Here is a 143,130-nt window from a genome sequence, read left to right on the forward strand (position 1 = left end):
TTGGGAAACCGGACATTGCTGCAAATTTCCGTTTAATGTTGGCCTGTTCACCCACAGTGTAAGGAAACCTGATGTACTGACTGGTCATGTTTATAATGTCATCCTAAACAGCTGGTATTATTGCACTGAGGGATGGTTGTGATATCCAGACCTAAAGGACATCATTTAACTGTAGATCAGACCCAGATAGGATTTAGACAACAAATGTAACCTCATATATTCTTCATATTAAACACATACCTGTCGGCCACTTAACGCTGGAAGGAGCCGGTGTCTCCAGAAACCCCCGAGTCGTCAGCTCCTGTGTCTGTACCGGGATGGTTTGGGCGGGGGGGTCGGTCTAAGACGGCCCAGTTCAGCACATAGATCCAAGAGTACTGCTCTAGGGAATCTGAATCTGCTTATTAGCCAGTCATCGTCCAGGAAATCCCCGTGACCCTAAAATCTCTCTCCATTCTTAACGTGATCTTCCAGCAATGCCAGCTCATCCACTGTGCCACATTACGCACGGCTGTCACCCGCTATTTATCTGCTTGATCAGCGATTGGACTGATTGTCACATGCCTTTTCCAAATTGGTAATCAATCAGTGCCACTCACCGCTCTATATCATTTGAAGATGAAAGTTTGATATATGAACATAGTTCTGCAAATACAGTCGTAGGCCGAATGACGCACTATATGAGCATCTACAACAATGAGGGTTTATGATTATCCGGCTCTACAAGTCTAATATGTGATAACAATAAAGGTTTGAGATCAATCTGGTTTCAATTCACCACTTCACCCTCCATCACTGCCGTTCCCTCTGTCTCCAAAATGTGCTTAAGCAAGCATCAAAGTTGGTGCACCGGTGTGCACATTCTCACGCCAAGCTTGTTTTTAGAAATCACAACGTACACAGCGTACGCCACTTTCTACGCAAAGGTTGTGATTTACGCCACTTTCTCGCCCTGTTTTGTGCATACACAAGCTTTATAAATGAGGTCCCAGGTCTTTAACCAGCATCCCTAAAATCCATGGAGTCACTCCAGAGAAATGAAGGGAGGTCAACTTTTATCAGCCTCCATCCAGATGTTCAACTTAAAATCTTTACTTTTTAAAAAAAATTATTTCCAAAATAATTATTTTATTGGATTCCTTGACCCCAAAAATGTACACTTTGACACGAAATTTATCATAGCAAATTTATCATTATAGCTGTAACAGAAGCAAAGATATGGGCATCTCAAGGATGGTTGGTGGCCAAAGCATGATCTCACTTGTGTCTTAGGATAAATTTATTTGTATGACCCTAAGGTACTTCCATACCAAAGAAGACCTTTGCATCATGACTTGAAGTCAAAAGTCACTTGACCTCCCTACTAATAGGACCATAGATATAAATCAGTAGATAGGCCACGCCCCTCTGAGCTGCGTGCTACGAGGCTAAGCTAGTGGGGTAAAGTTTCAGAACATTCCGTTGATGTAGACGGAGTGAAAACAGAAACAAGTCTGCCGACTCACTTCATACAGTTGCACACTACGTTGTACGATTGAGACAAGGAAACTTGGAATGACTTTTCATAAGAAGAGTTTTTGGCTCTTTTTTCAGTTGTACAAGCAGCAGTAGTAGTATAAATAGCTGTTAGAGTAGTAGAAGTAGTATCAGCATGTGTACTAGTATTACAAGTTGTAGTAGCAGTGACAGTATCAGCAGCAGTAGTTGGTGTATTACCACTAGTAGTAGCATTACTATTAATACTACCAATACTAGTTATAAATCCTACCTCATATAAATCCAGATTAGCATCCATGTTTTCCTTCCAACCAGTTTTATGATTGGGATTACAGGCAGTTCTTTGGGACTGCTCTCAAAGACTGGTTTTAAACTGGTTCCGCATAGTTTTAGACTGGTTCTAACTAGTTTTAGACTGGTTTTAAACTGGTTCTGACTAGTTTTAGACTGGTTTTAAACTGGCTCTGACTAGTTTTAGACTGGTTTTGGTTTGTCTTCTGGACAGAAGATATTCATTGAAGATTCAATCCCGGTTTTTATTTTAGGTTCCACACACTGATTAAATGAAGGCAGTTGATGAAGCAGATTCTCTCGTGGCAGACAGACGACACCAAGATGTTTCAGTTTCAGCTCAGTTTTTTATTAAAATCTCAACACAATAATTTAATGCAATTTGTACAAAGCTGATTCCTCGTATGGACTGAAACCTGGAGGCGTTGGTTGAAACCTTGCTTCCCACACAGACAAACTTTTAAAAAAAAAAATCCTGCGAGGAGACGATGGTTTGGCACCACGAAAGAAACGTGAAGAGGTAAATTTTAAAAAAACTAAACAACAAAGATTACAATGTGAAATATAAAAAGGCCTTTAGCGTTTCCCCGGTAACAGTTTAAAAGATCTCAAAGTGGAGTTTCACCCCCTGAAAACTCAGTCTTCAGACTTTAAAGTTCTGCTCTTTACAACACATTCACTCTATGGACTTCAACTCTAACAGACCCTCTGATTGGCTGAGAGTCACACAGAACAGCATCTTGTAGAGGGCGCTGTGTGCTGGGAGTGCCAGAGAGCAGCGCTCCCTGCAGGAGCTGCATTTCCAGGACCACAGCTGCAGCATCGCATTTCAAGGACATTGTTTATCACGACAGCACCACCTACTGAGTTAAATAACTGAGGGAACAGCACTTGTTGCAGGAAGGATCACATTTTTGATATGTTAGCATCTGGCATGTTAGCGTCTGGCATGTTAGCATCTGACATGTTACCGACGACGCGTTAGCATCCGACACGTTAACATCTGACACATTAGTGTCCAGTATGATAACGACGACACGTTAGCCTAAGACATGTTAGTTTCCAGCACGCTGGCATCTGACATGTTAGCAATGACACATTAGCGTCCAGCACTTTAGCATCTGACATGTTAGCAATGGCACGTTAGCATCCGACACGTTAACATCTGACAAATTAGTGTCTGATAAAACAATGACACGTTAGTGTAAGATATGTTAGTCTCTGGCACGTTAGCAATGACATGTTAGCATCCAGCACATTTGCGTATGGCACAGTAACATCTAGCATGTTAGCATCGAACACGTTAGCATCTCACATTATAGCGTACCACATGTTAGCGTCTGGCACGTGAGCATCCAACATGTTAGCATCCAACACAGTGTCTGGCACATTAACATCCAGCATATTATGATACATGTCCACAGGACCCATTTTTCTCGGATGTAAACACATCTGAAAATTATCAGCTTGGTGAGCGGATCACTAGCTGGTCACAAGACAGCATTTTGAGCTTCAGTTCGTTAGAAGCATCGGACTGACATGGTGTCTCGATCACAAACTTTCTCTTTTATTCCGAAAACAGTTCAGCAAAAAGTATTTCTGAAAGCATTAATAATCTGCTGAATCTGTCTTTGTTTTAGTTAAACGGCAATAGTGTCACGAAAGTTTCACATTGATTTGGACCTCCAAACGCACCGCAACAGAACCAGCATTCAACGCGGTGCGTTTCATGTAGACAATGAATGGGATGCGAGAAATTGACGGATCCTGTTGACACGTACCATAAAGAAGAAGCACCTGCTGCAGGAAGGGCCACATTTCTGGCCAGAAAAGAGAGCAGCAAGACGTGACCCCTCCCCAAGCTAACGATGACTTTTCAACTATCCAACGACCTTGTTATTCTAAATTACACAATCTGCTGAACAAGTTCAACTGCAGGACATAACGTAGTACAGCAGGTCCTCAGTTTACGACGTCCTCGACCTACGGCGTTTCATGGCTACGTTACCATCTCCCATAAATTTGTGAAGAAAGTCTTGTTCCATCATTCCGACATACGGCGTTTGCAACGTTAAAACAAATTCTGCGCAGGAACTAGCTGGCAAGTGGAGCAAACAAATACTTTGTCACGCAGCGCTATACGAGGAAGACGGCTTTGTTTACATTCACCGGTTGTAGGCCACATTCGTTACAGCGTGCGAGTTCCGACTTACGGCGAAACTGAGTTACGTAGCGGCGTAGGAAATAGAATTTTGACGTAAGCCGAGGACCCCTGTATTCTGGTTGTAATTTTGGAGGATTTTAGCGAAGTTTAGTCAAATTCAGTAGGCTGAGCTGATGCAAAAAGACAAAGGTCCTGAAACTGCAGACACATGCTGTTACCTGCAGGAGCAGCGCCCCCTGCTGTTTGTATAGTTGAATGGACAGCACCAGCACACACAGACGGACACAAACAAACAATCACGGAGTGTGTTCTTGCATAGAATCAGGCATCAAATTAAGGCAGCATGGTGACGACTGATTGCAACCTCTATGAGAGGCTCTTATTTTGAAATGCTTGGCAGGACCACATCATCTGCTGTGTGGTGGCGCTACTGCTTGTTCTGAATAAAAATAGGTTGATTCTTACTGTGAAATATCAACAACAACAACAGGTCCGGTGGCTGCGGAGACAGAAATGGGTCAGACATGTTGAAATGATTTAAAACAAGGCGATGCGTTCAGGGTCATCACATCTGTTTCTGTCTGTGATGATGAGGTTGGTTGATGTTCTCTCACACACACTCTCTCACACTCACACACAGATTAGGGGGTTGTTAGGGGTCCACGAAAGATACCATGATGTATCTGGTCCCCCTGGTGGTGGGTAGCCCTTCGTGATAGTGTGTCAGCCGGCCGGGGTGCATGAAGGACCAGCCCTTTCTGGGAGACTCCACCTTGCAGTCGTACCTCAGGAACCTACAGCCTCCGCCCTGACACAGCGACAGAAATCAGTTTAGTTTAAATTCTTCTTGAACCATCAGCTGTTGAATGCTTTCATCAGATCAGGAGACCGAGTACCTCGTAGTCGACGCCTTTATCGTTCAAGGCGATGTTGATGGTGAAGGTGGAGGAGTCATGATGCGGCCGCAGAGACGGCTGCTCATCAGGACGGTAACGCACCACAAAGTTCATGATGGCCTGAGCCTGACGGACACAAGGACAAAGAAAAAAAACTTTAAATTCAACTTAACACAATCAGTCAATGTTCTTAATTTCCTACAAACGCTGAGAACTCCACTGTATCATGAGGCTTGGATCTGGACCGTACCATGGGATCTGGACCGTACCATGGGGTATGGGTCTAGACAGTACCTTGGAGTTCGGGTCTGGACCATACCTTTGGGGTTCGAGTCTGGACCGTACCATGGGGTATGGGTCTAGACAGTACCTTGGAGTTGGGGTCTGGACCATACCTTTGGGGTTCGAGTCTGGACCGTACCATGGGGTATGGGTGTAGACAGTACCTTGGAGTTGGGGTCTGGACCATACCTTTGGGGTTCGAGTCTGGACCGTACCATGGGGTATGGGTCTAGACAGTACCTTGGAGTTCGGGTCTGGACCATATATTTGGGGTTCGAGTCTGGACCGTACCATGAGGTATGGGTCTAGACCAGGAGTCGGCAACCTTTAACACTCAAAGAGCCATTTCGACCCGTTTCCCACAGAAAAGAAAACACCGGGAGCCGCAAAATCCTTTTGGCATTTAAAATGAAGACACGACTGCATATATCGCTTTTTTACCTCTATGCCCTTGTTAATCAGTCGTGATTAATTAATTACAAAGCCTCTAATTAGATAGATTCATTTTTTTAATTGTGTCCTTTCACTAATATTTATCTTACTTGGTTAATGTCATTTTTGCTCCTGGACCTCATATGTTACGTAATGTTAGCTGGAAATCAATATTTTGCGAATTTCAATTTAACTTGTATAATGTATTTATCTTAAGCTAATAACTTTTCTCCGGTAAGTCGCTGCCCTATTTTCCAAGACGACACTCCTCTGACTCTCTGACCTGCTACCTGGACATCGAGCCGTGTTCTTGCGAGTAGCGTGTATTACCCAATCAAAGAGTAGATACTGAGCAAGACAATTATCCGTAGTTTACCTTCGTACTCACGAGTATTTTTGACTCAAAGACAAGATACAGGCTTGTCATTCTTGAGTACAAAACAACGTGAAACTACAGGCGTTGCTTCTCCAGGAGTAAAACAAAAAAAGGCATGAAACGTGTGGGAATCGGAAGCTCCGTGTTGTCTCTCTGCATCAACTTTGTGCTCTCATGTCCCAGGGGGAAACCCCAGGAGCAAATCCGGTGGAGTGACACGTCAAAATAAGAGCGGTAATTTCACAATAAAACTCTCTATATTAAAATGCATTGAAACACGCCTGAAAGGCAGAACAATTTATTTTCCGAAGTTACAGGGAGCCACAACAGAGGGCTGAAAGAGCCACATGTGACTCCGGAGCCGCAGGTTGCCGACCCCTGGTCTAGACAGTACTTTGGGGGTTCGGGTCTGGACCGTACCTTGGGGTAATATCCTGGATAGAGTTTTTCGGTGACTGGAGCGATGTACTCTTTGAGGAATTTGAGCCACTCCTTCTCAAAGCCGATCTGGTTCATATGGATGTCCACAGTCGGGACGTTTTCATAACCGCCGGCCAGTCGCTCGTCCTGAACAACACAAAAAGGACACACAACTTTCAGAGCCTAGAACTCACTCTCCACTAATACAGACCGTCACAATGAGCGGTTACCTTGTGCGATCCTCCGGACCACTCGCCATAGTCCTCCATGGTCTCCACCAGATGGTCGCACATCTTCTCTGAGAAAGCTGGAAACCAGTAAACATCTGGACAGGGCTGAAAGACAGAATATTATGAAACCACAAAGATGTGTATGTCCTGATCTGAACAGTGAGGTCACAGAAACTTATCCTAATAATGTGAAACTTTTTGTCTCGTTTCATTACCTGCTCCACGAAGCTCTCCTCGTCCTCGAAGATCTTGGAGTAGTTCTCGTGGATGTACTTCTCCTTCCAGTCCTGCAAACACAGACAGGTTCACCTCCAACCTCCCCTTCTGTTTACCGTGTGCTTGTGTTGGTGTGTTCATCGTGTTGGTCTGACCATGGGGTTGTCAAAGATCTGCCACATGTCCGGGTGCAGCCTGGACGTGTTGAAGTTGGCCGACGCCACCAAACGGCCAAACTCGTCCCGATTGGACACAAACATGAAGACGCCCTGTGGACATAGAGGTCCGTCGTTAAAGGAAACCACAACCTCCCTGAATACAAGATAAGAGACAGTTTATGATAAACTGCCAGAAACCTGTCGGCAGGTTTGAAAGTTATGCTACCTTTCCGACAAACTGAGAGCTCTGATAAGTTTGTCTTAGTGGAATACGTATGAAGGTGCCGGCGGTTCAGGTGTTGGTTTACCTGGTCTCGGATGCTCCGGCAGAACACCATGTCTGGGTCCATTCCATCATCCACGTACAGGCTCACCTGGGACAGTTTGGATCGCAGCATGCTGCCTTTGATCAGGTAAGCTTGAGTGATGTAGGGCACGTTCCACAGACCGCTGCACAAAGAGATTATGGTAGAGACATGCACAGAATCCCCGGGTACCGTTTAAGTGTCTCCAAACTTGAACATCAATGCTTTAATATGTTAAAAACAGCAGGGTATTGGTGCATCAAATTGTCAAAACCTGGAAAACTAGGGTATCTTTGTAGCTCAACTGTTTGAGCGGACAACCCAAAAACAAGGACTATAGTCCCAACGCAGCGGTCATGGGATAGAGCCCGACCTACGGCCATTTGTGCAGGTCATTCCCCTACTCTTCTAGCTACGTTTCTCATCTCTCTCCACTTTCAAACTATAAAAAGGCTAAAAAGCCACCCAAAAAAGTAAAAAACAAACAAACAAAAGACTCAGAAATTAATGCACAGAAGCATCAAAAACCTGGATAATACCAAACAGAAGTACCAATTACCTAGCCTAGCTTAGCGAGACTGTATTCCCGTTATAAGGGATATACGGGAATACGGTCTAGCCCTCCTCCATTGACACATTTTGACAGGTTTTCAAGCTCCGAGCAGCTCAGACCGAACCAATCAGAGCACCAGAGGAGGGAGTTAACGATGCCTCATCTTCAGGGCCGAGTTGGCGACCGCAACAGAGCGAGGTTTCTCTCGTGCGCTTTCCTCTGTTTTGCACGGGCTGAATTTGTCCTTAAAACCTCAACAAGAAGCAGCTCTTAAAGCTTTTCTTTTTAAAAAGGATGTATTTTTAATTCCGGCAGGCTGTACGATAGAATGCATAATGCTGCCCTCCACTGTTGAAAGGGAGAGCTTAGATTTTCCTCAGGACCCCTGTACGGCGAAGGAAGCTGTTAAAACTACAAAACATCATGGCGGAAAGGCCATTGTTAGGTCGCTTAGTGATTGCGTCACACATGTGTTACGCTGATTGGCTCTCTCCAATTCAAGCTGTGATCGGTAGTCCCGCCTCTGGGCTAGATTTGGTTCAATGGAGCAGTTCCAGACTGACTTTATGTGTATTTGTAATACACAATATAAAGGCTGTCTGGTCCCCAGGCAACCAATTACCGGGATAACAATGCATAAAAAAGCTGGTTATTAGTGTAATAAATCATCAGTTTATTACATAAATGCACAGAAGCCTCAAAAACATGCAGAATTCCAATGGAGGGAACCAATGATGTACAGTCAGTTTGGACAAATTTAAAGTCATTGTAGACACGTTTTAGTCACTTTTGGCAAGTTTTAGTCACTTTGGATAAAGTTCGGTTTAAAATTTAATCAGTTCCTTCAACAGCAGCAAATAATCCATTAACAACTGAAGGGTCTGGAAGCAGAGTGGTCTGACCCACACTGTGTAGCTTCTGAGAAAAAATGGCTTCAAAGTTTTTGTTTTCCAGAATGGTCTGACATTGGAAGCGCTGCTGTAACACTCCGTTTAGGTTTGGTGGGATTGTTTGTGGGTTGGACCACTCAACTAGCCATGGTTGTGTGTTTTTGCGTTTGCACTCACATCCTCTTGCCCTGCACGATCTCAATGTAGTCCTCAGATCTGGAGTAAAACCCTTCAGGACTCAGAGCTCCCCAGAAGTTGCTCCACAGCTTCCCATGTTTGGACAGCATTGGTGCAATCACTGACCTGAGAGAGAAGGTTTACAATCAGTACCAGACACAGCCGACCAACAGAAAACACACCGACAGCGAGGGGACCTACCTGTTCTCCTCGATCAGGATCCTCAGAGTGTCGGGGTTCGTTAAAGCCACATCAGAGTCGATGCTGAAGTAGTAGTCGCATTCTGGATCCTTCTTACAGGCCTCGCTGGAAACACACCAACATGTCAGGGTGGTTTGGAACGCTCATTTTCCTTTCTGACTCAGTCAGCAGGAGTCCAGACAACAAACAGGTCAGAGAATCACCGTAACTGTCTGCAAACAGTCATCAACTAAGTTTTAGTCACTTTGGACAAAGGTTGAGTCAATTTAGAAAAGTTTAAACTCACTCAGGGCAAGTTTTAGTGACTTTGGACAGGTTTAAAGTCACTTTGGACACTTTGGGGGTGGGGGTGGGGGTGTGTGTGTGTGAACGGACAGGCGGTGGAGGTTTGGAGAAATAAACGTGTCATCCGGAGGTCGACTGCCCCCTGCTACGTGTGCGTGTGAGGAGAGGGGAGGAGGAGCAATTCTCTCCCTGGCTGCTCAGCCTGTTTACAAAGAAGCTGATGCAGAGGAAGAACAAGGTGCATGATGCTTAATGCAGCGTTCAACCGACTAGTAAAATACTAAACGTTTAATAAATGAGTAGGCGGTTAAACGATTAAACGACTAGTGCGCACATCCCTAGTTTGGACAGGTTTAAAGTCAGTTTGGACAAGTTTAAAGTCAGTTTGGACAGGTTTAAAGTCAGTTTGGACAGGTTTAAAGTCAGTTTGGACAAGTTTAAAGTCAGTTTGGACAAGTTTAAAGTCAGTTTGGACAGGTTTAAAGTCAGTTTGGACAAGTTTAAAGTCAGTTTGGACAAGTTTAAAGTCAGTTTGGACAAGTTTAAAGTCAGTTTGGACAGGTTTAAAGTCAGTTTGGACAGGTTTAAAGTCAGTTTGGACAGGTTTAAAGTCAGTTTGGACAGGTTTAAAGTCAGTTTGGACAGGTTTAAAGTCAGTTTGGACAAGTTTTACTCACTTTGGACACATTTAAAATTACTTTGGACATGTCCAAAGTCACTTTGGACATGCTTTGAGTAATTCTGTTTCTAAATCCATGAAACACTCAGGACTTAGTTTTGTAATGTTCTAAAGCCTGTCCACTCACACAGCCATGGTTCTGGCCTTGTCCTCCTTCAGGTCCTCCTCCGGTCCGACCAGCAGGGCGTTGGGAAACAGGGCCCGGTATCGCTCCCAGAACTTCTGGATGTGTCGCTCGTGGTACACCACCTGCAGCAGAAGTTAGATCGGGTCAGGACAGAACCGGAGAGCAGAGGACGTCAGCGTGTCCGGTACCGTACGTTGTTGTGGACGAAGAGGCGGATCCTGTCGGTGGGGTAGTTCAGCGTGGTCAGCCGGTCCAGGAACTCCTCCATGAAGGGCGTGGCGTGTTCGATGAAGACGGCCACGTACACCAGCGGCAGCTCCTCGTCCTGGACACACAAACACAGGTCAGACACCCAGCTAAACTACAGTGGCCGGTTCTGGGTCCAGGTGAGAGGCCGTACAGGTACGTCGGTGAAGAACAGCAGGTCGTCATCGCAGATCCCACAGCCGTTCTCGTAGGTCCAGGCCGTGGGGACGTAGTTTCCCAGGTAGTTCAGCTGCAGCTGCAGAGACATGAGTCGGTGCGAGTCAGTTACTACTCAGGTTTACACTCAGACCTCATCACGTCTTTAAACCAACTACAACAGAACCCGCTCTGGAATAACCACAGGCCGCTATGACTTTCACTAGGAGGGTTAAAGGCATTTCACACAAAGTTCTAGTCACTTTGGACAAGTTCTAGTCAATTTGGACAAAGTTTCAGTCACTTTGGACAAAGTTCAAGGCAATTTGGAAAATCTTAAATCATTTTGGACAAGTCTGAAGTCACGCTGGACAAATTTAGGTCATTTTGGACGAAGTTTAAGTCAATTTGGACAAAGTTTGAGTGACTTTGGACACATTTAAAGCCATTTTGGACACATTTAAAGTCACTTCGGACACATTTAAAGTCACTTTGGACAAGTTTAAGTCTTTGAACTTTGAACTGATAATGTGCCGTTTCCATGGAGGTATTGAAGTTAAAATGACCCACAGTGAGGAAAAACATGACCGGAGTAAAAAAGCAGAAAGAAACTTCTGCTGGAGTCCAGAGGGATGAAACCTGCAGATCATCAGGAGGTTCTGGGTGTCACATGGTGCTGGCAGGACGCTGTGATTGGCCGGTTACCTTGGTGGGTCCGTTGCCGTGGATGATGACGGGCAGCGTGTCGTAGGCCACGTTCCTGGCTCGGACCTTCGCCCGCTCAAACTTCAGGACCACCTCATCTGTGGGATGCATTCAGGTTATTCAGGTGTGAAATAACCTTTAATAACGAACTCATTAGAACAAATTCCTCTGATTTCTGGAAATAGACCGACTAATGCTCTACTGAGGAATACAACAACCCACTTAGCTGCTACTTTTACAAGTTCAGACTCAACATAATGTAGAAACATCGACAACCAATTCTGTCTGAGCTCGGTTTGTGTCACTGTGCGGTCGTTTTGTGTCACTGTGCGGTCGTTTTGTGTGTCTCTGGGGTCGTTTTGTGTCTCTTTGCGTTTGTTTTGTGTCTCTTTGTTGGTTTTGTTTCCCTCTGTGGTTGTCTGGTGTCCATGAAATGTCATTAACTATATAAGACTTCAGATGAAAACTTCCCACAGCCACCTCTTTAGTTGTCTCTGACAATCCATCTAAAAAAAAGTTTGATTATTGATCATATCTGATGAAGACGAGCAGCAGATGGAACCTGAAACATTCAACTTTATGGACTAATTAACAGAGCTACAGACTCACCAACAGCTCCATTCAGGTTCTGGAAGATTCTGGAGCGATGATCCAGAGTCATGTTGAACTTGGTCTGAGGAGACAGATCAGATCATCTTCTAACATCAGTCTGAAGGTTCAGACCCACTGTGGAGGTCTGCATGGACTGTGTGCTGTGGTTTACCCTCTGCGTCTTGTCCAGGTAGATCCTGGTGTAGAACAGCTGGTCGTCGTCATTGTCTTTGTACTTCCATTGCTGGACGATGGCGCTGAGGTCTGCAGCGAACCCGATGAACCCTGAAGACACAGATTCACCTCAGCTGTTGGGTTCACCTCCAATAAAAACACGTCCAATAAACCCACGTGTCTGAGGTCTCTTACCTCCGGAGTTCAGGTAGCGTTTCCCAGAATGCACCTCGGGGTATTTGGAGGCCAGGCGCTGGTCGGGCCAGCAGAAACCTTCAGCTGAGAAAACCACCCGGTGACCAAGTCGGGAGAACTTGGAGAGCAGCTCCTCGGGTCCGGACGCAAAGATCACATCGTAACTGTTGGAAACCAGAAGTGTGAAAGTTTCAGATGTGAGCAAGACCCAACAGAACCACAAGTGGAAGAACCAACAAGTCAGAGGGAGGAACTCCTTTAGTGGACAGGTTTCAGTCTCTTCAGACCAAGACACTCAGCGTGGACAAGCGTAGAGCCATTACAGACAAGCGTAGAGCACTTACAGACAAGCGTAGAGCCATTACAGACAAGCGTAGAGCCATTACAGACAAGCGTAGAGCCATTACAGACAAGCGTAGAGCACTTACAGACAAGCGTAGAGCCATTACAGACAAGCGTAGAGCACTTACAGACAAGCGTAGAGCCATTACAGACAAGCGTAGAGCCCTTACAGACAAGCGTAGAGCCATTACAGACAAGCGTAGAGCCATTACAGACAAGTGTAGAGCACTTACAGACAAGCGTAGAGCCATTACAGACAAGCGTAGAGCCCTTACAGACAAGCGTAGAGCCATTACAGACAAGTGTAGAGCCCTTACAGACAAGCGTAGAGCCATTACAGACAAGCGTAGAGCCATTACAGACAAGCGTAGAGCCATTACAGACAAGTGTAGAGCACTTACAGACAAGCGTAGAGCCATTACAGACAAGCGTAGAGCCCTTACAGACAAGCGTAGAGCCATTACAGACAAGTGTAGAGCACTTACAGACAAGCGTAGAGCCATTACAGACAAGCGTAGAGCCCTTACAGACAAGCGTAGAGCCCTTACAGACAAGCGTAGAGCCATTACAGACAAGCGTAGAGCACTTACAGACAAGCGTAGAGCCATTACAGACAAGCGTAGAGCCCTTACAGACAAGCGTAGAGCCCTTACAGACAAGCGTAGAGCCATTACAGACAAGTGTAGAGTCGTTACAGACAAGCGTAGAGCCCTTACAGACAAGCGTAGAGCCATTACAGACAAGTGTAGAGTCCTTACAGACAAGTGTAGAGCCCTTACAGACAAGCGTAGAGCCCTTACAGACAAGCGTAGAGCCCTTACAGACAAGTGTAGAGTCCTTACAGACAAGTGTAGAGTCGTTACAGACAAGCTTCAGCTGTTATGGACAAATTAGTCTTGCAGAACAAGCCTTCAGTCATTTTGAACCAGTTTCGAATAATTTTGTACATGCTGGAGTCACTTTTGACAAATTAGTCTTGTGGACAAGTTTTGAGTCATTTTGGACACATTTTGCGCCCTTACAGAGAAATACGAATTCCTGTAGAGACGTTTGAATAATTTTTGTACGAATTTAGTTTTTCTGGACACGTTTAAGTCGTTTTGGACAAATGAGTCATTTTCGACGTGTTTCAAGTAATTTTAGACACGTTTTAAGTCACTTTAGACATGCTTCAAGTCATTTTGAATAGATTCTGAATAACTTTGGACAAGTTTTGAGTCATTCTGAACCGGGTTTGAATCGCTTTGGACATGTTTCAAGTCATTTTGGACACATTTTGAGTTACTTTGGACAAGTTTGAGTCCTTTTAGACAAGTTTAAGTCATATTTCACAAATTAGTCTTTGGAAACATTTAATTTGTTGAAGAGATTCTGACTCCCTTTGGACATGTTTCAAGTCATTTTAGACATTTTTTTGAGTCATTCTGGACAAGTTTCAAAACATTCTGGACAAATTTCAAGTCATTTTGTACAAGTTTGAGGCCTTTTAGACATGTTTAAGTTATATTTGACGAATTCATCTTTGTAAACAAGTTTCTATCATTTTGAAGAGATTCTGAGTCACTTTGGACAAGTTTTGAGTCACTTTGGACAAGTTTCAGGTCATTTTGAAGAGACTTGAGTAATTTTGAGCCGATATTGATTCATTTGGGACGTGTTTCAATTTCTTTTGGACACTTTTTGAGTCACTTTGGACAAGTTTGAATCCTTTTAGACAAATTTCAGTCATTTTTGATAAATTAGTCTTTGTAATCAAGTTTTAAGTAATTTTGGACACTTTTTGAGTCACTTTGGTCACGTTTCACTTCATTTTGTGAGTATGGAAACCATTTTTAAAAATGCACATGAACAAAATAGTAATAATTACTTGAACTGGCCAGTATTTATGTTCCAGACTAGCGATAGCAGGACGAGTCTTCAGCTGACTACACATCGTCTACCACATCTAAGACCATTAATGCTGGTCTCAGAGCTGCTGGGCTCACAGTCGGACCAGAACAACCTGATCTGGTTGTGATAAGGAGCTGCAGGTCGGTGGATAGAAGAAACCTCAGCAGGGTAATGACAGAGTGCAGCAGCGACCATGGTGGAAGTAAAGGTGTCATTAGGAGCTAAAAGAAGAAACTCCTTGCTGTTCATCCAAACCACACCTCAGCAGACTGGGCATCAGAAACAGGAAGTTCAGTTTAACGACAACAAACCAAGAAAAACAGGCAAACAGAACAGCTCTGATGACAAATTTAGAGTCACTTTGAATAACTCAACTATTTCTGACCAGTTTTAGTAATATTTAACACATCTAGATGCCTGTGGACAAGTCTGAGTTAACTTTGATCAAATATAATCTTAGTGGACAAGGTCTTTTAAAGAAAGACTTAAACAGTTGATAAAAGGGTTAATGCAGCTTTAGTGGCAGCTGAGTCTCAGAAACAGTCGAGTTCAGATTAGTTATCTGGTGCGTATTATTTAACGGACAGATTCCAGTTCGTTCACGTTCATGATGATTCTTCCACCAGAGCTAGTTATGGAGTTCCTCAGGGTTCTGTGTTAGAGCCAGGGCAGATCCCGAATATCCGAATATTCGGTCGTGACGGTGGTATCCGAATATTTATTTTGAGATCTGAATATTTGAATCCCTCCCCTCCTCTGTCGGACGATGTCACACAACCGGTATTCGTCTCGTCAATCTGCACGACATGTCCCCTCATCAGACCTTACGATGTGAACCAATCCTAACAGTCACCTCGCCTGGCTGCGCACCCCCACAAGTCATTTTGGACACATCATGAGTCACTTTAGCCAAGTTGCAAGTCATTGGACTAAACTAGTTTTGAGTAATTCTTGACAAATTAGTCTTTGAGAACAAGTTTCAAGTCACCCTGAACAGATTTTGAGTCACTTTGGACAACTTTTGAGTAGTTTTGGATAAGTCTTGAGTAATTTTGGGCAAATTAGTTTTGAGTCCTTATAGACAAATTTGAGTTATTTCTGACAAATTAATCTTGTGAACAAGTTTTAAGTAGTTTCAAACAAGTTTCAAGTCATTTTGAACAGATTTTGAGTAACTCTGGACACATTTGTGTCCTTACAGACAAATATGAATTCCTGTGGACAGGTTTGAATAATTTTTGTACGAATTTAGTTTTTGTGGACAGGTTCACGTCATTTTGGACAAATGAGTCATTTTAGACAAATGAGTCATTTTAGACATGTTTCAAGTAATTCTAGACACGTTTTGAGTCACTTCAGACATGTTGCAAGTCATTTTGAAGAGATTCTGAGTAACTTTGGACAAGTTTGAAGTCCCCTTTTACAAGTTTTGAGGATTTTGAACTAGTTTCAAATCATTTTGGACATGTTTTGAGTCTTTTTTCCCCCAGTGGTCAAACTGTATTTATGCTGCTAGATAGATGGCAAAAAGAGAGATGGAACTTTTACTTGCTGTGACGTTTTAGTCCCAGGCGAAGTTCCAAATTGAACTCTATATGCTTGGACTTAAAGAAAACAAAAGTAACATTCTTTGAGTCCATTTAGAGACGTCCGTGTCCTTTTAGACAAGTTTGAGTCCTTTTAGAGAAGTCCGAGTCCTTTTAGACAAGTCCGAGTCCTTTTAGACAAGTTTTGAGTCACTTTGGACAGGACTATTTGGATAGTTTCAAACCATTTAGTTATTCCAACATGTTTCCATGATTTTGACAAATGCTGACATTTTGAACACTAGTCATTTTAGACAAATATGAATTCCTGTGGACATGTTTCAGCCACTTTTGTATGAATTTAGTTTTGGTGGACACGTTTGAGTCGTTCAGTGGGTATTTTTGTCCCTGGGTTTAGTCTCTCAGGCTCCAGCAACTGTCTTGTTTTAGATTTTAAGTTGCGGCAGGTGAGCAGATCTCAGGTGTTGTTAGCAGAGATGCTAACAGCAGCACAATAAGTGGATTCATGTCTTCCACAGGTGAAACCAAACCTCCGTCCTCCGGTGTGAAGTAGAACAGGAGAGTCAGGTTTCTCACCCAACAAAGGATTTTAAAGGACAGCAGATAAAGAGAAGCAGAAACCAGAGACAGGTGGGACAGAAGGGAAAGCGTTACCTGTCGGCTAACAATGACTCAACAAACCTGTCCTCCAGCACGACAACAGGACAGGAAACTGTCCAAACCACTGGAAATGTGCTGACAATCACTCAATCTCTGACCAAAACAGGAAACTCTGTCAATGGGGAAAATCTTGACCAGATGAACTGTCAGAACCTTTATCCAGTGTAATAAATACCTGTCTGCCAGGACAACATCTGGTTCAAAACATCAGAAAATGTGTCTAAAATTACTGGAAGCTGTCCAACATGACAGAAAACCGGTCAGAGTCAACTCTACTACTGTCAGAATGACAGAAGACTCATTTAAACACACAAAAACTTCTAAAAATAGCAGAAAATCCTGTCCAATATTACAGAAACTTGTTCCAAGACTTCGAACAATGTGACAGACACAGGTGAGGACAGGTAAGGTGAGTTGAGGTCAGGACAGGTGTGGTCAGTGAGGACAGGTGTGGTCAGTGAGGACAGGTGAGATGAGGTCATCTAAGTTGAGGTGAGGTGATCTCAGGTGAGGTTACCTGTCCACGAACATGACGACCAGGTCCTTGTTGTCTGAGTGTTTGAGCAGCTCCTTCTTCAGCCATCGGACCTTCTGACCTCCACCCACCGTCCGAGCAACGTCTCCTCCCTTCCAGTCCTCCCCCAGACCCAACACCTGGAGGAAACACCCTCATCTTCATCACCATCATCATCACCACCATCTTCATCATCATCTCCCTCCTCTTCCTCACCTTCACCGTATAGTTAAATTCTCTCGCCGTCCTCATGAAGCGCTGGAATCCGTCCGTCTCCTCGGTTGCCGCGGTGATCACTAGCAGGTTTTCTACAAACACATGATTGGTCAGTGATGAAGTACAGCTCAGTAAAAGTACTGTGACTCTACAATAAACAGGTTTACAGTGTTCATTTAATTCATGGTTTTATATTTATGTGGCTGAAATCAGAAACACTTTAAAACACTTCCAACTCTTTCCAGATCATTCTGGACACACTACAACATTTCTGACACGTTTTTGTTGTGTTTGACAAAATGTTGAAAAGATACTGATCAGGTTGAAGTGATACTGATCAGATTTCAGGTCATTCTGGACCGGTTATCTGCTCAGGTTTCTCTTAAGTTTTATGCATTTTGGTAAAAAAATGGAGCTGTTTAAGGCAAAGTTTGAGAATTTTCTAACAGATTTATAAAATAATTTTGGACAACTTTTTAGTGGAGTTGGAAAAAAACGATGTCAATTTAGACAAACGGAGCAACACTGAACAAGTTTTAGGGCATTTCAGAATCATTATGGACACATGCAGTAGTAGGAAGGATAATTTGCCATGCTGGACACACTTTTTAGCATTCAGGACAATTTTTATATCACGTTGCTCAAAATCTGAGCAACTTTAAACAAATTGGAAACACTTTAAGTTCATTTTAGACAAACTGAAAACACTAAGTTCATTTCAGACACATTTAAACACTTGTGAGTCATTTTGTTCTCCAGTGAAGACTTCCCTTTGCCAGCGCTGAGGTTTGTGCTTCTGCAGCAGGAAACGAGTCTGAACGTGACGAGGAGCTCCAGGCTGAACTTTCTGAGCTTGTTTAAACTCTCAGCTCGTTAAACTTTGTGCTTCCCTGCAGGCTTTCGAGGAATCTGCCGTGGAATTCCTGAGAAGGTTCAGGGACTGAAGGCCGGTTGTTTAAAGTTCCCCAAATATCTGCAGAGGTCCTCATCCCCCAGCAAACACCGAGATGTGTTCAGGGGACGCAGGAATTCCAGCTTTCACACTCATTTATGTCACTTTGGACTCAATTGGAGCAAAATTTTTCAGTCACTTTACACAATTTTGAGCCCTTTTAGAAGAATTTCATCACATTTAGTCCTGAAACAATTCTTCGACTAATCCAGTTACTAAAATACCTCCAGGCTGGGTTTATCCATTGGATTGTCTCGTTTTTCTTGGTTTTTTTCGTCTCATTTTTGTCCTTTTGTGTCAATCTTTGTCTTTTTCTTGTCATTTTGTGCCTCATTTTTGTTGTTTTGTTTCACTTTTGTGTCATTTTGTTTCATTTTTGATGTTTTTGTCTTCTTTTGTCATTTCATGTCTCATTTTTGTCATTGTGCGTCTTTCTTGCCATTTTGTTTTGTCATTTTGTGTGTCATTATATTTCATTTTTGATGTTTTTTGTCTTCTTTTTTCATTTTATGTCTCATTTTTGTTGTTTCTGACTCGTTTTGTGTTTTGTTTCTATTTCTTGTTGTTTTGTGTCTCGTTTTTGTGGTTTTGTGTCTTTCTTGTTGTTTTGTGTCTCGTTTTTGTGGTTTTGTGTCTTTCTTGTTGTTTTGTGTCTCGTTTTTGTCATTTTGTGTCTTTTTCTTGTTTTTTCGTTTCTTTTCCTTGTCGTTTTGTGTCTTTTTCTTGTCGTTTTGTGTCTTGTTTTTGTGGTTTTGCGTCTGAATTTGTCAGGTTGAACTAATTTTAGTCATTCTGGATCGATACTATTCTACTTTACATAAAAACCTGTGAAATAATAATACTTCTATTCATGTAAGAATCTGTGCAGCAGCTCTGGCAGAATGTTGTTTGTATTTCTGCGTATCGGTTTATTTTGGATATTTTTAGTAAGTTTGAGTTATTCTGGATGAATTTATGGGCAAGTTTTAAGTCCTTTTTTAGACCATTTTTGAGCCTTTATAGTCTCATTTTTGGTTACGGTACATTTGAAGCTAATTTCTTTCTTTCTTTTTTTAATCATTTTGGACAAAATCTAAAGTAATCTTAAACCCGTTTTTACCACACTGGAGAAACTTCTGGAGAAGTCATTTCAGACTGTAACTCCAGCAGAGGAGGTCTAAAGCAGACTTTGGATTTAAAACCTTTTATTTGTGGCTGACAGCTGTGAAACTGAGGAACGAACAGGATTTGTTAGTTTACCGACAGCTGCAGAGTTCAGCTTTAGTTCATGGAGACGGAAACAAACTGAGCCGACAGAAAACCAACAACTCATCACCTGAGAACCTTCATTTACTCTCCCTGGTGGAAGAAAAGAAAAGCAGCTGGTTTAAAGTTAACAGAAGCTTCAGACTCTTTTCTAGATGAACTCATTAGTTGTTTGAGTCACAGGGGAACATTTCTGACTGTTCTGGGACAATTCTGAGTCATTTTCTACACACTGGGAGTCATAAAGCTCATATTTTAGTGTTTTAAATTCGGCTTTGTCTCGTTTTAGTAACTTGGAAGACAATTTTAAGACACATTTTGGAGTTTGAAAGTAAAAAAACTGTTCAAATTGATTTTTAATTTGACCCAAAATAATTCAAGCAGGTCCAAAAACTGTTCAATGTGACAAAATTGGCCTAAACATGAAATAAAATTGGTTTAGATGAACTTGAAACTCCACAAAACTGCCAATGACTGAACTAAATATTGATCTGTCTACTATTAGATGATCCTTTGTCTTCAGATTTCCAGATGTTAAACACACAGATGAGAACTTCTAATTATTAGATTAATATAATGCCATCTCAGACCAGTTTAACACCATTAGAGACTAATTAAACATCATTTTAGACCAGTTTAACACCATTATAAACTAATTAAACATCATTTTAGACCAGTTTAACACCATTATAAACTAATTAAACATCATTTCAGACCAGTTTAACACCATTATAAACTAATTAAACATCATTTTAGACCAGTTTAACACCATTAGAGACTAATTAAACGTCATTTTAGACCAGTTTAACACCATTATAAACTAATTAAACATCATTTTAGACCAGTTTAACACCATTATAGACTAATTAAACGTCATTTTAGACCAGTTTAACACCATTAGAGACTAATTAAACGTCATTTTAGACCAGTTTAACACCATTAGAGACTACCTTTAAAAGTAGAATGGGAGGCAGAGCCTTCAGTTATCAGCTCCTCTCCTGTGGAACCTGCTCCCAGTTTGGGTTCTGGAGGCAGACACCCTCTCTATTTTTAAGACCAGGCTTAAAGCGTTCCTTTTTGACAAATCTTATAGTTGGGGCTGACTGGGTGACCCACAGGGGTTCGGCTTGTGTCTTCATTGCACAGCTGACTCCCTCTTGGACGTCCCTTTGTTCTGCCTCTAGTCATGCTGCTATAGGCCTATAGGCTGCTGGGGGACTTTTCTTGACGCACTGAGCCCTTCTCTATCTACCTTTACATTTAATATGTATACCGTTATTGCAGTACATTCACTCTGTTTCCCCCTGTGCTATTTCTCCGAGTGTCCCTGGTCCCAGAGCTGGATGCTTCAGATCTGTGGTTGATGTTCCACCAGCTGGTCCAGTCTCCATCATGTCCACTGTGGGATGCTGCTGCTGACCTTCCTCCAGCCCTCTGCTTCCAACTCCCTTTTTCCACCAGTCAACTCTGCATCGCCTTCACTATACTGTTATGCTAACTTACATACTGTTTGAATTTTACTGCTAGCTATATATGGAGTATGTTTAATGTCAGAGCCGTACATCATCAGAGTAAACTATGAGTCAGTTTTCAATGTTAGCTTATACTTTGTCTGTGTCACATATCCTGTCATGCATGTATCCAAATGTGTGTTGTGTTTTCCTTGCTTTCCCACCCCTCCCTCTTCTCCCATCCCTCCCCCTTGCCCTCCTCTGTCCCTCTCAACCCCCCCGGCCAGCAGGCAGATGGGTCCCCCCCTATATAGAGCCGGGTTCTGCTCAAGGTTTCTTCCCTGTTAAAAGGGTGTTTTCCTGCCACTGTCGCCTTTGGGCTTGCTCTGGGGGTCAGGCATTTGGGTTCTGTAAAGCGTCTTGAGACGATTTGACTGTAATTGACGCTATATAAATAAAATTGAACTGAATTAATTAAACGTCATTTTAGACCAGTTTAACACCATTATAAACTAATTAAACATCATTTTATACCAGTTTAACACCATTATAGACTAATTAAACATCATTTTAGACCAGTTTAACACCATTAGAGACTAATTAAACGTCATTTTAGACCAGTTTAACACCATTATAGACTAATTAAACATCATTTTAGACAAGTTTAACACCATTATAAACTAATTAAACATCATTTTAGACCAGTTTAACACCATTATAGACTAATTAAACATCATTTTAGACCAGTTTAACACCATTAGAGACTAATTAAACGTCATTTTAGACCAGTTTAACACCATTATAGACTAATTAAACATCATTTTAGACCAGTTTAACACCATTAGAGACTAATTAAACGTCATTTTAGACCAGTTTAACACCATTATAGACTAATTAAACATCATTTTAGACAAGTTTAACACCATTATAAACTAATTAAACATCATTTTAGACCAGTTTAACACCATTATAGACTAATTAAACGTAATTTTAGTCCAATTTCACACCATTATAGACTAATTAAACGTAATTTTAGTCCAATTTCACACCATTATAGACTAATTAAACGTAATTTTAGTCCAGTTTCACACCATTATAGACTAATTAAACGTCATTTTAGACCAGTTTAACACCATTATAGACTAATTAAACGCCGTTGTAGATTAATTTAAAGCATTTTAGACTAATTACAACATTTTAAAGCAATTTTAGATTATATTAATGCCATTTCAGACTAACTTAACTCATTTTAGACTAATTTCACACCATTTTAGACTAATATTGTCACACTGGACAAGTTTGAGTTGTGCTGAACAGGTTTATGGACAAGTTTAAAATCTTTTACACCATTACTGAGCCTTTTTAGTCTCATTTTTTTTAATCGCATCGGAAACTCATTTCTTTTTAAAGATGTTTTAGTCATTTTCGGACAAAGTTAGCTTCACTCTCAGTCTTCAGCTGCTAATAATTAGCTCCAGGACTAATTTATAAAGTTGTAACTGAGGCTGATTACTTTTAGAATCACAGGAAAAGCTCCGTAAACTCTCATTCGGTTCATGTTTCTGGGTTTCTGTCGCCGGTGGAAGAAGCTGGAGTTAAATAAACTGGTTAGCAACAGTTAGCTCCGGGATGCTACAGCGGGTCACGGTGGTCCGCCTGGCCGGAAACAGGACCCTGCGGAGCGGCCTTACCTGGAGACAGCCTCCGCTTCTCGGCCGACGTGGAGCTCTGAAAGAAGGCGAGAGCCGCAAGGCAGAGGACCCGCCAGGAGGACATTCTGCTGTCGCTGAAATCCGTTAAATGCTCCGTTCAAACCAACACTGTACCGTGGCTCCCCTTCGCCTCCAGTATCGCGATACGTCCCGAGTTTTCCCGATGGGATAAATTCATGTCAACACAGACCACAGAAACGCCCCCCGCCCTCTGGGGGCGTGTTCAGCCAATCACAGGCGTGACTGCTTCGAGTGACGGGATTGCAGAGCAATCAGCGCCCCGAAGCTTCTCCGATACAGCCAATCAGAGGAAGACAAATGGAAACGAGGACGAAAGGATTTTTTTTCTGCAGAAAGTTCGTGAAAATGGAGAAAGTGAGCGCTTGCCACGTCTGAAGCATTCCAGGAGAGACAGGGAGAGAAACACATACTGTTAGTGAGCAGAAACCCAAAATAAACACGGACACCCGATGAATTTAACGCTGCATCTGCACAGAAAACACTTTATGTTGTTAAATGTACAGTTTGAAGTCTGCAACTAGTAAATAAATCACACAGTCACTGAATATTCTGCTGCTCATTACCTGGAATATATCCTGGAATTTAAAAATACGTAAATGTGTGGTAATCAACACCAACATATAGAATATGCTGGATATTAACACAATATAAAACATCAAAAATATGGTTATTAAGGCACAAAAACATCTAAAACCTGGATATTAAAACATTAAAAAAATCAAAAATCTGAGCATTGATGTACAAAAATATGTAAAACTTGAATACTAAAACACCACAACGTCAAAATCTGTTAATGGAGACACCAAAACATCAAAAAATGTGGTTATTGACCCACTAAAACATCTAAAACCTGAATATAAAGAACAAAAAATCATTTAACACCTGATTATTAAAACATTAAAATATAGTTATTAAAACACTGAAACGTGAAAAACCTGGATATGAAAAGAACAAAATCTCTCAAACCTGGATATTAAAACACTAAAACATCTAAAACCTGGATATTATAACATTAAAACATCTAAAAATTGATTATTAAAAAACTAAAACATCTAAGACCTGGATATTAAGACCTCAGAACATCCAAAAATACAGTTATTAATGCACCAAAACAACAAAAATTGGAATATAAAAACACCAAACATCCAAAAACATACTGAAACATGTGATTATTGGTTTATCTATGGTGTAAAAACAAAAAAATATTTTAAAAAAATGCAAATATTTTATTTAAAAAATACATCTAGACAAACAAAAAGGCAGCAGAAAAACACATTATAAAACATTTTAAATTTTATAACATTAAAAATGTGTAAAAACGGTTTAAATAACAGCAAATATGAGTAAAATAATATTATTTTAATTTGATTTAAATACAGTTAATGGTGAAATAAATTCAACAGCTACTGTTTATAAAACTCAGATTATTGATGTGAACACTGTTAGCAGTTTTACTTATCATGTAAATGAATGTATTTTTCTGTGATTTTTAGATCTGAACAGAATAAATCTGTGAGATAAAAAATAAATTCTTATCAAAAAGTAAATAAAAATCAGTGAACAGTGCTCCTACTGTTATAATAAAAACATGATGAACTTCTGCATCTTTAACATTTAAACCCTGAGCCAGAATATTACATCTTTTAAGTAAAATGTTTAGAAACAGATAATAATTTATATCAGCTCGAAAATCCGTTTATTTTAGAATCGTTTACCTCCGGAAGACCCGCCCCCACTTCCGCCCCTTGTTGCCATAGTAACGTGTCAACATCTCACCGGACCGTCTTTCCACCATAGACCCGGACCTAACCGAGCCGGATATGGGCAGACCCAAGTTCTTCACTCCCTCCGAGGTGGCGGCTCACAACAGCGCAGCCGACCTCTGGGTGTCTTTTCTGGGCAAAGTGTTCGACCTGAGCCCGCTGATGGACCGGCACGGAGGTTAGAGAACCGGACTGAACCGGACCGAACCGGTTTAATTGCCATCATTAATGTTAGAACGTGACGGGAAGCTGCAGCTTTACATGTTTTCAGAGAATAGTTCTGTTTTACACCGATTTATTCTGAAAACACAGATAGAAATACTATGTTTTTTTTCCCTCAAGGATGTTTTTATTGAATTTTTTCACAAAAACATGGTTTGGATATAAAGCAGTGACAGGAAATCTGCAAAGCACAGAGTCAACTCTAGACAAGAAGACAATCCTGTCCATGCACAGCAGGGAGAGAGTAAAAACACAACACAGAACAAAACACCTGATCTGACCCACCCAGCCCAGCCATCATTTCCAAACCAGAATTTTACATAAAATAATCAACAGGACAGGTCCACCAACTGTACTTAATGTACTTAATTCCTGGAGAGAAACAGGCAACAGCTGGAAATCAGGTTCCAGTCTAAGAAGGTAATAATACTGACAGTAAATAAATGAAATAAAGAAATAAATATATGTATAAATTATGAACCCACACCGGTCAAAGGAGGCATCAGAGAGAGGACTGATTTGTTGATACTGCTGATGTAAAAACAGGAACAAAATGTAAGGGATCCACTCTCTCGCTAGTTTGAAGGTTATGGAAGTATTCCAGAAGAGGTCCCCACACTTTTTGAAACTTTCTTTGTAGTTACAAATTGAGTAATGTGTTTTTCAAGGTTTAAACCAGACATAACATCTCTACCACTGAGCGTGGGGGGGCAGCATCCCTCCACCTCAGCAGTAGTGCACATCTGGCCAAGAGAGAGGCAAAGGACAGAGTTCAGCGTTTAGCAGGGGTCAGGCGCACATCGATGTCGTCTACAGAGCCAAACAGAGCAATCAGAGGGTTGGGTTCCAAGTCCAAGCCAACAATTATGGATAAAGTTTGGAAGACTTCCCCCCAGTATTCCTCCAAGCTAGGACAACTCCAAAACATGAAGAAGTGAAGCCTCCTCTTGTTTACATTTGTCGCAACAGGGATCTACATCTGGGTAATATCCATCCATCCATCCATCCATCCATCCATCCATTGCTTTATCCTCACTAGGGTCGTCTGAGTAATAGTGAGATCATTCTAATTTGGATACATGGGTCCTGTGAAAAACTTTGAATCGTAACAAGCAGTGTGGGGCGCAGAGAGAACTTCAGTTAACCAACTTAAAAATGGTGTCCCACATGTCCTCAGACAAGGTTAGATTCAGATCTTGCTCCTATGTGGTTTTAATGGCGTTAGGTGAGGCCTGCCTTATACCAGCAGTTTATTGTACATAATGGAGATCAAACCTTTGTGTGATGGTTGTAAAGTAAGAAGTGCATCAGCAATGTTCACATCAGGTTTCTGAGGGAAGCTTGGTGTCTGACAGCGGAGGAAGTGTCTTATTTGTAGATACCTATAAAAATGAGACTTGGGGAGACTAAACTCTCAGCAGTTTCTCAAACGATATGAAACCAATCCATGAAGAGATCTCTGAAGCTCTCAATGCCCAGTCTCTGCCATTCCTGAAATGTTGGGTCCAGTAATGAGGGTTGAAAGAGACGGGTGGTGGAAATGGGACTCGAGAGACAAAAATGAAGGAAACCAAAGTGTCTGGTGAACTGAGGCCACTCTGTCAGCGTGTGCTGGACACCTGGATTGAGTTTATTTGGTGGGAGAGGGAGTGGAGATCCAAGAAGTGCTACAATGGAAAGGTTTTTAGAAATACTATCATTTTCATATAAATGTTCTCACTTATATATAATAATGCTGTTTTATACATGAATGTTTTCATTTGTAATTTGAATATTATAGTTTGTGTATAAATATGTCTATTTATTTAGAAATATAAGAAATATTTAAATACTATAGTTTATTATCAAAATATTATAATTTATATAAAAATTGGCATATTTCTAATTATTACATTATTATACATACAATACAATTACATATATATGTATAAATAGACATATGTGTGTGTGTATAAGTAAGAAGTCTAGTTAATGGAACCATTTAATTTGAATGTGGCCTCATCGCTCCACACAGTCTTTGTAGGAAAGCGTTCATTTTGGGTACATTGTTCCAGGTACAACTCACAGTACCAACTCTTCAGTCTGGATCATCGTCATTAAGAGCATGGACTAACCTCGGAATGTAAATTTTCCATTGACAGCGTTTCATGATGCGATGGACAGATGATCTTGAAATGCCTACCTCACCACTAGCTTGCTGCACAGACTTTCTTGGACTTGGCTGAAACGATTCCAGTACTCTTTCTTCCTTTCTTAGACTTCTTTTTATGGGGATACCTAAAAGACAAAGTCTACCAATGAGACCTGCAACAGTCACTGAACTGAGAGCAACCATTGAACGTGAATGCACGCAGATACCAAGGAACTGTTTCATGGTGTGTGCTGTTCCATCGCTTCACGTGGTCGGCAGTGTCTGGACCAGAACGGACATCAGTTTGAGAACAGGCAGTGACAAAACAATAGAATGATGTTTGTAAATTCTTCTACATGTTGAAAATTAAATGAATTATAATGAACACCTAGTTTACAATTATTTACAGTGTGTATACATTTTTTGGGACACCCTGTATAGATAGATAGATAGATAGATAGATAGATGGATGGATGGATAGATAATTGACTTTATTATTATTACTGCATCAATCTGACAGACTAATTCTGATGAAATTCTGTTCAAACATGAAGTTAGAGGAACCAGATCATCTTTTTTTATTAATGACTGGAACATAAGCACACGTTATCAAACTGATTACATTTAAAAATCAGTTTCTTCACCATATTTAAACTGATTTTTTTAAGTGCTATGGGTTTAATTCACACTAATTATGGAAGACGGATCATTTAATAAAGTATGTCATTATTATTTAAATGAATTTTGTTCTAAATCTTCATATTTATGAACACAACTCCACAAATATTCTAAAAATAAGTTGCTCCAGTTGTATTTTCTTCAGTAGTTTTTGTCTTTTCTGCAAGAAATTCATTATTTCAACAACAAACTTGAAATCATTCTTTAATTTACGCTGCAGTTGCGTGTTTGTTTCCTGTTCCAGCTGGGAGAATGTGAAAATATTCTCTGTGTCTTTATTAATAATGACAGTAAACTCAAATCTAAACTGTTTGTTGGACAAAACTAGAAGGTCAGAAAATATGAATAAAATGTGTTGTTTAGTCCTGAAGGAGGACAGAAATATGAGACAGTGATGGTGTTCATGTTGTGTCTGCAGGAGATGTTCTGATGCTGCCCATCATGGAGGCTGCTGGGAAGGACATCGGCCACTGGTTTGACCCCGAAACCAAAGACGTGAGCACTAACAACCACTGTCCTCACAAAACTACAAACGTCATGGAAAACTGCAGTAAAAGTAATCAAAGAAGTTAAAAAACCTGCATAGTAAGACTTTAAAACTCAGTTAAGAAGACACCAAGAAATCAGAAACCTCTAAAATCTGGATATTAGAACACCAAAACATTAAAAACTTGGACATTAAAACACTAAATCTTGATATTAAAACACTATAACATCTAAAATCTGGATATTACTGGATAACACTAAAACATGTAAAAGCGTGTTCTAAAGACCCCGTCCTGTTGACCTGTGATAATGAATCTAGACCTGAACCCTCAGATCCAGACCTATGTGGACCCCCAGACCTGCTGTCTGAGGTACTACACCCCCAGAGGGCGCTTCCTCCACGTTCCCCCCACCGGCCCTCGCTCCGACTGGGCCAACGACTTCGGGGAGCCCTGGTGGAAGGACCAGAGCTACCAGGTGGGACGGCTGTCCTCCAAGACCAGGTGGATCCGGATCATCAACATGCTGACGTCCCAGGAGCAGCGACTGGAGGTGTATCATGTCATGTTGTATCATGTCATGTATCATGTCATGTTGTATCATGTCATGTTGTATCATGTCATGTTGTATCATGTCATGTATCATGTCATGTTGTATCGTGTCATGTTGTATCATTTCATGTTGTATCATGTCATGTTGTATCATGTCATGTTGTATCATGTCATGTTGTATCATGTCATGTTGTATCATTTCATGTTGTATCATTTCATGTTGTATCATGTCATGTTGTATCATGTCATGTTGTATCATTTCATGTTGTATCATTTCATGTTGTATCGTGTCATGTTGTATCATGTCATGTTGTATCGTGTCATGTTGTATCATGTCATGTATCATTTCATGTTGTATCATTTCATGTTGTATCGTGTCATGTTGTATCATGTCATGTTGTATCGTGTCATGTTGTATCATTTCATGTTGTATCGTGTCATGTTGTATCATGTCATGTTGTATCGTGTCATGTTGTATCATGTCATGTTGTATCATTTCATGTTGTATCATTTCATGTTGTATCGTGTCATGTTGTATCATGTCATGTTGTATCGTGTCATGTTGTATCATGTCATGTTGTATCATGTCATGTTGTATCATGTCATGTTGTATCATTTCATGTTGTATCATTTCATGTTGTATCGTGTCATGTTGTATCGTGTCATGTTGTATCGTGTCATGTTGTATCATGTCATGTTGTATCATTTCATGTTGTATCATTTCATGTTGTATCGTGTCATGTTGTATCATGTCATGTATCATGTCATGTTGTATCGTGTCATGTTGTATCATGTCATGTATCATGTCATGTTGTATCGTGTCATGTTGTATCGTGTCATGTTGTATCATGTCATGTTGTATCATGTCATGTTGTATCGTGTCATGTTGTATCGTGTCATGTTGTATCATTTCATGTTGTATCATTTCATGTTGTATCATTTCATGTTGTATCATGTCATGTTATCATGTCATGTTGTATCATGTCATGTTGTATCATGTCATGTTGTATCATTTCATGTTGTATCATTTCATGTTGTATCGTGTCATGTTGTATCATGTCATGTTGTATCGTGTCATGTTGTATCATGTCATGTTGTATCATTTCATGTTGTATCATTTCATGTTGTATCGTGTCATGTTGTATCATGTCATGTTGTATCGTGTCATGTTGTATCATGTCATGTTGTATCATTTCATGTTGTATCATTTCATGTTGTATCGTGTCATGTTGTATCATGTCATGTTGTATCGTGTCATGTTGTATCATGTCATGTTGTATCATGTCATGTTGTATCATGTCATGTTGTATCATTTCATGTTGTATCATTTCATGTTGTATCGTGTCATGTTGTATCGTGTCATGTTGTATCGTGTCATGTTGTATCATGTCATGTTGTATCATTTCATGTTGTATCATGTCATGTTTTATCATGTCATGTCATATCATGTCATGTATCATATCATATCCTGTCGTAACATGTCATGTTGTATTATGTTGTATCATGTCATGTCATATCATATAACATATGTCATCTCATATCATATCCTGTCATATGTCATGTCGTATCATGTTATATCATGTCATGTTGGATAATATATCATGTCAGCATGCTGTATTATGTTGTATCATGTCATGTCATATCCTGTCATGTCGTATCATGTCATGTTGTATCATGTCATGTCATATTATATCATATATCATATGTCATATCATGTCATGTCATATCACATCATATCCTGTCATATATCATGTTGTATCATGTCATATCATATCATGTCGTATCATGTCATATCATCATGCCGTTGTGTCATGTCATCACATCATCAGGTGTGCAGTGAGGAGACCGTGGAGGAGATCCTACAGCGCTACCTGCGCTACAACGCTCACGCTCGCAGCTACACCTGGAAACACAACGGAGAGGTTCTGGACCTGAGCAAGACGCTGGAGGAGAACAACATTCTGGACGACGACGTGGAGCTGGAGGAGCTGAGGCTGGACCGAGACATGTTCACACCCGCCCTGCTGCTTTACTTCAACGATGACCTCACAGAGGGATGATGTCCTCACTATTTACAGATTATGAGGTCCATCAGTCAGATGTTTAGGCTCCGTTTTTGGTCTCAACCAGAGATCAGCTGCTCTACAACATGAGATGGAGAGATTCCATCTGAAGCACAAACTACCAAAATAAGACACAACAGGACAGATATGACCCACAAAAGAAACGAAATGAAGCACACATGACCAGAATGAGACCAAAAATGACCAATAAAGCAGGAAATGACACACAAAAATAAAACATGTAGAGTGATTTATAAAGATGTATGAAGTAGTATCAGGAATGTTTCTACATTTATGACTTGTTCACTTTTTGTTCTTCCGTCAGGCTGTCTGTTGTTGCACAGAGCTAAAAACAAAACACTACTGGCCACAAATAGAGATATCTGACCTTAAATGAACACAACCACAGAGACACAAAAAACTACAAAAAGATCCAAAACAACCACAAACCAAAGACCAAAGAGATAGACACTAACTGACACACACCAAACACTAATGTGGCAAACAGCTGGACGGTAAACGCTGTGTTGATGTTAAACTCTCCACACTCACTGAACTTCAGACACACAAACACACAGTGGGACACTCGGTGTTTTCCAGTTCAAAGTGCGCTTGGAGGCCGACGACCTGCGGCTCTGTTTGGACATTCGACAGTCTGTTAGAAGACGGAACGGAGACATCGCCATGACGACTGAATACCATGACGACGTGGAGGACGACAGCAGCTCCTTCTGGAACAAAGGTACCTGAACACACCTGGACACCAGAACCAGGAAGCAGCCCACCGTGACCTCACACCACCTTTCTGTCTGTTGTCCGTCTGTCCGTCAGAGCCTCGGCCCGTCGTCCTGTCCGTCCACGGATACAGACGCTGGATGTTTCCGGCTGCCACGGCGACGCTCGTCCTCGTCCTGATCATCGCCCTGGCAGCCAGCAGTGAGTGAACTCAGGTTTCACTGAGGTTTCATGACTTTATGGACCGCTGAGGGGCAACATGTTGGACCTGAAACTGGACCGACAGGAAATCTGATGACTCAGAATGTCTCAATGTCAAGAAACATTCCATTATGACCCAAACTGACTAAAATGACCTAAACCTTCTCCAGAACCATCTAAAGTAAGTCCAAAGTTAATAGAAATTTGCCTAAAACTACTCTAGATCCATCTAGGTTGACTCGAGATTGACTCCAGATTGACTCCAGATTAACTCCAGATTGAATCCAGATTCACTCCAGATTGAATCCAGATTGACTCCAGATTAATGATTAATGATGAAAAATGATTCAAAAGTTTTCGAATGTGACCAAAAACTTTTACAAAACCATGTAAAGTGACGAGTCCAAATGACCTGACATTTATTTTACAACGTCATGAAAAGCTGTCCTGTGGTTTTGGCAGCCGGTAGTGACGCCAGCCAGAGGATTCTGATATTTTAACAACAGTTAATTATTTATCATCTGCAGTTCTGAGTTTTAAACCGAAAATGTGAGACATTCATGGGTTGTGCTGACTGACAGTATGACTATACCTGAAACATCATGTTAACGGTCAGATATCTGATGCGTGTCAAACCGACTGTGGTCCATAGAGAAAAGTGTCTCCAACCAGGAAGTAGTCTGATCCACAGTGTACAGTCACCTACATACACTAGTTTTCTGTCCACATATACATGAAATACTGTTATCCACAACATACCATCACCTACATCCACCAGCAAATAGTCTGATCCACAGTAGATCGTCACCTACATATAGCAAGAAATAGTCTGTTGCCCATATAACACATGAAATAGTCAAATCCATCGTGGAAAATCACCGGCATGCATCAGCAAGTAGTCTGATCCATGATGGACTGTCACCTACACACACCAGTATATAGCCTTATGCAAAATGTACCATCACCACACACACCAGGAAATAGTCTGATCCATGACCGACTGTCACAAACACCAGTAAATAGTCTTCCCCATGCTCCAGTAGTTTGTACTCTTGTTAACTCTCAGGACGTAGTCACCTCCACCTCCCTCACCTGTTCCTCATCACCTGAACACACCTGCAGCACCGTCCAGTCCACGTGTCCCATGTTAAACATGATGTTAATGGTCAGATATCTGATGTTTTTCAGGCGCCAGGACGTCGAGCCGACTGTGGTCCGTGGAGAAAACCGTCTCCAACCTGAGTGAATCTCTGAGCAATGCCCAGCAGCTCACCAAAGGTACCACAATCTTCCTGTCAGCTCTGAACTCTGCCGCCTCTAACCTGTCCTCGTTCTGCTCCAGATGCTGCTAAAGACGTCCAGCGGCTCAAGTTTGCTGTGGAGAGCAACAAGGATCAGCTGACATCGGGTAAGAAGCTCTGCAGAAACACTGAGCTGCTCCACTGTTCAAGACTCACCATCCATCTGGGTCATTCCGTGTGGTTTCACCAGATGGTGGTTGCTGCACCATTTTCAAATGAGTCCTAAATTTGTATGCCATTAGACACTCACAAAAGTACTTTCTATGCAAAATTGTAGGCCTGTAGCTCAAATAGTTTCTGAGTTGTGGGGGTCTGAAATTTTCAGAATTTGGGCTATAAAAAACCTCGCCAGCATTTTTTGCATCTTTAAGTGGTTATTTCTCAGCCTCTAGACATACCAGAGAGCTGTGAGTTGGTAAACAAGGCCTCTGCATGTAGCTAGTGCCCCACAAACATCCCCAGGTGTTTCCCTACACTCTGCAGGCCGTGGGGGCTTGCTAAAAATGCTAAAAATTAAGAGACCCCTACTCACGAGTGGGGTTTGGGACCTTAAAAGTACTAGAAATACTGCACAGAAGTGTTCTAACACCCCTGGGTTCCATTCTACACAAACCTGTGTGATAACTTAGCAAACTGGAGCTTTCTAGGTACCTCAGTTTGGAAAATATGAGCTCCCAAAGTTGGACGAGATTTTTAATTGGCTATTTTTGGTGGCAAAAATCTCAGTGTGGGACAGGTACCAGAGACCCCAAATTTTTCTACAAGACAGTTCCATCTGTCTTCTATCGCTGTACAAAAAAGCAGCAGGGTTATATTTGTAGTTACTGAGATATTCTTACTCAAAATGCCATGGGTGATGTCAAAATGGTTTTTTGCTTTTCACTACTTTAAATTGGGATACAAGTATTAGTAGTCATTCCAATGGTAGTATTATGTATGTTTTGTTCTTTTTGAAATATTAGTTGTTAAAGGTGACTACCTTCAACTAGTGTAATGACATGTTGACACCCATTTGTAATGCATACATGTAATTATAACATACACATACAAACTACATGTACTAACTTGAATGTTAGTACAGTATTACAGTAGTACTGTAATACTGTACTAACATTGAAGTTAGTACATGTAGTTTGTATGTGTACTACTAATTTGAAAATGGTGCAGCAACACCCTCAAGGAACCAGGAATGACCCCTCTGTTTGTTCCTTCAGTATCAGAGGCTCTGAAGCAGCTCTCAGCACTCGACTCCATCAAGAGGACGGTGGCAGCGCTCAAATGTTCCCTCGAACGCTTCGTCAACAACGGTAAACTCTTCTCAGACTCTTAGAACAGCAGAGGCAGAGACTGAAGATGTTTGGACCTTCAGCAGCACCATCTGCTGGTTCACTATTTGAAGCTTCGCTGTCTACAGTTCTTGACTCCTCCAAACTCCCACATAACCAATGGAGCTGAGGACATGGACTATGATAGCACCAATCAAAGCAGCATTAAACTGGTCCTAAATCAGTCTAACCAGTCTAAAACCTGCCAAAACAAAGTCCTAGGTCAAGTCCAAGACCAAGTACCAAAACTAAAAACTAAATCAAAGCCTGTAAACTCGAGGGACTTTCAAACCTTCTGATCCAAGACTCTTCCCCAAAGGTCCGCTGTCTAAAAACATTTTATCTGATTAAGAAATGTCCTCATTGGGTCAAAACTTTCTGACCTTCTGAAAACATACACATTGTCTAAAAGGTTCTGGGATGTCCACATGTCCTCCAAGTGTCATCAGCTTCCAAATAAGTTCAGACTCTAAGTTCTCGCTCTGACTTCAGTCTTTGCAAAGGCAGATAAAACAGAAGACTGTCTGATTGTCTCCTGTCCGTCCATCTCAGGGTCGACGGCAGACGGCTGCTGTCCTCTGGGTTGGGACACCTTCAGCTCCAACTGTTACCTCTTCAGCAAGGACACTTTGTCCTGGGACGACGCCAGAGACTGGTGCAACGGACACGAGTCCCATCTGGCCATCCTCCTGACCGATGAAGAGTGGGTGAGTCTGTCTGCCCGTCCATCTTAGCTGTTTTGACAACATCCGTCTGCTACTACCACAGAGCAGTTTACCATCTGTCTATCTGTCCACCAGAACTTTGTGACCCGTCACACCTCAGGCAGCTTCTACTGGATCGGTCTGACCGATGAGAGGACGGGGAAGTGGGAGTGGGTCAACCAGACGCCCTACGTGATGAACCGGAGGTGAGATGTTCGTTAGAAAACCCAACAACCTAAAGTTTCCATTAGCAGCAGTCAGCAACGGTGGGAAGGAAGAAGAAAACCTCCATTAGAACCAGAACCAGGCTCAGGGAAGGCAGATATCTGTCTCGACCGGTCGGGGTGAGGGTGGAGGTATCAGATGGAGAACAAACAGAACAATCAACATTTAGGAGGTCAGTGAGAACAGAAGCTGTAGATCAGAGATGTGAAGATCCAGGTCCAGAGAACAAACACAAACATCGTGACTCACTGAGATCTGAAACCTCTTCCTGATGGCCACAACTGGTGAAAGGAAACCCTCAGCCTGAAGCTGCTATCCAGAATGTTCCACCATCTGGGGTAGGTGGTGAATCTCCAGGATTCAGCCGTTGGTCAGATCCAGCCTCAGTAGACTGAAGCCCCTCCAGCCTCTCATGGGTCACCAGGTCTTTGTGTAGAGGGGGACCAGGGACTCCAGTAAGCTTCTCAGCCATCTCAGGTATCTCCAGGACTGGACTATCCTCCCACCCTCCTGATCACCTGATCCAGTAGCTTTGTTTGGTTCCTTTTAGACCTTGTAGGAACATCCATCCTGATGGCGATCTGACAATGTTCTCCTCACCCCCTCCTCCTTCAGGTTCAATCAAATAGTTAAATTAAGACCAAAACGAATTTAAATCTCAAGGTTAAGAACCGACAGTGTTTTATACTTTAAAAAATCCCCCAAATAACTTCAGAATTACAGTAAAAACCCGACAAAATGTATTATTCACAGAAAACCCAAAGAATCCTGAAGAAGGAAGCTTGAACTGAAAGCGTTGCTCACCTTGTGTTTGTTTTGTTTGTGTTGTTTGTTTGTGTTTCCAGGCGCTGGAAACCAGGTCAGCCGGACAGCTGGACGGCTCACGGTCTCGGTCCCGGAGACGAAGACTGTGCTCATCTTCACTTTGACGGACGCCTCAACGACCTGCACTGCTCCACCAAGCTACGCTACGTCTGTCAGAAACACAGCCAGCGCAGCAGCTGAACACCAGCAAATAGTCTGATCCACAGCGGACGTCACCTACATACACAAGAAAATAGTCTGATCCACAGTGGACCATCACTTACATACATCAGGAAATAGTCTGATCCACAGCGGACGTCACTTACATATACCAGCAAATAGTCTGATCCACAGCGGACCTTCACTTACAAACACCAGCAAATAGTCTGATCTACAACAGACCGTCACCTACATACACCAGGCAATAGTCTGATCTACAACAGACCGTCACCTACATACACCAGGCAATAGTCTGATCTACAACAGACCGTCACCTACATACACCAGGCAATAGTCTGATCTACAACAGACCGTCACCTACATACACCAGGCAATAGTCTGATCTACAACAGACCGTCACCTACATACACCAGGCAATAGTCCGATCTGCAACAGACCGTCACCTACATACACCAGGCAATAGTCCGATCTGCAACAGACCGTCACCTACATACACCAGGCAATAGTCTGATCTACAACAGACCGTCACCTACATACACCAGGCAATAGTCTGATCTACAACAGACCGTCACCTACATACACCAGGCAATAGTCTGATCTACAACAGACCGTCACCTACATACACCAGGCAATAGTCTGATCTACAACAGACCGTCACCTACATACACCAGGCAATAGTCTGATCCTAAATGAACAGTCACTTACGTACACCAGTAAATAGTCCCCCCCATGCTCCAGTGATCTGTAATCTTGTTAACTCTCAGGACTCAGTGATCTGTTTGTTGTATTTTCTGATCCTGGGATCCATGAAGTAATAAACATCAGTGTGACTCACCTCCACCTGCCTCACCTGTTCCTCATCACCTGAACACACCTGGAGGACCGTCCAGTCCACAGAAAACCTGACAGGCTGATTATTGATCACAGGAGAGTGGTTGTTACAAGATTTTGTCAGAAATTAAAACTTGATTTGATAAACATCTGGGCCGTTTGTTCTTGAAAAAGTTCCACTCATGACCTGAAAGACAAAATGGAACTTCAGAGCAGAAAAACATCAAAGAAAGGAGAATTTATTGGAACATTTTATTCCTTCATCGTTCTAAAGTTTACAGGTTAGAAAAACAGCTGCAAGGTTTCTCTGAAACACGAGGAAACAATCAAAAAGGAATTGAGAAGGTTTTAGTTGTTTAGAATGAGTCTGACATCACTTTATAGAAGGTTTTAGTCGTTTAGGACGAGTCTGGAGTCATTTTCTAGAAGGTTTTAGTCGTTTAGGATGAGTCTGGAGTCACTTTGAGAAGTTTTTGTCATTTTGGATGAGTCTGGAGTCATTTTATAGAAGGTGTTAGTCGTTTTGAACATGTTTTCAGTTGAAACATCCAGGAATTGCTCAGAGTTCAAGTGTTTTTTTTCTTTACAACTTCAGGAAAAACTTAAGAATAATTTAAAGTATAAACTTATAAAAGGGAACAACAACATAATAAATGTTCATTTGTGAGATCATTTAACGTAGAAACATTTTAAAAAAACGTCCTGAAGTCTGAAGAGAAACCTTCAACATGAACTCCCTCCAGAAGGCTTTTATTTACATTTTATAGCCTAAACTCTTCATACGACCAGTAAAGCCTCACAAAGGCTTTCTTATATGTTGTTCTGGAAATATTACAACAAAAATTCTGAACTGAAAACATGACTCCGTTAAACACAAACTTACTAAAGTGCATCAACAAATCAGAATAGCATTTAAAATAAATAATAATAATAAATAAGCCACAGGAAAACTCCCAGGATGCATCACTCAGCCAGGTGGAACGCTCGGCTCAGGACCAGCTCCATGGAGGCTCCGCCCAGGTGACACGCCTCCAGGACGCAAACCAGCCTCTGATTGGTCAACTGGGCCGCCATGGCGATGAGGTCAGCTGAGACGAAAGACAAAGACAAAATGTGTGAAAACTGACTGGAAATATCAATGAAATGCCAAAAAATATGATCAAAATATCCATTAGCATTGGTTAAATGTCCAAAAATCTAAATAGAATGTCTGAAAATATTAATTACATTTTTGAAAATATTGGTAAAATGCCAAACATATCCATAAGTATTAGTTAAATGTCCAGAAAGCTTCATACAATGTGTGAAATATCACTAAAATGTGAGAAAACACTGTTAAAATGTCAGAAAATGTTAGTGTGTTTGAGAATTTCAATTAAAAAAAACTATTAGCAAAATGTACATAAGTATTAGTTCAATGTCCAAAAATTCTAATAAATGTTCAAAAACATTTTTAGAATGCCAGAAAATATTGATAAAAAGCCAAAAGTTATTAACAAAATATTCCAAAGTATTAGGTAATGTCAAAGACTCTTTACAAATGTCTGAAAATATCATTAAAATGTCAGAAAATACTATACAAATGTCAAAACATATCAATGAAGCGTTTGAGAAAACAGAAAAATACGAACAAAATGTACATAAATATTACTTAACGTTCAAAAATTTTTATTAAATGAATGAAAATGAGAGAAAATGTCGTCTGTTAAAATGTGACTATTGTGAGAAGGGTTTAGTCGTTTTGGACGAGTCTGGAGTCAATTTGTCAAGGACCTGGAATGTTCTAAGTGAGACTAAACTGAAAGACTGGAAGCAGGAAAGGAGAATGTCTCCTGGAGAAAGTTCTAGAGTAGAACTACCAACAACTGGAGAAAGTTCTAGAGTAGACCTACCGACAACTGGAGAAAGTTCTGGAGTGGACCTACCGACAACTGGAGAAAGTTCTAGAGTAGATCTACCAACAACTGGAGAAATTTCAAGAGTAAACCTACCGACAACTGGAGAAAGTTCGAGAGCAGACCTACCGACAAATGAAGAAAGTTCTAGAGTAGACCTACCATCAACTGGAGAAAGTTCGAGAGCAGATCTACCAACAACTGGAGAAAGTTCTAGAGTAGACCTACAGACAAGTGGAGAAAGTTCTAGAATAGACCTACCGACAGCTAGAGAAAGTTCTACAGCAGACCTACCGACAACTGGAGAAAGTTCTACAGTAAACCTACCAAAAACTGGAGAAAGTTCGAGAGTAGACCTACCAAAAACTGGAGAAAGTTCTAGAGTAGACCTACCGACAACTGGAGAAAGTTCTAGAGTAGATCTACCGACAACTGGAGAAAGTTCTAAAGCAGACCTACCGACAACTGGAGAAAGTTCTACAGTAAACCTACCAAAAACTGGAGAAAGTTCTAGAGTAGACCTACCAAAAACTGGAGAAAGTTCTAGAGTAGACCTACCGACAACTGGAGAAAGTTCTAGAGTAGATCTATCGACAACTGGAGAAAGTTCTAAAGCAGACCTACCGACAACTGGAGAAAGTTCTACAGTAAACCTACCAAAAACTGGAGAAAGTTCTAGAGTAGCCCTACCGACAACTGGAGAAAGTTCTACAGTAAACCTACCGACAACTGGAGAAAGTTCTAGACTAGACCTACCAACAACTGGAGAAAGTTCTAGAGTAGACCTACCAACAACTGGAGAAAGTTCTAGAGCAGACCTACCGACAACTGGAGAACGTAGAACTTTTTCTGGTAGAATTCTAAATATTTCCTAACCGGAAGCTGTGAGTTGGAGTTTCTGCTGATTAGTTGGGAAGAAAACTCAACAGATTCCTGCATCCATCCTGATCTGCGGTCAGTTTCTACCAGAACCCAGATGTTCTTGTTTGGTTCTACGTGGGGCACCTGAGATGCCTCGGTACCGACCTGGTGAAGGTGGAGGTGTGTGGGAGGAGAAGGCTCCATGTGACAGGATGGAGGTCCAGGTGTTGGAGTGGGGCAGCTGGAGGGGGCAGGGGCAGGAGGACCAGGCGTGGGGTAGGAAGATGGCATCGAACAGAACCCCATCAGACAGAGCTGAAGGAACACACAGAACACTGATAGAGCACCAAACTCACAGTCAACATGTTTTTTGTCTCTTTGTGGTTGTTTTGTGTCTCTTTGTGGTTATTTTGTGTCTTTGTGATAGTTTTGTGACTCTCTGTGGTTGTTTTGTGTCTCTTTGTGGTTGTTTTGTGTCTCTTTGTGGTTGTTTTGTGTTTCTTTGTGGTTGTTTTGTGTTTCTTTGTGGCTGTTGTGTGCCTCTTTGTGGTTGTTTTGTGTCTCTTTGTGGCTGTTTTATGTGTCTTTGTTTCACTCTGTGGTTGTTTTGTGTCTCTTTGTGGTTGTTTTGTGTTTCTTTGTGGTTGTTTTGTGTCTCTTTCTGGTTGTTTTGTGTCTCTTTCTGGTTGTTTTGTGTGTCTTTGTGGTTGTTTTGTGTTTCTTGTGGTTGTTTTGTGTTTCTTTGTGGCTGTTTTGTGTCTCCGTGTCTCTCTGTGGTTGTTTTGTGTCTCTTTGTGTCTCTCTGTGGTAGTTTTGTGTTTCTTTGTGGCTGTTTTGTGTCTCTTTGTTTCTCTCTGTGGTCGTTTTGTGTCTCTTTGTGGTTGTTTTGTGTCTCTTTGTGGTGGTTTTGCGTTTCATGTTTCTCTCTGTGGTTGTTTTGTGTCTCTTTGTGGTTGTTGTGCGTCTCTGTGGTTGTTTTGTGTCTCTCTGTGGTTGTTTTGTGGCTCTCTGTGGTTGTTTTGTGTCTCTCTGGTTGTTTTGTGTTTTTTGTGGCTGTTTTGTGTCTCTCTGTGGTTGTTTTGTGTCTATTTGTGGTGGTTTTGTGTCTCTATGGCTGTTTTGTGTCTCTGTGGCTGTTTTGTGTGTCTTTGTGGTTGTTTTGTGTCTCTTTGTGGTGGTTTTGTGTCTCGATGGCTGTTTTTGAGTCTCTTTGCGGTTGTTTTGTGTCTCTCTGTGGTTGTTTTGTGTCTCTTTGCGGTTGTTTTGTGTCTCCCTGTGGTTGTTTTGTGTCTCTTTGTGGTTGTTTTGTGTCTCTTTGTGGCTGTTTTGTGTCTCTCTGCGGTTGTTTTGTGTCTCTCTGCGGTTGTTTTCTGTCTCTCTGTGGTTGTTTTGTGTCTTTTGTGTCTGTTTTCTGTCTCTTTGTGGTTGTTTTCTGTCTCTTTGTGGTTGTTTTGTGTCTCTTTGTGGTTCTTTTGTGTCTCTTTGTGGTTGTTTTCTGTCTCTTTGTGGTTCTTTTGTGTCTCTTTGTGGTTCTTTTGTGTCTCTTTGTGCTAACCATAACCCAACCTCTTAGGTTGTAGTAGAACCGAGTACCTCTCAGTTTCAGGGTGTAGTAGTCCTCGATGGCGGTGTTAAACTTCCCCGCCGTCGTCGTCCCTCCCATCACCACGGCGGCTGCCTGCTCCTCCCAGTGGGTGTGGTCATAACACATGGGGAAGGTCTCCATGGCGACGGTTGGGACGGTGGGTGGGGAGAGGGCGGTGACGAAGGACGAGGCATCGTCGTCCTCATCATCGTCTTCGTCGTCTTGGTTGACGCTCTGTAGGAACTCCATGGAGGCTTCAAACAGAATCACTGCAGGAGGTGGAGAGGATTCATCAGATGGAGGATTCAGACGCACAAAACTATCACATAGAGACACACAACTACCACAAAGAGACACAAAACAACCACAAAGAGAGACAAAACAACCACAGAGAGACACAAAGACACACAAACAACCACAAAGAGACACAAAACAACCACAAAGAGAGACAAAACCACCACAAAGAGACACAAACAACCACAAAGAGAGACACAAAACAACCACAAAGAGAGACAAAACCACCACAAAGAGGCACAAAATGACCACAAAGAGACACAAGAAGACACAAAGAGCCAAAAAACAACCACAGAGACGTGATGGTGTTTCCAGTCCCCGAGGTTCTGGAGGTCTTTAGAAGGTTGTGGTTCTGGTCTCACCTGTGTCGGTGTTGTGTTCTGGCTGCAGAGTGACCCATGGACCTCTGAGGAAACACAACACTTCATCCTCAGGTTCTACAACATTTACAGGAAACTAAACAGACCTGAAGAGTCTCTGGATCCAGAATCATTCAGGATTAAATCTGGATCAGAAAAACCAGAACACAGGTTCTGGATCTGGACCAGTTTAAAGCAGAACTCACCTCTTCTTTGGAGTGTCAGTCGACAGCAGCTTCCTTTTAAAAGACCTGCAGAGAAAACCAGTAAATAACAATAATAAACTGGTTTAAAGTCTGACAATAAACTGGTTTAAAGTCTGATAATAAACTGGTTTAAAGTCTGATAATAAACTGGTTTAAAGTCAATCATAAACTGGTTTAAAGTCTGATAATAAACTGGTTTAAAGTCTGATAATAAACTGGTTTAAATTCTGACAATAAACTGGTTTAAAGTCAATCATAAACTGGTTTAAAGTCTGATAATAAACTGGTTTAAAGTCTGACAATAAACTGGTTTAAAGTCTGATAATAAACTGATTTAAAGTCTGATAATAAACTGGTTTAAAGTCAATCATAAACTGGTTTAAAGTCTGATAATAAACTGGTTTAAAGTCAATAATAAACTGGTTTAAAGTCTGATAATAAACTGGTTTAAAGTCAATTGGGTCATTCCGTATGAAATCAACCAATTTTAAGAAAACTTCCCACCTGACCCTCTCAGATTTTGCTAAGTTTTACATACATTTAGTACATTATATATGATGGGAAAATCCAAAATGTGAATGCTTTATTGCCATTAGTTTCAAAGTTATGTCCATTTGAAGTAGGTAGGGGGTACCCTATTATTGCAGCCAAAATTAAGACTTGAAATTTTCGACCATTTTCAGACTTCTATAACTTCTGAACAACAAAAGATAGAGATCTGACATTTTCAGAATCATTTCACAGTGACCTATAGTCCTCAGAAATGTGAAAATATTTACTTTATATTTATAATTGCATGTTACAGAGAATGACAAAGTTGCGATTTTATCCATGAGGAACTTCTAAACTGCTACATTTGGCCACCCATTACACAAAAACTAATCATCATATCCATTAGAGATTTTATGTGGTATAATTTGGCTATCTAAGGATTGGATCTGTATAAAATGAAAGTGCTATGGTATGTAATGCATGAAATATGAACAGCTAAAGATCAAAAATATCTGTCCCACCTTCGGATTCAAAGGTCAGTATCAGCATGTGGGATAGGTGGTATCAAAGAATAAAAGACATCATGTGAAATTACAGGAATTTCCCTAAATTTTGACACCAAGCACAACTTGCTTCTATAAACCCTTCTATGTTTGATGTTCAAATCAATTATGCACATTCCGCCCGCATAATTTAGAGCTAAATTACGTGGGCACTTATAATAAACCGGTTTAGAGCGTCACCCTGCTGTCCGGTTGGGAGTTGGAGGTGTGGACCGGCTCACTGCTGAAGATGCTGATGCTGGACTGAAGGAACTGAAGGACGGAGAAGGTCTGGAGGACTGGGGGGTGGAGGGTGAGGAGGAGGATGGAGAGAGGGATGGAGATCGATCCGTCCAGAACAAGCAGCGTTCGTCCTGCAGGAGTCCAGGATTCAGAAAGAGAAAACATAAAATGACTCAAAATGTGTCCAAATGTCTTTAAAATGGGTCAGATCTGTCGTAAAACCACTCCAAACTTTCTCATAAAAGACATTCACAAACATGTTGGTCAGTTATAGACACTTTATGGATTTTTAAAAAAAACATCTTTTATTATTTTAAACTCTTCTGAACACATTTTAAATCATTTTTGAGTATTTCTGTCCAAAGTCTTGTCACTGTGCAAATTTCACGTCGTTCTGGAAAATGTTCAATTCGTTTTAGAGAATTTTTTAGAATTTGTGTTGCAAATTTTGTGGATATTTCAGTTGTTCTGCTCACATTTGAACCATATGAATCAATGTGGACAAAGTTTTAGTCATTTTAGACCATTTTTTATTCATTTTAGACACATTTTTAGTCATTTTAGACAATTTTTATTAATTTTTGGAGCATTGTTCATTCATTTTGGACAAAATCTGACTCATACTGGACATTCTTGATATATTTTGGACAATTTTTGTTTCCTTTGTAGCTTTTTTTATTTATTTTTGACAAACTATGAGTCATTTTGAAAACTTTCTGATTAATTGTGGCAAAGTTTACATCCATTTTTGACAAATCCACATGAATTTGGACCATTTGGGATTAATTTTGGACAAATTCCTGTCATTTTCTCAGATTTCATGTTATTTAGCACATCTCATTCAGGTCCTGCTTCAGCCCTTTTCAACATATTTTAGTTTTATTTTGACACAATTTAAGTTGTTTTGATACATTTTTGGACACATTTTGATTCATGCTGGACGAGTTTTCATTCATTTTGGACAAATTTTGATACATTTTGAACAGCTCTATAAATGTTAGACACTTTGATTCATCTTTTAGAATGTGTATCACAAATTCTGTGGACGTGTTTTTTGGTGAAATGTGGACATGTTTAGCTCTTCTGGGTCATTTTAGACGTGTCAGAGTAACTCTGGTTGGTTTTTATAACCGTTCTGGCTCATTCTGGAAAATGATGAATTATTCTGGACAAGTTCTGAATAATTTCTGAGAACTTTCTGACTAATATTTTGTTTTTCTATTTCCTTCTCTAAAGTTCCTGTCTCAGAGCAGAATACGAACTAAAACAATGTCTGCCCTCACCTCTCCTTGGCGGCTGTAGGTAACCACGGTGACGGTTGCCTGGATACAGAAGGTGCGTCGCTCCCGGTAACAGAGTCTGTCCAGCGCCGTCTGAAGCTCCGCCCCTCGCAGGAAGCCCGGCTCACCTAGAAGAACGGCAGGTGGTCAGACTGGAGGTCATTTCAGTTTGAAGACGTGAAGCAGGTCAGAAGATTCAGAAGGTAAAGCTCTGAGAGCTGCTGACTGATCTGATCCGTCTAGAAACGTCTGGAATTAAGAAAAACTCACACTAACAGCCTGATCTTCTCCAAAACGAGTAAAACGGGTCCAGAAATGACCTAAAGCATGTTCATAATGTCTGACAATGGTTTAGCTAAAGTGACTAAAAACTGAGATCACAAGCAATAAAAATTATTCAAAATGTGTCCAAAATCATGTACACCATGCAAACATAACCCAAATGACGTTTAAACGTGTTTAAAATGACTCAAACTCGTCTGAAATGACTTTCATTTGAATAGAAAAACTTAAATACTGTCAAGAAAGAACCAAGAACGACTTTAAAATGTGTCACATTTCAAAAATACTAAATATTTCTCCAAAAGTTACTGAAACAAGTCCATAGTGACTGAAGAACACAGTAAATAAACAGGAAATGAAAAGTAAATAAACAACAAACAGTAAAAAAACAAAACAAACAGGACTAAACAGTAAATAAATAAAAGCCACAAAATAAATAAACAGTAAATAGCAACAAATAAACTGTAAATAAACAATAACAGTAAATAAACAACAAACAGCAACATAAAGTAAAGAAACAGTAAATATAAACAAACAGCAAACAAACTGTAAATAATAACAAACAGGAATAAACAGTAAATAAACCACAAAAACAGTAAATAAACAATAAAGAATAACAAACAGTAAATAAATAACAAACAACAACAAAAAGTAAAACAGTAAATAACTAATAAACAGTAAATAAACAATAATAAATAACAGAAACATAAAGAAACAGTGAATAGAAACTAACAAACAGCAAACTGTAAATAATCAATAACAAACAGAAACAAAAAGTAAATAAACAACAAACAGTAAATAAACAATAATAAACAGAAATAAAAAGTAAATAAATGTAAAGAACAAAGAATAAACAGTAAATAAATAACAAACAACAAACACTAAATAAACAATAACAAACAGTAAACAAAATAAATAAATAACAAACAATAACAACAAACAGTACATAAATAATAACAAACAGTAAATAAATAGTAAATCAATAACAAACAGCAACAAAAAGTAAAAAACAGTAAATAACTAATAAACAGTAAACAAACAGTAAACAAACTGACCTCTGCGCTCTTTCATGTAGGTTTCCATGGAGACGGGAGGGGGCGGGTACATGAAGAATCCTCCAATCAGAGCCCTGCTCAGCACGGCGGCGTCCTCCTGAGTCCTCAGCCAGTCCAGGAAGCGTCGGACCGGCCGCAGCCGTCGGTAGCTCATCTGGGAGTGGTGGCCCTGACCTGTCAGTCACACGGTCGGCCAATCAGGATGCAGGCTGACAGACAGGACCTCAAACAAGCCCCGCCCACCCCGTTACCTGAGCAGTACACCTGCGTGTAGGTGCTGTTGGTCAGGTAGCACATCTGCTCCGAGACCCGGACCAGCTTCAGTCTGGTACCGACCAGGACCGAGGCTGGAGACCGTTTCCATGGAAACAGAGAGGCAAACATGGAGGGTAGTTACCGTTTCCATGGGAACAGAGATACAAACATGGAGGTTAGTTACCGTTTCCATGGAAACAGAGACACAAACAAAGTCAGTTGTAGATACTGTTGGACACATTTTAAATAAATTGGGATGAAGTTTAGACAAATTTAAATTCATTTTACGCATTTTTTGATTAATTTTGTAGCATTTATTTAGAAATATTTTAAACAACTTTTTTGAATAATTTTTGACATATTTTGATTAATTTTGGACAAATTTTGGGGCCATTCTGTATTACTTCTTGACAAATTTTGGTACATTTTGAACAGCTTTTAATACAATTTGGACAATTTTGGACAAATTTTGAGTTATTTTGGACCATTTTTTTATTACTTTTTGACAAATTTAGATTCATTTTAGACTATTTTTTGTAATTTTTACTAGATTTCGAGTTATTTAGCACAAATTCAGGTCATTCAATACACGCTTCAGTCACTGTGGTCTAATTTTCAGTCATTTTGCAGAATTTCTGAAAAAATTTGGACAAATTAAAACCATTTTGGACTCATTTCAAATTAATTTGGAAGAATTTCAGGTAATTCTGTACAAATTTTGAGTCATTTAGGACAAGTTTCAAGTAATTCTACTCACATTTTAGTCACTTTCAGCATATTTGAGTGTTCTTCTTGATACGTTTTAAGCTGTTTTGTACATGTTTGACTTATTTTGGACAAATTATGCATCAATTTGGACGTTTTAGTTATTTTGTACAAATTTCAACATATTTAGATCACTTCTGACAGAGTTTGAATAGTTTTGGACAATTTTTGATTAATTCTGGACACTGTTTATTCATTGTTGACAAATGTTGAATAACTACGGATAAGTTTGATTCACTTTAGACAAACTGTTATTTTATCAGATTTCAAGTTATTTAGGACAACTCCTAACAACTCCCAATGACAAGTCATTTAAGACATGTTTTTGTAATTTTCAACACATTTTAGGTTTTTTTAAAAACATTTTTGAGCTGTTTTGGACACATCTGACTCATTTTGGACACATTTTGAATCAATCCAGACAAAATTAAGACATTGAGAGACATTTCTAGTAATTTCAGACAAATTTCAGTTAATTCTGGAAAAGTTTTTGTCACTTTAAATCAGGGCTCCAGACTGTGACTAAATGGTCGCATTTTGTGACCAAAATTTGAGCGAGTGTGAGTAAATGTTTCATCTACTCGTGCATGTGCCACCAGTAAATTTGCTGAAATTTTTAAATTACTACTGAATATTTCTTGTGGCTTACAAACTTCTGCTCCACACTTCAGCCCAGTAGACAGTAATACGTAAATGAGCTGGTTTAACAACCGACGTTAAGTCCAAAAGAAGAAGAAAGGAGACGAACACCAACGAAGAAGAAGGCAAATGAGAGCGGAGGACGAATGACGGTGAAGCTCCTGATGTTTCACAGTCTTCATTTACGTTCAAACTTATTTTGAACACTAATTCACCTTTTGTCCTTCACTCCCTTCTTGTCTCCATTCCAGCTGCTTCTAAGTTCAGACATCATCCTTTACTAGACAGCAACAGATGGAACCGTTTTCTTTCATCTTTACATGAATTTCAGACTTTTCTGCAGCATCTTAATCATGTCAAGAAACCTCTCCTTCAGAATAAAAGCCTGGAGGAAACGGTTATTTTAACACGAGCAAAACAAAGGCTTGCCTAAACTGATGAACTGATTAACAGACATTTATAAGAGTAATTTACATGTGATTCAGTATAAATACATAACGTGCACATATGTAACACATGCCTGTACTCAGCACAAGGTCTTTTTTTTATTACAGATTTTATCCGTCTGAAATGATACATCATCAGCCTTGGAGGAGTACTGTGCTTTCTGATATTCTTGTTATGTAGTTTCTACATTTACTGTGCAAGTATTTATCAGTAATACAGCGAAAATGAGAGGAAATGTGAATATTTACTTTGTAAGCCTGTAAATGTTCTGGTTGCGCTCCTAAAATTTTAAGTTAGGGGCCACTGTGCTCCTAGGAAAAAAGGTAGTCTGGAGCCCTGCTTTAACCCTTTAAGCTGCAGTCAATTCCAGCCGTTTTCAGTACAAAAAATCGCTAATATTCTATTTTTAAATAAAAAAAAATTACGAAAAATACAGGGAATATTGGACGGGCATCGGGAGGTGCATTTCCTTGAAAATGACCGATTCGTGGATTTTATACCGACTTCAGGACATGTTTTGGATAAAATATTTTACTGGCTTGTTCATCTGGATGTAAAAGGTTGGATTATGGCCGTTTTTTGTGGAATCTTTTCATCTGTGTGTAATAATGAACCCACAAATGTGAGTCGCGCTGTGTGCGTTGAAGCCGTGTACAGAGAACGGATGGATGAATATTCGTTTTTGTCGGACAAATGTGTTTATATTACCCGCTGTGGTAATCACATCTGAAAGTGGTTTATACCGGCGGATTCATGAGAATCTAAGCTTTCCATCGGCGTATAGTGTTTGTATAATCGTGTTTGCAGCCGTCGGACATTCTTGAAATTCCTATGCAAATTAGTAGGTGTACCGCCGGCGGTACACTGAAGCTTAAGGGGTTAAACAGGTTTCTAGTTATTTAGATCATTTAAGACACATTTCAGTCGTTTTCAACACATTTTAGGGTTTTTTAAAACACATTTTACGTTGTTTTGGACAGACTGAAGTAATTCTGTAGAATGAAACGTTATTCCTGCGTCTCACCTGGGTGGAGCTTCAGGTGAGTCTCAGGCTGAGACGTAGCGAAGAGCTTCACCATGATTGGCTGATCACTGGCACCGTCCTCCAATCGCAGCCAGCGATACTCCACAAGCTCCGTCCCTTTGCCGTCTACCAGTGAACACACAGATTACTGCTGAAAAACTGTAAAAACACACTAACATCGGAGTATTACGCCGTCACCGTGGTAACCCTCACCCTTACTCCTGATTCGCTCAGACCGTCCTACGAATGTCAGCACGCCGATGACATCACACGTCGTGTCATGAGGCTGGTCCAGGATCTGCTGACTGACAGCAGCAGAGAGAGGACAGTTTGGATTATGAGGACATTTATTAATTATGAGGACATTTATTAATTATGAGGACGTTTATTAATTATGAGAATGTTTGGATTATGAGGACATTTATTAATTATAAGAACATGTATTAATTATGAGGACATTTATTAATTATGAGGACATGTATTAATTATGAGGACATTTATTAATTATAAGGACGTTTATTAATTATGAGAATGTTTGGATTATGAGGACATTTATTAATTATAAGAACATGTATTAATTATGAGGACATTTATTAATTATGAGGACATGTATTAATTATGAGGACATTTATTAATTATAAGGACGTTTATTAATTATGAGAATGTTTGGATTATGAGGACATTTATTAATTATAAGAACATGTATTAATTATGAGGACATTTATTAATTATGAGGACATGTATTAATTATAAGAACATGTATTAATTCAGCCCGATCTCACGAGGATTCGTGAAACTGTCACGTAAATTTTTGTTTCGGTTTCGTGCGCACCAACACGATTTCGTCATGTTTTTCGTGCCGCTCACCACGAAATGCACACCAATGTACTTTAAACGGCAGACTTTTCGTGCCACTCAGAACGTATTTCAAACGAATGTGTATATTATATTTTTAATGGAAAACCGTGGCGAATCCAACGCTATATTTTGCATGACATCGTCCCTAACCAAAACCCTAACCATAACCATAACCATAACCCGGTGGTACACTTACCAATTTGCATAGGAATTTAAAGAATGTCCGATGGTCGCAAACGCGATCACACAAGCAGTATACGCCGATGGACAGCTTAGATCGTCATGAATCCGCCGGTATAAACCACTTTCAGATGTGATTACCACAGCGGGTTTCGTTGTGAGCAACACGAAAAACATTTCGTGGTGAGCGGCACGAAAAACATGACGAAATCGTGTTGGTGCGCACGAAACCGAAACAAAAATTTACGTGACAGTTTCACGAATCTCCGTGAGACCGGGTTGATTAATTATGACGACATTTATTAATTATGAGAATGTTTGGATTATGAGGACGTTTGTGAATTATGAGGACATTCTGAACAGGTTCTATCCATCGGTGGAAATCCCGGGGGAGACACAGGGGACATATCTCCCCCTTCCTCAAAAAGAATTAAAAAATAATATAGTAATGTTTAATAAAAGCACAACACAAGTGCTGCAAATTATAAACGTAAAACTTTTTATTTTTTAACTGTTGAAAGATTCTGCCCCCCCATTCCTCAGGTGGTTTAGTCCACACGCCGTTTCCAGCGTGCTGGACTGCAGGTGTTTGTGCTGAGATCTGCCTGCTCCGCTAAAACAGAAACTTTGAAAGCCAAACTGTTTTCTACGACACAGTAGTTCTTGATAATGAAAAGATAGCTTTTGTTGGGTTTTAGCTGTACCTATAAAACACTGGAAGTACACAGCATATGAAAGCTTGGATTTCTTGTTGAAAAATATGCCCGAAGCTTATTCATTAATAGTAAAGAGGGAGATGCATTATTCAGCAGGACACAGTCTGGATCTGCCCACATTTGCATCCTCTGTTTTTCACACGGTTTGGTTAAAAGACACCGATCTCTGCTGTGTTCTGCATCATTTGGTCTAAAAATGTCCATAATAGCGGTTAACAGGGGGATGCATTTTTGGGAAGGACACATTGTGGATCTGCCCACATTTGCAGCCCCAGTTTTATGGGCCAACACATGCAGATCTCGGCGGGCATGCATAACTCGGCACAACACCGGCAGCTTCGTGTGTCAACATCGCACGATGATCTTTATAAGGATGAGAAGTTATGCTAATGTGTAAATGGTTTTTTAAATCAGCACGCCGGTAAGAAAATAGCCTAGCTTATGATCGCTAACAGGCTCAAAGGAGTACGTAGAATAGTAGCAGTGACAGAGGTGACACAGAGAGAGACAGGGGAGGACAGAGAGGAAAACAGACGAAGGAGAAGAGGGGAGGAAATATAGACGACAGGATTTTAAAAAGGTCTGTCAGGATATTAATGTCAGATATAAGCCCAGTTTATATTTTACTGACATTACATTTGTTTCTGTAGAGATATCCAGATTTTGAAGGTTTTTATTATTTTCTGTAGGCTCGTAGTCAGTCCAGTAGTTATGGATTGTTCTTGATGGTATTTCCTCTGTTGGAACTTATTTTGAGCTTCACTTTCTTGTGAAGCTACTTTGATGGACTAAAGTGGAAGTTAGAGCAGGGTGCAAAGAAATTCTGTTAGATGTGGTCATAAAAGTGCATCATTTCCACCTAATAACATTGTTGATTTTGCTGGTTGAACATAGAAAAACCTGTATGTAGGTAGAATATGCACTAAGACAGAACAATGCTAGAACTGCTATCATTACTTTTAATAACATGCTGAGGGCTCCACCCTGCAAGGCAAGTTCTAAAGCAGCAGGAGAGAGAGGATTTTTTTCATGTCCCCCCAGGAATTACTTTCTGAAATTTTACTCTTTACTGTCCCCCCCAAAAATGAAATGGGATTTTGGCCCCTGGTCCGATCAGTGTGGACCCTCAGACTGTGTGATCTTCCTTTACCTGTTGTAGAAGCTGTAGAGGACTGCTGGTGGGACGTACTCGGGTGAAACAGAGGATTCTGGGAGGACGGATATCTGAGCTGCTGGGTTCCTGCTGTTCACACTGATTTCTAAACAGAACAACAGAAACACAGAGGTTTATTCTGCTTCTTCTATCTGTAAAACGACAGAAATAATCTGAGAACATCACAATCATGTTGGACAAGTTTCAAGATGTATAATTCTGAGTAATTTCAGAAATGCTTTGAGCTATTTTGGACTATTTCTAAGTTATTTGGACATCATGTGAGCCTTTTTAGACAAGTCTAAGTCATTTTTGAGTCATTTTGGAAACTTTTCGAGTCATTTGGACAAGTTTAAAGAGATTGTAGACAAATTTGGAAAAATTCTGAATGCTTTTCGAATTGCGTTAAACATCTTTTACTCATTTGAAACAACATTTGAGTAATTCTAGATGATTTTTTTGTCTTTTTAGACTACTTTAAAGTAATTTTAGACATATTTTAAGCCACTCTGAACAACTGTAAAGTCATTTTTTTCAAATGTAAAGTCATTGAAAAGATGTGGTCATTTTGGACAAATGTGAGACAAGTTTCAGTTTGTTTAGGACAGCCATTCAGTCATTTAGGACATTATTTTAAAATAATAAGTTCTTTACCTGGAGGCAGGTGATTTTATCTACGTGTTTTAATGTCAGTCAATCCTTTAACTGGACGAAGACAAAATCATGTTTAATGTTCAGATAATTATTGTGGTGTTTTAGAGAACCTTCGGTTCCAAACTAAGCTTAGGTTTAGTCCCTGGTTCAGGTTTAGAGCAGTTCTACTTGAGATCTGGTTACCGATGACTCCCGGCTCTGCCTGGTAACGCTGCTTGACTCGGAAGCGTCGCAGACTGATGATGTCACCGGGCTTGAGATGGCGATACCAGCTGACGCACACACTGTTCCACAACACGGCACACACACTTCCTGTCTGGTCGCACAACTCCAACACTGACTGGAGGAAACACAGAAACACACAGGTTATTCTGGGGTCTGGGGTTCCTCAGGGATCCGCTGTAGGTCCCTCCTCTGTTCTCTACAGAGATTATACTGAGGTCTGGAGTTCCTCAGGGATCCGCTGTAGGTCCTCCTCTGTTCTCTACAGAGTTTATTCTGATGCTGTCTTCATCCAGTCCTGGACCTAAAGCGCCACAACTCATCACCAAACACCACAGAACTCCAGTTCATATGATTACAGTCATGTTATGGCCAAGAGTCTAATCATTCTGAAGAAATATGTCTGCCAAATAAACACTGCAGATTTACTCCAAAATTTGAAAAAACTAAATCTAAAACTGTCCAAATTAAAGTAAAGCTGTCCAAAGTGCTTAAAATGGTCAAAAATAATCTAAATTTGTCAAAAATGAATCAAAAAATGGCAAAAAATAAAACACAAACAATAATTTCAATTTGTCCAAATGATAGTAAATTTGTCAAAGATTAATCTCAATTTGTCCAAATTAAAAATAAATTAGTCCAGTATTAATCTAAATTTGTCCTAAAATCATCATCAATTTTCTCAAAATTAATTAAAAAAAGTGTCCAAAATTGAATCTGAATTTGTCAAAAATTAATTTAAAAAATGTCAAAAATGTATCTCCATTTGTCCAGAAATAATGCAAATTTGACAAAAATGAAATTAAAGTAAATTCGTCCAAAATGAATCTATATTTGTCTCAAAATTATCAAAATATGGCCAAAAATAAACGTTTCCCAAATTTAAATAATCTGTCAAAATTTGTTCAAAAATATCTACATTAGTCAAAAACTATTCCAAAAATGCCATCAGTTAATTTAAACTTCAAATGAACACGTCCAAATGAAAGTAAATTTGTACAAACAGAATAAAATTAGTCCAAATTTAAATTAAATTTGTCAAAGATTAATCAAAATTAGTACAAATTAAAAATTAATTAGTCCAAAGTTAATCTTATTTTGAACAAAAACTGTAAAATGTTTCCAAAATAAATCTAAATTTGTCCCAAAAATGATCAAAATCTGCCCAAAATAAATTATAACTGTCCAAATTGAACTAAATTCGTCCAAAATTTATTTAAATCTCAAATCAAGGTAAATTTGTCAACAATTAACCAAAATTTGTAGCCTAGCCGCGCTAGACAACCCAAGGCAACAAATTTAATTCTCTGCCAGGGTGGGTCTAGTTACCCTCCATAAGGCTCAAGGCTGGATTCTCCTAAAACTGGCCGGACCAATCACCATGAAGTGTAGAGTCAGAAGGCGGGCGTAACTAAGTGACGACAGAGGCGTGACGATTCTGACAGAAACAACCGGCGCACAATAAACAGTTATCTTTGGACTCGGCTTTGGCCACAGCCCTTAAAGATTTGAAGCTAAAACTCAACTTGAAAGAAAAACAAAGGACGGCACTGAAGTGTTTCATTGAGAAGAAAGACGTATTTGGACTTATGCCGACGGGATATGGCAAATCCTTAATATACCAGTTGGCTCCGCGGCTCCGCTGGTTGGGAAGCTAATGGGACTTAGCCACAATCCGCCGGCGCTCTCGGAACTACGTCAGCCTATTCGTTGCACTGATTGGTTGTATACCTACCCAATTGCTGCAGAGGGATTTGATAGACAACCTTTTAGCCCGCCTCCCTCCCTGTCGAGCTTCCCTAGACCCTTGTTCCGTCAGAAACATGGGATCTAGCATGGCTAGGCTACAAAATTTGTTCAAAATGACAAGAAAGCTGCACCACTTAATTTGCGTTCATTTTGCTTAGTTCTGAGTGACTTTAGACAAATTTCAACTGATGTTGGACAATTATTTTATATAAATATGAGAACATGTTCCAAGTGAAATATTTCAGATCATTTTTGGACTAATTCTGAGTTATTCTGGAGAACTTCTGAAGGATTTGTGGGTGAAAATATTTAAAAATAGTTTCAGGAAGTTCTGGATATTTTTTTTTACTGAAATGGCTTGAGGACTGACCTTTTATGGACATTCACAGTTCCTGTCTGTCCTCACTGACCTTATATGGACATTCACAGTTCCTGTTTGTCCCCACTGACCTTATATGGACATTCACAGTTCCTGTCTGTCCCCACTGACCTTATATGGACATTCACAGTTCCTGTCTGTCCCCACTGACCTTTTATGGACATTCACAGTTCCTGTCTGTCCCCACTGACCTTATATGAACATTCACAGTTCCTGTCTGTCCCCACTGACCTTTTATGGACATTCACAGTTCCTGTCTGTCCCCACTGACCTTATATGGACATTCACAGTTCCTGTCTGTCCCCACTGACCTTTTATGGACATTCACAGTTCCTGTCTGTCCCCACTGACCTTATATGGACATTCACAGTTCCTGTCTGTCCCCACTGACCTTTTATGGACATTAACAGTTCCTGTCTGTCCCCACTGACCTTATATGGACATTCACAGTTCCTGTCTGTCCCCACTGACCTTATATGGACATTCACAGTTCCTGTCTGTCCCCACTGACCTTTTATGGACATTCACAGTTCCTGTCTGTCCTCACTGACCTTATATGGACATTCACAGTTCCTGTCTGTCCCCACTGACCTTATATGGACATTCACAGTTCCTGTCTGTCCCCACTGACCTTATATGGACATTCACAGTTCCTGTCTGTCCCCACTGACCTTTTATGGACATTCACAGTTCCTGTCTGTCCCCACTGACCTTATATGGACATTCACAGTTCCTGTCTGTCCCCACTGACCTTATATGGACATTCACAGTTCCTGTCCGTCCCAACTGACCTTATATGGACATTCACAGTTCCTGTCTGTCCCCACTGACCTTATATGGACATTCACAGTTCCTGTCCGTCCCAACTGACCTTATATGGACATTCACAGTTCCTATCCGTCCTCCCATAGTACATCAGCGAGGACTTGTTGATGATGCGTACGATCAGCTGATGCTGGACGGCGCCCCTGGTGACGCTATGGTGACCAGACAGGAAGGAGTCTCTGAGCCGGGAGACAGTGACGGTTGGACGACGTCCTGGAGACAAAAAGTAGACACGGATTGACTGGTTTCAGTTTATTTATGATTTAACATTCAAATATTTATTATCAGACCTGAAGTTGATTAAAGAACTCGATTGGACACACTGACATTATTATGGACAAAATTTGAATCATTTGGACAAATTTAGACACATTTTTGACAAATGTTGGATAATTTTGGACAAATTTAGATTAATTTTAGATTCTTTTAGATTCTGACTATTTTGGAGAAACTTAGTTTAATTTGAACACGTGTTGATTAATTTTGGACAAATTTTGATCACTTTTGGCAAATTTTTATCCATTTTGGAGGTGAAGGGTTTAGTTGAGGCAACTGGACTTATTTTTGTGATCTTGAAAACTAAAGCCTTCACCTTAAGCTGACCTGGACGACTGAGAACCTTCACAGACACCATCCATTTTGGACACATCTAGACTCATTTTGGACAATTTTTGACAAATGTTGGGTATTTTTTGATTACTTTGAAGAAATTTAGATGACTTTTGGACAATTTTTAATTCATTTTGGACAAATTTTGATTACTTTCAACAAATTATATTAAGTTTTGAACAAATTTGGATGATTTTGGACAAATCTGAATTATTTTGGACAAATTTAGATAAATTTTAGACAAAGTTTGATAAATTTAAGACAGATTTTGACAAGTTAGGAGAAATTTAGATTAATTTGCAACCATTTTAATTAATTGTGCACAATTGTTGATCCATTTTGTAGTAATTTTGATTATTGCTTAGCAAATTTAGAATAATTTTGGACACATTTTGATCTTTTTGACCAAGTTTGGACAAATGTAATCATTTCTGGCATGTTTTGATGAATTTTGGACAGATTTAGATCATTTTTTGCAAGTTTTGATTGTTAGGTAATTTTTGATTATTTTGGGCAATATTTGTACTAACTTGAGACACCTGATTAATCCTAAACTGATTCCTGTCCCTTACTGGACCAGAAAACTGGATAAAGGAGTCGTTACTTTATTTCCTGGTCTGTTTAATGAACAGAAAACAGAATATTTTTACAGAACATTTCTGGACGTGTTTCTAAACATGAGTGAGTCCAGTGATGGTTAAATCTATCTCTACCTTCCTCTCCATCTTCTTCCTCATCATCCTCCTCCTCAGTGGGCGGAGCCTCCATCCACACCTGTCCGCTGTAGTCCACGTTGTTCCACAGCGGCAGGAAGACGCTCCGATTGGCTCTGAGGGGAACCAATGGGGCTGCAGGATCCAGAACCAATCGATCGATCAGTCAGGGCGTTATTGATCTTTACAAACACTTCAGGTTCTGAGAAGTTCTTCTTCTGCTGATGACTGGAGACATCTGGGACAATATTTGGTCATCTTGGACAAATTTAGATTCATTTTAGATAACATAATCCTTTACTACTCTCCATGCCAGAATTGGAAATGTCCAATTTTGGATTATTTTTGGTCAATTTTAACAAATTTAAATTCATTTTAGACATTTTTTAAATTACTATTGGTCATTTTTTCTATTTCTTTCAAAATTTAGACTGATTTTAGACTAATTTAAAACAAACTGATCAATTTTTGAAAAATAAATTCTAAATAAATTTAGATTCATTTTAGATAATTTTGGTGGACTTTTTTTGTAGAATTTTGTAACTAATTAAGATTAATTTCAGATATTTTCTGCTCAATCTGTTATAAATTTGAACAAGTTCAGATTAATTTTAGACAATTTCTCATAACTTCAGACACATTTCAGTCTCATTCAGGTAATTTCTTCATAATTTGTGAATTATTTTGGAAATCCTTGCGGATTATTTTGGACATGTTTCTGGACACTGTTGTGATGTTTTTTATACATTTTAAATGAGACAGAATAAAGACCTTCAGAGCAAACATCTGGATGCTGATGTGGCTCCTCCTGGATCTAGACTTGGACTCCGTCAAAAACCACAGAAGAACTTCTGACTGAGTTCATCTCGAGGTGACACGGTCTCACCTGTAGCTTCTGAGGATCCAAACCAGGGCAGAGAGTCCCAGTCCACAGCTGTCCTCCCGTCTCCGTCCTCACCTGGACCTGGAACGTCCACGCTCACCATCCTGTAGCTGCAGGGGAGTCAGCCAATCACAGCACAGCAGCAAACTCACCTGTCCTCACCTGTCTCACCTGACCCCACCCACCTGTCTGTCCCTCTGCAGGCCCCGGTGCATGCTGGGAGCTGGGCGGTCATGGTGTAGCTGAAGGCGGCGTTCCTCAGCGTCTGTCCGGACCGCAGGACGTTTTTCTCCACCAGCCGGTTCAGACCCGGATCCAGACTCACCTGAAGTCTGCAGTCCCCATCTGACAGTGTGACGTCGTACAGGTCGTCCCCTGAGGACCAGAAAACCAGCAGAACCAGTAAAACAGTAGGACCAGTAAACCAGAAAACCAGTAGAACCAGTAAACCGGTAGAACCACTAAACCAGTAGAGCCACTAAACCAGTAGAACCAGTAAAACAGTAGGACCAGTAAACCAGAAAACCAGTAGAACCAGTAAACCGGTAGAACCAGAAAACCAGTAGAACCAGTAGAAGCACTAAACCAGTAGAAGCAGTAAACCAGTAGAACCAGTAAAACAGTAGAACCACTAAACCAGTAGAACCAGTAAACCGGTAGAACCAGAAAACCAGTAAACCAGTAGAAGCACTAAACCAGTAGAGCCACTAAACCAGTAGAACCAGTAAAACAGTAGAACTACTAAACCAGTAGAACCACTAAACCAGTAAACCAGTAGAACTACTAAACCAGTAGAACTACTAAACCAGTAGAACCAGTAAACCAGTAGAACTACTAAACCAGTAGAACTACTAAACCAGTAGAACCACTAAACCAGTAAACCAGTAGAACTACTAAACCAGTAGAACCACTAAACCAGTAAACCAGTAGAACCAGTGACAGAGACCAAATTTCTCCTATTAACTTCTCTTCATTGACTCTCTATCAAATCCAGGACAGACTCTAAAATCCTTAAAGAGCAGCTCCATCTATCAGACTGACCTCCAGCTGACTCATCCTGAGTCTGGTTCTGGTTCTGGTTCCAAAGGAAGTGTTTTGGTTCCTTCTAACTGTTGCTCAAAGGGAATCCAGAGGGAATTTGTCTTTGGTTCTTGGTCTAAACCTCGTCAGATATCGGGACGTCAGATGTTGGGACTAAAATAAAACTGGACTGATGGACGGTCATCTCACCGCTGAGGACGGACTGGGGGAAGTAGACCGTAGAACCCTGATCTCTGCTGTAACGCTGCAGCGCCACCACATGGAGGGACTCCCTGCAGACCACAGCAGAGGATGCCTGCAAGACAAAGACAAGGGTAAAACTACACAACAAGGCAAAGACAAGGGTATAAACTAAACAACAAGACAAAGACAAGGATGCCCAATTAGTATAGAGGTGGGTGTAAATATTGAGAATGTGGATATAGGGGGAGTGAGGAGGTGGTGTTATAAAGGCATAGATTGGAATAGTTTTAGAATATTGTGTGACAAGGAAATGGAATGTATTAATGTGCAATCTACTGTTAATGATTATAATTTGTCCTTTTGCAGGGCAATTGTAAGAGCAGCAGAAAAGACGATTAAAAGGAAGGAAGGAAGGCGCAAGGGGAAGATTGTGCCTTGGTGGTCTGAAGATTGTAGTACTGTTATTCGAGAAAGGAATCAAGCTCATAAGAGTCTTAAAAGAAATCTGTCTTATCAAAATTATATTGAATTCAAAAGGAAGGAAGCAGAGGCAAGGAAAGTAATTAAAGGGACTAAAAGAGCTTATTGGAGAGAGTATTGTGGGAAGTTGGGTAGGCAGACACCTATAAGCCAAGTATGGGGAACAATTAAAAGAATGTCAGGAATTTATAAAAGTTATAACTACCCAGTAATGAAAAATGGTGAGCAGACGGTTGTTAGAAATTCAGATAAAGCAGAGCTGTTAGCTAAACATTTTGTAAAAGTTCATAGCAGTAGTAATCTAAGTTTAGAGGAGAAGAGAGCAAGAGAGGAGACTGTGGGGAGTCATATTAATATGTTTGAGAATGTAGGGGGCGCTGATAGTGTGATTAATACAGAGTTCACAATGAAGGAGCTAAATGACGCGTTAAGCAAGTGTGGTAAAACAACTCCTGGGAAAGATGAAGTTAGCTATAGTATGCTAAAGAATCTTAGTGGTAAATGTAAAATTTTTGCTTGTTTTGTATAATAAAGTGTGGACAGAGGGCTATTTGCCTGAACAATGGAAGGAAGCTGTAGTTATACCAATCTGTAAGCCAGGTAAGGATCCTTGTTTAGCTGAGAGTTATAGGCCTATTGCACTGACCTCCCATGTGGGTAAATTGATGGAGAAAATGGTCAATGACAGACTTTGTTACTTTTTAGAAAAGTATGAGTTACTTAAAAACCATCAGTATGGGTTTAGGAAGGGGAGGAGTACTTTGGATCCTGTGGTTATTTTGGAACATGAAATTAGGAAGGCCCAAGTGAATAAGGAGAGTGTGATTGCTGTTTTCTTTGATGTGGAGAAAGCGTATGATATGATGTGGAGGGAGGGGATAATCATAAGGTTGCATCAGATGGGAATCCGTGGGAAGATGTTGGGATGGGTGAAAAGTTTTTTAAGTGAAAGGAAAATTTTAGTGCGAGTGGGGAAAGATTTTAGTGCTAAGTATGATGTAGAAAACGGCACACCTCAAGGTAGTGTAGTAAGCCCTGTGTTATTTAGTGTTATGATAAATGAAATATTTTGTAATGTTGAAGGTTATGTAGGATGTTCTCTTTTTGCAGATGATGGAGTAATGTGGAAAAGGGGTAAAAATATTAATTTTATTGTGAGTAAAATGCAACAAGCTATACACAAAGTGGAGGAATGGACTATAAGGTGGGGTTTTAGATTTTCTGTCAGTAAGACAAAAACAATGTTTTTTACACGAAAAAAGGTTGATCAAGTAAATATTAAACTGTATGGGGTGAATTTAGAAAAAGTAAGTGAGTTTAAGTATTTGGGTATATGGTTTGATCCAAGGCTAACATGGGTGTTGCACGTTAGTAAAGTGGTGGAAAAATGTAAGAAGGTGATAAATATTATGAGATGTTTGAGGGGTCGGGACTGGGGAGCTAGCCGGAATTGTCTTAAAGCAATTTATATTGCTATGGTCAGATCAGTGATAGATTATGGTTGTGTAGTTTACAGTTCAGCTGCCAAGACCAACCTGAAAAAATTGGAAGTTGTTCAGAGTCTTGCATTGAGGTTATGCTGTGGAGCAATGAAAACAACCCCAGTAGATGCCATTCAAGTGGAGATGGGAGAGATGCCGTTAGATTTTAGAAGGATGCAATTAGCTCTGACTTATTGGGCTAATTTACAGGGACATAGACAAAGTCATCCGGTGTTGAGCGTGTTGCAGCCAAGTCAGGAAAAAGAAAAGGTGAAGATTAATAGCTTTGGATGGGTAATAGAAAGCATGACACAAGAGTCCGGAATAGATCAACTTGAAATAAGTCCAACGGTTTCAATTTCTCTTACTCCTCCATGGTTACTGACAGAAATAAAGGTGGATCTAAGCTTATTGGAAAAGAAGTGTAGTAGTGGTTCTGTTAATGGGTATATTTCTTATGTTTATTCAAATGATTTGGTAATTTATACTGATGCGTCAAGGTCACTTTCAGGTCAGGTTGGAGTGTCCTTTGTTATTCCTGAATTAGGCATTGCTATTAATAAAAGAACAAGCGACAAGTTATCAGTGTACACCGGGGAATTGGCAGCAATATTGCTGGCATTAAACTGGACAGAGGATAATGGAAAAGAGAGAACTGTGATTGCAACTGACTCCAGCAGTGCAGCAATAAGTGTTAAAAATTTGAAATCTGAGGCGAGACAAGATATTATATGTGAAATTGGTCAAGTTAGTTATAGGCTAGGGAGACAAGGCAAGCAAGTTATTATTTTGTGGGTTCCGGCACACATAGGGGTGGATGGAAATGAGTTAGCAGACAAGTATGCAAAAAGAGGGGCTGCTAAAAATGTAATTGACTTTCCCATGAAGTATAGTAGATCTGAAGTTAAAACAATAGTTAAAGAACAAATGAAGAAGAAATGGCAGAGACAATGGGATACCTGCTTGAAAGGTCGCTTTTATTACTCCATTCAAAAAAGTGTAGAGGGGAATTTAGTAGAACAGGGCTGTTTAGGCCGGAAAGAGGAGGATGTCTTGTCACGATTAAGACTCGGGCACACAGGGCTGAATAGCACTCTGAGAATTATTGGAAAACATAATACAGGGGAATGTGAATGCTGTAGAGTGGAGGACACTGTTGAACATGTATTGATTTATTGCCCCAAGTTTCAGCAGCAGAGAAGAGTATTCAAGAGGAAAGTCTGTGATAGTAAAATTAAATTCGAGGTCAGGGAAATTTTGAGTAATTTATCTTTGAAACATGTTGCTAGAGCATTGCTTTTATTTATGGAAAGAACAGGTTTAAGAGAGAGGGTTTAAGGGCTGCTGGGGCCTTCCTGCCCCACACTCCATTCCAGAAGGTGGCGGTAATGCACCTAAAGTTGCGTGCCAACTGCCATTAAACAAAAAGAAGAAGAAGAAGAAGACAAGGATAAAAACTGCACAACAAGACAAAGACGAGGGTAAAACTACACTACAAGACAAAGACGAGGGTAAAACTAACTATAGCATGAGCTGGATTAGTTGTCAGTTATTAGTCAACATGTTTACAACACAGTCTGAGTGTTTCTCTGAATTATTCTTATTGTAAATTTAACACACTACAGTCTGTTCTCCACCAGGCGGCTCTTGGTTCCACATTAACCTTTTAACGCGGCTCAATGCAAATATTCGATCATTTGAGATTGGATTTGTTGTCGGTTAATAGTGAAGAGATCTGCAGTATAACTGGTAGGTTATTCTATTTATTTATATTCTTGAGGTAAATTCGGCTCATTAATAATCCACCTGACGACTCTCTGTTACGAGTTAAACCTTTAAGTTTGTGTTTGAGCCGGACGGACGCTGCGGGGCGAAGCGGTGCTAAAACGGCAGATATCTGAATGGAGTCTGGTGGGTCCGAACCGGAAACCGGCTGAGTCACAGCCTGATCAATGAAACTTATCGGAAACGTATCGATAACGGCGGTGAAAGGCGCTTCAATCAGACCTTGTTCCCGTCGGACCTGCCCAGGGTTCTGTGGAAGACGCAGCCCGTCGCTGCCATGTTGTCCCGGAACCACAACAGTGCGGTGCATTATGGGAGATGTAGGCAAAGGATGCTGATCATTAATTCAATATTTATCCATTATAACGGGGCTACAGTTGAAAACTAAACATTTAACTGGTCACTACACAGCATTTTAAAACATATTTTAACATTGTTAAACATTTACTTTAATTTATTTACAGTTGTGTACAGTTATGGACTGATTCTCCAAACATCAGTTATTTTATCCGATTTAACAAAATGACTTCAAGAAACGTTAATATGATGAAATGACAAAAATGAGTCAAAATCTGTCTAGAATGAAAACAAATTAATCGAAATTTTGCTCAAACAGTCCAAACCTTTCAAAAATGACTCAGAAATGGCCTAAAATCACTTGAAACCTGCTAAAATGACTGAAACATGACGATGAGTTTTCCAGATTAATTCAAAAATGACCTGAAGCTGACAAAAACTCACAGAACTCACAGGCAAATTCATGACAAATTTGACAAAGTGATGAAAAAAATCACTCAAAATCGTGTCCAACTTTATTGAATATCAGTCAGATAAAGACAGAGGTGGAGAGATAACAGACTCAAAGCAAGAACAAAACATGATTAAATATTTGTGCAAATCAAGTGTCCAGAATGACCCGAAACAAGACAAAGACGAGGATGAAGAACTCACCAGAACCATGACAGCTGTTTATTACTTATTAAATCAAAGTTTTACACCAAATTTTTCATAACTCCAGCTTGCACTGATTCTTCAAACACCAGTTTCTCTGACTGAAAAGAGCCAGGATGCTCCTACAAACACGAGGATGAGTTCTTTAACTGTGGAAGTTGAAAAAAAAAAAGAATAACATGGAAGAATGTGTAGGAGAAGCTGCAGGTTTCTGGGCAAAACATGGTGAGAAACGAAAGAAAACTTGTTAAAAATAACTCAGTTTGTCCCAAATTACAGAATGAGTTTAAATTTACAGAAAAAAAATCCAAAATGACAGAAATGTTCAAAACTCTTCAAGAATACTCTGAGATCTTTTGGAAATGATTGAAAATCTGTTCAAAATGATTGATATTTATTGGTATTTATTGACATTTGTTGGTATCGGTGTCCTTCAGAGTGTCCCCGTGTCCTTGCTATGTAGAAGCTGCTCCTACACTCTGCGGGTGAAGTGCTGAGAGTCTCTGAACTCCAGGTAGAGGCTGAAGAGGAGGTGCAGCGCCTGGATGCGGCTGCTGTGGACGGGGATGTCCAGCAGGCTGCAGACCAGGTCTACGTACTGCGGCAGGCTGCAGTGGAGGCGGGCCGGAGGCAGCTGCAGGCGACCCAGCAGCTCCTCCAGCTCGGCCGGCCACTCCTGCATCAGGCTGTCGATGTCGGGCATCGGCCGGCTGTACTGGACGCTGGCCGGGGGCTTGGAGCGGTGCAGGGCGCTGATGCTGTCCACCCAGCTGTCCACGGCCCGCGGGTTGGACTGAGGACTGGCCACGCTGGTCACCTTCTTCAGCTGCAGGGAACAAGCATGGAGGTGGTGGGATCATTACACTATAACTGACTCAAGCATGGAGGTGGTGGTATCATTACACTATAACTGACTCAAGCATGGAGGTGGTATCATTATACTATAACTGACTCAAGCATGGAGGTGGTGGTATCATTACACTATAACTGACTCAAGCATGGAGGTGGTGGGATCATTACACTATAACTGACTCAAGCATGGAGGTGGTATCATTATACTATAACTGACTCAAGCATGGAGGTGCTGGTATCATTACACTATAACTGACTCAAGCATGGAGGTGGTGGGATCATTACACTATAACTGACTCAAGCATGGAGGTGGTGGGATCATTATACTATAACTGACTCAAGCATGGAGGTGGTGGATCATTACACTATAACTGACTCAAGCATGGAGGTGGTATCATTATACTATAACTGACTCAAGCATGGAGGTGGTGGGATCATTATACTATAACTGACTCAAGCATGGAGGTGGTGGGATCATTACACTATAACTGACTCAAGCATGGAGGTGGTGGGATCATTACACTATAACTGACTCAAGCATGGAGGTGCTGGTATCATTACACTATAACTGACTCAAGCATGGAGGTGGTGGGATCATTACACTATAACTGACTCAAGCATGGAGGTGGTGGGATCATTACACTATAACTGACTCAAGCATGGAGGTGGTGGTATCATTATACTATAACTGACTCAAGCATGGAGGTGGTGGTATCATTATACTATAACTGACTCAAGCATGGAGGTGGTGGTATCATTATACTATAACTGACTCAAGCATGGAGGTGGTGGGATCATTACACTATAACTGACTCAAGCATGGAGGTGGTGGTATCATTACACTATAACTGACTCAAGCATGGAGGTGGTGGTATCATTACACTATAACTGACTCAAGCATGGAGGTGGTGGTATCATTATACTATAACTGACTCAAGCATGGAGGTGGAGGTATCATTATACTGTCAATTTAAGAGACCACAAATTGAGGTCCAGCTATGTATAATAAAGGTGTGTGAGTCTAATCCAGGTGTGTGTGCGTGTGTGTGTGTCTAATCCAGGTGTGTGTGTGTGTCTAATCCAGGTGTGTGTGAGTCTCATCCAGGTGTGTGTGTGAGTCAGTCTAATCCAGGTGTACCTACCTCTGTGGCTCCGTGCTGCTTGGTCTCCTCTGACAGCCAAAGGGACAACACTGTGGGGTCTGACTGCTTCACACTGGGCTCATCCAGAACCAGCAGGCCCAGACTGTCGGCTTTACCATCCGGCCTCGGCACCTGAAAGTCACACAGAGTGATGTCACGGTGATGTCACAGTGATGAAGGTGTCTGAGTGGAGTGTTCAGGTGAGTGTGAACCTTCAGGAAGGCGTCAATGTCTCCAACAGCAGGGATGAAGTCTGGGATGAAGGGCTTCAGACTGTGTTCTAGTTCCATAGACTGAGGCGTGTACCTGACAGGAGACAGAACTCGGTTAACAGAACCGAAGCAGAAGCAGGTCAGGAAAGAAATAAAACTTGCCAAGCAGCAATATAAGGACAGGGTGGAGAACCTATTCAGGACTGGCTGTTCACGACCTGCATGGGAGGGGGTTAAATCCCTGCTGGGGATACATCCCCATAAGTTCATCATCTCCTTAAATGGGAAGTCTGATCATGACCTGGCAAACGATCTAAATATACTTTCAAATCATTTTAATGTTCATGATTTTAGCCACGAATTGTCTGTGTTTAAAGGTGCTGCCTTAGATCCAAACAGTACAGTGGCAGTGCATGTCAACAAGCAGAGGGTACAGAGGGTGTTCCATGGTGTGAAGGAGAGGAAAAGCCCGGGTCCTGATGGGATTGGAGGTCGGATCCTGAGGAACTGCGCCAAGCAGCTGGCTGACATCTTCAGTTTCATCTTCTCCTGGTCACTTCAGGTCCACAGGGTGCCCCGCCTGTGGAAGGACTCGATTACTGTCCCTGTGCCCAAAAACAAATGCACGAAGGCACTGAATGGCTTTAGACCCGTGGCACTCACCTCCCTGGTAATGAAGTCCTTTGAGAGGATTGTGAAAGAGGATCTCATGAACACTGTCCAGTCAAACTTGGACCCTCTCCAATTTGCATATCAGTCGGGGAGGGGGGTTGATGATGCAACATTCACTCTTCTTAACATGATATTGTCGCATTTAGATGGCGTCAATAATTTTGCCAGTCTGCTCTTTATCGACTTTACATCTGCTTTTAATTGCATTCAGCCCCACATTTGGGCTGAGCGTCTTCTAAATTATAAGACTGACAGGAGTTTGATTTACTGGTTGTTGGATTTCTTAACTGTTAGATCACAACGGGTCAGGGTCAATGGCGTTCTGTCAGATGTTCTCTTTTCCTCCACTGGCTCCCCCCAGGGATGCGTCCTGTCGCCCCTTCTTTTTGTGTTATACACGGATGCATGTCGGAGCTCATATGAGAAGCGTCATATTGTGAAGTTCGCCAATGATTCTGTGATTGTGTCCCTTCTCAGCCATGATGACCCTGTGCCCGGGCCTGTAGTAGAGGACTTGATTCAGTGGCGCAAGTCGTCCTTCCTCACTATTAATGTTCAGAAAACCAAGGAAATGACAACTGATTTTAGGAAGTCCCGTTCAGTTATCGCTCCCCTGTCAATTAACGGTCAAACTGTGGAATCAGTTCAGTATAGATATCTTGGGATGATAATTGATGACAGGCTGTTAGAGATGTAAAGATAAACCGATACGAATCGATAATCTATTCTCACCTTTAGAGATATGAATACATCGATCGGTGTGTCTCTGGATCGATCTATATCTGCTGTGGACCAGTTGATGTCCCTTTAAAAACATATGAATCGGTTTATTTGAGCTCTGCTACTAAAGATGGCCACCAAAGTCTCGCGAGACTCTCACGGTGACGTATTACGAGAGTTTCATTTTTGTAGCATGTTAGAGTAACTCACACACAACAGCATGGCTGATAGCTCCGAAACAATTTACAGTGCACCCTCAAATCTCAAATCGAAAGTTTGGAAGATCTTTGGATTTTTCAAGAAGGATGGAAAGTTGGATAAAAGGCCGTTTGTAAAGTGTGTAAAGCAGCGATTAAGTACACCGGGAGCACTCATCTAAACCTGTGCTCCTGTTCTGTTTTATTCTCCATTGTTTGTGGAGATTTTGTATTGGTCTGTGTTAAAGACCTAGATGCACAGTTCACAGCAGAATAGCAGCTGCTGTTTAGTTTACTGTGTGGCACTTCATTGTACCTGGCACTTATGTTACTGCGGTGTTTCAACACCTGAAACTTTATGTCCAGCTTGCTTAGGGCTCTCTATATTATTATTGTTACCTGAGCAAACAGCACTACAGAAGTATTTTGTTTTCATCCTCCTTTGCATGCTTTTTTTTTAATCTACTTTGTGCCATTTGTAAACACTGACTAGTTATAAGTGTTGAAAAGCACTACTGCACTGAAGTGGTCAATGTTAATATTTTTTCATATGATGCATTAACAGTCTGATCTGTTTGAAAAATAAACAGAATGACATTGTTCTGACCTCATACATTTCTTTCATTTTTTTCACCACAAACAGATTTAAAGTGCATCGCATCAAATTGCATTGAATCGTAATGTATTAAAATGTATCCTTGGTGAATCATATCGTAAGACATGTATCTAGATTCGTATCGGATCGCCACCTAAGAGAGAGATACACACCCCTACAGGCTGTCCTTCGAGCATCAGGTTGATGATGTGTGCAAGAAAGCCAACCAGTGCTTGTATTTCCTTCAGAAGCTCAGGAATATAAAGATAGAAACCAAGTTTATGTATATGTTTTACTCCTGTTTTATCGAGTCTGTCCTGACATTTGCTTTTATCTGCTGGTTTGGCTCAGTCAACCTTAAAAATCGAAACAGACTCCAAGGCATAGTCAAAATGTGCAGCAAAATTGTTGCCACTCCACTGACTGACATATATATATATATATATATATATATATATATATACACTCCTATATAAGACTAGATCTTTAAAAAAGGCAAAATTCGTCCTTTTTGACCCTAGTCACCCTCTTGCTTCTGAATTCAGGGTGCTTCCATCTAGATGTAGGACAGACAGACTTAAAAAAAAAATCAGGGGTTCCATTGGCCTTTTTAATAATGAACGGTTTTTAACACCTTTATAATGCACTCTTCTTTGAGGTCATTTTAACTTTCCTTAGGCTTTATTTTTATCTTTGTATCCTATTGCATTTTAATTGATTACTGTTGTTGTTGTTTCTGTTGTGTATTTTATTGTTGCGTGTCGCATTTTATTGTGTTTGTTCGTTGTTTTTGCTGCTGGCTGCACCAAAAATTGCCCCGCAGGGACAATAAAGATTTCTTGACTTGACATGACCCATGTAGAACCAGACTGGTTAATAGAACCATCCAGAATCAACCCTTTAAGCTTCAGTCAATTCCAGCCATTTTCAGTACAAAAAAATCGCTAATATTCTATTTGTAAATAAAAATATGATGAGAAATACAGGGAATATTGGACGCGCATCGCGAGGTGCATTTCCTTGAAAACGACCGATTCGTGGATTTTATACCGACTTCAGGACATGTTTTGGACAAAATATTTTACTGGCTTGTTTCGTCTGGATGTCCAAGGTTGGATTATGGCCGTTTTTTGTGGAATATTTTCATCTGTGTGTAATAATGAACCCGGAAATGTGAGTCGCGCTGTGTGCGTTGAAGCCGTGTACAGAGAACGGATGGATGAATATTTGTTTTTGTTGGACAAATGTGTTTATATTATCCGCTGTGGTAATCGCATCTGAAAGTGGTTTATACCGGCGGATTCATGAGAATCTAAGCTTTCCATCGGCGTAAAGTGTTTGTATAATCGAGCTTGCAGCATCGGTCAATTAAGCGAAATACTTTAGCGCATCTCAAAGTGTACCGCGGGCGGGACACTGAAGCGCAACTGAAGCGCAACGGGTTAACAGGGCTATACCTCATTTCTCATTTTATGTTTCATTTTTATTGTTTTAGGTCTCATTTCTTGCCATTTTGTGTCTTGTTTTGTGTCTTGTTTTTGTTGTTTGTTTTGTGTCTGGTGTTTGTTGTTTTGTGTCTGGTGTTTGTTGTTTTGTCTTGTTGTTGTTTGTTTTGTGTCTTGTTGTTTTGTGTCTTGATGTTGTTTGTTTTGTGTCTTGATGTTTTGTGTGTTGGTTTGTGTCTTGTTTTTGTTGTTTTGTGTCTGTAGTGTTTCTGTGTCTGTAGTGTTTTGTGTCTTGTTTTTGTTGTTTGTTTTGTGTCTTGTTGTTGTTGTTTTGTGTTGGTGGTTGTTTTGTGTCTTGTTTTTGTTGTTTTGTGTCTTGTTTTTGTTGTTTTGTCTTGTTTGTTTTGTTTTTGTTGGTTGTTTTGTGTCTTGTTTTTGTTGTTTTGTGTCTGTAGTGTTTTGTGTCTTGTTTTTGTTGTTTGTTTTGTGTCTTGTTGTTTGTTTTGTGTCTTGTTGTTGTTTTGTGTTGGTGTTTGTTTTGTGTCTTGTTTTTGTTGTCTTGTGTCTTGATTTTGTTTTGTGTCTTGTTTTTGTTGTTTTGGGTCTTGTTTTTGTTGTTTTGGGTCTTGTTTTTGTTGTTTTGTGTTGTGTTTGTTGTTTAGTGTCTTGTTTTTTTTGTTTTGTTTTTTTGTGTTGGTGTTTTGGGTCTTGTTTTTGTTGTTTTGGGTCTTGTTTTTGTTGCTTTGTGTCCGTTTGTGGTGTTTTGTGTCTTGTTTTATGTCTTGTTTTTGTTGTTTTGTGTCTTGTTTTTGTTGTTTTGTGTCGGTTTCTAGTGTTTTGTGTCGGTCTGTAGTGTTTTGGGTCTTGTTTTTGTTGTTTTGTGTCTGTTTGTGGTGTTTTGTCTCTTGTTTTTGTTGTTTTGTATCTGTTTGTGGTGTTTTGTGTTTTGTTTTTGTTGTTTTGTGTCTGTTTGTGGTGTTTTGTCTCTTGTTTTTGTTGTTTTGTATCTGTTTGTGGTGTTTTGTGTCGGTTTTTGTTGTTTTGTGTCGGTTTCTAGTGTTTTGTGTCGGTCTGTAGTGTTTTGTGTCGGTCTGTAGTGTTTTGGGTCTTGTTTTTGTTGTTTTGTGTCTGTTTGTGGTGTTTTGTCTCTTGTTTTTGTTGTTTTGTATCTGTTTGTGGTGTTTTGTGTCGGTTTTTGTTGTTTTGTGTTTTGTTTTTGTTGTTTTGTGTCTGTTTGTGGTGTTTTGTCTCTTGTTTTTGTTGTTTTGTATCTGTTTGTGGTGTTTTGTGTCGGTTTTTGTTGTTTTGTGTCTTGTTTTTGTTGTTTTGTGTCTGTTTTTGGTGTTTTTGGGGAGTATTTCTGTCAGATAAGGCTCCAGCCACCTCTAACTCCTGACTCATCTCACCGTGTGATGTACTGGAACAGCTCTTTGATTTCGGTGCTGACAGGCAGGTTGGCGTAGTCGGCCGGGTCGTACGCTCCCTCTGGAGCCTCCGCCTGCTCGTCATCTTCGTCACTATCATCCTCATCAGAGTCATCGTCCTCCTCCTCCTCCTCCTCCTCCTCGTTGGGACTGGCCCCCGTCGGCTCTTTGGCTCCTGAAGGCTTGTGGTCCTCGTCACTGCCGCTGTTGGCCGACATCAGGCCTCGAACCCTCCGGCTCCTCCTTGACTCTGACTGGACAACCAGACATCACAGAATAAAAGCAGCTGTCCATGAATCAACCACCTACATCCACAATCAATCTGCCAATTTAAATTCTCTGACTGCAGCTTCTTCAGAGTGAGTACTTTCCGTTTCTGTCCTCCTCTATGACAGCGAACTGAACATCTTTGGACCAAACACTGACATCTGTCACCATTTCCAGGTGTTTAATCGAACAAACAGCGATTTGATTCATCCAGGAAATAATCCACAGAAAAAATAACGCAGGTTCCTCTACAAGTTCCTGTCTTCTACAACCTGGGTATTAACAAACAAAAAGTGTCAAAAACCTGAATATTAACAAACAAAAAGTGTCAAAAACCTGAATATTAACCAACAAAAATGTCAAAAACCTGAATATTAACGAACAAAAAAGTCAAAAACCTGAATATTAACCAACAAAAATGTCAAAAACCTGAATATTAACCAACAAAAAGTCAAAAACCTGAATATTAACCAACAAAAATGCCAAAAACCTGAATATTAACCAACAAAAAAAGTCAAAAGCCTGAATATTAACCAACAAAAAGTCAAAAACCTGAATATTATCCAAAAAAAATGTTAAAAACCTGAATATTACCCAACAAACGGCAAGTTGATTAATCCAGGAAATAATCTGCAGTAAAAATAATAGCATTACTCTGCTCCTTTGATATAAAATGACAGAAACTTGTGCACCATGATTCAACATTTGTCCAAATTAAAAAAAAATAAATAAATCAGCCAGAATGATTGTACAAAGATCAGTAAAAAAAAAAAAAAACTAAAATTTTAGTGTGACATGTCAGATAAAAGCAGTAAAAAGTAAATATTTCTCTAAAATGCAGAGGTCATTAGATTAGTCATTAGATTAATGATCAGCGCCAATACTGTGATTATTGATAAACAGGTCCAGTCATTTTAAAGCAAGAATAGACAATAAAACAGCACAGAATGTACTTTTTAGTGATATTTGACCATAAAATGGCATCTGACGGGGTACTAACATTAAATTAATTAATCCAGCAGTTACACTGAAAAGACTGACAACAGAAATGAAAGCTCATAATGGGATTACTGTTAATAATAAGCGATCATAAACCGTTAAACCCGGTTCAGTGACGGTACAGGGCCTGGGAGCAGCGGACTTACCTGCCGCTGGCCGCGGGGAGTCAGGCTGTAGACGCTGGCCACCTCCTCACCGTCGGCCACCTCCAGGCTCTCGTCGTACTGTTGGTTCTTTAGCAGGCGGCCGGCCCTCTCCCGGGCACCCCGATCCATAGGCGGACCACAGCGGCTAGCACCGAGGCCACCGCGTCTCTGGACGTTGAAGCCGACCTTCGGAGCGGTTTCTTTGTGACCGGACAGCTCAGCTGGTCGGTTAAAAGTCCTTTCAAACCAACTTCTGGGCACCTTTAACTGTTCTGTCCGTTAAATTAACGCTTTCTCCGCTTTGAGGAGAGCAAACCGCACAGCAAGCTAGTAGTAGCAACTAAGCAGTTTACATTAAGAATCAAGCTGCTTACATTAGCACCTAGCCGTTAGCATTAGAACTAGCTGCTAACATTAGCAATCAGCAGCTAACACCACCACACAGCAACTAACATAAGCAAGTGGCTGTTAGCATTAGCAATTAGCTACTAACAGTAGCAACCAGCCTTTAATAGTAGCGTCCAGCAGCTCACAACAAGCCGACGGCGGGGCGTTTGGAACCAGGTACCTCGACCCAGACCGCTGACAGACGGTGTCTCAGACGTTAAACGACCGTTTATAATTTCGTAAAACGCTTTAATTCGCGGTCCGAGTTCCGTTTATTAGCGTCTGTCTGCATCCAAACGGTGTTCAACAGAGGAGCTGGCGCGGTGCACCGTATCCTGGCAACGAGCTACGGCGCGCAGAGCATCATGGGTAGTGTAGTCAAATTACCCAAACCCAGCAATGTTACTCAAACCCGTACGAAACAGCGTGAATTGTCCAAAATGTAGTAAAATATGTTTAAAATGAAATAAATTCGTCTACAGTTAATTATGTTTGCCCAAAATAACATACGTTGGTCAAAAATGTCTTAAAAACTGTCTAAAATGAAAAAATCTTAAAGAAATAACATAAATCCATCCAAAATATCAAAGAAAATGGCCCACGATGACATAAATGTATTTTACAGGGATTATACTGGGATAAAGCTACACACATTTGGTCAAATATGGTCTAAAATGTGTCCAAAACAACAAAAACTGTGAAGAATGTCTCACAAATGATACAAATGTGTCAGAAAAGTTTCATGAAATGATCCCAAATTAATCATGTTTGCACAAAGTAGCATGCATTTGAACAAAATTTCATACATTTGTCAAAAAAGTATTTCAGAAGGGTGCAAAATGATGAAAAACGTCCAAAGTATTAAAGAAAATGTCCTCAAATGACAAAATTCTTTCAACAGGGTTTTTTCAAATTATTACATTTGCATAATTTTTACTGTATGAATGCAGCTGAAATCAGTCAACCATCTCATTGTATTGTTAGCATGTCAGGAACTCAGCGGCTAGCTAGCACCATCTTCACACTGGCTAAAACCATTAGCTAACAGTTAGCAAGCTAGCTCTCTCCATTTTACCTTTTTTGTGTCTCATTTTTGTTGTTTTAGGTATTTTTTTAGCTAAATATGTCTTCATTTTCTAAATGCACTCTTTTTGTTCATCTCCACTTTTGGAAAGTTCACGGGATCAGAAGTTAAAGGAAAAATGCTGCAGCTTTGATTAAAAAAAACTTTATTAACAAAAGACAAAAGGAACATACAAATGAGTCAAAGGCTGCTTCAGAAATGATGCTCGGTGGTGACGGCAGCCACGGCATCATCGTACTGTTCGTTCAACTCTTCATCTTCGTGTCCACGTGAAAACATCGCCATGGAAACGGGCAGGTTTCTCCTTTGGGTGGCCTCAGATTCTGTAAATAAATGTGAGATGTGTCATTATCTGGAGACACAAAGTGACTACATAAAGTCGGTGAACGCATAATGAGACGTAAAACTACTACAGAAAGACACAAAACGACAACAAAAAGATGCAAAACAACTGCAAAAAGACATGAAATAACTAAAAATAGATGCAAAACGACCCAAAAAAGACGCAAAACAATGATAAAGAAACACAAAAATGACTTCATAAAGACACAAATAACTACAAAGAGACACAAAATGACCACAAAGACTAAAATGTCAAAAACTTGAATATTAACAAACAAAAATGTCAAAAAACTAGATATTAATGAACAAAAGTGTCAACAGCTCCTGTTCCATGTGGTTCCACAGAGCAGGAAAGGTCTGGAGAAACCTTCTGGAGTTGCTCTAGATTCCATCACCTCTGTCACTGAGAGCTCTCTGACCTTCTGTCATTGAACCGACCACCTTTCTCCTCTGACCACCTGTATGAAACGTTCTCTAAACATTGTGGGTCGGTTAGCACATTGGTTCTCTACCTGCGGGCTGGTGTCGGTATAACGACGCCATGAGGACGGTGGAGATGACGTATGGACAGCCCACCACCAGGCAGCGGATCACTGTCACAATGCTCAGGACTTCCTGTGGACCTCCTTCATCTGGACCTGGAAGAAACAAACACCACTCAGGTAACCATCACAAACCAGAGGCTTCACCAAAGACCCAGTAACTGCCTCCATGTCTGACTTTCTAGGTTCCTTGTAGCAGACGATCCAAGTCCTTGGCTAATCTGATAGTTTCTGTAGAGATGAACTGATAGGAGGGGAGATGATCGGCCAATGGCAGGTCTGGAACCTACAGCGTCGTGAGAAAAGTATTTACCCCCTCACAGAAATCTATTTCTGCATGTTTCCCTGAACCTACTAACTGGTTTGACAGCATCAGGTAAATGTTTGTTCCAGCTGGGATCATCTTCTACATCCATGGAGGAACACTGGTCCACTGTTCTCTGGAGAACAGTTTTAATTCAGTCACCTCAGATGGTTTTAGAACATCAGCTGATCTTTGAAGGTCTTCAACCAGAATCTTCAAGTCCAGACTTTGACTCCAGAACCTTCATTTAGTTCTTGTTGAGCTGCTCAGAGGTGGACTTGTTGGTGTTCTTTGGATCCATCAGTGTTGAGCTTCAGGTCCTAAACTGATGGTGGATGTTCTCCAGAAGGTTCTTCTGATAGAGAGCAGAATTCATGATCAGTCGTCCAGGTCCTCCAACCACCTCACTACCACCATGTTCCACTGCTGGTACTATGTTCTTCTTTAGTTTTACTCCAGATAGAACGGACCCATGTCTTCCAAAAAGTTCCACCTTTAAACCCATCAGCCCACAGAATGTTCTCCTAAAGTCTTGGAGGAACCTTTATGATCTTTTAGGTCAGTCGAGGTTTGATCTTTAACTCTCCCATGGATCCATTTCCTCCAGAGTCTTCTTATTGTGGAACCATGTAGATGGACCTTAACTTAGGCCAGTGAGGTCTGAAGATCTTTAGGTGTTTCTCTGGGTTCTTCTGTGACCTCCTGGATTAGATGTTCTTGGAGAAATGTTGATCCACTCCTGAAGGTTTTCCACTGTTCCATGTTTCTTCATGTGTGGATATTGTCTCTCACTGAGGTTCTCTGGAGTCCCAGAACCTCAGCAGTGGCTTTGGAACCCTCCAGACTGATGAACATCCATGACTTTGATCCTCATCTGTTCTTGAATCTCTGTAGAACGTGGCATCATGTTCTGCTTTCTGAGACCCTTCAGCTGCTTCACAATGAAGACAGGTTCTATCTAGTGATGTTTAGGTTCCACCAGCCGGGCAGGAACCATCTGAAGGTCTGGATGGAGAACCTGAACCCAACTGGCCAATGAATGTGGTCCTTTGGTGGATTGGTAGCTCAGGGGGCGATTACTTTTTAACAGAGCACAAGATGTTCTGGACAGAACTTCACCTTCAATAAATAGAACCATCATTTAAAAACTGCATTTTGTGTTTTCTTGTTTCATCTTTGTCAGATATTAAAATTAGTTTGATAATCTGGAACATTTACGTGACAAATCTGCAGAACTGGAAGATTTCTTTAGGGGGCAAATACTTTTTCACGACACTGTACATCCAATGAGTCAGACTAATTTAAATAGAAAATAACCACAACAGGACACAAATAAACTTAGATTAAACAATTCCAAGATTACACATTTTCCCTCAACTTTCCAGTTTTTTCAATTTTTCTGAGCTGTGTTATCTCTGGACCTGCTGCTGGTTGTTAGGTTAGGGAACATATTCCTTCTGATGGACGACATGAGATCTGTGGACCACCAGATCAAGACCTGCTGAGATGGTTTCTGGTTCTGTTAAGCTCACCTCTGACAAACAGCCAGCTGGACGGAGACTCTCCATGACCGCTGATCTTACACCTGTAGATTCCTTCATCTGACTTAGAAACGAGTAACATGGTCATGGAACCTGAATAGTTGGTCCCGATGAGGACGTCGTCTTTATAGAAATCAGATGGGAGGCTGGTGGAAGACCGTGAATGACAGCTCAGCGTCACGTTGTCTCCCTTCACCACGGGGAGGACAGGACTCACAAGGATCACCGCTTTATCTGGATATTAAAGCAGCACAGTGTCAAGAACCTGGATATCACTTCACAAATCATCAAAACAGATAGATTTACCTGGATAATAACAAGCAAAACCCTTGATATGAAACCACCGAAATCTAAAAAATCTGGATATTAATGGACAAAAAAAGTCAAAAACCTGGACATTAACGAACAAATGTGTCAAAAATGTGAATATAAATGAACAGAAGTCTCACAAATCTGGATAATAACGAAAAAGTCTCATAAACCTGAATATTAACGAACAAAAGTATCAAAAACCTGGATATTAATGAACAAAAATGTAAAAAAAAAAAGGATATTAACAAAGAAAAGTCCCCAAAACCTGGATATTAACCAATAAAGTATCAAAAACCCTGGATATTAATCAAAAAAAGGTCTGAAAAACCTGAATATTCACAAATGAAAGTGAGGACCTGGATGAACAGATTCCTAATGATCCTACCTTGCATGGTGAGGTTGAGCGAGTTGCTTCGCCGTTTGGTCAGAGACTCACACCAGTAGTAGCCGCTGTCGGTCTGCTTGGCGGTCTTCAGGATGCAGCCCGATGCCGTGACCGACCCCCACGGATGTCCACAGCTGGAGATGGTGCTGACTAATGCCGTGGACCTGTAGACCGTCCATCCGTGGAAGGTGCTGTTTGGGCCACAATGCAAATCCACAAACTGGTACTCGAACATCTGAGACGACCCCGGAGTAACCGTGAGGGATGCCGATTCATACCCATCTGGGGACAGACAGACTTTCAGTCAGTGGGCTGGAAGGTGTTCACGTCCTCCAACCACTGATTCAGACGATGAAGATATCAGAAAAGTAAAGAAAGAAGTCCATTTCAGAGCCTCTGCTGCAGCTTATGAGAAATACGTCCTGGATAGTTCCCCAACAGTGTCAACAACTTAAATATGAATGCACAAAGTGGTTTAAAACCTGATGTTAATATGAAAACATCAAACACCTGAATATTAACGGACAAAAATATCAAACACCTGAATATTACTGGACAAAAGTGTCAAAAACCTGATCGTTAGCAAACAACACTTTAAAAGTCTGGATATTAATCTACAAAAGTCTCAAAAACTTGAATATTTACGGACGAAAGTGTCAAAACCTCGATATTAACCAACAAAGGTCATAAAAACTTGAAAACTGATGTAGAACACAATCAAAAAACTACATACTACTGTACAGAAGTACCAAACACCTGGACACTAATCAGATAAGTATGAAAATCCTGGATATCAATGAACAAAAGTCCCAAAAACCTGGATATTATCAGGTTAAAATGCCATAAACAGTGAACTGACCTTCTACCAGCAGCCAGCTCAGTGGAGACTCTCCATGTTCTTGGATGCTGCATTTGTAGACGCCTTCGTCTTCCTTGGAAACATGGTGGATAGTCATGTGACCTGCAGGTCCAGATCCGATCAAAGCACCGTCTTTAAAGAACTGAGCCTCTAGACTGGAGGTTCCCTTCGTCCTGCAGCCCAGAGTGACGTTTCCTCCCTCCTTCACCGGCAGGGCAGGACTTTGCAGGATCACTGGTTTCTCTGTACAAACAACCACAACATGTCCACCGTTACAACAGAAGGAAAACCAGTTCTGCATCCTGTCAGTCAGTCTTAGTCATGCTACAAACCAGAGATTCACTTCTCTTTACTGGAACCAGTTCCTTTAAAATGTGACCATCCAACAACTTTAACTTGCCCTGAGAGTCAAGTATGTCACATTGAACATGAAGTCAAATCTGCAGTTTGATTGGTCATCAGGAAATAGGAAGTCCTGCAGGGTGGCATAGACGGATGAATCTCACCGGTGATGGTGATGTTGACGCCATCGCTGCTGTCTCCGTTTTTAGATTCACACCAGTAAACTCCAGTGTTGGACGCCTTAACTGTGTTCATGTAACAGGTGGAGGACTTCGGGCTGCCCCAGACTCCACCACACTGGGACAACTCCCACCTGTCAACACATCAATGGACAAGTGTCAAAAACCTGGATAATAACCAACAGAACTGACAAAAACCTTAATATTAATGAACAAAAGTGTCAAAAACCTGTATTTAACTGAGAAATTGTCAAAAACCTGAATTTTAATTAACAAAACTGTGAAAAACCTGAATATTGATGAACAAAAGTGTCAAAAACCTCAATATTAACCAACAAACATTTAACAGCCTGGTGCTGCTCTTCAGTTCGTAGCTACACACTGAGAAGGACTTACACCTGAACTGAACTTTTAAGCCTAAGACAACACTGGACTGGCTGGACCCCCCAGGAGGGTTTGAATCGTTCCCAGAGAGGATATGTCGGCAAGAACGGACAGGAAGGAGGTAACGGTGGTGCTGCCAAAGATGCCAGAAATGAGGCAAACGAACTGGAATCAGAGCTAGGCTAACCAAGACTCCCCATAAACCAGCAGTTCCAAGCGTCTTTCTCTCGTCTCCCTGGTTAACAAGATGGATGAGATGAAACTCCGGGATGTTAACAACCGGATAGACAGCTGTATCATGGTGATAACAGAGACCTAGCTGCACAAAAACATCCCAGACCTAGCCGTTTAGCTAGCAGGAGGTACAATCTTCCGGGCCAACCACACATCGGACTCTAGTAAGAGGAGAGGAAGTGTGTGCGTCTATATCAACAACAGTTGGTGCACGACTCTGCCGTTATTGAGAAACACTGCTGTCCAGACCTGGGATATCTAATGTTGAAGTGCAGACCTTTTCATTTGACCAGGGAAATAATCCGAGTGTTTGTAACTGCTACGAGCTAATGCTAACGTAGCTATGTGCAGTCTGCATGACAGCATCACCAGGCAGCAGAATAAACACCCAGAGGGCTTCTGGAGACTTTGATCACACCAACTTAAAGACTTTTCCACCAAGATTCTACAAGAATGTTGACATTCAAATAAAGAAGTGCAGAACACCAGATCAGGTCTCCACCAACATCTCTGGAGCCTACAGAGCTCCACTCCACTCACCTGGACACTCAGATCATCTTTGTCTGTTCCTGACACCAGCTAAAAGCCCCTTATCTGCAGGTCAAAGCTACAGTACCAGTCAGAGCAGAGCTGGATCCTTGCAGGACTGTTCAGAGGACACCATATGGAAGCTCTTTGAAGACCCAGACATGGAGCTCCACACCTCCTCTGTACTATCAGACATCAGTTTCTGCATGGACAATGTAACATCAAGGAAACAGGTGAAAACATTTCCCCACCAAAAACCCTGGTTTAACGCCAGTATCTGGGCACTAAGAGACAGGGAAGCCTCCAGGAAGGCAAGAGCAGATCTAAACAGAGACATCAAGGCTGCTAAAACAGAGTCCAGAGAGCAGATAGAGGCCACCTTCAGGGAGAACAACCCCCGCTTAATGTGGAAATGCATACAGAATATTACTGATTCTACAAACAATGCCACAACACCCCCACAGTCCCCACCTGCCTGGAATCTGCCACCATAATCCCTGTGCCCAAATGTCAAGACCCACATCCCACCTGGTTTTGATCAACATCAGCTCACCTACAGGTCCAACAGATCCACAGACGATGCTTCTCCATCGCCCTCCACACCGCTCTCAGCCACAGTGAAAACCCCAACCCATATATCAGGACACTGTTTGTTGACTTCAGCTCAGCATTTACCTCCATCATCCCCAGCAAACTCATCAACAAACTGCAGACACTAAACCTGGAACCTCAAGAACTTCCTGACTAACAGACCCTAGTATGTCAGAATGGACTCCTCCACATCCTCCACCATCGTCCACAGCACTGGTGTTCCTCAGGGCTGTGTGCTGAGTCCAGTCTTGTCCACATTGTACACTTATGATTGTGTTGCTACTCATGGCTCCAACACTCTCATCAAATTTGTAGATGATACAACCGCTGTGGGCCTCAACAACGGTTATGAGACACCATACAGGGAGGAGGTCCAGGCACTGGAGGCCTGGTGCAGGGACAACCACCTCAACACTAAGAAGACAAAAGAAGTCATTATTGACTTCCAGAAGCTGAGGATGACTCCACACTCAGGCCTGAGCATCAATGGGGATGAGGTGAAATGAGTCACCCGCTTTAGGTTTCTTGGACTGCACATCTCAGAGGACCTGGGCTGGACTTCCACCTTCATGTTTCATGACCACGTTGACTTAAAAACCTGTCAAAGTTCTCAAAGGAACCTCAAGTCCAACAGATCAGTTTGCATCAAAGCTGAGATCTTGAGGTTGATCCATTGGTCACCACATGGAATGAATCCTAAAGCAGACGACCTTCTATAAACCTGAAGAACACTAAACCAATGGATCATCCAAAGGAACCAACCCCAGAACCATCAGAAGTCGGGTTCTGTTGAACTCACCCACTGATGGTGTATCTCCTAACCGTCCAGTCCCTGGAGCCGAACTGCTCACAGCTCAGAGAGAACTTCTCGTACTCGAAGAACTGACTCCGGCTGGGTTCCACCACCATGGAGGCTGAGGAACACAAGTGTCAGTAAACTGGTTAATCATGAAGACAAACGTCTCTGACAACATTAAAATGCTTCCTTCACATCTCCAACGTCGCCTCAACCATTCAACCAACAACCACATGCTGCTGCCTCTCTGGAGGAGATGTTGGGACTGTTTGGTGAACAGTGTTTGTTTAATCCTACCATTACTGGACGTCCGACAGCATCTCATCATCACTGAAACACAATCAGACGACACCAAAGTCCAATTTAAATCCACCATATGTTGCTTTGACCTGCAGCCTGTTGTTCCTGAGTGAATTATTAACTGATTACTCACAGAGGAGGAGCAGAATCATCGTCGAGTTTCACTGACCGCCTGAAAGGATCCTGTTAAAAAACCACAAGGACCAAGGAGGTGTTAGTGCAGCGAGCTGAGCATGTAGAAAACCTGGATGTTAACTCAGAAAAAGGTCAAAAAACTTAAAATATAACACAAAACTCTCAAAAACTTGAAAATATTGCACTAAAGTGTCAAAAACCAGAACATTAAAGGAAAAATTAATAAAAACATGAAATTTTACACATAAAACTGCCCAAAAATGGGCTATTAACACACAGATGTATCAAAAACCTGAAAATTAAAACACAAAACTGTCAAAAACCTCAAGTTTTACTGAAAAATGTCAAAATTCAGTCAGAGCTCAAAAATGTCAAAAATCCATAAATTAAAACACAAAACTGTCAAAAACTTGAGTATGAACACACTAAAATATGAAAAACAGAAGTTTTACACAGTTTTACACACAAAAATATCAATAGCTTTTAAATTAAAACACAAAACCGTCAAAATCTCAAGATTTACTGAAAATATGTCAACACTCAGGAAGTTAAAGCATACAAATGTCAGAAACCCACAAATGAAAACACAAAACTGCGAAAAAAAAAACCTGAATTTGAACGCACTAGTGTCACAAACATGTCAACCCGGTCTCACAAGGATTCATGAAACTGTCACGTTTAAAAACATGATATTTGAAACACAAAATTTTCCAAAAATTATGGTATTAATGCACAAAAGTGTCAAAAACCTGTAAATTAGACCACAAAAGGATTGAAGACTTGAAGTTGTAGACATAAAACCATCAAAAATAAGCTATTACCACACACAAGTATCAAAAACATGTAAATTAAACTGTCGAAAACCTCAAGTTTGACTGAAAAACGAGTCTAAACTCAGGAAGTAAAAGCACAACGATGCCACCACACAACTATGTCAAAAAAAACCTGTAAATTAGAACAAAGTGGTGAATGACAGCAGAAAGGTGTCAAAACCCAGGATCTGAAGAGACAGAAGAGTCAGAGTCCTGTCAGCTAATCCTGAGAAGAAGATAAAAGAGGAGGTTAAGGTTGAGATGAACTTACAGAGCAGGAGCTGAACCATCTTCAGGAGCTTCACTGACCGACTGCTGGCTGAAAACATCCTGTTAAAACCACGAGGAGGAAGGAGGCGTTAGCACAGCGAGCTGAGCACAAACAAGACTGCATCTGGCCCAACGCTCTACATTCATCTCTAGAAACACATCTCTGGACAAACACCTGCACAAGAGAAGTGGGAACAACCAGACGGAGCTCACTTCCTGTTTGGAAGGTCAACCTTTTACCACCTCATGTTGAAAGAACAGATGGAGAAGCTTCAGGAAACTGTTTCAGACAAAGAATCCGACTTCAGGAGAAGATCTTGGATGGATTCTGTGATTTACCTGGAAATGGACAAACACAAGTGTTTAAAATTGACATATTAATCAACAAAAGTGTCAAAAACTTGGATATTAACCAACATAAACGTCAAAAGCTTTGATATTAACAAACAAAATCTCAAGAACCTGAATATTAATGAAAAAGTCCCAAAAACCTGGATATTTATGAGCAAAAGTCTAAAAAACTTTGATATTAATCAAAAAAAATGTCAAAAAATCTGGACATGAATGAACAAAAGTCTAAAAAACCTGAATGTTAGTGATCAAAGTCTCAAAAACCTGGATATGTACGAACAAAAGCGTCAAGAATCTGGATATTAACAAACAAAAGTCTCAAAAACCTGAATATTTACGAACAAAAGCGTCAACAACGTGGATATTAACAAAGTCTCAAAAACCTGAATATTTATAAACAAAAGCATAAAAAAACCCAGATTTTAATGAATAAAAATATCAAAAACTTGAGTATTAACAACAAAACTATCAAAAACCTGGATATTAATGAACAAAAGTATCTAAAAAGTGGATCTTAATGTGTTAATTAGTGTCAGGGAAGCACATCTCAAGACAAATACAGCAAACTCGCAGGTAATAAAACTAACTTTAACAGAAACTTACAACAAAGTCAGGCAGAGTGGGAGACAGAAGACGACTGGTGATCCAGGGAAAACCCAAAACACCCAGAAATCCAAGGGGAACCAAAAGAAGCAGAGGAACAGGAGGAAGAACGAGGCAGGACCAACCAGAACCAAATGGAACTAATCAGACGACCAATCAGTCACAACAAGAAGGAAGTCCAGAGACACACCCATGGTCAGAGGCTTCAAAATAAAACAAGAAGTAGTGGTAACCACACATGGAACAGACCCAAAGACTACGACACCAAAGTTTCATTAACCAGGAAATCAAGGCATGAAAGCTGGATGGTGACGACCAAAGTGTGGAAAATATATACGTTAATGCATAAAGTCTGAACAAACCCGGATATTAATGTAGAAAAGCATCAAAAACCTGGATATTAATGTAGAAAACATTATAAACCTGGATATTAATGTAGTAAAGCATCAAAAACATGGATATTAATGTAGAAAACATTAAAAACCTGGATATTAATGTAGAAAAGCATCAAAAACATGGATATTAATGTAGAAAAGTCTTAAAGACTTGGATATTAATGTAGAAGAGTCTCAAAAACCTGGATATTAATGTAGAAAAGCATCACACAGGGATATTAATGTAAAAAAGTCTAAAAGACTTAGATATTAACACAGAAAATCATCAAAAACCTGGATATTAATGTAGAAAAGTATATAAAACCTGGATATTGATGTAGAAAAGTATATAAAACCTGGATATTAATGCAGAAAAGCATCAAAAACCTGGATTTTATTGTAGAAAACCATAAAAAATTGGAATATTAATGTAGAAATGGATATAAAACCTGGATATTTACACATAAAAGTGTCATAAACCTGGATATCAATGTAGAAAACAATCATAAACATGGATATTAATGTAGAAAAGCATCAAAAACATGGATATCAATGTAAAGAAATGTCAACAACTTGGGTATTAATGCACAAAAATGATTAAAAAAGTAGAAAATATTCCACAACAGTATCAATGACCCATAGATTTCAGGTGTGGTAGCCCTGCTGTGGTCTCCAGGAAACGGCCTCAGTGACGGGAAGTTTCCATCACTAGGTGTAAAGTTTGTTTTTTACTTCAGAGGCTGTGTGACGCCTCCAACCACTGGGGCAAAGACCATGATTGATTTACCACCCTAAGATGGCTGCCTCAGCAGAAACAACAGGTTCTGTTCTCAATAAAACCGCTGAAGTGTAGAACTCTGCTGCTGTTCAAAGCACCGTTGCTGTCTCTGCTGCACAAACCGCCGGCCTAACCGACAGCACCGTCTGCTCAGGTCTTCACTCTGGCTTCTGTCCAACGATGCGGTTGCTTGAAAAGGTCTGCTGTGGTGTGAAGAACAAAAAAAGGTTGAGATCAGTTCCACAGAAACAGGAAGACTCGCTGCTAGTGCATCAAAGGCCGATGTCTGCTGGAGATCTCTGTCTGAGGTCACAGTGTTGCATCGGTGGCTTCAACAGTCTGCAAGTTCATGCAGAGGGAGTGCTATAAATGTAGTCAGAGTCCGTTTGTCCAGTCAGAAGCCTCATAGTTTGCTCTCCAGGGTCATGCTGTCTTTTTCTTGAACATTGCTGTTGCGACAGGGAGCCGAGGCTTCGTCGTCCACCTCTTCTCCTGAGACTTGGATTTGAACCGTGGCTCAACAGAATTATTTAAAAAATAAACTCATGAAACAGGCCTAGACTGAAATGATGGTCCCCTTAACTTAGTATTTTGTTGCTCAACCTTTTGAGGCGATCACTACAATCAAACCATTCCTGTAACTGTCAGTGAGACCTCTGCTCCTCTCAGCAGGTGTTTTGGTCCACTCCTCATCAGCAGATGCTCCAGGTGTCTCAGCTTTGAAGGGTTCCTTCTCCAGATGTTTCAGCTCCTTCCACAGATGTTCAGTAGGATTTAGATCAGGGCTCATAGAAGGACACTTCACAACAGTCCAATGTTTCCTCTGAGCCGTTCTTGTCTGTTTTTAGCTGTATGTTTTGGCTCATTATCCTGTTACAGACCCATGACCTGTGACTGAGACCAAGCTTTCTGACACTGGGCAGCACATTTCTCTCTAGAATACCTTGATAGTCATCAGATTTCACTGTTCCTGCACAGATTCAGACTCCCTGTTCCAGATGCAGCAAAGCAGCTCCAGAACAGAACAGATCCTCCATGTTCCACAGCAGGGACACTGTTCTTTTCTTCATAGCTCCAGAACATAACAGATCCTCCATGTTCCACAGCAGGGACACTGTTCTTTTCTTCATGTGCTTCATTTTGTGTCTGTGAACATAGAGCTGATGTGTCGAAAAGTTCCAGTTCTGTCTCGTCTGTCCAAAGGACATTCTCCCAGAAGCTTTGTGTCAACATGCAGTTTGAAGAATTCCAGTCTGGCTTTTTATGATTTGTCTTCAGCAGTGGTGTCCTCCTTGGTGGTCTCCCATGAAGTCCACTTTGGCTCAAACAGTGATGGATGGTGGATCTGACACTGATGTAGCTTGACCTTGGAGTTCACCTTTAATTTCTTTGGAGGTTGTTCTTGGCTCTTTTCTTACCATTCCTATTATCCGTCTCTTCCATCTGTCATCAGTTTTCCTCCTGCAGCCACCTCCAGGGAGGTTGGCTACAGTCCCATGGATCTGAATAATAATTTAATAATTTAAATTTCTGAATAATAAGTGCAGCTGTCGTCACAGGAACATCAAGCTGCTTGGAGATGCTCTTACAGCCTTTACCTTTAACATGCTGCTCTATAATTTTCTTTCTAATCTCCAGAGAGAGCTCTGTCCTTGTCTTCCTCTGGTCCATGTCTAGTGTGGTACACACCATGTCAGCAAACAGCACAGTGACTACTGTAAGCCCAGAAACAGATTACAGGTTTGTAGACACTGTGATGCTGATTAGAGGACACACTTTGACTGAACATGTCCCTGTGGTCACATTACCTTCAGTCTTTTCTTGGGGTTCCATCATTTTTGTCCAGGCCTGTTTCATGAGTTTATTTTTAAAATAATTCTGTTAAACCACGGTTCAAAGGCAACGTCTGATTTTCATTGTTTAATTTTCATAGAATTTTTATTTATTATTACTTTTGTCAGATTCAAATTATTTCTGTGACCTTTGTGGGTTTTTCTTTCATTAACCGAGGGGTACCAGCTATTTTGTCCATGTATATACATGTGTACACTACATCGCGGTTCACTTCTCGTGGTCTCACTATTAGAGGTGGGTCGATTGATCCAGATATCGACAACATCGATCCCAGTGTGGGTACTGATACTGAATGAACCAGTGTCATGATATCGATTCTTCAGTTCCAGTCCCTGTCCTGTATGTCTGCACTGATGCGGCTTCAGCAAACAGGCGACCTGATTGGCTGTCAGAGGTCCTCCATCTGAGGAGCAGCAGCCAGTCCTCTTCTTGTGATTGGATGTTGAACCGTCACATGACCCAGCGGTGCCAGAAAACAATCAAGCAGGCTCAGCTACTTCATAGTGGTGGAAAGTAGAACTCTAGTTTCCTCTGTGGTTCTGTCAGTCTGTTCCTGTCTGATGTGTAGAAGATGGACGTTCCTCATCCAGCACTGAGGGAAGAGGAGGCAGAGAAGAAGAAGTCCAACCAGCTGATGATCAGACCGCAAACAGGAGGATTCTGAACCAGAGACAATCACAAAGACCAGCGCTAAAAAGTAAAGAATCGTTCATCACAGTCATGATTTTTAGATTCTAACCACTACAAGAAAACAACTGACTGCAGCTTTAGAATGTAAAAACTAAACTTTTAAAAGACTTTGGAAAATTATCTGATGTAAGTTAAATACCACAAAAACTCAAATACTCTGAATGAACTATAGACCAGCTGAAACAGACAAAAACATAAACTCACATGGGATTCTGCACCAATAAAATATTTAGGGGTTAATCTGACTACAGAGTTTAACACATTATATGAAGCTAATTACGGTCAAATAAATACAGTAATCCAAAAAGACTTGGCTAAATGGACAAGCTTAGTCTTAGATCTCAGCTCAAGAACAGAGGTGATAAAATGAATGTTGTTTGATGTATTTATTCAGCTCTTTACCAGTTCATATACCAGACACACAGTCTGCTAAATGGGAGAAACAAGTGAGCAGGTTTATAAGGAGAGGAGCAAAACCAAGAGTAAGGTTTAAAACGCTTCAGCTGGAGAAGAAGAAAGGAGGCCTCGCTCTCCCAAATTTAAAGGAATATTTCTTAGCTGCTCAGTTGAGCTATGTGGTTAACTGGTGCACAGCAGAATACTATTCCAAATGGAAGCATACTGAACTTAACTATGATACAAGCCAACCTCAAGAGACTTGGAGACGAAGCTATTCACGGCCTGAAGAAGTCAACCCTATATTTGAAACAACCCTGAAGATGTGGTGGGATATAGTGAATAGATTCAAGTTGGAAGGAGACTGTAACTTGTTGGCTTGGCCCTCACATTGCTCTACATTCATAAGTGGTCAGCCTGATAATACCTTTCTGAGATGGGTGGACAAGGGAAGGGCATCTCTAACTGAAGGGTCGCTGTTTACATCTTTTGAGAAAGTAAAAACTGAATTCATCTTGGATAACTCAGAGCTGTTTAGGTACTTCCAATTAAGACACTTTTTAAATTCTGATATCAGAGTTCATTTATCACAAGAAAGCAGTGAACTGGTTGAAATGGTGAGAGGGACATGCAGAAAATTACCATCAAAAATTGTATCCAGGCCATATAAATGTTTACATAACTGGAATAGGACTGACTCACTGTGTGTAAAACAAAAGTTAGAGTTAGTTAGAAAAGTTAGTTAGAGACTAGAGAGGGAGGCCATCAAGACTCTATGACTCCTCTGAAGGAGAGACTAGGAGTTCCCTTCCTCCATCTCCATCTTATGATGCGTCGATGTCCTGGCTTTTGATTGCTTTGTTTGCTACCATCCAGGTTTTTCTATATTTCTGACACCAGCAGAGTTTGGTTCAGGTTAGTTGTGGTGGAAACGTCCACTGGAAGACTGAACACTTTATCAGTTTCTAACAGAACCAGTCCGGATCACGTCTGACCTCTGACCTCTCTGTGTTGCAGCTCTGACTCCGCCCTCCTCTTCCTCAGCTGATGAAGGTGGTGTGATCAGTCCAGCAGGTCAGTCAGACTTCATCATTTACGGACGCAGTGCTGAAACAGGAAATTCATCTAATCAGTGACATCTGTCTGGTTTCTCCACGTCTGCTGATGATTATTTACAGGAATGAGCTGAGATCAGTCAGTGTTTCCTCAGAGCTTCAGTTTCAGGAAAGAAACCAGAAAAAGTTCACACTGAAGAAGCTGAAATTACACTTTAATAAAATGATTCCAGTAATGAAAATAGCTGCAGCTCTAACGTCAGTGATGAATAAACAGTGTTGAACCATAGACTGTATATAAAGATGGACGTAGCATCTGGCTCCAGAATTGAAGCCAACCCGGAAGTGTCAAAAACTTGCAATATCACGCCGTCCGCTAGGGTTGGCTCCAAAAAGCTTTTGCTCCATAGACCCCAATTCATTTTTGGAAAAATTAAAATGTGATAGACTGATGTTCTACAGCTCAGGATTTTTTTCCCGTTAGTTTTCATGGTCAAAATGAGAGATCAGGTGGCCGATCTTAAAATAAATCAATACTGAATTTTAAATAAATCGTTAAAGTTGGCGGAGCCAGGGGGCGTGGCTATACTTGATAGACAGCAACAGAAGCCTCTGCGGTAAAACGTGGGCGGGATAAGAGAGTCCTCAGCCAATCCTGCCCCTAGTTGCTCTCCGGTCCAGCCTGTTTGATGACGCTTTTTACGTCACTGGCTCCAAAAAATCCAAAACGGCGACCAGGAAGTAGCAAAATCCGGGCTTCATTTTCTCGGCGTTGAAACCAACGGGTGACGTCACTGTTAGTTTACGCCTGTGTTGAACCAGAGACTCAGTTCTGCCACCTGCTGGTCATTTCTGAGTCACCTTGTTTTCTGGAGTCATTTAATGGATTCTTTTTTTTCAGTTTTTGTTTCCAAAACTAACATAAAAATATGCAAAACTGACATAAAGAAAGTAAAACAGGAATAAAAATACCAGCAATGACACAAAGTGAACACAAAGACAGGAAACAACACAATTACATGATTTGTGAAAAAATAAAAGCACTTTCTGATTGGGTGGGCTGCACAGTGGAGTAGTGGTTAGCACTGGGATCTTTCTGCATGGAGTTTGCATGTTCTCCCTGTGCATGCGTGGGTTTTCTCCGGGTACTCCGGCTTCCTCCCACAGTCCAAAAACATGCTGAGGTTAATTGGTTACTCTAAATTGACCGTAGGTGTGAATGTAAGTGTGATTGTGTGTCTGTATATGTAGCCCTGTGACAGACTGGTGACCTGTCCAGGGTGTCCCCTGTCTTCACCGAGTCAGCTGGGATACACTCCAGCACCCCCCATGACCCTAGTGAGGATAAAGCGGTGGATAGAGAATCATCAGAAAGAATCACTTTCTGATTTGAAGATCCTGAGTTCAGATCAGAACTGATGCTCCGTGGTCACAGCAGTGATGACGTCATCGTGTTCATCGTCCAATCCCTGCTCAGCCTGTGTGGGCGGGGCCATCACCATGGAGACGGGAAGGTCATTTCCTGCAGTCAGAGAAGATCAGAAAGAAAATAATTTATCAACACATGAAGAGTTCAGTTAGAGACAGCTGTCAATCATCAGAGGATTGATTGATTGATTGATTGATTGATTGACTGATCAGTACCTGTAACTCTGTGTCGATACAAAGACACCATGAGGCCAGTAGAGATGAAGTATGGACAGAACACCACCAGGTGGAAGAGTAGCCTGAAGACAAGATGGAGGGAGGAGGAGACAGGGGGCGGGGCTGAAGAAGTGGGAGGGGTTGAGGAAGGGGGCGGAGTTGAAGATTGGATCGTGATTGAGAAAGTGGGAGGGGCTGAAGAAGTGGGCGTGGCTGTGGTTGCAAGTTCATCTGGAGAGAGAAGAGAACCTGGTCAGGTGACTCTTTCTGCTCATTTCATGTTTATTTTCAGTCATTCTGTGTCTCTTAGTTGTTTTGCATCTTTAAGGTTGTTGTGTGTTGCTGTGTTAGTTGTGTTTCTTTGTGTTGGTTCTGCAGCATTGGATTTCTGTATGATTATGTACATTTACTTTATTTATTATTTTTGGTGTTTTTTTATGTTGTGTCTTGAATCTTATTTCACAGACTATTTGAATTATTTGATAGTTATTTTTTTGTTTTTCCTTATTGCCATGCTCAGTGTCCCAGATGGTTCTGGTTCCTTTTTGTTTCTGGTACGACCTTTCTGATCATGACACCAGGAGTGAGAGCGCCGGTCAGAGTTGTTGTGCGGAGCTGAAATTAAAGCCGACAGAAAACTGTCCTGCCATTGTGGTAAAGTTCTAGCACAGAAGACAGCAAAATAAAGGAACAGCAAACATTATAGAACTGTAACCTGCCTGACCCACAGCCCTGGAGAGGTGAGCCGACAACTTTTAAGGCTTACATTTGTGTGTCTTTGTGTGAGATGTGTGTCTTTATGTTAGTTGTATGTCATTGTGTTCCTTGTGTGTCTGTGCTGATGCAGGTCTCACTAGAAGAATCCTCACCTCTGACAAACAGCCAGCTGGATGGAGACTCTCCATGACTGCTGGTCTTACACCTGTAGATTCCTTCATCTGACCTGGAAACATGGAGGATGGTCATGTGACCTGAATAGTTGGTCCCAATGAGGACGTCGTCTTTATAGAAATCAGATGGGAGGCTGGTGGAAGACCGTGAATGACAGCTCAGCGTCACGTTGTCTCCCTTCACTACGGGGAGGACAGGACTCACAAGGATCACCGCTTTATCTGGATATTAAAGCAGCACAGTGTCAAGAACCTGGATATCACTTCACAAATTATCAAAACAGATAGATTTACCTGGATATCACCCAACAAAAGTCTCAAAAATCTGGATATAAATGAACAAAAATGTAAAAAACCTGGATATTAATAAAGAAAAGTCCCCAAAACCTGGATATTAACCAATAAAGTATCAAAAACCCTGGATATTAATCAAAAAAAGGTCTGAAAAACCTGAATATTCACAAATGAAAGTGAGGACCTGGATGAACAGATTCCTAATGATCCTACCTTGCATGGTGAGGTTGAGCGAGTTGCTTCGCCGTTTGGTCAGAGACTCACACCAGTAGTAGCCGCTGTCGGTCTGCTTGGCGGTCTTCAGGATGCAGCCCGATGCCGTGACCGACCCCCACGGATGTCCACAGCTGGAGATGGTGCTGACTAATGCCGTGGACCTGTAGACCGTCCATCCGTGGAAGGTGCTGTTTGGGCCACAATGCAAATCCACAAACTGGTACTCGAACATCTGAGACGACCCCGGAGTAACCGTGAGGGACGCCGATTCATACCCATCTGGGGACAGACAGACTTTCAGTCAGTGGGCTGGAAGGTGTTCACGTCCTCCAACCACTGATTCAGACGATGAAGACATCAGAAAAGTAAAGAACACAGAGTCCATTTCAGAGCCTCTGCTGCAGCTTATGAGAAATACGTCCTGGACAGTTCCACAACAGTGTCAACAACTTAAATATGAAAGCACAAAGTGGTTTAAAACCTGATGTTAATATGAAAACATCAAACACCTGAATATTAACAGACAAAAATATCAAACACCTGAATATTACTGGACAAAAGTGTCAAAAACCTGATCGTTAGCAAACAACACTTTAAAAGTCTGGATATTAATCAACAAAAGTCTCAAAAACTTGAATATTTACGGACAAAAGTGTCAAAACCTCGATATTAACCAACAAAGTCGTAAAAACTTGAAAACTAATGTAAAACACAATCAAAAAACTACATACTACTGTACAGAAGTACCAAACACCTGGACACTAATCAGATAAGTATGAAAATCCTAGATATTAATGAACAAAAGTCTCAAAAACCTGGATTTTGACGAGCAAAAGTCTCAAAAACCTGGATATTAACGGACAAAAGATTCAAAAACGTGAATATTAACCAACAAAATCTCAAAAACCTGGATATCAATGAACAAAAGTCTCCTAAACCTGGATATTAGCAGGTTAAAATGCCATAAACAGTGAACTGACCTTCTACCAGCAGCCAGCTCAGTGGAGACTCTCCATGTCCTTGGATGCTGCATTTGTAGACGCCTTCGTCTTCCTTGGAAACATGGTGGATAGTCATGTGACCTGCAGGTCCAGATCCGATCAAAGCACCGTCTTTAAAGAACTGAGCCTTTAGACTGGAGGTTCCCTTCGTCCTACAGCCCAGAATGACGTTTCCTCCCTCCTTCACTGGCAGGGCAGGACTTTGCAGGATCACTGGTTTCTCTGTACAAACAACCACAACATGACCACCGTTACAGCAGAAGCAAAGCCAGTTCTGCATCCTGTCAGTCAGTCTCAGTCATGCTACAAACCAGAGATTCTCTTACTGGAACCGGATCCTTTGGGGCGGCATGGCTGAGTGGGTAGAGTGGCTGTCTTGTAACCGGAGGGTTACTGGTTCAATCCCTAGCCTGGAGAGCTCAAGGTGTACCTGAGCAAGACACCAACCCCCTAACTGCTCCTGATGGGTCGTGGTTAGTGTCTTGCATGGCAGCTTCCACCATCAGTGCGTGAATGGTTGAATGTGATGTTTAGTGTAAAGTGCTTTGGGTATCGTTTCAGATATAGTATAAGCGCTAGGGCTGCACGATTAATTGACATCGCATCGACATTGAGGTTTTAACTACTGCGGTAACCTAACCTCACGAGGGTGAGGTTTTCATTTGAGTGACAGACCTATTCGCCAATCAAAAACATTGAGTCTCGTGATCCTCCTGGCCACTGGCCAATCAGAAATGGCAACAGGAAGCAAGTGCGTATGCACTGCACTACCGCAGCTAGCTTTAGCCAGTAGCTAACAACAAATCCGCATGTGTACTTTGCGATGCCGTGAGGAGCAAAAAGTTTTCATTGTGACACATTAACGGCGTAAAAATGGCTGAAGGAACGTCTTCAGTAACAGAACAGGGTGCGGAGCAGTTGGTATCTAAAAAGAACTATTTCAGTTGTTTGGACTTACTTTGGGTTTGAGAAAAACGATGTGGAGCAAAAGCGAGCCAAATGCAAAATATGTCGTCGTGCCATAGCCAGATCCAGAGGAAACACGTCGAATTTGTACCAACACTTGAGGAATCACCACCGACAGCAGTATGATGCAATGTTTTGGACACAGGCTCCACTTGGCTATTGGTGAGATTATTTTTTTCCCTTAGTCTTGTGTGTGTGTGTGTGTGTGTGTGTGTGTGTGTGTGTGTGTGTGTGTGTGTGTGTGTGTGTGTGTGTGCCGCGAACAGCGGAGCTTCTACAGCTGATCGCTGCTGCTTGGGACACACGTCTCAATTCTGATCACAGATGTAGTAAAATGACTGCCGAGACACACATGTTTTGCACACACTGTTGCTCAGTGAATTCTGGCTGGTACAACCTTGTACAACCGTGTAGCGCAAACGCGGAAATGCCCGGCAGCCGCCGACCATGCGAGTTTCGCGTTGCGGTGACAGACTGGCTTGGCTCCGTGCCAAATCAAATTTTCAAAATCATCTGGTGGGCCAGATATTATTCCTGATGGGCCAGTTTTGGCCCGCGGGCCGCCAGTTGCCAACCGCTGCTGTAGATTATTTGTGTATTGTTTTTATGTGTCAGCTTGTCTTTTTTCAATCATAATTTGCAGTTTTATGCATTTGAAAGTAGAAAATCAAAAAAATCGCAAATCGAACTGCAATCGCAATTTTGGTCAGAAAAATCGCAATTAGGTTTTTTTCCAAAATCGTGCAGCCCTAATAAGCGCTATATAAATACAGACCATTTACCATATAAAATGTGACTGTCCAACAACTTTAACTCGCCCTGACAGTCACGTGTGTCACATTGAACATGAAGCCAAATCTGCAGTTTGATTGGTCATCAGGAAACAGGAAGTCCTGCAGGGTGGCATAGATGGATGAATCTCACCGGTGATGGTGATGTTGACGCCATCGCTGCTGTCTCCATTTTCAGATTCACACCAGTAAACTCCAGTGTTAGACGCCTTCAATGTGTTCATGTGACAGATGGAGGACATCTGGCTGCCCCAGACTCCACCACACTGGGACAACTCCAACCTGTCAACACATCAATGGACAAGTGTCAAAAAAAATAAATAAATTAAAAAAAAAAAAAAAAAAAAATATATATATATATATATATATATATATACATACACACACACACACACACATATATACAGACAAGATACATAATCCCTCCAGAGGGCTCTTGGTCTACCCCGGGGTCTCCTCCCAGGTGGACGTGTTCAGATCTTCTCCCCCTATCTCTAAGGCTGAGCCCGGGCACCCTACAGAGGAAGCTCCTTTCAGACGCTTGTATCCATGATCTCAATCTTTGGGTCACTACCCAGAGCTCATGACCATAGGTGAGGGTTGGAACATAGATGGACGGTAAACTGAGATCTTCTCCTTGAGGCTCAGCTCCCTCTTCACCACGACGGTTCAGTTCAACGCCTTCATTACTGCTGACGCTGCATCAATCCTCCTGTCCATCTCTAGCTCCATTTTCCATCACTGGTAAACAAGATCTTGAGATAGTTGAACTCCTTCACTTGGGGAAGCAATTCCCCCCCAACCCAGAGGGAACAATCTACTGGTTTCCATCAAAGAACCATGACCTCAGACTTGGAGGTTCTGATCCACATCCCCACCACTTCACACTCGGCTGCAAACCTCTCCAGTGCTGCTGAAGGTCTGAGGAACCAACAGAACCACATCATCTGAAAAAAGAAGAGATATGATCCTGAGGTCCCCAAACCAGACACTCTCCCCACCTCGGCTGGACCTTGAGATCCATGAAGACCACAAACAGGATCACAGACAAGGGACAGCCCTGGAGGAGTCCAACACCCACTGGAAACGTGTCTGACTTTGTCCTGAGTATGTGGACACAGCTCTCAATTTGATTCTACAGGGACCGAATGGTTCGTATCAGAGAGCCTGATACCCCATACTCCCTCAGTACCCCCACAGAGGTCCTCAGGGGACAGAGTCGTAGACCTTCTCCAGATCCACAAACCACATGTAGACTGGCAGGTCCAACTCCCATGAACCCGTCAGCAGCTCCTCAAGAGTAAAGATCTGATCCACTGTTCCACGACCAGGATGGAATCCACGTTGCTCCAGCTAAAAGTCCTTCTCCATAGACTCCCTGAACTCCTCCCACACCTGAGTTTTTGCTTTCAAAACTTCCGCAGCTGCCGCCCTTTTGGTCAACCAGTAACTGTCAGCTGCTTTAGGAGACCCCCGAGCCTGCCAGGCCTTAAAAGTCTCATTTTTCAGCCTTACAGCTCCCTCACCTCTGGTGTTCATCAGTGGGTTTTTGGGTGGCCGCTGAGAAAGGCACCATTGACCTTCTGGCCACAGCTCCTAACAGCTGATTCTGCAATGGAGGCTTTGAACATGGACCACTCAGACTCCATGTCATCAACCTTCCCCACAATGGAGGAGAAACTCTTCTGGAGGTGGGAGTTTAACCAGACGTTCCCAGTTCACCCTCACTACAGGTTTGGGTTTACCAGGTCTGTCCAGCAGTCTTCCATCAGATCCAACTTACCACCAAGTGGAGATCAGTTGACAGCTCTGCTCCTCTCATTACCCGAGTGTCTAAAAGATACAGCTGCAGGTCTGATGATACGACTATGAAGTCCATCATGGACTTTTGATCTAAGGTGTTCTGGTACCAGGTACTGTTATGAGAACCTTCTAATCCAACATTATGTTTATGTCCAGTCTATGACTAGAACAGAAGTCCAATAACTAAACACCACTAAGGATCAGATCAGGCCGTTCCTCCCAAGCACCTCCTCCAGGTTTCTCCATTGTTGCCCACGTGAGCTTTGAATTCACTCAGGAGAACTATGGAGTCCCCAGGTGGTACCCCTTCCAGGAACCACCCAGAGACTCGAAGAAGACCGAGGAGAGAGTCCAATCCCTTTCTGGTCCCTCTTTTCAAAAAGGGGGACCAGAGAGTGAGTTCCAGAATCCTTGCTGTGCGTGGAGGTGAGCCCAACTATATCTAGCCGGTATCGCTCCACCTCCATCAGCTCAGGTTCCTTCCCCGCCAGTGAGGTGACTTTCCACGTCCCCAGAGCTAATCTACCCCACCAGGGGGCGGTACGCCTCGACGCCCGCTCCCGCCTACTGCCTGGTTGGAATAGCGCCCGACCCCAATTTCCTACTCGGTGGGTGGTGGGCCCACTGGGCGGTGACCCTGTGTTACCTTTTCAGGATGTGCCCGACCGAGCCCCACGGGGCCAAAGGGCTCGGCCACCATGTGCTCGCTGACGAGTTCCCCCCTCCACAGACCTGGCTCCAGGGAGAGGCCCTGGTTTCCCTGGTCCAAGTGGGGTAGTGGCTTGCCTTTTGTGTGCCGTCATCAGGGTTTTCTGAATCGCTCTTTGCCTGGTCCTCCCCTCAGACCAGTTTGCCCTGGGAGACCCTACCAGGGGCTATTGCCCCAGACAACATCGCTCCCAGGATCACAGGGACACTCAAACCCCTCCACTGCAATAAGGTGGCGATACATCAGGGGGACTCTAGATATTGACACATAAAAATGTCATGAATCTGGATGTAAAAGCGCCAGAGATGTAGATATGAGCACAAAGCAGTGTTTCCACCTTCATCTTTCACGACCACATTGACTTAAAAAACCTGCCAAAATCCTCGAAGGAACCTTGAGTCCAACAGATCAGTTCACATCAAAGCTGAGAGCTTCAGGTTGATCCATCGGTCACCACATGGAATGAATCCGAAAGCAGACCACGTTCTACAGTCCTGAAGAACACTAAACTGACAGATCATCGAAGGGAACCGGACCCCAGAACCATCAGAAGTCGTTTTCTGTTGAACTCACCCGTTGGTGGTGTATCTCCTAACCGTCCAGTTCCTGGAGCCGAACTGCTCACAGCTCAGAGAGAACTTCTCGTACTCGAAGAACTGACTCCGGCTGGGTTCCACCACCATGGAGGCTGAGGAACACACACATTAGGGTCTAGCATCCTAACACCGGAAAACATCTGCTACAATTTCTCATAGTTCTACAACGAATGTTCAGAGAAGCTCTCAAGAATGTTCTCATTTCCAGTCCTCTTAAGGTAACTTAACGTTCTAATGTCAACATTCAGAGAGCGTTGCCAGGAGCATTGATGATGTTCTGTTGTAAAGAAGGAGGAATGTTCTCAAAGCAGCAACCAAAAAACAAAGGTGGAACATTCTGCCTGCAATGTTCTGAGAATGTTGTTGAGGAACATATTATAGTATGGAATAAGATTACTGTCAAAAGTATTCATCCACAATTCTAACCATTCGTATTCGTAATGTTAAACATTTGTATGTTAATAAAAAATTTGTACACAAAATTCTGCTGTCATATGCATGAGTTTGATAAATTAAGGGTTAGGATTGTTTTTACGAGTATGAACCTAAAAGTTGTGAGTGCAACTCTAATTTCTACGACTACGAAGTCTTCCCTGTGAGGACGAATTCAAGTTTATGGGTACGAGTAGAAAAATACTGGAATGACGTCACATAGGTCACAGGGGAAGGTAATCGAACACCGATTGCTCCAAACGCGCATGCGCCATTTATAAAGAGTAGACGCCGGGTGGACCCGGTGGACCTACCGGGGCAGGTGACGCCTCACAGGTCAAGTAAATAACACATCCAACTTCTTGTAATTTATTTATTTCATGAAACTGTACTGTTTTAATTGATATACAGTTTATGGACGAAAGACGGTACTGCTTAGCTTGCACGCTAACGAGCCGGGCCGGTGACACATTAGCCTTCTAATGCAAGGAGGCTAATGAGGAGGCTAAGGAGGCTTAATAACAAAACAAACATAATTTGAGATTATGAATCGTGGCAATTGGCATATGAATCAGCCCATTGTACAGCCTAAATTGCTGTAAATTAAGTCCAGTTTCAGTTCTTTGCAAACTCAGACACGTGCATTAGTTTAGTTTACAATGAATCTGGCGGAGTTCGGTAAAGTTGGAAAGATATTCACAGATTCGGACTTCCGGCATCAATAACTCATGAGATATATGTTGTCAAAACATGAACGATGCCTCTTTCAAATCGTTGTAAGGTAGACAATGTGCTACAAGGCCAATTTTATCAAAAGTCGCTGTATTTCAAGCTACAGAAATAACATTGGCGTCTATGAGCAGCCAGCGGTGCGACGAGTGAACAGGGACCGTCTGCAAATAGCAAAACCGCTGCAACAGCGAAAAGAGACACTACACATTTATTCAATAACTTTACTCTTGTACCCTGTAGAGCCACTAAAATCACTGGAGCCATGAATGGGCTGCGGCTGGTCATACTACAACTCTTTGTTTGGTGCTAAATGAAAAATTGAATTTTAAGGATTTTTTATGATTATTTTATGAGTATTAAAATTCAGTAACTTCACTCTTACACACTGTACAGTCACCAAAATCACTGGAGCCATCAATTGTCTCCTGCTGGTCATACTACAACTCTTTGTTTGGTGCTAAATTAAAAATCTGAATTTTAAGGAATTTTTATGTTTTGTATGATTATTTTATGAGTATTAAAATGGCACTTTTCTTGATGTATGTGGTATATTTTATATAACACACAGGGAAAATGGCATAAGGGCATAATGTACTTGTTTGTCCAAACACATAATTCTGTATAGTAATGGAATTTACCATCCTTACCAAAGAGAGTATCAGATAACACCAATATACCAAACAAACTGTTTAGACTGTCACCTCAAGTACTGATGATTGAGAAGAAAGACGATAAGACACTTTATTGCAAAGTTTCAGTGTCAATTGATTCATTTATACCATAATGTTAAATTGAGAGTAATATTTTTCTAGTTAAGGACTGTACAGACAATACTTGGAGGTAATAAACCTGACGGTCTGACCAGCACAGGTCACAGCAAGTACACTATGCCCTTATGCCATTTTCCCTGTGTGTTATATAAAATATACCACATACATGAAGAAAAGTGCCATTTTAATACTCATAAAATAATCATACAAAACATAAAAATTCCTTAAAATTCAGATTTTTGATTTAGCGCCAAAGCAAGAGTTGTAGTATGACCAGCAAGAGCCCATTCATGGCTCCAGTGATTTTGGTGGCTCTACAGTGAAGTTATTGAATATATGTGCAGCGTCTCTTTTCGCTGTTGCAGCGGTTTTGCTATTTGCAGACGGTCCCTGTTCACTCGTTGCACCGCCGGCTGCTCATAGACGCCAATGTTATTTCTGTAGCTTGAAATACAGCGACTTTTGATAAAATTGGCCTTGTTGCACATTGTCTACCTTACAACGATTTGAAAGAGGCATCGTTCATGTTTTGACAACATATATCTCATGAGTTATTGATGCCGGAAGTCCGAATCTGTGAATATCTTTCCAACTTTACCGAACTCCGCCAGATTCATTGTAAACTAAACTAATGCACGTGTCTGAGTTTGCAAAGAACTGAAACTGGACTTAATTTACAGCAATTTAGGCTGTACAATGGGCTGATTCATACGCCAATTGCCACGATCCATAATCTCAAATTATGTTTGTTTTGTTATTAAGCCTCCTTAGCCTCCTCATTAGCCTCCTTGCATTAGAAGGCTAATGTGTCACCGGCCCGGCTCGTTAGCGTGCAAGCTAAGCAGTACCGTCTTTCGTCCATAAACTGTATATCAATTAAAACAGTACAGTTTCATGAAATAAATAAATTACAAGAAGTTGGATGTGTTATTTACTTGACCTGTGAGGCGTCACCTGCCCCGGTAGGTCCACCGGGTCCACCCGGCGTCTACTCTTTATAAATGGCGCATGCGCGTTTGGAGCAATCGGTGTTCGATTACCTTCCCCTGTGACCTATGTGACGTCATTCCAGTATTTTTCTACTCGTACCCATAAACTTGAATTCGTCCTCACAGGGAAGACTTCGTAGTCGTAGAAATTAGAGTTGCACTCACAACTTTTAGGTTCATACTCGTAAAAACAATCCTAACCCTTAATTTATCAAACTCATGCATATGACAGCAGAATTTTGTGTACAAGTTTTTTATTAACATACAAATGTTTAACATTACGAATACGAATGGTTAGAATTGTGGATGAATACTTTTGACAGTAATCTTATTCCATATTATAGAAGGTTCTTCAATAAAACATTCTCACAATGTTCCCTGATAACAAAGGAGGAACATTCTCAAAACAACATTCAAAAAACGTTTTCCAGATGTTCTTGAGGCCTCAGATGGCTAAATGTTTTTATACGTTCTTAATAAAATGTTCCTGTAATGTGATGGATTAATGGTGGAACATTCTGGCTCTAACGTTCTGAGGATGTTGTTGGGGATGTTCTTCAGGGAACACATTATAATAGCTATGAAATGTTCCTACACCATTCCATGATAACTAAAAGAGAATGTTCTCAACACAACATTCAGAAAATGTTTTCTAGATGTTACTAAGGCCTCAGGTAATTTTAATAAAATGTTCCTGTAACGTCATATATCAACAGAGGTGGAACATTCTGACTAACATTCTGAGGCTGTTTTGGGGAGGTTGTGGAGGGAACACAGCATCCATAAAACGTTCCCACATTATACAATGTTCCATGATAAAGAAAGTACGTTCTCAGTTCAACATACAGCTTTGAGAACAGTAGAGCACAATGTTCAAACAAACTTTTTCAAAACATTTTCAGATATCCTGCCTTTAAGAATAACATTGTGAAAGAAAATGTCTCGCTGAAGACATTAGTAGAACTTTGCAGAACTTTCTCAGAACGTTTCTGGAAGAGAACTCTAGCAGCTGGTTTGTGGGCTGATGAGGTTCTAAACAAACATCTGTAGGCCACGACTGAAATGTTCTGTTTGGTTTGTGCAGTAGTTTGAGTTCTTCGTCAAACACAAGAATAAATATCTGGATTTTAATGCACAGAAGTGCCAAAAAACAAAAAACATTGATAAAAGTACTAAAAATGTGGATATTAGTGCAATAAGTTGCAAATGACTGCACAAAAGTGTTAAAAACTTGGATATGAATGTACAAAATGTCTTGATATTAATAAGCAAACTGGTTGAAACTTTGTATAATAATGTGTCAGTAAACTGGGTCATAATGAAGACAAACATCTCTGACATTAAAACGCTTCCTTCACATCTCCAACGTCGCCTCAACCATTTGACCAACAACCACATAATGCTGCCTCTCTGGAGGAGACGTTGGGACTGTTTGGTGAACGGCGTCTGGTGAACTGTGTCTGGTGAACCGCGTTTGGTTAATCTTACCATTACTGGACGTCCGACAGCATCTCATCATCACTGAAACACAATCAGACGACACCAAAGTCCAATTTAAATCCACCATGTGTTGCTTTGACCTGCAGCCTGTTGTTCCTGAGTGAATTATTAACTGATTACTTACAAAGGAGGAGCAGAAGCATCGTCGAGTTTCACTGACCGCCTGAAAACATCCTGTTAAAAAAACCACAAGGACCAAGGAGGTGTTAGTGCAGCGAGCTGAGCATGTAGAAAACCTGGATGTTAACTCAGAAAAAGGTCAAAAAACTTAAAATATAACACAAAACTGTCAAAAGCCTGAATATCAATGCACTAAAGTGTCAAAAACCAGTAAATTAAAGGAAAAAAGTATCAAAAACCTGAAGTTTTACACATAAAAAGATAAAAAAAAATAGGTTATTGACGCACAGAAGTATCAAAAATCTGTAAATTAAAAGACAAAACTGTCAAAAATTTCAAGTTTTTCTGAAAAATGTGTTAAAACTCAGGAAGTTAAAGCATAAAAATGTATGTAAAAAAATCCATGGATTAAACTCAAAACTGTAAAAAAAATGAATGTGAATGCACTAATGTCAAAAATATGTAGATTAAGACTTGTGGTTGGCAGCTGCATGGAGTAGTCACAATTAGGGAGAGCTCCGGGTGATTTTCCACTTCCTTCACTCCTACACCACTCAATTTTACAACCAACCAGCTGCTGACTTCAAAACTTCTTTCAAAGGAAACCAAATCTGAACTAGTTCAGACCGCTGTGGAAGATTTAGGACTCACTTCAGAGGGCCTCAACCAGTCAGTCGGTGAGTTAGAAAGCCTGTGCAGTGGGCTAAGTGAAAATAACTCTAAGTTTAGGGCCAAAGTCACTGACCTGGAGGGTTGCAGCCGGCAGCAAAACCTACATCTCCTGGGCCTCACCGAATCTACAGAAATCTACTGAATTCTTCTCCAACCCACTATGTGAGTTATTCGGGAGAGAGATGCCCCCGTCACCACCAGAGATGGACAGAAGCTCACCGCTCATTAGCAGCCAGACCGGTCCTGGGTCAGAGACCGGTCCCTGGTCAGAGACCTGCCCCTGGTCAGAGACCGGCCCCGTCATTCTCTGCCTGCACCACTACCAGACCATAGACCTGCTGGTCCAGGAGGCCCAGTAGAGAGGGAAACTGGACTGCCGTGGCCGGCAGATCCGTGTCGTAGAGGTTTGCAGCCCTGAAGTCTGACACCTGTGAGCGCAGTATAAGGAAGCTATGTCAGAGCTGTACAACCGAGGACTCAGACCCTCTCTACTGTGCCCTGCATGGCTCTGGATCACGCTCCTTAACAGGGATAAGAAGTGGCTGTGCTCACCTGATGAAGCCTGGAGTTACATCAAGGGATTACGTGCCGCATCTCATCAAGCCTAAATAACTGTCTGGTCCTTACCGTTGACTGTTCTTATTACAGTTGTTGATGTTTTCAGCCTCTGGCTAGCATCATTCAGGTGAGGAGGACCGGCTCACTGCTTCATTTAATGGACTCACAGCTACCTGAGCTGTGGTCCTGAGAGTACATCCCGTCTATAATCCAGTAAACAGTAAACTAACCGATTCATGAGAGGAGAAGGGGACACTGTTGACTTGCTCTTTGCTGGTTTCAATCTATTTTGACTTGTAAGTCACACTTTAATATTTATTTTACAGCGTGCTCTGCTAAGCCGTCAACAAACTCTTCTTTTGCTGGTTTTTGTTCCACGTAGTTGTGTTACACCAATGTTCCATGGTGTTTTAGGAGTGTGTACGTCCATAACAACAATGGAGCTGCAGATAGAGTTTAGTAGAACAGGAAGATTGTTCACTAGTGAATGATGGATGCTGTGAAGAGCTTTCTGCTGTGTTCACTGGCAGCTGTCCTGTTGTGGGGATGGGGATGGTTCTGCAGGGCCGGATCAGAGGCCTACACAGACCCCCATGTTATTTACTGTATGTTCTCTCCTCTTAACCAACATCTGGAGCTTCAGTGTCATCTTTGTTTACAGACCTGCACATCTACCCAGGGACGATGGCTTGTCCCTTAAACCTTACGAGCTGGAATGTCAAAGGCCTAACCCATCCTGTTAAAAGAAGGAGCGTGCTCTCACACATAAAGCAATATAAATCTGCCATTACTTTTTTTTACGACCTGTCCAGGGTGTCCCCTGCCTTCACCCGAGTCAGCTGGGATAGACTCCAGCACCCCCCATGACCCTAGTGAGGATAAAGCGGTGTATAGAGAATGGATGGATGGATGGATGGATGGATGGATGGATGGATGGATGGATGGATGGATTACTTTTTTACATGAAACACACATCCGTAGTTCTGATAATTCACGCCTCTTGTCGCAGCACTTTCATTCTACTTTTCAGACCAAGTCCAGGGGGTCTCAATTCTTATCGACCAAAACGTTCCCTTTGAGCATCACAGAGCTGCTTCAGATACAAACGGTTGCTATGTCATTGTCTCAGGGAAGCTATGTAACTCTTTAGTAGTCCTAGCTAATGTGTGTGCCCCTAATGCAGATAATGGGGGATTTTTAATGCAGTTCTTCTTTTCCAGAGCTGTGCTCAGATTTTAACTGCTGGTTGGATCCGGTGTTAGACCGCTCCTCTCCTAAACCTGACACAATGTGTAGATCTGCCGCTTTTATTCAGGATTTTCTATCCAACTCTGGTGTTTCTGATGTGTGGCACTGCCTAAACCCACAGAACAGAGAGTACTCCTTCTTCTCTCATGTCCACCACACCTTTTTGAGGATTGACTACTTCCTGGTTGATAACCAGCTGCTCTTGTCCGTTAACTCCTGTGACTGTCAGACTATAGTGATATCAGATCATGCCTCTGTAACACTATCTCTCTGACTCTTCCTGGCATCCCTCCAGTGAGAAAACACTGGACATTTAACTCGACTCTACTGTCAGACAGTGGTTTTGTCAAATAATCTTTTTCTTTAAACCAGCTCCTCATCTGAAACCTCCAACTTGGTAGTCTGGGACGCCATGAAAGCTTCCCCCAGAGGACAAATCAGTTCTTACTCTGTAAATGTGAGAAAAAAAATGCTAATAAAAAAGACAGGAACTTGCCAATCAGATCAGAGAAACGAACCTGCAATATGTTCAAAACAGAAACCCAGAACTTTATTAAAAAGAAAACATGTAGAGCTACAAACTAAATTTGACTTTCTCTCGACGCATCAGATCGAAAGTAAGAGTCTATTTTACATTCATAGTGACAAATCTGGCAAGATGTTGGCCAGTCAACTTAGAGGATTTAAAGCCAAACAGCTGATTACAAAAGTCAAAACAAAGGATAGCAATCTTACTTTTGATCATTTGAAAATTACTACTTTCAGCGATTTCTACTGTCGTCTCTATACTTCTGAATATCCATCTGAAAATATCTCAGTGAAAAACTTCCTAAATCATTCAAACATCCCCAAGATCTCAAAAGGATGAAACTCGACGATCCCATATCCAAAGAGGAAGTCACAGCAGCAGGAAGTCCCCCAGACCAGATGGATTTCCTTCAGAATCTTTAAAAATATTCTCCACATTGCTTGTACCCAAATTATCTTCAGTTCTATCTGACTCATTTAAGCAAGGTAATCTCCCAGCATCATTCAGGGAAGCCTGTATCACTCTTATTTTGAAGAAAAATAAAGAGCCAGCAGAATGCTCCACCGAGAGGCCAATCGCTCTACTCAATGTTGATGTCAAAAGTTCTGGCCAAACTTTTGGCCCATTAATCACATCAGAAGGTCAAACTGGTTTTGTTAAAGACTGCCACTCTTAGTTTAACACGTGTTGTCTATGTGATATCATATATTCACCTTCAGATCCAGATCCAGAGTGCATTCTCTCTCTGGATGCAGAGAAGGCCTTTGATTGGGTGGAATGGGGGTACTTATTTTAAGTCTCAGAATAATGTGACTTTGGACCAAACTTTATTACGTAGATAAAACTGTTATAGCAGCACCCTTCAATCCTCACAAACTCCCAGCAGTCTAACTCTGTCATGGTCCCACTTCAGTCCCTCTGTCTGCTGTCCTCTCCTTCTCTATCTCTCTCCCAATCGCTCGCCCTCTGGCTGCTGGCTGATTACTTATTGTCTTCAGCTGCAGTTAATCAGTGAACTCCACTCACCTGCTCCCTCCTCTGCCATAAAAGCCCTCTGCCCCCCCTCAGTTGTTGCTGGAGCATTGTTGGACTTACCCACATGCTGCGCAACAAACCCACTCCCTTCTGGACCTTGTCAGCCTTGGACTTTTCAGCCCCCCCCCACCCCCCACCCCCTCCCCCTCCTGGACTTCATTGTGCTTCAGTGGTTTTTGGACTCACCCCAGCCTGTCTGCTCTCCTGGGAGACAACTCCCCAGTGTGTGAGTACCTCTCAGCCGACCGTAGTTCCTGCTCCCGTACAGAGCAGCGTTCAGGAGTATTCGTTAGTCGTAGCATTCCTTGAACCTCGGGGTTATAGTAAATTGGTTGTTTTATAGTGCCTAAGTGTTGCCTACTGAGAGTAGAGATTGTTTGGGGTGACTTTGTAGTAGTTTTAGTTTCCAGCCACTAGTAGTTGCTGTGAGTATTTGGAACCGAGTGTTCAGTTCAGTTTCCTGTTGTTGTAGCCATCTTGGTTTGTAGTTTTTTGTTTTTTTTTTAAATCCCTGTGAATAAAACCCCCTTCTCCATCACACCTGTTGCCTGTCTTGTGTCTACGCTTGGGTTCCCCAACCACTACTCCTCATAACAAACTCTTTCAGTCTGGAAAGGGGAACACATCAAAGTGTCCTCTGAGCCCTCTGCTTTGTGATCAGCCATAGAGCCACCAGCTGTAAGGACGTCAGAAGAATGGAGTTGAACACAAAGTCTCTCTCTATGCAGACGATCTTTTACTTTTTGTGTCAAACCCTAAAAGCTCACTACTCCAAATACTCACCCAGTTTGGCCAATTCTCTGGATATAAGCTAAAGTTCCATAACAGTGAACTTTTCCCTGTGAATGAAGGAGCGCTTACATTAGAACGCAGTAACCATTCTTTTATGATTGCAAAAAACAGTTTACCTACCTCAGCATTACAGTTACAAGAAAACATAAGTGAACTCTAAAGAATATTTTGACACCCTGTTAACCATGTGGGACAGTGCAGTGGTCACCCTTATCTACAACTTTGGTAGGTCACATTCATTCAAAATGAATGTCCTCCTCAAATTTCTAGATCGGTTTCAAACTATACCTACTTTTTTCCTAAAACCTTCTCTAACTCTCTGGACTTGGTCATATTGTCTTATAGTTGGAAGGGGAAACGCCCTGAATTATGTAAAGCCCAGGTTCAAAAATCTAAAAATAACGGAGGCATGGTGCTGCCTAATGTCCATTTTTATTACTGGGTGGCAAATGTATGTTGTCTCACATTCTGGTACTACTTTCACAACCAGCCTGAGTGTCAGAGATGGGTGGCGATGGAGTTGAACCCTGTAGGAACATCAGCTTGGATGTTCCTCCCCTCAAACAAACCGGTGGATAACCCAGTGGTCTAAGAGTGTGGCCCAGCTCAGGAAATGTTTTGGTCTGTGGTTTCTCTCTCCTGAGTCCTATCCTGTCCAGTCATCTTTTTCAGCCCTGTCTATTTGATTCTACACTTCAAGATTGGCACAAAAGGGACATCAAATGTTTTGAGGACCTTTTTATAGACAACAGCTTTGGCTCATTTGTACAACTCTCTAAAAAGTTTGGCCTGCCAAACACCCACTTTTTTAGATGCCTACCAGTCAGACTCAGCTACCAAACTTCCTGGGGCTCCTGACCTGAATGCCGTGGACGCCCTTCTGAATCTGCACCTTTTACGAAAAGTTTAGTGTCCGTTATATACGACAGACTGGTCAATATTAACTATTTAAAATACACATACAAATGACACAAACAAGGAACAGCAAGAAGATAAATCTTGTAAACGCTGTCCCCTGTGTTTCATTAAAAAAAAAAAAACGAATAACAATAAGCAACCTTTCAAACCCCACTCCTCACCAGGTCAACACAAGTGAGGCAAACATAGTCACAAACAAAATACATATATTTATATGTCTTACTTATTGGGAGTTTCACATTCCAAAATCATCATTTTCTCTATATTCTGACATTATTTTATCTTTAAACATTTTTTTGAATTTGTAGACACTTGCACAGCTTTTAAGTTCATTTCTCAAAGAGTTCCAAACTTCAACTCCATAAATGGACACACACATTCGTTTCTGTACTGTCCTCCAAGACGCAGTCTGAAAATTATATTTTCTTCTGTGATATCCATCCTGAGAAACAAAATTAAATACATTTTGGATGGAAGCAGGCAACATTTTTTGTTTTGCTTTCCACATCACAAGTAAAATTTTTAAGTCAACTAAATCTTTAAATTTAAGTTGTCTCGAGGCAATGAACAAACTGTTAGTGTGCTCTCTGTAGCTCTTTTCATTAATTATCCGAATTGCTCTTTTTTGCAGACAAACCAGGGGCTCAATAGTGACATTGCATGTATTTCCAAAAACCTCAGCACAATAACTGAAGTATGGAAGAATCATTGAGCTGTACAGCATTTGCAGAGAGTTACAATCAAAAATGTCTTTGACTTTGTTTAAAATACCGATACTCTGGCTAATTTTCTTTTTTATGTCGTCTACGTGAGCTTTCCAATTGAGTTTTTCATCTAAAATAACACCTAAGAATTTTGTTTCATTAACTCTTTTTACAACAGCATCATCAATAATTTTCCAGAGTCATCTTTACATAAATTTCCAAAAATCATAATTTGTTTTGTCCCAGTTTAACGCTAAGTTATTTTCATAAAGCCATTTGCTTACTGTGGACATTTCTTTTTCTATTCTTCCTATTAACTCCTGCAAATCATTTCCTGTGCAAAACAAACTAGTATCATCCGCAAATAACAGAAAATTTAACATTTTGGAGGTCTCACAAATATCACTGATATACAAAATAAAAAGCAAAGGCCCAAGAACCGACCCTTGTGGAACTCCATATAATACCTTCCTATGAACTGAATTTTCTCCTTTAAAATGTACATACTGTTGATGATTTGTGATGTAACTCTCAAGCCAATGATATGCGATGCCTCTAATGCCGTAGTTGAATAGTTTGGTTAAAAGTAATTTATGATTTATTGTATCAAATGCTTTGCGTAAGTCTATAAACACTCCTATTGTATACTCATATCTGTCAGTTGCAGCCGTAATATTTTCAATTAGTTCAATGAGAGCTTAACTTGTGGATCTTTGTGCTCTAAAGCCATATTGATTTTCACTAATTAGTTTATGTTTCTCTAAAAATAATGTTAGTTTCTGAGTGAACCATTTCTCAAGGATTTTTGAAAACTGAGAAAGCAGTGACACTGGTCTGTACTTGTTTAATTTATGTTTATCCCCACTTTTAAAAATGGGAATTACTTTTGCAACTTTCATTTGCTGTGGAAAGATACCGGTTTTTATAGACAAGTTGCAAATGAAAGTAAATGGTTTCAGAATGCAGTCAATGGTTCTTCTGATAATTGTCATATCAAGATCATTGCTGTCTGTGGAGGTTTTATTCTTGCTTTTCATTACAATAGCTAAAATTTCGTGTTCATTTATATCACCAAGAAAAACTGATTGCATTATTCTACTTCCCATTTCAAACATGTTATTATTGGTTGAAGTCATTGAGTTTGCAATAGTAGCTCCAATGTTAGTAAGAAATAAATTGAATTCATTTGCAATAGATTTGCTGTTATTCAGCAAAACATCCTTCTCAATGAAACAGTCTGGCAGCTGATTTTGCTTTGAATTTGGCCATATTGCTTTATTCAATACATTCCATGTTGCCCTCATGTTCCCATGATTTTCTCTGTTTTCTGTTGTGATAATCTTTCTCAGCTTTCCTTATAATAGTTGTTAATTTGTTTTTATATATTTTGTATTCTTTCTCACGATCAAGTGTCTGTTTTTTAATATAATTTTTATACAATCTATTTTTCTTTTGACATGCTCTTATGATTCCTGTTGTAATCCAAGGCTTTTTGTGTTTTCTGTTTTTAAGAAGTGTTAATGGACAGAGTTTATTATATAATGATAAATAGGTATTTAAAAATGACTCATAAGCTTGATTAAAACCCTTTAAGCTTCAGTGTACCGCCGGCGGTACACCTACTAATTTGCATAGGAATTTCAGGAATGTCCGAAGGCTGCAAACACGATTATACAAACACTATACGCCGATGGAAAGCTTAGATTCTCATGAATCCGCCGGTATAAACCACTTTCAGATGTGATTACCACAGCGGGTGAGAAAAACACTTTTGTCCGACACAAACGAATATCCATCCATCCGTTCTCTATACACGGCTTCAACGCACACAGCACGACTCACATTTCCGGGTTTATTATTATACACAAAAAAAAAGATTCCACAAAAAACGGCCATAATCCAACCTTTTACATCCAGACGACACAAGCCAGGAAACTATTTTATCCAAAACATGTCCTGAAGTCGGTATAAAATCCCCGAATCGGTCATTTTCAAGGAAATGCACCTCGTGATGCCCGTCCAATATTCCCTGTATTTTTCGTAATTTTTTTAATTTAAAAATAGAATATTAGCGATTTTTTTGTACTGAAAACGGCTGGAAATGACTGAAGCTTAAAGGGTTAACATCAGAAACATATACTTCAGCCCAGTCTTGCTTCAGAAGTTCACTTCTGAATTTATGGATAGATTTCTCTGATCTGACTCTGAAGTATGTGGTCTGATTTAGTCTCACATGTTTTATAGGCTGCAAATTACAGATGGTGAAAACAGGAAGGTGATCGCTGAGGTCATTTACTATCAGACCGCTTTGGACTATATTCTCTGTCTCATTAGTAATAATATCTATTAAAGTAGCAGATGCTCCCGAACATCTACTCGGATGTACAATTAATGAGTGAAGGGATGGCATAGATAGTGAGTCTAAGAAATCAGATGCAGCGCTGCTATTAAATGGGTTCCTAAAATTTATATTAAAATCCCCACCAATTAACAGAGTTCTGTTGTTTTTTTTGGCTATCTAATAGCTTTTCAAAATGCTCCTGAAAATCCTGCCCTTTTGAGTCATGTGCTCTGTAAATGCATGCAGCGATCACATTTCTGCTCTTCTGCATTTCAATTTCAACTGCAACACTTTCCATGATCCATCTATGGCTGCAGACATTGATTCAATAATTCTACAGTTCATATTGCTACCAACAAACAGCATGACTCCACCCCCAGCACCATTTCCAGGTCGATTTGTGGAGTACAAATCATACCCTTCTAGTACAAAATCTACTCCTCGGTCCTCACTAAGCCAAGTTTCAGAGACAGCTACCACTTCAAATCGATAATTAAGTGAGTTTAAACAATCTTTAATTTTATTGAAATTTGCATATTGGCTTCTGACATTAAAATGAGTTAAGGACACACCGTCTCCTGAATACCTATCAGAGCTGAATTCATCTGTAGTATAATATTTACAATTATGATTGATGTTGCTCAACAGGTGGCTCTGAGGATCCAGATCCATGTCAAAGTCATGCATTCTATGTTCTCCTGAGTCCCTTCCTATGTTAAATATTTCAGAATTTGTTCACAGCACTGTTCAGCCATTAACAACAAAATAAAGATACTCCCAACTGTAAGACAAGTAGTCAAACCCTTGGTGACCGTAAACCCCCCTTCCATCCCCTCACACCGTTCTCGGTTTCCCCACACCCCACCTCCCCCCTCCCATTCATAAAATAAAACCATACTCTTCATCGAGGGGGAATGTTGTCACTCTCCCATTTTTATAATACATTTTAGCTGTGTTCTGTAATAATGTCAACTGTAATCAGTCATTTCTCATGTTTACAAGCAGGCATGCAGTCATCTAGAGTCTTACCGGTGAAGTCTTAACAAAAATTATGGTATTAATGCACAAAAGTGTCAAAAACCTGTAAATTAGACGACAAAAGGATTGAAGACTTGAAGTTGTAGACATAAAACCATCAAAAATAAGCTATTACCACACACAAGTATCAAAAACATGTAAATTAAACTGTCAGAAACCTCAAGTTTGACTGAAAAACGAGTCTAAACTCAGGAAGTAAAAGCACAACGATGCCACCACACAACTATGTCAAAAAAACCCGTAAATTAGAACAAAGTGGTGAATGACAGCAGAAAGGTGTCAAAACCCAGGATCTGAAGAGACAGAAGAGTCAGAGTCCTGTCAGCTAATCCTGAGAAGAAGATAAAAGAGGAGGTTAAGGTTGAGATGAACTTACAGAGCAGGAGCTGAACCATCTTCAGGAGCTTCACTGACCGACTGCTGGCTGAAAACATCCTGTTAAAACCACGAGGAGGAAGGAGGCGTTAGCACAGCGAGCTGAGCACAAACAAGACTGCATCTGGCCCAACGCTCTACATTCATCTCTAGAAACACATCTCTGGACAAACACCTGTACAAGAGAAGTGGGAACAACCAGACGGAGCTCACTTCCTGTTTGGAAGGTCAACCTTTTACCACCTCATGTTGAAAGAACAGACGGAGAAGCTTCAGGAAACTGTTTCAGACAAAGAATCCGACTTCATGAGAAGATCTTGGATGGATTCTGTGATTGACCTGGAAATGGACAAAAACAAGTGTTTAAAATTGACATATTAATCAACAAAAGTGTCAAAAACTTGGATATTAACCAACATAAACGTCAAAGCTTTGATATTAACAAACAAAATCTCAAGAACCTGAATATTAATGAAAAAAGTCCCAAAAATCTGGATATTTATGAGCAAAAGTCTAAAAAACTTTGATATTAATCAAAAAAAATGTCAAAAAATCTGGACATGAATGAACAAAAGTCTAAAAAATCTGAATGTTAGTGATCAAAGTCTCAAAAACCTGAATATTTAAGAACAAAAGTCGAAAAAACCTGAATATTAGTGATCAAAGTCTTAAAAACCTGAATATTTACAAACAAAAGCGTCAAAAACCTGGACATGTATGAACAAAAGCATCAATATGTCATAAACCACGAGTGAACCCAAGCAGCAGGCACAGACAAGCAGGTGAAATTAAGAATGATTCAATAAATATAATTACATAATAAACAGAAGGCTTTCAATCCGGGAAGCAGGGGAAAAAATATAACGGGGAAACTAAACTGAACTAAACTAAGGGCGGACCTGACGGCCGAGGTAAAAGCTAAACATAAACTGAACTAACCGGGAAGGTGACTCACTGCATGTCCCAGGATTGGGAGGCGAGGTGGGGAGCGGAGCTGGGGGAGCCAGAGGTGGGGTGGTGGCGATGGTCGAGGGGCAGACAGTTCAGGAGCAGATGGAGGAGGGAAGACAGAGCCGGTCGTGTAATCCAGAGAAGGCTGAGTCCTGGTAGTGATGTGTGTATGGCGGTGAACGGCGAGAATCCAGCATGAGGCAACGATCCAGCGTCTGAGTCGTGGCAGAGCCAGGCTTTTATCAGCCGCTGATTGAGACTCGCACCGGCTGTGCAGGAAGTACAGCCGCTTGTCTTTGGCTTGACGAGCCAGAACACAGGAGTGGGAGGGGGTGTGACACAATAACCTGGATATTAATGAACAAAAGTCTCAAAACCCTGGCTTTTAACAAAAATGTCAAAATTATTGATATTAACAAAGTCTCAAAACCTGAACGTTAATGACCAAAGTCTCAAAAACCTGAATATTTATAAACAAAACTATCAAAAACCTGGATATTAATGAACAAAAGTATCTAAAAAGTGGATCTTAATGCGTTAATTAGCGTCAGGGAAACGCACCTCAAGGCAAATACAGCAAACTAGCAGGTAATAAAACTAACTTTAACAGAAACTTACAACAAAGTCGGGCAGAGTGGGAGACAGAAGACAACTGGTGATCCAGGGAAAACCCAAAACACCCAGAAATCCAAGGGGAACCAAAAGAAGCAGAGGAACAGGAGGAAGAACGAGGCAGGACCAACCAGAACCAAATGGAACTAATCAGACGACCAATCAGTCACAACAAGAAGGAAGTCCAGAGACACACCCATGGTCAGAGACTTCAAAATAAAATTAAAGCTGCAAGCAGCGATGGACGGGTCCTCGCATCCTTGCTGGTCAGCGAATCCACGCATGTCCACCAGGTGGCACTGCGACCGAGTGTGTATGTCGACCTGTGGAGGTGATGAGGGTTGGCCTCTGATCACACATGTAAAATTTCAGCCAGATTGGAGCATGTTCAGATGAGTTATACAGCATTTCCTGCCCATCCACCAGGTGGCGCTGCGACTGAGAGTGCATGTTGGCCTATGGATGTGATCAGGATTGGAGTGTGATTACATATGTAAAGTTTGAGGCAGATTGGTGCATGCAGAGGAGAGTTATACAGCAGCTGATGTATCATGGCGAAGCATCAAAACTCTGATGGTTGCCATGGCCACGCCATTTGGCTTCTGGTTAAACTTTTGATAACTTTTCATCACCAAGTCCTGCTGTGTGGACTGACAAAATTTCAGGTCTCCTGGAATTATCCCCTAGGAGGAGTTTGCTCTCAAAAATGAGAAAAATCATCAAAAATCTCACAATTAATCCAAGATGGCCGACTTCCTGTTGGGTTTAGGGCATGGCTCCAAGAGGCTTTTTTTGTGCGTCCTGATGTGCTCTATAGGCCTCACAAATTTTGTGGACATAAGTGAAACACACTTCAGGGGCTGTGTGTTAAAACGGCTGTAGGGGGCGCTATAGCATGTGCAGTGCCGAGATTCATACGGCGTCGTTCCTTTAGTCGTCTGTGATGTGTGTGGTAATTTTGGTGAGGTTATGAGCATTCTTCAACTGTCAAAAGATGCTTTGTTTGTCACGGCAACAACGTGTTACCATGGCAACAGCATTGTATCAAAAGTCAAAATCTTCACAGTGTGGCATTGTCAAGGGTTGAAGATTGAGCTGAGCAATTTCCAGAATGATATGACAAAGTTTGGAGCAATGCTGCCTGCAACTGTAATGTCTAAACTTCTTGTTACCAATAGGTGGCGCTATGACTTTTTCTAAATTTTTGAGTGTGGATGTCCTCACACTGGGCCTGGTGTCCAGCACATGAAGTTTGGGGCAGATAGGATGAGGATTTGCTGAGATATAAACATTTTAGTAGTCATGGCGAGGCATTGAAATTCGCCGTGCCGCCACAGACACGCCTTTTGACGACACGTCACCATTTTCACTGTGAATCATCATCAACATGTTCAGGCTTTTGTCACCACATTTGAGGTGAATATGAGCAACAGGCTAAGAATAGTACAACAAAGTACAAAAAATGACATTTCCTGTTGCTAGCAGGTGGCGCTCTGACTGTGACTGTATTTCATCATATGGATGTGATCAGGACAGGACTCCGATCATACATGTGACGTTTCAGGCAGATTGGAGCATGTTCAGGGCATTTACACAGCACCTGATGTGTGTCGGCCAAAAGTGCAATTTTTGATATGGTAAAAAAAACCTAGGGTTTTTAATAGGGTCCTATAGGCACCACTGGTGCTCGGACCCTAACAAGAAGTAGTGGTAACCACACATGGAACAGACCCGAAGACTACGACACGAAAGTTTCATTAACCAGGAAATCAAGGCATGAAAGCTGGATGGTGATGACCAAAGTGTGAAAAATATATACGTTAATGCATAAAGTCTGAACAAACCCGGATATTAATGTAGAAAAGCATCAAAAACCTGGATATTAATGTAGTAAAGCGTCAAAAACTTTGATATTAATGTAGTAAAGCGTCAAAAACCTGGATATTAATGTAGTAAAGCGTCAAAAACTTTGATATTAATATAGTAAAGTGTCAAAAACTTTGATATTGATGGAGAAAACAATCATAAACCTGGATATTAATGTAAAGAAATGTCAACAACTTGGGTATTAATGCACAAAAATGATTAAAAAAGTAGAAAATATTGCACAAAAGTATCAATGACCCATAGATTTTCAGATTTGGTACCTGTGCTGTGGCCTCCAGGAAACAGGCTCAGTGACGGGAAGTTTCCATCACTAGGTGTAAAAAAATACATATTTATTTTTAATCTCAGAGGCAGCAACGCCTCTAACCACCGGGGCAAAGACCAGGTTGCTTGAAAAGGTCTGCTGTGGTGTGAAGAACAAAAAAAGGTTGAGATCAGTTCCACAGAAACAGGAAGACTCGCTGCTAGTGCATCATAGGCCGATGTCTGCTGGAGATCTCTGTCTGAGGTCAGTGTTGCATCGGTGGCTTCAACAGTCTGCAAGTTCATGCAGGAAACTGTCACACAACTGTTGTTTAAGTACAACAAACTATCATTAAATATTAATAAGACCTTCTATATTGTTTTCCGTTCAAGCCATCGTTAGTATTGTGATCCAAATATTAAGATCATCTTGGATGGCAAATTGTTAAAAAAAAGTTTACAAAATTCTTAGGAGTTTATATAGATCAATTTCTAAATTGTAAAAAACACATTGACGAGATTGTGAAAAAACTGTAGGACTCTTTTTCAAAGTAAGACAATTGCTATCTCTTGAAACGCTCCTGGCATTGTACAGATCTCTGAGCCCCATTTGAATTACTGTAACATAATATGGAATAACACGTACACCACTCACACAGCTGAACGTCTGACATTACAGCAGAAAGCCATGGGCAGGGTAGAATACTCCAACAAATGCTCTTTTCCATAGATAGGGTCTTCTAAAACTCCCTGAAATAAATTTTTATCATAACGCCTGTACAATGTTTAAGGTTGTTAGCAGGTTAAATATCAGACTGTGTGAACTCATTCCACTACAGGTACCTTCTCATCATCAAACTCAAAATAAGTCATCTTTAAAAGGGACATATAGGAATTTAAAAGGTACTCGCTTTACTATAAGCTGTAAAGGTCCATATTTATGGCTGGAGAATAATTTAAAATTATCTACTACATTATCGATAATTAAAAGAAAACTAAAGGGTCGATTTTTAGAGAATTACTTATTTGATTGAAATTGTGGTCCAGTGTTTCCAAGGATTACCACTTTCTCTCTATGCATGGGTCAGTTTCATAAGTGCAGGATGTAATTTGTTCAGAAATACAAAGTGCTGCGTTTTTCCTTAGGACCACATGAGTAAGAGTGCTGTTTTATGTAGGTACATGTACTACTGTTTTTCTTGCAGACATATGAGCTGTATTGAGCTACACTGGACAATGTAAAGTATTGTTTTTATTTTTAATAATAATTTTTATGGGTGGTGGGATGCTGGACCCCTACTTTATAAACTTGTAGCTTCTTCAGGGTGTCCATTTTCACCATGTAAGAACTGACATGTTCTAGATAGGACTCCATTGATCTCATAAATGGAGAACTCACTTATGTAACATTGTGAAATAAACAATAAACAAAACTGGATATCCATGCACAAAGGGGTCAAAAACCTGGAAACTGATGTAGAACACAATCAAAAAACTACAGATGACTGTACAGAAGTACCAAACACCTGGATATTCATCAGCAAAAGAAGCAAACACCTGGATATATGAGAACAAAAGTACCGAAAACCTGGATATTAATGAACAAAAGTCTCAAAAATCTAGATATTAATGAATAAAAGCACCAAAAGCCTGGATATTAATGAATAAAAGTACCAAAAAACCTGGACATTAATGAATAAAAGTGTCATAAACTTGTCCACCACCAGTCAATCCTCCTGAACACTGAAACATCTGAGAGGTTGATGTCCTCAGACTGATCCAAGACCACTTTGACCACCATAGTGAGACTGATAGCAAATAGACCTTCTACATGGAGGAGGTTCATCATCTGGCAGAGTTCCCACAACAACCTGGACCTCTTCTTCTTTTCCTTTGGGCTTTTCCCTTCAGGGGTCCCCACAGTGAATCAATTGCCTCCATCTAACCCTGTCTGCTGCATCCTCTTCTCTCACACCAACTACCTTCATGTCCTCTTTAACCACATCCATAAACCTCCTCTTTGGTCTTCCTCTAGGCCTCCTGCCTGGCAGTGGGAAACTCAGCATCCTTCTACCAATATATTCACTCTCTCTCCTCTGGACATGTCTGAACCATCTCAGTCTGGCCTCTCTGACTTTATCTTCAAAGCCTCTAACATGTGCTGTCCCTCTGATGTTCTCATTCCTGATCCTATCCATCCTGGTCACTCCCAAAGAGAACCTCAGCATCTTCACTTCTGCTACCTCCAGCTCTGCCTCCTGTCTTTTCCTCAGGGACACTGTCTCCAGACCAAACAACATGGCTGGTCTCACCACAGTTTTGTAAACTTTTCCTTTCATTTTAGCTGAAACTCTTCTATCACACCTGACACTTTTCTCCAGCCCTTCCAGCCTGCCTGTACACGCTTCTTCACCTCTTTTCCACACTCTCCATTGCTCTGGACTGTTGACCCTAAGTACTTAAAATCCTCCACCTTCTTGATCTCTTCTCCCTGTAACCTCACTCTTCCACTTGGGTCCCTCTCATTCACACACAGATACTCCGTCTTGCTGTGGCTAACCTTCATTCCTCTCCTTTCCAGGGCAAACCTCCACGCCTCTAGCTTCTCCTCCACCTGTTCCCTGCTCTCGCTACAGATCACAATGTCATCTGCAAACATCATAGTCCATGGAGACTCCTGTCTAACCTCGTCTGTCATCCTGTCCATCACCATAGCAAACAAGAAGGGGCTCAGAGCTGATCCCTGATGTAGTCCCACCTCCACCTTGAACTCCTCTGTTACTCCTACAGCACACCTCACCACTGTCTTACAGTCCTCATACATGTCCTGCACCACTCTAACATACTTCTCTGCCACTCCAGACTTCCTCATACAAAACCACAGTTCCTCTCTGGGCACCCTGTCATAAGCTTTCTCCAGATCTACAAAGACACAATGCAGCTCCTTCTGACCTTCTCTGTACTTCTCTATCAACATCCTCAAAGCAAATATTGCATCTGTTGTACTCTTTCTTGGCATGAAACCATACTGCTGCTCACAGATGTTCACCTCTGCCCTTAGTCTAGCTTCAACTACTCTTTCCCATAGCTTCATCGTGTGGCTCATCAGCTTTATTCCTCTGTAGTTGCCACAACTCTTCACATCTCCCTTGTTCTTGAAGATGGGCACCAGCACACTTCTCCTCCATTCCTCGGGCATCTTCTCACTATCTAAGATCCTGTTGAACAACCCAGTCAGAAACTCTACTGCTACCTCTCCGAGACACTTCCATACCTCCACAGGTATATCATCAGGACCAAGTGCCTTTCCACTCTTCATCCTCTTCAATGCCCTCCTCACTTCATCCTTACTAATCTTTGCTACTTCCTGGTCCACAACAGTCACCTCTTCTACTCTTCGTTCTCTCTAATTTTCCTCGTTCATCAACTCTTCAAAGTACTCTTTCCATCTTCCCATCACACTATTGGCACCTGTCAACACACTTCCATCCTTATCCTTTATCACCCTAACCTGCTGCATGTCCTTCCCATCTCTGTCTCTCTGCCTTGCCAACCTGTACAGATCAGTCTCTCCCTCCTTACTGTCCAACCTAGCATACAAGTCATCGTAAGCCCCTTGTTTGGCCTTTGCCATCTCTACTTTCACCTTACGCTGCATCTCCCTGTACTCCTGTCTACTCTCTTCAGTCCTCTCAGTGTCCCATTTCTTCTTAGCTAACCTCTTTCTCTGGATCCACTCCTGCACCTCCTCATTCCACCACCAAGTCTCCTTATCTCCTTTCCTTCCAGATGACACACCAAGTACTCTCCGAGCTGTCTCCCTGATCAAATTTGCTGTAGTTGTCCAGTCATCTGGAAGCACCTCCTGACCATCCAAAGCCTGTCTCAACTCTTTCCTGAAAGTCATACAACACTCTTCCTTTTTCAGCTTCCACCATTTGGTCCTCTGCTCTGCCTTTGCCCTCTTCATCTTCTTCACCACCAGGGTCATCCTACACACCACCATCCTATGCTGTCTGGCTACACTCTCACCTACCACTACTTTGCAGTCACTGATCTCCTTCAGATTACACCGTCTACACAAGATGTAGTCTACCTGTGTGCTCCTACCTCCACTCTTATAGGTCATCCTATGTTCCTGCCTCTTCTGGAAGAAAGTATTCACTACAGCCATTTCCATCCTTTTTGCAAAGTCAACCACCATCTGTCCTTCTGCGTTCCTCTCCTGGATACCAAACCTGCCCATGACCTCCTCATCATCTCTGTTTTCTGCACCAATGACAACTCTCTCACTTCTAGGGATGCTCTGCATCACTTCATCAAGGTCCAACCACAATTTCTCCTTCTCCTCCAGCTCACATCCTACCTGTGCAGCATACCCACTAACAACATTGAACGTCACACCTTCAATTTCTAGCTTCAGGCTCATCACTCGGTCTGACACTCTTTTTCCCTCCAGGACATTCCTAACAAACTTCTCCTTCAAGATAACTCCTACTCCATTTCTCTTCCTATCTACACCATGATAGAACAACTTGAACCCTGCTCCTAAACTTCTAGCTTTACTACCTTTCCACCTGGTCTCCTGGACACACAGTATGTCCACCTTCCTCCTCTGCATCATGTCAACCAGCTCTCTACCTTTTCCTGTCATAGTTCCAACATTCAAAGTCCCTACTCTCAGTCCTACACTCTTGGTGTTCCTCTTCCCTCTCTTCCTACGAACACACCTTCCTCCCCTCCTTCTTCGACCAACAGTCGTCCATTTTCCACCGGCACCCTGTAGGTCGACAGCACCGATGGCCGTTGTTAACCCGGGCCTCGACCGATCCGGTATGGAAGTCATACATTTGATTCGCATGTTTGATTTGGCCAAAGTTTTACGTCGGATGCCCTTCCTGTCACAACCCTCTGTATTTATCCGGGCTTGGGACCGGCACAATAAGACACTGGCTTGTGTCCCCTTGCGGCTACATTCCACAACAACCTGGACCTAAATACCAGTAAAACGAGGGAGAGGATGGTGGTCATCTTGTAGATGTCTTGTAATGTTTGTTTCCTGTGAGACCGTTCTTTCATTGGTGTGTTCTAAGCTTCTGTTCAGTACCACAGGACACAGAGCAGTTTCTCTGACTTTACTGTTATTAGCATCATAAAGAACATCATAATGAAACATTCACACATGGACAGCAGGTCAGCTATCAAAGCATAGAAGAAACGAGCAGGAACATCTAAAAACCTCAAGCAGCTACATACTATGGTTCATCTACGTAAGGAGTGGCCAGAGGGAGTGCTATAAATGTAGTCAGAGTCCGTTTGTCCAATCAGAAGCCTCATAGTTTGCTCTCCAGGGTCACGCTGTCTTTTTCTTGAACGATGCTGTTGCGACAGGGAGATGAGGCTTCGTCATCCACTTCTTCTCCTGAGATGAAGATTCAACAGTAAATAAAGAGTCTTGAACAAAGCGAGAACATCTGCAGAAGTTTGTGTGCTCACCTTTGACCTGCCGGGCCAGGAGGCGGGGTCCAGCCAGACCAATACCCAGAGCACCGATGGGCGCCGTGGTCAGGATGGCCAACACGGCTAATGTTAGCACGTCCAAACCAAACTTCATCAAGACCTCGTCACCTTCCTCCCTCGCCATGTCCAGCGCCTTGGAGCCGATGGCAGCCTGGTCGACACGAAGAGGTACCCTCCAGTCACAAAGACGTTCTAGGGGTCATTGTGGGGTTCTAGGGGTTATTGTTGGGTTCTCGGGATTATTGGAAGGTTCTGGGGGGTTACTGGAGGGTTCTAGGGGTTACTGGAGGGTTCTAGGGGTTATTGGAAGGTTCTAGGGGTTATTGGAGGGTTCTGGGGGTTATTGGAAGGTTCTGGGGGGGGTTACTGGAGGGTTCTATGGGTTATTAGAGGGTTCTAGGGGTTATTGGAAGGTTCTGGAGGGGGTTACTGGAGGGTTCTATGGGTTATTAGAGGGTTCTAGGGGTTATTGGAAGGTTCTGGGGGTTACTGGAGGGTTCTGGGGGTTACTGGAGGGTTCTGGGGGTTATTGGAGGGTTCTAGGGGTTATTGGGAGGTTCTGGGGGTTACTGGAAGGTTCGAGGGTTATTGGAGTGTTCTAGGGGTTATTGGAGAGTTCTGGGGGTTATTGGAAGATCTGGGGGTTATTAGAAGGTTCTACGGGTTACTGGAGAGGTACAGTGCCTTGTGAAAGTATTCGGCCCCCTTGAACTTTTCAACCTTTCGCCACATTTCAGGTTTCAAACATAAATATATAAAATTTTAATTTTTTGTCAAGAATCAACAAGTGGGACACAATCGTGAAGTGGAACGAAATTTATTGGATATTTTAAACTTTTTTAACAAATAAAAACCTGAAAAGTGGGGCGTGCAATATTATTCTGCCCCTTTACTTTCAGTGCAGCAAACTCACTCCAGAAGTTCAGTGAGGATCTCTGAATGATCCAATGTTGTCCTAAATGACTGATGATGATAAATAGAATCCACCTGTGTGTAATCAAGTCTCCGTATAAATGCACCTGCTCTGTGATAGTCTCAGGGTTCTGTTGAAAGTGCAGAGAGCATCATGAAGACCAAGGAACACACCAGGCAGGTCCCAGATACTGTTGTGGAGAAGTTTAATGCCGGATTTGGATACAAAAAGATTTCCCAAGCTTTAAACATCTCAAGGAGCACTGTGCAAGCAATCATATTGAAATGGAAGGAGTATCAGACCACTGCAAATCTACCAAGACCCGGCCGTCCCTCTAAACTTTCACCTCCAACAAGGAGAAGACTGATCAGAGATGCAGCCAAGAGGCCCATGATCACTCTGGATGAACTGCAGAGATCTACAGCTGAGGTGGGAGAGTCTGTCCATAGGACAACAATCAGTCGTACACTGCACAAATCTGGCCTTTATGGAAGAGTGGCAAGAAGAAAGCCATTTCTCAAAGATATCCATAAAAAAAGTCTGGTTTGAAGTTTGCCACAAGCCACCTGGGAGACACAGCAAACATGTGGAAGAAGGTGCTCTGGTCAGATGAAACCAAAATCCAACTTTTTGGCCACAATGCAAAACGATATGTTTGGCGTAAAAGCAACACAGCTCATCCAACACGGTCTCACGGGGATTCGTGAAACTGTCACGTCAGTTTTTGTTTTGGTTTCGTGCGCACCAACACGATGTCGTCATGTTTTTCGTGCCGCTCACCACGAGCGAAACCCGCTGTGGTAATCACATCTGAAAGTGGTTTATACCGGCGGATTCATGATGATCTAAGCTGTCCATCGGCGTTTGCGGCCGCCGCTTCGGCCGCCGGACATTCTTTAAATTCCTATGCAAATTCGGCGGATTCATGACGATCTAAGCTGTCCATCGGCGTTTGCGGCCGCCGGACATCCGGCCGCAATAGCGGCTGGATCACATCTGAAAGTGGTTTATACCGGCGGATTCATGACGATTTAAGCTGTCCATCGGCGTTTGCGGGCGCGGCAGCGGCTGGATGTCTGGCGGCCGCAATGGGGCCGCGGCGGCGGCCGCAAACGCCGATGGGTAGCTTAAATCATCACGAATCCGCCGAATTTGCATAGGAATTTAAAGAATGTCCGGCGGCCGAAGTGGCGGCCGCAGCGGCGGCCGCAAACGCCAATGGACAGCTTAGATCGTCATGAATCCGCCGGTATAAACCACTTTCAGATGTGATTACCACAGCGGGTTTCGCTCGTGGTGAGGGGCACGAAAAACATGACGACATCGTGTTGGTGCGCACGAAACCGAAACAAAAACTGACGTGACAGTTTCACGAATCCCCGTGAGACCGGGCTGGCTCATCACCCTGAACACACCATCCCCACTGTCAAACATGGTGGTGGCAGCCTCATGGTTTGGGCCTGCTTTTCTTCAGCAGGGACAGGGAAGATGGTTAAAATTGATGGGAAGATGAATGGAGCCAAATACAGGACCATTCTGGAAGAAAACCTGTTGGAGTCTGCAAAAGACCTGAGACTGGGACGGAGATTTATCTTCCAACAGGACAATGATCCAAAACATAAAGCCAAATCTACAGTGGAATGGTTCACAAATAAACGTAACCAGGTGTTAGAATGGCCAAGTCAAAGTCCAGACCTGAATCCAATCCAGAATCTGTGGGCAGAGCTGAAGACTGCTGTTCACAAACGCTCTCCATCCAACCTCACTGAGCTCCAGCTGTTTTGCAAGGAAGAATGGGCAAGAATTTCAGTCTCTGGATGTGCAAAACTGATAGAGACATACCCTAAGCGACTTGCAGCTGTAATTGCAGCAAAAGGTGGCGCTACAAAGTATTAATGCAAGGGGGCCGAATAATATTGCACGCCCCACTTTTCAGGTTTTTATTTGTTAAAAAGTTTAAAATATCCAATAAATTTCGTTCCACTTCACGATTGTGTCCCACTTGTTGTTGATTCTTGACAAAAAAATTAGAATTTTATATCTTTATGTTTGAAGCCTGAAATGTGGCGAAAGGTTGAAAAGTTCAAGGGGGCCGAATACTTTCACAAGGCACTGTAGTTATTGTGGTCAGGTGTTGGTAGTCACTGAAGAGGTTCTGAGGGTACGTTGGAGGTTCTAGTGGTGGTTTAAGGAGTTCTAGTCATGGTTGTGTTTTTAGTGGGTATAGTTGATCATTAAAAGATTACAGATGACGCTGCAGAGGTCATTTATAATTCTAGATATTTATGTTCTAGTAGTCATTAAGAACCTTTGATGGTCATTTAGAGGGTTTTAATTAAGATTGTGTTCGGGGGTCATTTTGGTCATTCTTTCGGCCACTGAGGAGGTATTAATCAGAACAAAGGAAGGTCTAGATGGTCTTGGGATGGTGATTTAGTTCTTTGTAGCCATTGAGGCAACTGTTATGGTCATGTAGAAGGTTCTACTGATTATTTAGATGGTTCTAATCAAGACAATGTTTTTTGGTTGACTCTCATCATAAAAAGATTCTAGCAGTTTTAGGGGTCAATGGGAAGGACATTGAGGTGGGTGTTGTAGTCATTTAGGTTCTAACAGTCACTGAGAGTTCTAGGGGGAATGTAGGAGGTTCTAATCAAGCTGATGTGTTGTTGGTGGGCTAGAAGATTCTTTCAGCTACTGACAGGGTTTCAGGGTTCATGTAAGGAGTTTATTTAGGTTTCAAGTAAGGACGTTCTGTGGGGCCTGTGGGTGGTTGTTATCATTACCCATGTTTTAGAAGAGATTGAGGTGGTTCTAGAGGTCATTTAGAGGGTTCTGGTGGAGATGTTAGATGTCCAGGGTATGATCATGTTTCATGTTAGTGAAGAAGTTCTTAGAGGGTTCTAGTGATCACTGAGGTGATATTAGAGGTCATTTAGGTTGTAGTTGAGAGTCTGGAAGTTCAAAAGGGACTTGGACATGTTATGGTCATAACTGAAGTTCTAGCAGTCATTGACGAGGTTTGGGGTTTTCTTGGAGGGCTCGAGTAGTTATATGAGAGCTTCTAATGATGATTACATGTTCTTGGTGGGTACAGTAGCTTATTAATTGGTTGTGCTAGTGACAGATGTAATTTCAGGGGTCCTTTAGGTGGTTCTAATGTTCAGTAAAAAGATTTTAGTGATGACTGAGGAAGTTCTAGAGGGCCTTTGGGTGGGTGAGTGAGTACTTTAAGTTCTAGCAGTCATTGAAGGGGTTATGGGGCTAGTTCAGAGCGTTCTATCTGTGATTTAAGGTTCAGACAAAGATTTTAGGGGTCATCTGGGTAGTTCATTTGGATTTATTTGGATTTTAGTCTTGACTGAGGAAACTCTACGAGACATTTGGGTGGTTATCCTTATTTAGGAAGGTTTGAGCTTCACTTAGTGTCTAATGGGCATCGTGGAGGCTTGGTGGTTACAAATAGTTCTAAAATGATTTTTCTGTCAGTGATTTTCGTAGCTCTGGTGATCACTGTTGGCATTTGAGTTGGCTTAAAGGTTCTAATGGTGCTTTACGAAGTTTCTTTAAGGCTCTAGACCAGGGGTCGGCAACCTTTAACACTCAAAGAGCCATTTCGACCCGTTTCCCACAGAAAAGAAAACACCGGGAGCCGCAAAATCCTTTTGGCATTTAAAATGAAGACAACACTGCATATATGGCTTTTTTTTACCTCTATGCTCTTGTTAATCAGTCGTGATTAATTAATTACAAAGACTCTAATTAGATAGATTCATTTTTTTATTGTGTCCTACCACTAATATTTATCATTGTAAATTGTGTTTATATATGTATGTGTTTATGGACCCCCTTGAAAACGAGATGCTACATCTCTATTGGCATTCCATTAATAAACTTCAAACTTACTTGGTTAATGTCATTTTTGCTCCTGGACCTCATATGTTACGTAATGTTAGCTGGAAATCAATATTTTGCGAATGTCTATTTAACTTGTAAAATCTATTTATCATAAGCTAAGAACTTTTCTCTGGTAAGTCGCTGCCCTATTTTCCAAGACGACACTCTTCTGACTCTCTGACCTGCTGCCTGGATGCTGGACGTGTTCTTGCGAGTAACGTCGTATTACCCTATCAAAGAGTAGATACTGAGCAAGACAATTATCCATAGTTTAGATTAGTACTCACGAGTACTTTTGACTCAGAGACAAGACGTGTCTTTCTTGGAGTGGAGCTTTAATATACAGGCTTGTCATTCGTGAGTACAAAACGATGTGAAACTACAGGCGTTGCTTCTCCAGGAGTAAAACAAAAAAAAGGCATGAAACGTGTGGGAATCGGAAGCTCCGTGTTGTTTCTCTGCATCAACTTGCCGCTCTCATGTCCCAGGGGGAAACCCCAGCAGCACATCCAGTGGAGTGACACATCAAAATAAGAGCGGTAATTTCACAATAAAACTCTCTATATTAAAATGCATTGAAACGCGCCTGAAAGGCAGAACAATTTATTTTCCGAAGTTACAGGGAGCCACAACAGAGGGCTGAAAGAGCCACATGTGGCTCCGGAGCCGCGGGTTGCCGACCCCTGATCTAGAGGTTCTTTATAATAATTAAGGACCAATTGAGGAGGTTTGAGTGATAAATTGGAGTGCCGGCAGCTTTTAAAGACCTTCGAGATTTTGGTTGTCCTGGTTCTTGTGGTCAGTGATCTACAGGTCCGTTACAAGTGTAATTTCTTTAGTCTTTAGGATGTTCTGGTCCTGATGGAGGTGATTCTGAAGGTTTTAGAGGTTCTTTAGGTGGTTATTTTGGTCAATGAAGAGTTATTTTAGCAGTCTCACAGACCTGTACGGTGGCTTTAGGCAGCCACGCCACAGCGATGAAGAACTTCTCTTTCAGGTTGAAGCGTCCATAGTGGACCAGCAGGAAGGTGACCAGCAGACGAATCACCAGACCGATGAGGATGCAGGCCATGCCCAGACCTGACCAGAGATACCAGAGTGGGTACGAAAGCTGCTGAACCACTGAAGAGTCTCAGAGGACAGTTCTTACCCACGGTGCTCGGACTCAGGGTTGCTATGGTGATCTCAGCTCCAATCAGACCAAACAGGAGAGGCTGGAATACATCCCAGGACTGACCCACCAGGGCTGCCACCGGGGCCTGCACACAAAGTCAGAAACACCTGGATCTAAGTCCCATTTAGTGGTCAGAAGAAACTCAGATTTGTGTGGATGTGGCTGAATCCAGCTTTAAGTGATCCTGAGGAGCACTACCTTGTCGGTCTTCCAGCCGAGAGCAGCCAGGAAGGACAGAACCAACGTGCAGAGACCACCAGCTCCAGCAAAACCAATGACATGACTGAAGAAGACCGAAAATATGGACAGACCCAAAAGCATGAGGGTTCTCCTCAGCACCAGGTCCTCCTGCAGAAGACAGACAGCATTAAGAAACCCATTCTGATACATGACTGATAGAACTGGAACATGAGACCATGTCAGACCTGGTCTCTGCTGGGGAACCAGACCAGGAACAGGCCCAGGATGAGTCCAGCTATCACGCCTCCCACCACCTCCAGCAGACCCTTCAGTATGTTCATCCAGGTAGAACCTGCAGAACAAGAACCAGCACAACATGTAGAACAGGCAGGGTGGAGTCAATCAGAACAGGACAGAAGGTTCTCTGAGACCTGTAGAGAAGGCGATGCCCAGGCAGGTGGAGAACCCCGTTATAGCCAGAATATCATCGAAGCTTCCAGCAGCCATCAGTAGGGTGGGGATTCCCTGGACACAGAACCACAGAGAACAGGAGAACCCATCATTAGAACTGTTTTTATGGTCCTTTAGGAGGTTCTTGGATGAGTTTAGATTGTCTAGTGGTCCTGACATTCTTGGACAAGGAGGATCTAAAGATGTTTTAGGTGGTTCTACTGGTGACAGACTGAAGTTTCTCAGATATTATATTTGTTCTGGAGGTCAGTGGGGTGGTTGTGTTGTAGTGGGGGAGGTTCTACAGGTCTTTAGGATGGTGCTAGAGGTTCTTTAGGAAGATGTTGTCACAGAGGGTGCTATAGGAGGTCTTTGTAGAGGTCTTAGTGATCATTATGAGAGTTCTAGGAGCCGATTTTGTTGGTATTTTGAAAGGTTCTTCTGATTTGTTGGGCGATTCTATCATCAGTTCGAAGTTCAGAGTTTTAGAAGAAGTTCTAGAGCTCTTTTGGGAGCTCTGATGGAGTCTTTGAGGTGTTTTTAGGTTGAACCCACAGATAGAGTACGCCCTCTGGTGGCAGAGAACCAGCTTTTGTTAGTGGAAGATGATGATGATTTACCTTCTCCACTCCAAATCCTTCTCTCTGAAGGAGCAACATGGACGGAACCACAACGGCTGGAGACACTGCAGCCAGAACGAAGCTGCAAGAGAACATGGAGACACATTTAATACACAGTTAGCTGCAGCTAGCATGTAGCATGGTACAGTTCTGTCTGTTGTTGTGTGTCTGTTGTGTATTGTTGTTGTGTTACCCCAGGATGAAGCCCCAAGTCCAGGGCAGCCCCAGCAGCAGGTGGTGTTGTGTATTGTTGTTGTGTATTGTTGTGTGTCCATTGTTGTGTTGTGTACTGTTGTTGTGTTACCCCAGGATGAAGCCCCAGGTCCAGGGCAGCCCCAGCAGCAGGTGGTGTTGTGTATTGTTGTTGTGTATTGTGTGTCCATTGTTGTGTTGTGTACTGTTGTTGTGTTACCCCAGGATGAAGCCCCAGGTCCAGGGCAGCCCCAGCAGTAGGTGGGACACCACGGCTACACAGCAGGCCTCCACCACACAGGGACCGATGGCGAGGCGAACGCACACGGCCTTCAGCCGCCGCAGCGCCTGCACACAGACACACAACATCATTGGTTAGAGCGCTGTGAGGTCAGCAGGGGACTACTGAGCATGTGCGGTGCATACTGAGGGGTCAAGGCCCAGCCCGGCTCTGGTCAGGATGATGGACAGCGCGATGTTCCTCAGAGCTGCAGACCAGTGAGTGTCGATGAAGACGGCGTCCGTGATGTAGGGAACGTTCCGCAAGACGAGGCCGGCCAGCAGCATGCCTGTTTTAGAGGTTAGATACAACATACCAGGTACTGGATAGTAGATACTAAATACTAGGTACTACATACGAGACACTTGATTAGATTAGATTAGATTAGATTAGATTAGAATGGGAGAGGCTAGAATTTCAGGCTAATGGAGATCAGGATAAGATCAGGACAAACTATATAAGACAGGTTGTTTAACTTAGGATAAGTTTAAATAGATTATAAGGAATGATATCGTTGCTTATTTGAACCGACAATTCAGTAAAGAAAAGTTGCATTAACTTTGCTGACATGTTTCGACAGCTCCTGCTGTCTTCCTCAGAGCGTCATCTGATGTTTGCTGACGTGTCCTTTTTATCACGTGATCAGTTTGACAGATCTGTCAGAATCTGTCAAACCAACCACGCCTCCCACCGTCCGGTGGTCTCTGGAGGATGGTGTCCCAGGTATGCGAGAGGATGTAGGCCCCCTCGTCCCGGTTCATGGTGCAGCTTGCCCGCTTCCTGATTTCGATGGCTTCCTTGATCCATCGTTTATGCTTATTTGTCTCCGTTGGGATGGGGGGAGGATTATAGCCTCGAAGACAAATAAACATAAACGATGGATCACGGAAGCCATCGAGATCAGGAAGTGGGTGAGTTGCACCATAAACCGGGACGAGGGGGCCTACATCCTCTCGCATACCTGGGACACCATCCTCCAGAGACCACCGGACGGCGGGAGGCGTGGTTGGTTTGACAGATTCTGACAGATCTGTCAAACCAACCACGTGATAAAAAGGACACGTCACCAAACGTGAGATGACGCTCTGAGGAAGACAGCAGAGGCTGTCGAAACATGTCAGCAAAGGTAATACAACTTTTCTTTACTGAATTGTCGGTTCAAATAAGCAACATTATCGTATAGTAATAATGACAAAATAAACCTAATCCAACTAGATTAGAAAGAAGTTAGGTTTAGACTAGATGAAGTTAGTCTGGATAACTCTAGATCAGATGATACTACATTAGTACAGGTTAGTCTAGATCAGATGATGCTACATTAGTACAGGTTAGTCTGGATCAGATTATACTACGTTAGTGCAGGTTAGTCTGGATCAGATTATACTACGTTAGTGCAGGTTAGTCTGGATCAGATTATACTACGTTAGTAGAAGTTAGCCTGGATCAGATGATACTACGTTAGTACAGGTTAGCCTGGATCAGATGATACTACATTAGTACAGGTTAGTCTGGATCAGATTATACTACGTTAGTAGAAGTTAGCCTGGATCAGATGATACTACGTTAGTACAGGTTAGCCTGGATCAGATTATACTACGTTAGTAGAAGTTAGCCTGGATCAGATTATACTACGTTAGTAGAAGTTAGCCTGGATCAGATGATGCTACGTTAGTAGAAGTTAGCCTGGATCAGATGATGCTACGTTAGTAGAAGTTAGCCTGGATCAGATGATGCTACGTTAGTAGAAGTTAGCCTGGATCAGATTATACTACGTTAGTAGAAGTTAGCCTGGATCAGATTATACTACGTTAGTAGAAGTTAGCCTGGATCAGATTATACTACGTTAGTAGAAGTTAGCCTGGATCAGATGATGCTACGTTAGTAGAAGTTAGCGTGGATCATGTGATGATATGTTAGTACAGGTTAGTCTGGATCAGATGATGCTACATTAGTAGAAGTTAGCCTAGATCAGATGATTCTACGTTAGTACAGGTCTATTATTGTGGTTTAAGGTATGCTGGACTGAGTAGTCTGGTCGTACCAAGTAGTGGAGGGAAGGGGGGCAGCGTGGGCAGTTGGATCAGTCCGACCAGCTTCCCTCCAAGGACAGAGCAGATGAAGAGGATGACTAGACCGAAGAGGTTCCCTCCAGGTAGACACTCCTGACCAGTGATGGACCAGACCACGCCAAACAGCAGAGCAAAGAGACACACTGAGGAACCAGACACAGGAACCACATGAGGAACCACATGAGGAACCACGTGAAGAACCATATGAAGAACCATATGAGGAACTATATGAGGAACCACATGAAGAACCACATGAGTAACCCAGACAGAGGAACCACATGAAGAACCATATGAAGAACCATATGAGGAACCACATGAAGAACCACATGAGTAACCCAGACAGAGGAACTACATGAAGAACCACATGAAGAACCATATGAAGAACCATATGAGGAACCACATGAAGAACCACATGAGTAACCCAGACAGAGGAACTACATGAAGAACCACATGAAGAACCATATGAGGAACCACATGAAGAACCACATAAGTAACCCAGACAGAGGAACCACATGAAGAACCATATGAGGAACCACATGAAGAACCACATAAGTAACCCAGACAGAGGAACTACATGAAGAACCACATGAGGAACCACATGAAGAACAATATGAGGAACCCAGACGGAGGAACCACATGAGAACTGGAAGGAAGCAGTGAGTTCTATTACGTTTGGTGATGAGCAGGTTGAGGAGACCCTGAGGACGAGGACAACGTTCCTTCAGAGCGATGCAGGATGCACAGCAGGACGACGGTTCTGAGGAGGCCATCTTGATCTGCAAGCAAACACACAGAACCTCACTGATGGGAACTGTCCGAGAACATTCCCACAACATTTAGATAACATCAAAATAATTATTGTTTTAATTAAATGTTCAGATGTTTATTTTCAGCGATCCCCCTACAATCAAATAATGTTCTAATGTCAACATTCAGAGATCGTAGATGATGTTCTGTTTTATTGAAGGGGGAACGTCCTCAAACCAACATTCACAGAACGTTTTCCAGATGTTGTTGAGGCCTCCGATGACAGAACCTTCTTCATAATACGTTCCTATAATGTGACATATTAGCAAATGTGGAACATTCTGCCATTTCCACTGAGGTTCTTACAACATAAATCCAATGTTCTACCATCAACATTCAGAGAACGTTGTCAGGAATACCGACAGCAAAAGAGGAATGTTCTCAAACTAAAATTCCAAAAATGTTCTCCAGATGTCGTCAAAATTTTTTATAAAACACTGCACTAACAGGAAATTTATCAAAGGTGGAACGTTTTGGCTCTTTGTTGAGGGAACACATCTCGAATGTTCTTCTACACTATGATAAAGGAACAAGTTTCTCAATGCAACACTTAAAAGAATGTTTTAGCAATGTTATCGAGAACTCAGAACATTCTTCATAAGATGTCCCTGTGCTGTGATACAGTGGTAAAGGCAGAACGTTCTGCCTGCAATGTTCTCAGGATGTTCTGATGATGTTGTTGAGGAACACATTACAGAATCTATTGAACATTCTGACAGCGCTCCATGACAACGGAAGAACATTCTCAGTGCAGCATTCAGTTTGGAGAGCCAAACATTTTTAGAACATCTTTAAAAGATTCTGGTAACTGAAAGAAAATTTCCTGCTGACATCAGTAGAACATGATTAGAACATTTGTAGAACATTAGTAGAACATTGTAGTCTCTCATGTTCTGACTGCAGTGTCTCCAGCCGTCATGGTTCCGTCCATGCTGCTCCTTCAGAGAGAAGGATTCAGAGTGGAGAAGGTAAATCATCATCATCTTCCACTAACAAACGCTGGTTCTGTTCTCTGCCACCAGGGGGCGTACTCTATCTGTGGGTTCAACCTAAAAACACCTCAAAGACTCCATCAGAGCTCCCAAAGAGCTCTAGAACGTCTTCTACAACTCTCAGCTTTTAAATGTTGATGGAACCGCCCAACACATCTCAAGAATCTTCCAAAAATACCAACAAAAACGGCTCCTAGAACCCTCGTCCTGAAGTTTCTCAGGACGTTTCTGGAACAAAAACTAAATCTGAATAGTAGTAGTAGTAGTACTAGTAGTATTACTATTGAATGGATCAGATGAGTTTTTAACCTGTTATTTATTGTTTTGTACTATTGATCTTTTTTTACTGTGTAGGGATACATGTGAATGCATGTCACACTCTGTGGGCCGCTGGTCACCTGGATTTACCCTCTGGGGGTCAATAAAGTATCTTTATCTTATCTTATCTTACTAGCAGTACTAGTGTTATTATTATTGTTAGTAGCAGTGGTAACAGTGATAGTAATAGTAGAAGTAGTATTAGTATTAATAGTACTAGAGGTATTAATAATCACATTAGTAGTAGTAAAAAGACAAGCTAGTCCTTTATTTCTCCCCACACCGTTACAGCAGCATATGTAGCAATACAAATGGTAATAGTAAAAAACAAGAATAAAATAGTAGTAATATTATTTACAATATGCACAGGGATGAGAAATGACAATCAATAGCACTAGTAGCAGCAGTGGTAGTAGTAATAGTACTACTAGTAGTAATAGAAGCAGTGCGAATAGTAGCAGTAGTGTTAGTACTAGTAGTAGTACAGCAGTACTACTAGTAGCAGTAGTACTAGTAGTACTGCTACTAGTAGTAGTAGTAGCAGTAATACTAGTTGTAGCACGAGTAGTAGTAGTAGTAATAGTAGCAGTAATAGTACTACTACTACCACTAGCGGTAGTACTAGTAGTAGCAGTAGTAGTAGTATTACTAGTTGTAGTAGTATTAGTAGTAGTACAAGTCCTAGCAGTATGACTAGTAGTATTACCAGTAGTAGTAGTACTGACCGTGTCTGGCTGGCTCCTCCTCGGCAGCACTGTGATCTCTCTCTCCTCCTGAACTTTACTCCCTCTCTGACCAGCACAGTTCGTTATAAAGGAGAGAGTAGGAGAGAGAGGGGTGAGAGACATAGACGGAGACTGGGCTGGTGCACTTTGTCCTCTCTGCAATTAAACACCTACTACAGCACGATTAAAGTATAAACACGGCTTCCGTAAACAATGCACTCAGAGTATCACAGTATTCTCAGGAGAAAACTTTATTTATCAAAATCTAAGCTAATTAATGACAATATATCATAATATTCTGTTATTAAAGGAACCGACAAAATGAAACTCTGAGGAAAGGTCGTTAAAATCATCAGTCAGGAGGTAAAATATCCATTATTAAGAAAGAGGCTAGTGAGGGAGGCCACCAAAACACCTATGACTCCTCTAAAGAAGTTACTAGAAAGAAGCATGGTGGAGGCAGCATCATGATGAAGCACGGTGGAGGCAGCATCATGATGAAGCATGGTGGAGGCAGCATCATGATGTGAAGCACGGTGGAGGCAGCATCATGATGAAGCACGGTGGAGGCAGTATCATGATGAAGCTTGGTGGAGGCAGCATCATGATGTGAAGCATGGTGGAGGCAGCATCATGATGAAGCATGGTGGAGGCAGCATCATGGTGGTCTCGGCATCATGATGTGAAGCACGGTGGAGGCAGCATCATGATGTGAAGCATGGTGGTGGCAGCATCATGATGTGAAGCATGGTGGAGGCAGCATCATGATGAAGCACGGTGGAGGCAGTATCATGATGAAGCATGGTGGAGGCAGCATCATGATGTGAAGCATGGTGGAGGCAGCATCATGATGTGAAGCATGGTGGAGGCAGCATCATGATGTGTAGCATGGTGGTGGCAGCATCATGATGAAGCACGGTGGAGGCAGTATCATGATGAAGCATGGTGGAGGCAGCATCATGATGTGAAGCTTGGTGGAGGCAGCATCATGATGTGAAGCATGGTGGAGGCAGCATCATGATGAAGCATGGTGGAGGCAGCATCATGGTGGTCTCGGCATCATGATGTGAAGCATGGTGGAGGCAGCATCATGATGAAGCATGGTGGTCTCGGCATCATGATGTGAGCACGGTGGAGCAGCATCAATGATGAAGGCATGGTGGTTTCAGGCTAATCCATGAAGGTGAAGCAGCGGTGAGGCAGCAGTCATGATGAAGCATGGTGGGTCTCGGCATCATGATGTAGAAGCATGGTGGAGGCAGCATCATGATGTAAGGTACTGGATACTGTTACTAGATTATCACTGATGTAGTATTTTAACATTTGCAATTCTCAGTTATTATTAATAATATTAATAGTTTTAATGTATTTAAAAGTAAAATGAAGAAATATTTACATTTTAGAAGTCGGTTCCGTTAATTGTTTTTAAATTTGGTCAAGATGAGATGTTTCCGTGTTGATCATTTGTTCTATAGTTCAGTTTGTGCAGTACTTAATGGAAGTACTGGAGTACTACCTGTGTAGAGCTTGTATTTGTGTTCTACTTGAACATGTCGTTCTGTTCTCCAGATCCCTTTGTTGTTCTTTCTTCTAAAGCTCTGTGTTTGTTCTCCACACCTCCTCTGTTTGTTCTCCTTGTTCTGCTGTCGTCTGAATCAGGGCTGATTGATTATTGATCTTTTAATCATTAAACAGACGATCGGCTTCATGGCCTCGTTGAACCTCCCCGTGTAAACACGTTAGATCAGCTGTAAACGAGGAACTAGATGAGGAATGAATCAGGTTAAAGACTGAAGCTTCCTGTTTAATGAGGGTTAACTCTCTCTCCTGCAGCGCCTCCTTCAAGAAAAACTCTGTTCCTGCAGTGGCTCTGCTCTCCAGGATTGCAGGTTAGAAACTGGACATATTTTCCTCTAATTCACAGAAATGATCATTAAACACAACAAAATAGTGAACTATGGGCAGATTACACTGGAATAAACCTTTAAAACTACAAATACTTGGACAGAGAGTCATATTTATGTTGGAATAAAACTTTAAAACTCCAAGTAATTTGAGATAGAAATAGTATTTTGAGTGGACTTAGCTGAAAAAATAAAAGTATTTGGACAGAACTTAGTATTTAGTGTGAAATAAATCTTCAAAACAGCAAGTACTTTGACAAAAATATTTTTGGGGGGTGGATAAACCTTTAAAACTACAAGTATATAGACAGAGGTGTAGTATTTAGTGTAAAGTAAACCTTTAAAACTACAAGTATTTGGACAGAATGTCATATTCAGGTTGAACCTTTCTGCCTGCCACTCAGTTTTAGAACTGGTGGGCGGGGCCTATCAGTTACATATGTTGATGAGTGTGGCCTACACGTATTGGTGGGCGGGGCCAGTGATACCTGTTCCTGGTGCAGTTTGGACCCATCGTCATTCGGCCGACAGTAACGCTTGGTGGCTTCTTCATCCATCATCTGGAACAAACCAGTCACCACAGTCCTGATACCACAGTAGAAGTACATGTACATGTAGTGCATTACATGTACAACTACTGCAGTACATGTACATGTACTGGATTACATGTACATGTACTGTGAGTATTAAATGACACAAAACCACCCAATAAGACATGAAAGAGAACTGAAAAAGACTGAAGCAAGCTGTTTGTGTGTGGAGGAGAAGGTTCCCACAACATTTAGACAACGCTACCCACAAATCCTTATGGTGATTAAAGAGAACCTTCAATCCAATGTTCAATGAACGTTTAGGGAACATTTTCACTTCCACTAATGTTCTTACAAAGTAAATACAATGTTCTACCATCAACATTCAGAGAACGTTGTCAGGAACACTGACGATGTTCTGTGATAGCAGAAGAGGAACGTTCTCGAACTAATGCTCTAAAGATGTTTCCCAGATGTTGTGAAACATTTGTTCCACAGGTAGAATGTTTTTGTCTCTTTGTTGAGGGAACACATCGTAGAACGTTCTTCTACAGGACAACAAAAGAATAAGGTTCTCAATGCAACACTTAAAAGAAGCGTTCTTCGTATGACGTTCTTGTACTGGTGGAACATTCTGCCAGCAAAATTCACAGAACGTTGCCGGCAGAATGTTCCACCTTTGCCACTATATCAGAACATAGAATCTAAAAACTGTTCCTTCAATGTTTCATGGTGATGAATAGAGAATGTTTCAGTGCAACACTCAGTTCTGAGAACGTTCTAACAATGTCACCACCAAACCTTTTTTAGAACGTCTTCAGTTGTTCCACCTTTCAGAAGAACGTTCTGGGAACTAGAGGAAAACATCAGAATTTGCAGAACTTTCTCATAACAAAACACAGAACAGGAAGGACGTTCTCGATACGACATTCAGAAACATTTATAAGACGTTAACAAGACCTCAGTTGATGCAACATTCTTCCACAAAGGTGGAACATTCTGGCAGAACATAGAATAGAATCTATAAAATGTTCCTACAGCGTTCTACGGAGAAGAATGTTCTCAAAGTGTCATCACCAAACATGTTTGGAACATCATCATGCCTGTTAAAAAAAACATTCTGGGAACTAAAAGAACATTTCCCACTGAAAATATGAGAACTTTGCAGAACTCAGAGAACAGAAATTCTAGCTCAAAGTTAAAAACATATTTTGGCTCATGTTTTTCCAACTAGAACCTAAACTGGTCTATAAGGAACAATCTAAAGAACCTGAACAGGTCTATAAGGAACAAACTAAAAAAAACCCTGAACAGTTCTATAAGGAACAAACTAAAGAACCTGAACAGATCTATAAGGAACAAATTAAAGAACCTGAACACTTCTATAAGGAACAAACTAAAGAACCCGAACAGATCTATAAGGAACAAACTAAAGAACCTGAACAGGTCTATAAGGAACAAACTAAAGAACTTGAACAGGTCTATAAGGAACAAACTAAAGAACTTGAACAGGTCTATAAGGAACAAACTAAAGAACCTGAACAGGTCTATAAGGAACCAATTAAAGAACCCGAACAGGTCTATAAGGAACCAATTAAAGAACCCGAACAGGTCTATAAGGAACCAATTAAAGAACCTGAACAGATCTATAAGGAACCAATTAAAGAACCTGAACAGATCTATAAGGAACAAACTAAAAAAAAACCTGAACAGTTCTATAAGGAACAAACTAAAGAACCTGAACAGGTCTATAAGGAACCAATTAAAGAACCCGAACAGGTCTATAAGGAACCAATTAAAGAAACTGAACAGATCTATAAGGAACAAACTAAAAAAAACCCTGAACAGTTCTATAAGGAACAAACTAAAGAACCTGAACAGGTCTATAAGGAACCAATTAAAGAACCTGAACAGATCTATAAGGAACCAATTATAGAACCTGAACAGATCTATAAGGAACCAATTAAAGAACCTGAACAGATAAGGAACAAACTAAAGAACCTGAACAGATCTATAAGGAACAAACTAAAGAACCTGAACAGGTCTATAAGGAACCAATTAAAGAACCCGAACAGGTCTATAAGGAACCAATTAAAGAACTCGAACAGGTCTATAAGGAACCAATTAAAGAACCCGAACAGGTCTATAAGGAACCAATTAAAGAACCCGAACAGGTCGATAAGGAACCAATTAAAGAACCTGAACAGGTCTATAAGGAACCAATTAAAGAAACTGAACAGGTCTATTCGGAACCAGTTAAAGAACCTGAACAGATCTATAAGGAACAAACTAAAGAACCTGAACAGGTGCTTCAGGAACAGAGGATCAGATCAGAGACTCACGTTGGCAGCAGCGTTCTGGACGGATCCCAGCAGGACTAAAGAACTCCGCTGAGCGTTCCTGTTTCCTCTGATGAGGCAGAACAGCTGACTGGAACAAAGACTGACTCACGGAGCGTCTGAGTCTAATAACAGGAGCTTCTGTTGAGTCGTGGTTCTGCTAAATGACAGACTAAAGCCTGGCATTATGGAGACAAGTGGCGCTAATACCAGCCTGCAGTGCAACAATCACTGATACGCTACGCTAATGACAGCCGAGGACGCAAACACCTGACGTTAGCACTACGCTAACACTAGTAAAAGTACCACAACCATGGGTACAGGTACTCTGTTCACTGTAAAAGTACCAAAACTACAGATACAAGTACTCTGTCCACAGTAAAAGTATCAAAACTACAGGTTACAAATACTCTGCTCCCAGTTAAAGTACCACAACCATGGGGTACAAATACTTTGTTGCCAGTAAAAGTACCAAAACCACAGGGTACAAGTACTCTGTTACAAGTACGAACACCTAGCTTTCACTTTGTTGTCTTTACACCATTTCTGAGAATCTTTGGCTGCTTGTTTCACATCATGATGATGCCTCCACCATGCTTCACATCATGATGCTGTCTCCACCATGCTTCACATCATGATGCTGCCACCACCATGCTTCACATCATGATGCTGACTCCACCGTGCTTCACATCATGATGCTGTCTCCACCATGCTTCACATCATGATGATGCCTCCACCATGCTTCACATCATGATGCTGCCTCCACCGTGCTTCACATCATGATGCTGTCTCCACCGTGCTTCACATCATGATGCTGCCACCACCATGCTTCACATCATGATGCTGCCTCCACCGTGCTTCACATCATGATGCTGCCACCACCATGCTTCATCATGATGCTGCCGCCTCCATGCTTTAATCATGATGCTGCCACCACCATGCTTTAATCATGATGCTGCCTCCACTGTGCTTCACATCATGATGCTGCCTCCAGCATGCTTCATCATGATGCTGCCACCACCATGCTTTAATCATGATGCTGCCTCCAGCATGCTTCACATCATGATGCTGTCTCCACCGTGCTTCACATCATGATGCTGCCTCCACCGTGCTTCATCATGATGCTGCCACCACCATGCTTTAATCATGATGCTGCCTCCACCATGCTTCATCATGATGCTGCCACCACCATGCTTCATCATGATGCTGCCACCACCATGCTTAATCATGATGCTGCCACCACCATGCTTTAATCATGATGCTGCCTCCACCGTGCTTCATCATGATGCTGCCACCACCATGCTTCACATCATGATGCTGCCGCCACCATGCTTAATCATGATGCTGCCACCACCATGCTTTAATCATGATGCTGCCTCCACCGTGCTTCATCATGCTGCCTCCACCATGCTTTAATCATGATGCTGCCTCCACCGTGCTTCATCATGATGCTGCCACCACCATGCTTAATCATGATGCTGCCACCACCATGCTTTAATCATGATGCTGCCTCCACCATGCTTCATCATGATGCTGCCTCCACCGTGCTTCATCATGATGTTGCCTCCACCATGCTTCACATCATGATGCTGCCACCACCATGCTTTAATCATGATGCTGCCTCCACCGTGCTTCCTGCTGAGGATGGTGTCTATTCTTTTTCTAAATAAAGCTTAGTTTTGGTGTCTTCAGACCTACAAACCTTCTTCCAGGTGACCTCACACCTCCATGCATCCCCTGACCTGTTGTGTTCAGTGTTCTTCAGTATCATAGTGTGGTTCTCATCCACCAGAGACTGGACCTTCCAGACCCGGGAGTCTTTATCCTACAGTCACTGACCTCAGATCGTGCATTTTCTAGTTAAGACATTTATCTATAAATAGGTCTGAAGATAAATCTGTTTGTCTGATGTCGTTTCTGGACAGGAGGAAGTGGAAAAACTGAATGCAGCTGTGAGTCACCAACAAGTGTTCATCCCTTCAGAGCCCAAAACTGAACCTGAACCTGGCCTGGAACCACCGAGAGGACACAGTGTGAGAGTATAATTTTATTGGTGCAATACAAGATGATACAAACCAAATATTCACCGTTTACACAAAACATCAGAGGCTACAGTCTGTTCAGAGAGCATTTAGATTCACATCAGTCATCATGGAACAGCGAGGAAGAAATCAGATCACGTACAAACACACAGTGATTGCATGTTCACACACCAACACACACACGCCAACACACATACCGACAGCCCTGTAAGAAGCATGACATACAAAAGCTGTAGAAAAATACTCTTAAAAAACCAAACACACAAAACAGCAGCAGCAGCAGCAGCAGCCACTTGGAATGTTTCGGATGTCAGTTCGACCTCGACGTAGAAGAAGCTACATGGGCAGTTTGTTGGACAACTAACCGGCTGTTCCATTTTCAGGGTGATTGGAAGAATCCTACAGAACCTGGAAAGGACTGAGACAGACGGAAATGTTGGAGTGATACTGGAGCAAAACAATAAAACCTGTGGTTTATGAGGCCAAAAGTCATACTTAATGGTGTTTATCGATCAAATATGAGAGGACTATTAAAGTTTAGTCTGAAACCAGTCCAAAACTTAATGTAAACTAGTCTGAAACCAGTCCAAATCTAGTTCTAAACTAATCTGTAACCAGTCCAAAAGTAGATGTAAACTAGTCTGAAACAAGTCCAAAACTAGATGTAAACTAGTCTGAAACCAGTCCAAAACTAGTTTTAACCTCGTCTGAAACCAGTCCAAATCTGGTTCTAAACTAGTCTGAAACCAGTCCAAAACTTTATGTAAACTAGTCTGAAACCAGTCCAAATCTGGTTCTAAACTCGTCTGAAACCAGTCCAAAACTTTATGTAAACTAGTCTGAAACCAGTCCAAAACTAGTTCTAAACTCGTCTGAAACAAGTCCAAAACTAGTTCTAAACTCGTCTGAAACCAGTCCAAATCTGGTTCTAAACTAGTCTGAAACCAGTCCAAAACTAGTTCTAAACTAATCTGAAACCAGTCCAAATCTGGTTCTAAACTAGTCTGAAACCAGGTACAGGCAGAAACTCTCCTTCAGAATCTGTCCATAGACTCATGGACAGGTGGACACACAGGACTTTGTAATTTGTCAGTTAACTTATTTAAAAACCCTCTTATTTTTAGACATGGTGGATTATAGGATGCACTCTTTCAGAGAGTGGGAAGATATCTGTATTATTACAAACCGACAGCAACTCTTCTAAACTTCTAATTTCACATATTTGGAATTTACGAGCTCCTAATAATTCTGTCGTCCACACACCAGGGGGCGCTGCTGCACAGCAAGAGGTTAAACAAATGTTTATAAAGACTCTTCTGTTTTTTTGTGCGAACTAATTTGTAATTTGTGCCTCTTTCATCTACCCAAATCAAAAGGAGTGCAGAGATTAGCGTCAGTCTGAAGAGTCATTAAAGCTATGACCACGGGCGTGTCCTAGTGGTCAGTCATGGTATTACAACAGAATCAAAGCATCACTGCTAGAAAAGAGGTGGACTCCGCTGGGAGAAAGACGAAGAGGACACTTCCCATGACTCAAAGTATTATAGAGTGAAACTGCATAGAGAGGGACGACTCAAGGTGGTAACTGAAACTACGTGGTGAGGAGGGACTCAAGGCGATTACAGTGCTGAAACTGTATGG

The 143,130-nt window shown here is 41.5% G+C and overlaps 8 protein-coding genes and 5 long non-coding RNA genes across 20 annotated transcripts in view; 4 read left to right on the forward strand and 9 right to left on the reverse strand.

Moving 5' to 3' along the window:
• Positions 1-2,115: 2,115 nt before the first annotated feature.
• Positions 2,116-22,977, reverse strand: LOC127532677 (multifunctional procollagen lysine hydroxylase and glycosyltransferase LH3-like). Its single transcript, XM_051944686.1, has 19 exons — positions 22,755-22,977; positions 17,416-17,507; positions 17,203-17,339; positions 12,247-12,410; positions 12,050-12,162; positions 11,896-11,959; positions 11,287-11,384; positions 10,580-10,681; positions 10,373-10,504; positions 10,180-10,301; positions 9,089-9,193; positions 8,888-9,013; positions 7,271-7,412; positions 6,960-7,073; positions 6,804-6,875; positions 6,589-6,693; positions 6,359-6,505; positions 4,849-4,974; positions 2,116-4,760 (listed from the first exon to the last, which is right to left on the reverse strand). Exons 1-19 carry the CDS (start codon positions 22,837-22,839, stop codon positions 4,605-4,607), a joined length of 2,202 nt encoding a protein of 733 aa, XP_051800646.1. The 5' UTR covers positions 22,840-22,977; the 3' UTR covers positions 2,116-4,604.
• A 1,545-nt stretch (positions 22,978-24,522) lies between these two features.
• Positions 24,523-30,954, forward strand: LOC110969299 (cytochrome b5 domain-containing protein 1). Its single transcript, XM_022219362.2, has 4 exons — positions 24,523-24,737; positions 28,009-28,085; positions 28,410-28,628; positions 30,457-30,954. The coding sequence occupies exons 1-4, from the start codon at positions 24,617-24,619 to the stop codon at positions 30,685-30,687; spliced, it is 648 nt and encodes a 215-aa protein (XP_022075054.2). The 5' UTR covers positions 24,523-24,616; the 3' UTR covers positions 30,688-30,954.
• Positions 30,924-36,196, reverse strand: LOC127532685 (uncharacterized). Its single transcript, XR_007940270.1, has 2 exons — positions 35,986-36,196; positions 30,924-31,699 (listed from the first exon to the last, which is right to left on the reverse strand). It is a non-coding gene; the product is annotated as an uncharacterized LOC127532685 (long non-coding RNA).
• On the forward strand, positions 31,289-36,566 carry LOC127532678 (asialoglycoprotein receptor 1-like). Its single transcript, XM_051944687.1, is given in 9 exon segments — positions 31,289-31,432; positions 31,522-31,626; positions 32,815-32,904; positions 32,969-33,034; positions 34,142-34,234; positions 34,805-34,959; positions 35,053-35,162; positions 36,027-36,138; positions 36,140-36,566. Coding segments are annotated over 9 exon segments (855 nt in total). The 5' UTR covers positions 31,289-31,374; the 3' UTR covers positions 36,206-36,566.
• On the reverse strand, positions 36,461-36,822 carry LOC127532681 (uncharacterized). The gene is made up of 2 exons (XR_007940262.1): positions 36,652-36,822; positions 36,461-36,565 (listed from the first exon to the last, which is right to left on the reverse strand). It is a non-coding gene; the product is annotated as an uncharacterized LOC127532681 (long non-coding RNA).
• LOC127532683 (uncharacterized) lies at positions 36,821-37,631 on the forward strand. Its single transcript, XR_007940268.1, has 3 exons — positions 36,821-37,341; positions 37,384-37,425; positions 37,508-37,631. It is a non-coding gene; the product is annotated as an uncharacterized LOC127532683 (long non-coding RNA).
• Positions 37,220-63,458, reverse strand: LOC110969301 (RPA-related protein RADX-like). 2 transcript variants are annotated; one of them, XM_051944684.1, is made up of 19 exons: positions 63,354-63,458; positions 59,392-59,497; positions 58,347-58,536; positions 58,165-58,271; positions 57,279-57,413; positions 56,003-56,169; positions 52,965-53,121; positions 52,125-52,233; positions 49,434-49,525; positions 49,221-49,346; positions 46,342-46,437; positions 46,091-46,264; positions 44,757-44,881; positions 43,432-43,604; positions 42,197-42,241; positions 41,994-42,037; positions 41,346-41,606; positions 39,918-40,067; positions 37,220-38,084 (listed from the first exon to the last, which is right to left on the reverse strand). In XM_051944684.1, the coding sequence occupies exons 1-19, from the start codon at positions 63,408-63,410 to the stop codon at positions 37,960-37,962; spliced, it is 2,439 nt and encodes an 812-aa protein (XP_051800644.1). In that variant the 5' UTR covers positions 63,411-63,458; the 3' UTR covers positions 37,220-37,959. The 2 variants fall into 2 exon arrangements, with proteins under 2 accessions (XP_051800644.1, XP_051800645.1); XM_051944685.1 differs by lacking the exons at positions 59,392-59,497; positions 63,354-63,458 and adding an exon at positions 59,203-59,369.
• Positions 55,238-55,805, reverse strand: LOC127532686 (uncharacterized). Of its 2 annotated transcripts, none has more exons than XR_007940272.1 (3): positions 55,683-55,805; positions 55,563-55,602; positions 55,238-55,282 (listed from the first exon to the last, which is right to left on the reverse strand). It is a non-coding gene; the product is annotated as an uncharacterized LOC127532686 (long non-coding RNA). The 2 variants fall into 2 exon arrangements; XR_007940271.1 differs by having other exon boundaries at positions 55,240-55,282; positions 55,563-55,642.
• Positions 63,459-63,931: 473 nt separating the features above from the next.
• ift46 (intraflagellar transport 46 homolog (Chlamydomonas)) lies at positions 63,932-73,500 on the reverse strand. The gene is made up of 5 exons (XM_022219360.2): positions 72,754-73,500; positions 71,324-71,595; positions 66,289-66,382; positions 66,077-66,208; positions 63,932-64,908 (listed from the first exon to the last, which is right to left on the reverse strand). Exons 1-5 carry the CDS (start codon positions 72,880-72,882, stop codon positions 64,555-64,557), a joined length of 981 nt encoding a protein of 326 aa, XP_022075052.2. The 5' UTR covers positions 72,883-73,500; the 3' UTR covers positions 63,932-64,554.
• LOC127532682 (uncharacterized) lies at positions 64,867-68,295 on the forward strand. Of its 5 annotated transcripts, none has more exons than XR_007940267.1 (3): positions 64,867-64,969; positions 65,047-65,283; positions 65,323-68,295. It is a non-coding gene; the product is annotated as an uncharacterized LOC127532682 (long non-coding RNA). The 5 variants fall into 5 exon arrangements; XR_007940266.1 differs by having other exon boundaries at positions 64,904-65,009; XR_007940264.1 differs by having other exon boundaries at positions 64,904-64,972; positions 65,010-65,283.
• Positions 73,501-74,352: 852 nt separating the features above from the next.
• LOC110969302 (Fc receptor-like protein 5) lies at positions 74,353-113,048 on the reverse strand. 2 transcript variants are annotated; one of them, XM_051944724.1, is made up of 10 exons: positions 112,846-113,048; positions 81,997-82,046; positions 81,861-81,893; positions 81,567-81,681; positions 79,016-79,164; positions 78,510-78,752; positions 77,651-77,932; positions 76,945-77,187; positions 75,079-75,204; positions 74,353-74,547 (listed from the first exon to the last, which is right to left on the reverse strand). In XM_051944724.1, the coding sequence occupies exons 2-10, from the start codon at positions 82,013-82,015 to the stop codon at positions 74,417-74,419; spliced, it is 1,341 nt and encodes a 446-aa protein (XP_051800684.1). In that variant the 5' UTR covers positions 82,016-82,046; positions 112,846-113,048; the 3' UTR covers positions 74,353-74,416. The 2 variants fall into 2 exon arrangements, with proteins under 2 accessions (XP_051800684.1, XP_051800683.1); XM_051944723.1 differs by lacking the exon at positions 112,846-113,048 and adding an exon at positions 83,082-83,192.
• An 8,610-nt stretch (positions 113,049-121,658) lies between these two features.
• LOC110968114 (sodium/hydrogen exchanger 9B2) lies at positions 121,659-134,812 on the reverse strand. Its single transcript, XM_051944725.1, has 13 exons — positions 134,675-134,812; positions 132,503-132,608; positions 131,805-131,975; positions 129,910-130,052; positions 129,704-129,831; positions 129,292-129,373; positions 128,653-128,746; positions 128,467-128,573; positions 128,240-128,389; positions 128,018-128,126; positions 127,811-127,947; positions 122,034-122,208; positions 121,659-121,959 (listed from the first exon to the last, which is right to left on the reverse strand). Exons 1-13 carry the CDS (start codon positions 134,795-134,797, stop codon positions 121,871-121,873), a joined length of 1,614 nt encoding a protein of 537 aa, XP_051800685.1. The 5' UTR covers positions 134,798-134,812; the 3' UTR covers positions 121,659-121,870.
• Positions 134,813-141,481: 6,669 nt separating this feature from the next.
• Positions 141,482-143,130, reverse strand: part of corin (corin, serine peptidase) — a 36,314-nt gene continuing 34,665 nt past the window's right edge. The window contains 1 exon segment of the mRNA XM_051944362.1: positions 141,482-143,130. This exon segment is cut by the window's right edge and continues 2,777 nt beyond it. The gene's annotated coding sequence lies outside the window, so the exon portion shown is untranslated.

The sequence above is a fragment of the Acanthochromis polyacanthus genome, chromosome 24 (assembly GCF_021347895.1).
Source record: "Acanthochromis polyacanthus isolate Apoly-LR-REF ecotype Palm Island chromosome 24, KAUST_Apoly_ChrSc, whole genome shotgun sequence".
NCBI lineage: Eukaryota > Metazoa > Chordata > Actinopteri > Pomacentridae > Acanthochromis > Acanthochromis polyacanthus.

Bases quoted from the DNA above. Each gene is read 5' to 3' on its own strand.
- LOC127532677 (XM_051944686.1), bottom strand. From the start codon at position 22,839: ATGTCCTCCTGGCGGGTCCTCTGCCTTGCGGCTCTCGCCTTCTTTCAG. The intron at 11,385-11,895 runs GTGAGTCTGTAG...TGCATCCCACAG, and splicing joins GAACCTGAATGGAGCTGTTG to ATGAGGTGGTCCTGAAGTTT. The intron at 4,975-6,358 runs GTACGGTCCAGA...TGTGTCCGTCAG, and splicing joins ATCCAGGATATTACCCCAAG to GCTCAGGCCATCATGAACTT.
- LOC110969299 (XM_022219362.2), top strand. From the start codon at position 24,617: ATGGGCAGACCCAAGTTCTTCACTCCCTCCGAGGTGGCGGCTCACAAC. The intron at 28,086-28,409 runs GTGAGCACTAAC...CTGAACCCTCAG, and splicing joins TTGACCCCGAAACCAAAGAC to ATCCAGACCTATGTGGACCC. The intron at 28,629-30,456 runs GTGTATCATGTC...TCACATCATCAG, and splicing joins CCCAGGAGCAGCGACTGGAG to GTGTGCAGTGAGGAGACCGT.
- LOC110969301 (XM_051944684.1), bottom strand. From the start codon at position 63,410: ATGGCAGCGACGGGCTGCGTCTTCCACAGAACCCTGGGCAGGTCCGAC. The intron at 58,272-58,346 runs GTGGGTGGGGTC...ACTCCCCTGCAG, and splicing joins GCCTGCAGAGGGACAGACAG to CTACAGGATGGTGAGCGTGG. The intron at 49,347-49,433 runs GTGAGGGTTACC...GTTCACTGGTAG, and splicing joins TGAGCGAATCAGGAGTAAGG to ACGGCAAAGGGACGGAGCTT.
- ift46 (XM_022219360.2), bottom strand. From the start codon at position 72,882: ATGGATCGGGGTGCCCGGGAGAGGGCCGGCCGCCTGCTAAAGAACCAA. The intron at 71,596-72,753 runs GTAAGTCCGCTG...CTGGTTGTCCAG, and splicing joins CTCCCCGCGGCCAGCGGCAG to TCAGAGTCAAGGAGGAGCCG. The intron at 66,383-71,323 runs GTGAGATGAGTC...GTCTCCTGTCAG, and splicing joins CTGTTCCAGTACATCACACG to GTACACGCCTCAGTCTATGG.
- LOC110969302 (XM_051944724.1), bottom strand. The intron at 75,205-76,944 runs GTGAGCTTAACA...TGTTTCTTCCAG, and splicing joins CAGCTGGCTGTTTGTCAGAG to GTCCAGATGAAGGAGGTCCA. The intron at 74,548-75,078 runs GTAGAGAACCAA...ATTTATTTACAG, and splicing joins ATACCGACACCAGCCCGCAG to AATCTGAGGCCACCCAAAGG.
- LOC110968114 (XM_051944725.1), bottom strand. From the start codon at position 134,797: ATGTCTCTCACCCCTCTCTCTCCTACTCTCTCCTTTATAACGAACTGT. The intron at 122,209-127,810 runs GTCTGTGAGACT...CGTGTCGACCAG, and splicing joins TGCCTAAAGCCACCGTACAG to GCTGCCATCGGCTCCAAGGC. The intron at 121,960-122,033 runs GTGAGCACACAA...TCTTCATCTCAG, and splicing joins CCTGGCCCGGCAGGTCAAAG to GAGAAGAAGTGGATGACGAA.